Source organism: Arachis ipaensis, chromosome B6 (genome assembly GCF_059453495.1).
Source record: "Arachis ipaensis isolate K30076 ecotype BB chromosome B6, ASM5945349v1, whole genome shotgun sequence".
Classification (NCBI taxonomy): Eukaryota; Viridiplantae; Streptophyta; class Magnoliopsida; order Fabales; family Fabaceae; genus Arachis; species Arachis ipaensis.
The window spans coordinates 9,343,856-9,488,034 of record NC_142441.1 but is presented as its reverse complement, the minus strand read 5'-3'; the positions used below and the strand labels follow the sequence as shown (position 1 = coordinate 9,488,034).

The 144,179-nt window shown below is 34.7% G+C and overlaps 8 protein-coding genes and 1 non-coding gene across 9 annotated transcripts; 6 read left to right on the top strand and 3 right to left on the bottom strand.

Moving 5' to 3' along the window:
* Positions 1-25,297: 25,297 nt before the first annotated feature.
* LOC148554570 (endoglucanase 25-like) lies at positions 25,298-27,706 on the top strand. The gene is made up of 3 exons (XM_088491319.1): positions 25,298-25,774; positions 25,957-26,901; positions 26,991-27,706. Exons 1-3 carry the CDS (start codon positions 25,363-25,365, stop codon positions 27,440-27,442), a joined length of 1,809 nt encoding a protein of 602 aa, XP_088347445.1. The 5' UTR covers positions 25,298-25,362; the 3' UTR covers positions 27,443-27,706.
* A 1,039-nt stretch (positions 27,707-28,745) lies between these two features.
* On the top strand, positions 28,746-29,778 carry LOC107646368 (uncharacterized). Its single transcript, XR_015886136.1, has 3 exons — positions 28,746-29,055; positions 29,186-29,285; positions 29,387-29,778. It is a non-coding gene; the product is annotated as an uncharacterized LOC107646368 (transcript).
* Positions 29,779-30,320: 542 nt separating this feature from the next.
* Positions 30,321-31,415, top strand: LOC107645675 (uncharacterized). Its single transcript, XM_016349748.3, has 2 exons — positions 30,321-30,549; positions 30,626-31,415. Exons 1-2 carry the CDS (start codon positions 30,388-30,390, stop codon positions 31,172-31,174), a joined length of 711 nt encoding a protein of 236 aa, XP_016205234.3. The 5' UTR covers positions 30,321-30,387; the 3' UTR covers positions 31,175-31,415.
* A 12,022-nt stretch (positions 31,416-43,437) lies between these two features.
* On the bottom strand, positions 43,438-45,440 carry LOC148554569 (uncharacterized). Its single transcript, XM_088490375.1, has 4 exons — positions 45,043-45,440; positions 44,638-44,937; positions 44,166-44,556; positions 43,438-43,866 (listed from the first exon to the last, which is right to left on the bottom strand). Exons 1-4 carry the CDS (start codon positions 45,438-45,440, stop codon positions 43,438-43,440), a joined length of 1,518 nt encoding a protein of 505 aa, XP_088346501.1.
* A 3,697-nt stretch (positions 45,441-49,137) lies between these two features.
* On the top strand, positions 49,138-50,032 carry LOC107647963 (uncharacterized). Its single transcript, XM_016352002.3, has one exon. It carries the CDS (start codon positions 49,313-49,315, stop codon positions 49,769-49,771), a length of 459 nt encoding a protein of 152 aa, XP_016207488.3. The 5' UTR covers positions 49,138-49,312; the 3' UTR covers positions 49,772-50,032.
* Positions 50,033-74,850: 24,818 nt separating this feature from the next.
* On the top strand, positions 74,851-77,811 carry LOC107645674 (putative galacturonosyltransferase-like 7). The gene is made up of 2 exons (XM_016349747.3): positions 74,851-76,488; positions 77,315-77,811. Exon 1 carries the CDS (start codon positions 75,364-75,366, stop codon positions 76,441-76,443), a length of 1,080 nt encoding a protein of 359 aa, XP_016205233.1. The 5' UTR covers positions 74,851-75,363; the 3' UTR covers positions 76,444-76,488; positions 77,315-77,811.
* Positions 77,812-82,082: 4,271 nt separating this feature from the next.
* CSLD5 (cellulose synthase-like D5) lies at positions 82,083-86,538 on the bottom strand. Its single transcript, XM_016349746.3, has 3 exons — positions 85,302-86,538; positions 84,409-85,213; positions 82,083-84,143 (listed from the first exon to the last, which is right to left on the bottom strand). Exons 1-3 carry the CDS (start codon positions 86,270-86,272, stop codon positions 82,380-82,382), a joined length of 3,540 nt encoding a protein of 1,179 aa, XP_016205232.1. The 5' UTR covers positions 86,273-86,538; the 3' UTR covers positions 82,083-82,379.
* Positions 86,539-87,438: 900 nt separating this feature from the next.
* LOC107646365 (uncharacterized) lies at positions 87,439-88,754 on the top strand. Its single transcript, XM_016350554.1, has 3 exons — positions 87,439-87,490; positions 87,785-87,900; positions 87,951-88,754. Exons 1-3 carry the CDS (start codon positions 87,439-87,441, stop codon positions 88,752-88,754), a joined length of 972 nt encoding a protein of 323 aa, XP_016206040.1.
* Positions 88,755-124,374: 35,620 nt separating this feature from the next.
* On the bottom strand, positions 124,375-127,199 carry LOC107646364 (synaptotagmin-2-like). Its single transcript, XM_088491514.1, has 8 exons — positions 127,028-127,199; positions 126,804-126,902; positions 126,644-126,694; positions 126,222-126,345; positions 125,923-126,143; positions 125,744-125,818; positions 125,450-125,526; positions 124,375-125,362 (listed from the first exon to the last, which is right to left on the bottom strand). Exons 1-8 carry the CDS (start codon positions 127,136-127,138, stop codon positions 124,489-124,491), a joined length of 1,632 nt encoding a protein of 543 aa, XP_088347640.1. The 5' UTR covers positions 127,139-127,199; the 3' UTR covers positions 124,375-124,488.
* Between the last annotated feature and the right edge of the window lie 16,980 nt (positions 127,200-144,179).

The following is a 144,179-nucleotide window of genomic DNA, read 5'->3' as shown; positions in this document are numbered from 1 at the left end:
TGACCCAATCTATCATGCCAAGTTATGAATTCATTTGGGCTAGTAAACTTCTGGTTTACAATGGCATGTGATTCAATTGCACTAATCTTGGTATAATACAACCCAGATGAAAGTGAGGGTAACTTTTCTAATATAATCTTTTTATTTAAATCATAAGTTGTAATACATAAATACTCATGATTTCCCCCATTCATTGTTTCAATATGATATCCATTTCGGCGAATATTTTTGAAACTCAACAAGTTCCTTCGAGACTTGGTAGACAACAGTGCATTATTTATTATGAATTTTGTTCCTCCGGGAAACAAAATTATAGCTCTTCCGGAGCCTTCTATCACATTGCCTGAGCCAATAATAGTATTAATATAATCTTCTTTTGGCACAAGATGGGTAAAATATATAGTACTTTTAAGAATAGTGTGCGAACTTGCACTATTCGCAAGGCAAAATATCTTCAGAATATGTCTTTGCCATTTTTCTTTAAAAAACAAATGATAATAATAATAATAAAATGAGTAGAAGTACATGCACAGTAAAATTATTTACATGAATACTTAACAAACACATACATATATCAAATTATTCCATCATTGATCAAATAGTCAATATTTTCTTCAGAATCCTTAAAGAAATTAGATACATCATAATGAGTGGTGGAATTTTCATCATTTGAAACAAAATTTATTTCCTTTTCTTTGTCATCCCTTTTCAAGGATGCTTGATAAAGATCAACTAGGTGCTTCGGGGTACGACAGGTATGTGACCAATGGCCCTTTCCACCACAATAGAAGCATTTATCCTCAATTGATTTATTTTGCCCATTGTTTCTTTCTCTATCCCACTTCTGGTGAGATCCTTTCTTGTGAACATAATTTCTTTTCCTTCCATAATTTTTCTTGTTATCAAAATCTTGCCATTTACCTCTTCTAGGGTTATAATTTGTCGCATTTGCTTCAGGAAATGGGGCAGCGCCATCTGGGCGCGCTTCATGATTTCTTAAGAGCAACTCATTGTTGCGTTCACAACAAGAAAGCAAGAAATTAGCTCAAAAATTTTTTAAATCCTTTTCTCGATACTGCTGCTGCAGGAGCACATTCGAGGCATGGAAGGTCAAGAAAGTTTTCTCTAACATATCGGGCTTGAGGAAGTATCACCGTCTTTTGATGATTGTACCTTTCTTCAAGGTCTTTCCACAGATCCACAGGATCTTTTAATGTGGGATATTCATTTTTCAATCATACGTCAAGATGACGACGAAGAAAAATTATGGCTTTGGCTATATCCTTCTTGGATGTATTATTTTCAGCCTTAATGGTATCTCCAAGATCCATTGAATCAAGATGGATTTTAACATCTAGTATCCATGATAAATAATTATTTTCAGATATATCAAAAGCATTATATTCAAAATGAAAGAGATTCGACATAATAAAAATTTGTTACCTGAAGTCTTCCTAAAATTTCATTAGAGCATCGTGCTGATAACGTGTTGTAAAATAACTAAATAAATAAATAAAGAAGATGTAACAAATATAAAATTTAGAAATATAATTAGATAACTATAGTAATAATATTCACTAGAACTATTATATCAATATAATAGATATATAATTAATATATTTACTATATATGAAGAGAGAGAGAATTATATTAATAATATAAGAGAGAAGATTGTAGTTAGCCGTATAAGAGAGAGAGAGAATTTTATTGCTGTTTTGTATGTCTCATATCTCAAGCTATAAAGCCTTATTTATACTTGTACAAGGTTATATTTTTCAACCTTTATTAAAAGCTAGTCTTCATAGGAATCTTGAGTTTTTTGCCTTGAAAACTTCAGCCGCCCATATTAATGGTCATACCATATACTTATCTTAACAATTTTTAAATTATTTAAATTTATAAATATAAATTAGCTCAATTTTAATATTTGATTAATTTAAAGAGATACATTTTATCCAACATAAAAAAAAGAATATTTAGGTCCTTTTATAAAATTAAATAAAAAAATATTTTTTTTTGTATTTAATTAAAAAGGTATTATAGTAAAAATGATAATATAATATATATTTTAAACAAAAAAATTAAATGTTGATGTGGAAAATAAATTTTACATTTTTAGTTATTATTTGTCTATATTTTAAACGTATCGATATGTATAAATTTACCATCGTACTGAAGCAAACACTTTCTGACAATACGTAAAATACGTGTTGGACACATTTTTTACATATCCATAATATTATAATACACTTTAAATATCAATCTTAAATCAAAACACCATCTTTATCACCATATTAAAAATAATTTTTTAGCAAAGGCTAATAACTCGTTTTTAAAAATTCAGGGATGCTACACATCCATGTAACCATGTAACCAAGTTGACCCAAGCCAAATAAATTTACGCACCTCCAACGTCACTAAAATAAACGTGACTTCCACGCGCTTCATTATATAAAAACATTCCTTCTTCTTCAAAACGCACGAAACTGATCCTTCTCTTCGAATCTCTCTCAAAATCACTCAATTTTCAGTCACATTCTCTACGAAAACCATTACTGCAGAAGAATAGCGAGAAGATTTGGTAACGAATAACCACAAACGAACAAAAATAGTAAGAGAGACTACCAAAGGTATGAGAAAACTACTGTTCACTTGAAATCTTGCAATGTCGCGTTTCTCCTAGTTGCATTTTAGGTTTACTGGATTGATTTGCTTCGTTCAGAAGATCGAACTATTGTGAATGCATTTTTACAGTATAACTAGGGCTTGGAATGAAATTTGTACTTGTTATTTTCAATCAGTTCAGTGGATAGTGTAACTAGGGCTTTGTAATTGGTTGTTACTCTGTTCAGTACTTCTTTTGCATGGAGAAATACTATTCTTGTTGATTGAAAGTTTATCACCATTTATTCACCACATGTACATTGTTCGGTTCGGTGGCCTTTGTGATTTCGGTTCACCAAGTGATTGTTGTTTGGTTCAGTGGCCTTTTCTTACTATGATCAGTGTTTAAGATTATTTTGGTAGCATACAGCAATCATTTTCTAGCTCTTTCATTATTTATCATGTTTTTTCATTACAGCAAAACAGAAACAAAACAATGGTGACAAAGGCAATAGCAACAGTGTTCAAGAATATTAGTCAGGAAAAGAAAGATATAGTTGAAGAAATGAGATTCGGTGCCCTGGCACATGTTCTAGAAATGAACGTCTCTCACACCCTCTTAAGAGAATTGATTGATTGCTATGATGAGTATCATGGATGCATGAAAACTCTCCATGGAAAAATATACATAACACCTGCCAAGGTAGCAGCTGCGCTGGGCATAAACCATGGCAGTAATACATTTTCCACTTCTTGCTTATTTTCGGTTCATTGCTCCCTATAATTTTAGTTCATTGCTTCTTTAATTTCGGTTCATTGCTACCTTTAATTTCGGTTCATTGGTATATAAAAAATTAAACTGAACCTTTTTGGCTCTTTTATTGCTATTAAAATATTATAGGGAATCGTTTTCCTAAAAAGGTTGACTATCGCAAACTGAATCAAGAAGACAAGGCAATATTTGACAGCCTCATATGTGTTACATTGGCGACTTTGACAAAGTCTGTCCTAAATATGAGTGTTGAAGGGGAGGAGAACCTGCGAAAATTCCGCAAGACTTTTGTCGTCTTCGTATAGAAGTGCTTCTTGCTACGGACGACGGTAAGCATGGCCTCTGCGATCCATAAGCTGCCTATCTTTTCTGTGGACAACATCCAACAGTGGGATTGGGCAAATCATGTGCTCAGCTACTTGAGAAATGGAATCGAAAATAAGAGAAAGGGGGAAGAAACAGTTTGTTGAGGGCTGTGTTTTTGTTTTGATACTGATATACTTCCATGAAACCAAGTTCCCTCGCTTTGATGGACTTGATGCTCCCCCAGTACCGTGGGTGGCCCATTGGACAGAGAAGATGATGCTCGACCGGATTTCTGAGGAAGCAACAGACACAATAGTAATGTGTTGATTTGAATCACTGTGCATGCAGAAATATTTTTCTTGATAATTGAATGTTTATTACGTATTATTTATCACATGAATTGCATTCGGTTCAGTGTTTGGGGTCATTTTGATTCACCTAATTATTTTTGTCTTTCCTCATTTCATATGCTTCTAAAATACTCTGCTAACTAAATAAGTTTGTATTTCAGGGACTTCTGTATAGAAAGCAAATAAAGGACAAAAAAACAAAAAGAAAGAAGGTGCAAAACAAAACAACTTTTCTGAAGGGGAAAGAGAAAAGAAAAAGGGAGAAAGAAGAAAAGAAAGTTGTTGTTATGGATTCTTCTTCAGAAGAGGAATCTTTTTCGGAATCCAAATCAGAATCCGAATTCGACAATATAACGCTGGTAGAAAGAACAAGACAAAAGAGGCTCCAGAAAAAAGAAAAAATTGTTCCGACGGATTCAGAAACATCAAGTGAATCTCAAAACCAGTGCAGTTTGACTGGTTCTAATTAACAATATTTTGTTTAACTTGTTTAAAAAAGCAGACACTGCTTCTTTTGAATGTAATTATGTCAACATTAATGTAAATGTATATACTGATTCAAGATGGATTACTCCTTGTCTTATTATATACCTGTTGGAACTGCCTGGCTGCTGTTTTGTTGCATGTTCACAGTGAATGAAATGAGGGTGTTTTTTACCAAAAAATTATAAACCCCAAGAACACAATGAATCGAATTTAATACACCTGGTGAACTGAAAAAGTGCATATTTCAACATAACATAGAGCTAATTTTAAAAGAATGTTAACCAAGTTGCTTTGAGTGATATAACCAAGTTGGGCCAAGCCCAAATATAACCAAGTTGGTCCAAACCCAAATATATTCAAGCGCATTAAATGGAGAGTGAAAAACACGTGCTAGACACAAAAAAACCACTCCTTTTCCATTCGCGCTTCATTATGAAAGAATGTTACATTTTCAACACGAAACTAATACACCAAAACACTCATTCTCTTCGAATTTCTCTGAACATCACTCAAACTTCAATCATATTCTTTGAGGAAACCACTACTGCAAAAGAATCGGAAGAAGATTTCGCAAGCAACAATCAGAAACAAATGAAAACAGCAACAAAGAATACAAAAGGTATGAGAAAACTACTGTTCATTTAAAATCTTGCAATGTCGGGTTTCGCCTAGTTTCATTTTAGTTTTACTAGTTTGATTTGCTTCGTTTAGTAGATTGTACTATTATGAATGATTTTTATAGTATAGCTAGGGCTTTAAGATATACGTGCTTGTTCTTATTGGTGTGGATAGTAGATTGAACTATTGTGAATGATTTTAGATCTGTGCATGAAGGATTTTCGGTTCGGTGGGTTGTGGCATTTTAGTTAACTTTATTAATATATACATGCTTGTGGTTGTTGATTTATTGAATGAGTTTTGTTTAGGACAATTGACATTAGAGACAACTCTTTCACTTTGATAAGTCATACTACTGTAAAATTGTCTCATTATATTTGATTAAGATATATGTGGTTGTTCTTATTTGTGTGAATAGTTTAACTAGAGATTTGAAAATGATTATTACTATCTTCAGTACTTCTTTTGCATGGAGTAATAGTATTCTTGTTGATTGAAAGTTGATCATCATTTATTAACCACATGAACATTTTTCAGTTCGGTAGCCTTTGTAATTTTGGTTCTGTGAGTGAACGATTTTCGGTTCGGTAGGTTGTTGCATTTTAATTGACTTGATTAACATATACATGCTTGTTCTTGTTGATATATTGAATGAAATATTGACCAAAATTTTTCATTACAGCAAAACACAACAAGAAAATGGCAACAATGAAGGAGAAGGCACATTATAACGTAAGTAGATTAAATATATTTATGCGCTTTCATTCGAATAATATCTATTTTGTATTATAAATATATCCTCACATTCTGTTTCAAAACTTGCAGAAAACTCACTATTGCAGATGCCAAACAAAGGCAATGGCAACAGTGTACAAAGAAATGAGTCAAGAAAAGAAAGATATTGTGGAAGAAATGGGATTTGGTGCCCTGGCAAACGTCCCAGAAATGAACGTCTCTAATACACTGTTGAAAGAATTGCTTGATCAGTTTGATGATGAAAAAGGATGCCTAAAAACTCTCCAGGGGAGAATATACATAACTCCTCGAAAAGTAGCAGCTGCCTTCGGCATAACCAACGGAGGTAATACATTTTCCACTTACTACTTATTTTCAGTTCATTGGTGTCCGGAAAATTAAACTAACCATTTTTTTCTGATTTTTGCTATTAAAATATTGTAGGGAATCTTTTTCCTGAAAAGGTTGATTACAACAAACTGAGTCCAGCAGACAAGGAATGTGCTGGATATGAATGTAGAAGGGGAGGAGAAGCAGAAAAAATTCAAGAGGACTTTTGTTGTCTTCATACAAAAGTGCTTCTTGCTCCCCACAATGGTAAGTGTGGCCTCCCCAATACACAAGCCACCAATCTTTCATGTGGACAACATTCAGGAGTGGGATTGGACAAAGCATGTTCTCAACTTCTTAATGAAAGGAGTTGAAAACAAGAGAAACGGGAAGAAACAGTCTGTTGATGGCTGTGTTTTTGTATTAATGTTGATATACTTCCACGAAACAAAGTTCCCCTACCCGTTTGCACCTGATGCTCCCCCTGCACCATGGGTGGCCCATTGGACAAGGAAAATGATCATTGGTCGGATTTCATCTGAAGCAACACAACCATTGGTAAATACTCAACTAAAATTTTCCGAAAAATTTGCTTTAAAATGCTTTTAAAATACTCTACTAACTAAATAAACTTCTGTTTTAGGTTATAATTAATTTATTTTTCTTACTTGCAATTGTTAGTTTGTTGATTTGAAAGTTTTTGCATTAAGAAACATTTTTATTGATGATTAAATAGTTGTCATGTAATATTCATCATATAAACATATTTCGGTTCGATGGGATTGTTTCATTTGGTTCACCGGATTGTTAATGTGTTTTCTTGATGATTAATAATTGATACATTGTTTCTGTTTTAGGGAATTCTATACATAAGGGGAAAAAAGAAAGAAAAAACAAAAAAAATAAAAAAGAAAATTGTTGAGGCGGGTTCTTCTTTGGAAGAGGAAAGACTTTCCGAATCTGAATCCGAAAGCTAATAAGTTTAATTTTCATATTGATTTCATTTAACTTGTATTTGCTTAAATATGTTCTTATGCACTTGATCTTATGTATTGCAGAGAAGAAGAAATAAAAAAAAATTGGAACAAAAAAAAAAGAAAACAACCACCGAAGGTGGTTAAAAAACAAACCAAAAAAACAAAGCCTATGCCGATTGATTTAGAGAGCACAAGCGAATCTGAAAATGAGTAAGTATTGCATAATTTCTGTGAGACGTTTTGTTGATTGCATATATATCACATTTTGTTCAGCAAATTATTTATTTTCGGTTTGGTGGGATTCTAATTTTTGGTTCATCACTTTAATTTATTTTGGTTCAGTGGTGTCTCTGAGTTTGGTTGACTTCATTGTTAGTGTCTTGTCTCCGGTATAAATTCAATGTGTTTATCTGTTTTACAGAGAAAATAAAATAGAGAAAACACCGGTAATAAAAAGAAAACAACCGGAAAGGGTGGCAAAAACACCAGCCCAACCTCACAAGGAGTAAGTTTCTCGAATCATACTTTCTTTTATTGATACTTATGTTCTAGATTCTTTGATACTTATTTTGTGAACTTTCAGAACTGAACAAGAAAAAGACAATGCTGCGGAAAGAAGAAAGCGAGCATTGGAAATGATAAGAGAAAAAAGGTCAAAGAAAAGAAATGATGGAGCTCAGTCAGCAAACGTTGCTCCGGATCAGTTTGACTCTCCACAGGCACAAAATGAATTCTCTCAGACGTAAGATTCAGTTTATTATTCCCAAATTGTTTTTCTTACTTTGCTTACTTTTGCTACAACCTTTTCTAATTCCTCTAGATTCAATTACTAATATTTATTTATCTTGTGTAGAGTGCCGACTGTAAATATGGATAGTGAGCAAGTCTTACAGACTCAAGGAAGCTCTACTCCTTCTGTAAATGCTGCGAGCAATACAAGGTAAATTGGTTCACTGCATATTGTATTTTTGGTTCGGTGGTTGCCCAAAAACGAATTTAATATATTTCTAAACCTCTGCTTTTAATCTTGGTTTCTAATTTTAATTTTTTATCTTTTTTTAGGAAAAATACCCCAAAAAGCACGGTCAAATATTTTAGAAAAAAGAAAATCTTCCCAAGAAAGACTCTTAAAACTCCACAAGTGTAAGTTAAAAATATTTATGTTACTCTTTTAGATTTAGTTAATAATTTTTGTTTAATTAATCACAAAAAAATTGTGTTTAAATGTCACTAGAGCTACACCTGATGTTGACCAACAAATTGGTAAGTTTCAAGAACAAACTCGTTCTCAAGCTTTGGAAGTGTGAGCTTTTCAATGTGCAAATTCCTATTTTTCAAAATAAATTCTAATTATTCAACATTAACTTTATCCTTGTTTACATTCCTTAGAACTCCTCTTGCATTGTCTTTTCCAAGTTCAGTTCAGGAAGAGTTGATGAAGGATGACTTCATGTATGTCCCTCCACAAAAGGAAACACAATAAACTTCTAATAATGAGTAAGTTAATAAATATTTATTCACCACATGAATCTTGTTCAATGTTTACTGCTTATAGATGGTTTAATTATGGTTCAGTTGAAACCAGAAATGAATTCAATGTGTTCTTGTCTTTGGACTCTATTCTGTTTATTACAGCTGTCCTCAAGAAGCTGAAAAGCATGGTGTTACAGTATCTCTTACAAGTTGTGTAATGAAGACTTATTCAAAGATGACTATGTGTATGAAGTTTCTATTGAAGAGTAAGTTTCACATAAAAATTCTTTTTATTAATTTTAATGGTTGTTATTGAACTGTTTTCTATTTAATGCAACAGCCCTGCCAAAGAACAACAGCAACAAGCCCAAGAACCACCGGTGCAACAGCAATCAGAACAAGAAGCACCTGTTAATGTGTAAGCATAAAATTCTTTAATATCACTTTTGTTTAGTATAATTTCGGTTCACTGTAAGTTTGGGTTTAGGTTCACTATGGGTTTGGATTTCGGTTCACTATAATGATTAATGTCATTTCTGTTAAATGTCATTGTTAAATATGATAATAGTTTGCAATAATTATAGAAATGTTTACTGTTTAATGCAGCAAACCTCTGGAACAGCAACAACAGCGCTGCGTAGAACCAATAGTGCAACAATCCAAACAAGAAGCATTTGTTGATGTGTAAGTTTTACTGCTTATATAAATATCGATAATCTTTACTGCTTATACATGGTTTAATTATGGTTCCGTTGAAACCAGAAATGAATTCATTGTGTTGTTGTCTTTGTACTCTCTTCTGTTTCTTATAGCTGCCCTCTAGAAGCCAAAAAGTAGGGTGTTACAGGGTCTCTTACAAGCTCTGTTACGTTATTGAAGAGTTTTTCAAGGATGCCGATGTCTATCAAGTTTCTGATGAAGAACAATTCCAAGAACCTCCAGTGGCACGGCAATCAGAAAAAGAAACTCTAATCTTGTCATCATTTGACAAGTATGTTTCTTGCTTTTCTTTAATATCATTTTTGTTTAATATCATTTCGGTTCACTGTTAGTTTGGATTTGGGTTCACTATTTGTTTGGATTTCGGTTCATTATATTGATTAAATATCATTTTTGTTTAATATCATTGTTAAATATCTATCATCCTGCATTGCTGCTCAGCCTAGGGAAAGGGAAGATGAAAGGCCTTCCTTTAGCCTTGGGATAAGTCCACCAGCATCTCAACCAACTCAGCCCTCTCAAGAGAGTGATTCACAGCCTGAAATCCTGGCAGAGGCGGTGGTAGATGCTGGAGTGACAACAACATTAAAATTTGCTGAAGGAACATCTTCAAAACCAACCTTACCAGCGGCTCAAGTTTACAAAACCCCGCAGAAAAAGACAAAAATCACGAACGAGCTGATTGAAAAGTGTTATCATTGGATGACACATGTGAAATAGACAAAAGATGGTACCAATGAATATGAACTAATATTTATCTTGAAACATGAGGGACTCTACGAGGGATTAAGAGAATATTTCATGTCTCTAATGCCCGGAGAACAGGTGCATGCCGTGGTAAAATCCTTTGCCAGTTGCGTTAACATTAATGACTTTTTTAAACACTCTTATATAGTATGTCTCATAAATTTTCATCCTGTAGGTGGTTAGTATACATAGCTTGATTCTCAACGAAATAAAAACTAAGCAGTATAAAGAACAAATATACATTGTGCCGATGGATATTGTGGTAAGTAAATTTCTTATTCACTGCTAATTACTTTTCGGTTCAGTGAGAATGTTAATATTGGTTCACCTGATTCTTATGTCTTCTATTGAGTTCTTTTGCATTAAGAAAACTTTTCTCTTGATGATTGAATGTTTTTCACATTTTATTCAACATATGATTTGTGTTCGGTTCGGTGAAATGTGATTTAACTGATATTCATTTTACAGAATTTCATATTAGGAACATATGGCGTGAATTACATTGATAAGAGGACAAACAAAGCCCACAGGTTTGAAAATTTTTTTTGTGACTCCACAGGTTTGATATTCAGCAATATGCCCACCACTGCCAGTTTCTTGATAAAAGGAAAGTTGCATCACATCCATTTGTAAGTTATAATATATAAAAATTCTTTGATAATTCTCTTGTTTGCTATTGTTTCGACTGAAATATCCTATAATTTTCCGAAACTTTAGATATTTGTCCCAATTTGCAATGGAGGGCATTGGTGATTGTGGATTACTGATGTAAACAAAAAGAAATTCTATGTCCTTGACCTTATCAACAAGAAGCCAGAAGAAATACCTGATTCGAGAAAGAAACTGAACAAATTTGTTGTAAGTTATTTTCTTGTAAATTATTCAAATTATTCTGTACATGAGAGGAGTTTGGTTGACTGTTGTTGGTTTTGTTTATTTACTTTTTTTTGTCTATTTCGGGGTTTAATAATTTTCCAGATGAGGGTGTACGCTAGGGGGAACCTCTTAATGGAGGATACACTAGGAGAGGAGGAAGCAGAGTATATCCAATTAAATGGTTAACGTACAAAGTAAGAATCTTTCTTTTCTATAGTGCTATTTTTAATGTGTTTTATTTTATATACTATTGATCCTATTATACTCAATTCTTGCTTAGCTATGATTGTGGAATATTCGTGATGAAATGGCTCGAAATAATAGATCCGCAAAAAATAAAAAGTGGGAAGAGATATAAATATAAAGCTTGGACACAAGTAAGTACTTTCTAAATTAATAAACTTCTTTCTTTTCTTATTTCATTTAGTTAAGTTGATATTGTAACTAGAGCTTTGAAGTTGGTTGTTACTCTGTTCAATAGTTCTTTTCCATGGAGAAATACTATTATTGTTGATTGAAATTTGATCACCATTTATTCACCACATAAACAATTTTCGGTTTGATGGCTCTTATAATTTTGATTCACCAAGTGAATGTTTTTCGGTTTGGTGGCTTCCTTTTAATTTGTTCAGGGTTTAAGGTTACTGTGATTGCATTTTTACAGTATAACTAGGGCTTTGAATGAAATTTGTTGTTATTTAATGTGATTTTGATTTACTTGATATTTAATGTGTTCAGGGAGTAGGGTTATTGTGATTGCATTTTTTACAGTATGATTAGGGCTTTGAATGATATTGTTCTTATTTCATTTGGGTTCATTTCTTATATAACTAATTTATTTCAATTGAAATGCAGAAAGACATTGATGACTTCAGATACCAATATGGTCCATATTTTCTGTTGCATGAAATGAACAAAATCAGAGACCAAGTGATTTTAGAATCTGAAGCAATAAGACTCACCAAGCCATCTGCTTTCCTCTCCAGCCCTTATTGTAAATACACATCTGGGGATTTAGTTAGCAAATAGCATATACTAGTTGTAATTAGTAATATTTTGTTTAACTTGTTTAAAGAGCAAAAAATGCATACTTCAAATGTATATATGTCAATGTATGTATCAAACAATGCATATAGTAGTTGTATATATTTTGTTTAACTAGTTAAAATAGCAAACAATGCTTCTTTCAAATGTATATATGTCAACGTTAATGAATATATCTATTCTTAATATAAATGTATGTATCAAATGTTAATATTTATATATCTGTTAGAATTGTCTGGCTGCTGTTTTATTCCAGCTTCTCAATGATTGCAATCACTGTATTTACCAATACATTATGAACTCCAAAAGAACACAATGAACCGAAATTAATACATTGGGCGAACCGAAAGGTAGAAACACACTGAACCCCTAAACCCTGAACCCTAAACCATAAACCCTAAACACTAAAACCAGAGCCCTGAACACTGAACCTTGAACCCATAAATCCTAAATCCCTAAAACCCTAAAACCTAAACCCTAAACCTGAACCCTGAACTCTGAACATGAACCCTGAACACTGAACTTTGAAGCCTAAATGCTAAACCCTAAACCCTAAACCGTAAACCCTGAACCCTACAGTAAACCCTAAACCCTAGACGGCTAGACCCCTAAATCTTGAACCCTAAATCCTAAACCCTAAACCGTCAACCATGAACACGGTGAACCGAAATTAATACATGGGGTAAACCGAAAGTTTGAAACATACTAAACCCCTGAAAAATGAACCCTAAACCCATAAACCCTAAATTCCAAGTTGACCCAAGCCCAAATAAATTTACCCGCCTCCAACGTCACTAAAATAAATGTGACTTCCACGCGCTTCATTGTAAAAAAACATTCCTTCTTCTTCAAAACGCACAAAAATATATGTTTTTATTCTTCGAAAGAGGAATCTTTTTCGGAATCAAAATCAGAATCCGAATTTGACAATATAATGCTGGCAAAAAGAACAAGACAAAAGAGGCTCTTGAAAAAAGAAAAATTGTTCCGAAGGATTCAGAAACATCAAGTGAATCTCAAAACCAGTGCAGTTTGACTAGTTCTAATTAACAATATTTTGTTTAACTTGTTTAAAAAAGCAGACACTGCTTCTTTTGAATGTATATATGTCAACATTAATGTAAATGTTAATATTAATGTATAGATCTAATGTTAATGTATGTAATGATTCAAGATGGATTATTCCTTGTCTTGTTATATAACTATTGGAATTGCCTGCTGCTGTTTTGTTGCAGGTTCACAGTGAATGAAATCAAGGTGTTTACCAAAAAATTAAGAACCGCAAAAACACAATGAACCGAATTTAATACACCTGGTGAACCGAAAAAGTGCATATCTGAACATAACATAGATCTAATTTTAAAAGAATGTTACTATCAGAACCCTGAACCTTAAAACCAGAACCCTGAACACTGAACCCTGAACCCATAAACCATAAATTCCTAAAACCCTAAAACCTAAAGCCTAAACCTTATACCCTAAAACCTAAACCCTAAACCCTAAACCTTGAACCCGAACCCTGAACTCTGAACCCAAACCTTAAACACTGAACCCTAAATGCTAAACCCTGAACCCTACCGTAAATCCTAAACCCCTAAAACCCTGAACCCTGAACCCTAAAATCTAGACCCCTGCACCCTAAACCCTCAACCATGAACACGGTGAACCGAAATTAATACACGGGGAGAACCGAAAGTTTGAAACACACTGAACCCCTGTACACTGAACCCTGAACCCCTAAACCCTAAAACCCTAAACCCTAAACTCTCAACCATGAACCAAAAAACAAATTCTAATTATTCAACTTAGAAATTAATACACTAGACGAATCGAAAAACTGCATATATCAATATAGAATTTCACAAAAAAGTGACTATTCATTAAAGACTATCAACATTTAGAAATTAAACTTGCTATAATCATGGTGAACCGAAATTTTCTCATGGGTGAGCAAAAATTTACATTAGTAAAAACTAAAACTTGTACAATCCTCGCTTGGATAATTCATATCCGATGTATTGTAGAGTTATTTTGTGACAATGTGTTAGTAGTCTAATATTTTAAATTTTTGTTAAACAAGAATTCAGAATATTTAAATGTCTTGTGAGCAAGTTAGCAATGCATGCATATTTGGTTAGTAAGAAACAAACACTTAAGGTCTTTCATGTGATACTATTCATATGGGTGTGATATCATTTTATGATATATTGTTTCAGTGGAAGTGTGTATTTGGATGCTCATATGGTTTAGACAAATTTATGAATATAGATATTTCTACAGAAATAAAATATTTAGCTTTGTTTTCACTTTGACTCATCATGATCTTATAAAATTAAAAGTTTATTAAAGTTGGACCAGTTAAAAATAGGCATGCATAAGATCATTTTAACATGTAATTTCTAAATTTTCTCATCCAAATTTGATCTATATCGTTGAGTATATTAGTATAGTTATTACCGTAGTTTCGTCGCGACAGTAATGTGATAAAAGTTGCGGTAATTCCATAACTAATATATAAGACAGACTAGATTGTTAAAGTAATAAAGGAAATAAAATTCAAATGTGCGCATAAAATTTATAAAATATGATTATGTTAAGAAAATATATATGGATAGCACAACTGGAAAATTGTTAGAAAACTATTTAATTTTTTAATCTAATTATGGACAATATATATATCAATTATAATTACAAATTAAGTTATTTCACATTAAATGACTTATATTACGGTGATCTCGTTTATTGTCATAAATGCTAAATTGAATAAGTCATTATTACTTTTGATTTGGAATTAAATAAGAATAAAACCAAAGATACTATTTTATTTAGACTTTAAGTTTAATAGGTACCACACTCAAATATAAATAGATATTTAGGGTTTTGGTTTCTAATACATCAAAGCTGTCTCCTTAGCCTTTTTCCCATCATAAAAGTTGTGATTCACCTTTATTAGGAATACAGAAAGCTTGGTTGAAGAAGATCAAATAACTAAATTCCTTCAATCATACTTGTGAATTCATGTACGCTTTTATATTCAAGTATTTTTTAGCTTTTTTAATTATTTAACATGGATGATCTTTGGATTAAAGAATTCTAAGAAAATTCTAACATTTAGTTAAAAACTAATTAGTAAATTGATATATAAATAAGTAATAATGTCTTTAGTTTTCAGCTTTGTTTATTTTAAAGATTCCTATAATATGCAAATAGGTAATATATGGAATACATATAGTACTTTTACCATTAGCAATATTATAACTTAAGCATGATATTCTGATAGTAAAGATATTATATTATGGTATTAGAATAGTCCTTTTTATAGAATTTGAGGAGTAGACTGACTATGCTTTATTTCATACTCTGTATGCCTGACATGTATTAGGTCTTGTCAAAGAAGCAAGAAGTAGAGCTTTATGCACATAATTGTTTTATAATTAATGCTATTGACTTACCTTTATATAATTTGTGGTATTAAGTTTAACCAACTTAATTACCTATATGTGGATGCTAATAGATTGTTGAAAACAATTTAAAAATGTTAGGGAGCTAATGACGACAGATTGGGAATATTAGAAATAAAAAGAAGCTAGAATTAGAAAGCTATAATTGCGTGGAATGCTAAGTTACTATTATTAGAATTTATTTTTTCTTCGTTCTTTTTATTTAAATTTTTTATTTTCTTTCAGAAAGATACACTTTAATTTATTGTTTATTTGAATAATTATAATATATTACTAATAATTATGTGAATATAAACTTGTTAGTTTATAATTTTGCTTGATAATTGGGAACAGATCGAAATGAAAATTTTTGACGAATAATTTAAAATCAAAATAAAAATAAAATTTATTAATTTTTTTTTAAATTAAAAATGAGTCAGCGATATAAAGATTCAGTATTAAGTAGTTAATATTAAAAGATATCACGTAATATTATTTCTAGTAAAAATACCACGACTTAAACAAATTATTTTACTGAACAAAACCTTATATATAAAAAATAATCGATCTAAACTTATCCTATCTATTTATAGGGTCCATCTAGTGTACAGATTTACAGATTTTTGTTTTTATTTGGTTGTTTATTGATTTAAAAGCGTATCACTAAAAGTGTTGCTTAAAAAGAAAGTGTTACCCTTAATCGTTAACTTGGCTCTGATACCAATTTTACTCTTCATATTTTACTTCGAATAAGTTTATAATTTGTATAGATTTGAAATAATTTGCAAATTCATAAAAAATGTTGACCATTTCTACTATTACTGATTTCATTTTTATAGTTTTTTAATCTTGTTTTAGTTTATAATATTCTTTTTTGCATGGATTATTGTATATAAAATCTTTTATCTGTTTGTCTTTTTTTTTAATATAATTTCTCAAATCTTCAAAAACTTCTTTTATTTCTACACTTTCTGTTGTTTCTAAATATCTTTTTAATTTTTCAACCTCATTCTCCATTTTTTCTTTCAACAGCTTTAATTCTTTTAAGTCATAATATGGTTTTCCAGGCATTTATAAATTTTTTAAGTTTAACTCCAACTTGTTTATATTTATTCTTATTTCTATTCTTTTTATTATAAGGTCATTAATTTCGATCTGAAGATTATTTAATTCCCTTTTATACTCCTTTATTTTACTTTTTAATTTTTTCGCTCTTTTTCTTTTTATTTTATTTTCTGGTCTTTCAATCTTTGTATGCTTCATTATTTATTTTAGAATTTCTGCAAATTCTATCATCGCTTCATCACTATTTTCTAGAAATTCTATTAATTTTTCTAGCTCTTCAACTTCTCTTTTTAACTTGTCATAGATTATTTTTAGAGCTTCAAATGCTCTTTGATTTATTTCAGAAAACTGCAAATAATTTAAGCGATTTTCTCTTTCAAAGAGCTCTTGTTTCTTATCTTGATAAGTTACATATATTTCTTCTTTATTTATTGTCATAATTTAGTATTTAGGGTTTCATTTAATTTTTCGACCTTTTTTGTTAATTTTTTTATTTCAGAATTTTCTTCTTTAATCTTTAACTTAGATAAACTTAAAGGGCTATTAATTTTAGATTCTCTTATTTGAAAATTTGATGAAACCAATTTTCCTGATGGTTCTTTTAATAATAGAACTGAGTTTTCAATAGCTTTATATTTTGGTATTTCTGTTTTTACAATTTTCTGAAATAATTCATCGACATAAATTCTTTCTCTGTTTTTAAATATTATACTATGATGGCTATTTGTTAAAGCATAACTTATTGCATATGTAATTGAAAATGGTTCATCATCTTGTTCCATTAGATTCTTTCTATGAAATTTATAAGCCAAACTTATAGATCTTCCAAGGTTTTCAGTTGATAAAGGTATAGCATATCCAAGATGGGCATTAAATTTAACATTTACGTTTGCCAAATTTCCATGAACAATTCCAATTATTTGATCTATTGGATCATCAGTAATTCTTTTGTCACAGATTGCTAAACTTATTGGTGAATTAATTCTTTTCATATATGTAGATTTGATTAAGACTTGTATAGTACTAATATGAATCCATCCAATTTTAGATCTTTTTTGTTGATCCTTAATTTTCTCAATCTGTTTACTTAATTCTTCATTATTTATCAAAGCTATTTCAAGTTCTCCATTGGCAGATTTTATCTTTATAGGAGCTTCAAGTTGAATTTTTCCATAGTATATTATATTTTTTCTATTAAAAACTTCTTTTAAAAGATTTTGTTTATTAAAATTTTCATTTGATTTGAGATTTAATTCTGTTTTTAGAACAGCCTGCTTTTCATTATCTAATAAAGCAGTTAATCTATAATAATCAGATTCTTCTGTTAATTCTAAACTTTCTAAATAATTCATAATTGAAAGACTAGAATGAAGATGTACCTTTCTGGAGAATAACTTCCTTTATTTAGTATATTTTACATAAGGGGTTTTTATCTCCAGAGGGGAGATTGTAGATACTAACTCCAGAGGGGAGTTTAGAACTATTTTTCCTTAAGGGAATTCTTCCTCAGACTATAGAATCGCCTCGGCAGCTTCCTCCTTGCTCTCCTAGCATATGAGTACTCTTAGCCTCCTGCTTCCTATTGTCTGATGCCTTCTACAATTGCCTAAGCAACCTATTTGTAATAGTTGGGTTTGATGGACAATTCCCATCCTACCCTTCTTATGACATCATTGCTTACGTCATTGTTTGTTCTCTTGCACCAGCTACATTGTTGGTGCTCTATGACCTAAGTGCTTACGTCACTATGCAATAATGTTGAGAGATGCTTCAGATACACTGTCTTCCTCTTTTATCATGTGACCCTCAGATGCATTGTCTTCTTCCTTCATCATGTGAGTTGATTCCGTTTCATTATTGCTTTCTTCAGATATCTCTGAGGCACATAGCTGGTACTTGTGGTCTTCTCTGCCTTTTATTAAATAGCAGAGATTCCTCTTTATCCCTTCAGGGAGCTTTTCTAAAAGTCCAGATAAGTTGTAGAATGCTGATTCAAATTCCACCAAGAGTCTCATCTCTCTTTCTTCAATTTCATTTCTTTTACTGGACACAAGCAGAGTATTTCTACTTTTATAATTAATCCTTGTGTGAGATTCCTTCGTTATTTTTTGAGTTCTTTCAAAGACCCTTGCTAATGTGCTGGCTAGCCTTCCTTCATGACTGTAAATTGTTAAATCTTGAATCTGATCAATTGGTTGAAAATTTCCTGGGAAGACGGAAATGAATATTACTTGGTGTGCTGGAACCAAGCATTCTTCTTCTTCATTAAAAATAGGTTGACTGTTTGTAAATTTTAGGGATATATCCCTTGGATTTACATTGTCAATCATATTTTTAAATCTCTTCACTGCATCAACGAATCCTGCAGGAAACTCACTAATAATTTTTAGATCATTAAAAATTAAAATTGTATCAATTAATCCATACTGGAAAAACTGATAGGTGTCAGATGGGGAAGCATCTGGAAATATAACCAGCTTTATTAGCTGTTCCTTGGCAATAGGATAATATCCCAAAATTGCCCTTTTTTCTTCAGTCCAATTCAGGACTATGTTAAGGGTTTCTCTGAGATTTGATCTACAGACCCTTTTCTTTTCCTTGATTTCAGCCCTTGTAGGAATGTTTCTTATTATCCCTGTTCTCTGGGTTTGAATTAGAGCTTTATCCGCTCTTTTTAGAGTTTGCTCTGGATGAAGAACTTCATATTCCCTAAAGGATTCCTTTGCCTCTTCCAGTGTTAAAAACCCTCCTTTATGAATTATCCTTGATTGATGTGTGAATGGTGCTGCTTTTTCCCAGGCATCGTATACTCCTTTCATGGGGCCATTATAAATTACATAATATTTTTTATCTTGGGTGGATTTTTTAATAATTTCAGCAATTGTTTTATTTTCTGAAATTTTTTCTTCACCTGATTTGTCCACCATGCTTAGCTGGCTGAACTCTGATGGTTCTGCTCGTTGTGTTGATTTCATTGCTTCAATGGCCTTCTTGAGAGATTGGATCTGTGTCCTTATTTGCTGACAATGCTTGCATTTTTCGAGTTCTTGCTTATATTTTTGTCACCCTTAATATATTCAATTTTTATTGGATATTGTAACAAAAATAATTGCCATCTTACCAATCGTCCATGATTATAATCAACTTTTAAATTATATCGTATGAAACCTGTTAGGTAACTTGAATCTGTCCTTAATGTAAATTCTCTGGGTAGTAAATCAATTTTCCATTTCTTAAGAGATTTAATTGCTGCTAGAGTTTCCTTTTCATGAGTGGTATATCTCTGTTCTGTTGGAGTAAAAGTCCCTGAAATATACCTGCAAAGTAATTCCTTTGGGAAATATTTAGAATCTAGTGATTCTTTTTCTTGTTCCAAACTTTTTATAGCTTTCTTAGCTTTTAGACATCCTGACCAGGTTATGTCTGAAGCATCTGTTTCTACTATTAAGTAGTCGTTTTCTTCTAAAATATAAAGTTCTGGAAGTTTTTCACATAATTCTTTAACTCTTTGAATTTGCATACTATCTTTTTCATCCCATTTCCATTCTTTTTTAGTACTTATTTTTGGAAATAAGCTTTTAGTATATTCTGTAACATTCTTTAAAAATCCTTGATCAGAAATATAATTTATACACCCTAAAAATCTTTGTAATTGTTTTCTATCTTCTATTTTATTAGGAAATAAATTTACCTTTTCTAGAACATTAGGTTGAAGTTTTAGCTTTCCTTGAGTGGATAGAATTAATCCAAGAAACTCTATTTCTTGTTTTGCTATTCTTGCTTTCTTTTTGCTAAGAACTAATCCTTTTTCTTTACATCTTTCTAAAACTATTAATAATTTTTGAAGATGATCTTCTTTATCCTGTTTTGTAAAAATTAGTATATCATCAATGTACACTAAAACAAATTTATTTAACTCTTTTAGATTTTCTTCCATAAATCTTTGATAAATACCTGGGGCTTGTTTTAATCCGAATGGTAATACATTCCATTCATAGAGCAACACACTTGTTGATTCTTTTGTTGGGCAAGTAAAAGCAGTTAATTTCTTTATTTCTTCGTCTAAACGAAGTTGCCAATATCCTGATTTTGCATCAAGAGATGAAAACCAAGTTGCTCCTTTGATTTTTTCTAAAATAGAATCTTTTCTTGGAAGTTTATGAGCATCACCAATAGTTGCTTCATTCATCTTCTTATAGTTAATAACCATTCTTCGTTTTTCCCTTTTAATTTCATTATTGTTTTCGACATAAAAGGCTGGAGCCGCATGAGGACTTCTACTTAATCTTATAATTCCTTTTTCCAAAAGATCTCTACATTCTAATGAGAACTCTTCTCTATCTCTTGCGGAATAAGGAATTTTATTTGGAACATTTATCTCTTTTGTAGGATCTTTTAATTTAATGCTTACTAATTCATTATTTGTATTTTTAATATCTAAAGGATTTTCAGCACAAATTTCATCCAAAAGTTCTTCTATCTTTATTTCAAGATTATTTTTTGGAATATTTATCTGAAAGTATAAATTTAAATAACATGTTTCTAATATAGAAAATATTTTAAATTTTAAGATCTTATCTATAGTAGTAGTTGGTATTTTTATACGTCTTGATTTTTGATTTATTGAAGAATCGTGTGGAGCTTTTAAAACTATATATGTTAATTCTTGAATGAATGGATGATATAGCTTTAAAAAGTTATTTCCTATGATAAAATCCATTCCAGAATCTAACATATATATAGATGGAACAATGAACCTATAATTTTGAATAAAAATTTCAGCCATCTTTGTTTTTTGGTCAATTTTATGTATTGATTTGTCAGCTATTCTAACTCTTAAAGGTTTCTTTAATTTTTTCCAATCAAGTTTTATATTTGTACTAGCAAAGCATTGTGTTGCTCCAGTATCTATGAAAGCATTTATAAACTTTTCTGTTATTTTTATAGTAATAAATGTGGCATTATTACTCAGTCTCTGAGTCTGTTTCTGAGACATATTCAAAAATATAGTCTAAGTTATCATCAGATTCTTCTAATGGTTCCATGAAACAAGACTTAGCAATTTCTATTTGTTTAGTAAGATCCTTTTTATCCTTCTTTTTTGGACATTCATTTGCATAGTGTCCTTCTTCTTGGCAATACCAACACTTACAATTTTCTTTTTTATTTGGGCAATAGTCATTTTTTGTCTTTTGTTTTTATTGTTATTTCTCTTCCTAAAATACCTCTTTTTTCTCCAGTTTGGATAGTATTTTCTTTTTCTAAATTGACATTTTCTTTTTCTTTGAAAATTTTTATTAAGACCATATTTTTGAGGTATCTCTTCATTATCCTGACAGCAAATTCTAATTATATTTGCAAATCTTTTTTGAGTTGCTTCTTGCATACAACGTTCTTTTATTTCCACTCTTATTGCAGAGGTTGCTCCACCAAAATTATTTTCAATTGTCCCTCTATTTATTTCTCTTATAAATCTTCCCATTATAAATTCATTAGCAGGATATGGAAGTTTTGTTATATACATACTAAGATAATGATTTTTATCTTCTTCTTTTAATTTGTAATAATGTATTCTATATTCACATATATAAGACTCCACATTACATAAATCATATATCTGAATATTAGCTAAATGGTTTTTTGCTTCTTGATATTCTTTATTATAGACTTCTTGTCTATGATCTATAATATTTTTTCCAAAAAATTCTTTATATAGAATCATCATTATATATAATATCTTATCATAAGCTGTTGTTTTTGTTGCTAATTCTTCTATTATTTGGTTTTCTATTGATGTCATATAATCTCTTATAGTTCCTTTAGTATGAAACCCTATGTAATTCCAAATGTCTCTTCCAGACAATTCACTAAGTTTTGGATTAGTAAAGGCTTCTAATAAAAAGGAATTCAACCAGTTTTCGAAAATTTCTTTTTCATTCTTTTTACAGTCTAAATCGAGCATTCTTTCTCCTTCCATTTCCTGGATTTTAGGAACGTATTTTGATGGTATTTTTGTATATTTTGAATCTTTATTTATAAATCCTTTTTTAAAAAGCATAATTATCAAAACCTGTTTCCCATTTAAATTGAGATTGATTATCCTTAGATGTTCCAGCTTCATTTTTTACTTGTATTGGAATTGCTGGTTCTTCGTCACTTGAATAATCTAGGATGTGTTCTTCATTTTCTATATTTTCAGAATTTACTAATTCTTCTTCTATTTGAAAACCCTGTTCCATAATATTATTTTCTTGAGCCATTTTTAATTGTTTAAAAAGTATTGTAACTTCTTCTAATTTTTCTTCAATATTCATAATTTTAGTGGTGGTTTTACTTTTAAATCTGTTATGTTGATTATATTTTGAAATTTTTCTTCTTTGGGATTCTCTTTTTCCTTATTTCTTTGAAATTTTATGAATACTAATATTTCTTCAAGCATATCTACTATAGAATTTAATTGTGGGTTAAAAGTATGATAAAGATGTGGGGAATCATTTCCATGGTAACATTTTTTAGAAATTCCGTGTGAAAAATAAGTTTTTCAGGTTTTTGAAGTCCTTCAATAAAACTTATAGTAAAATAAAGATTTTGAGAAAAATCATTTTGTATTGATTTTAAGAATTCGGTGTCATTACAGTTAACATTAGTTAAAATCATTAATTTTTGATCTATTAATTTTGATAGCTTAATTATTTCTTCTCTTAAATCTTCTAATTTACTTTTTTCTATTAGGTGACGCTTTTCTTTGTGAAGAGCTACGATTTTAAGTAAAAAGTGTGGCTTTGAAAAGTGTAATTTAGTAAGCAAATCTTTAAATCTGTATGACTTTTGCTCTGTACCCTATAATTCACTCTATTTATAACATTGATTCTCATTAAAGCCAATGCTTTTCATTTCCACCCCTAATCACCAGCCACCATTCCACCCGTTTCACCTCACCATGGACAACTAAACTACCTTCCTTAGCCATTCACCCCTCACACACCGCTAACCTATAAACAACCCCTCCCTTCTTCATCTCTATAAACAAACACTGAAATCAATTTCTCTATTTCCATTTCCCAATTTCTCAATCCCTTTTTCTTTCTTGACACCCCACCATGCACCCCTTATTTTGGACAAAATAATTTCAAATGGAAAAGTCTAGGGACCAGCAACTTTTGTGTTTTTTGGCCAGCATTTAACTATCAAAATAAAAGTGAGTAATTTCTCACCATTAGATGTAATCTCACACCATTAAAAACACTATTAATGATTTACAAAACACCAAAATTGCTGTCCCCTAGCATTCCTCATTTCAAATATCATATACCACAAGCATGTTAACCAAACACACACAGAATGCTCCATAAAAAATAAACATTGTAGAGTGTCTAAGGCTCTATCTTCCAAATTTGATACAATTATATATGCTATCTACAAATTATATATATATATGAGTTTCCTTTTCTCTTTCCCCCTTGGTTCAAGATCACAGCACATGATAAATTGAATTCATTGCTATGCATGCAACCAGTTACATAGAGTAGTGAAATGCAAGGTTCGAATTAGGGCCGGGGCACTTGATTGTTATTGATTTAGAGATAACAAAAAATTGAATCAAATTAAACATTGAGTTTAGACATAATTTTAAAACATTTTAAAAATATTATAAGACTTATTGTCCTTTTTTTATATCTGTAAGTTTATTATGAAAACTTTTGGGTTTCTTTACCAGTACAAGTTTACAACTTGTCCTGCTACTCCTCATTCTCAAAGCAGTACTCAATAGTCAATACTACTGATTTAAAAGCGAGTTTATACGCTAGATAAAGAAAACAAAGAAAAAGGGGGCACGTTTTGTACTGTTTTAAACGATCAAGGTACATGTAGAAACAGCAACGAAAATTTGAGATGGTCATCAGCTATGTTAGGGTCACTGTGTGACATTATTAGGAGGAGAAGTAAGTAGTAACAGCACGGCATAAGCATGCATAGGTCGAAGAAGGAAGCAATATGTGGTTGGCACTTGGCAGTGTTATTGTTGAGCGCGTTACGTGCTAAATGTGAGATTTTTCAATTCCTCTTTGCACTCTTATCATCAGGGTATCAAATTCGCGCGGTTCAACTCAAGTATGAGATTATGATGTTTTTCATTTATACATAATCAGCATCCAAATATTCTTTTCCATTATATACGAAAATGAATCTTTTCAATTTTTTTAATTATTTAATAAAATATAATTTTTTATTTTATATTTTTTAAATAAAATAAAAAAACATATAAAAAATATTAAATAATAAAAAATTATATTTTATTAAATAATTAAAAAATTGAGAAAATACACTTTAATTGTGGACCTTTTGGTTCATCAATCATCACTATATATGTATTTTGTATAATTCAAAAATTCCAATATAATATTTTTTCGAAAATAATAATATCCAACACAAAATTTTTTAGAGATTTATTTAAGTATATACTTTATTTATTATATATTTATTTTAAAAATAATTAATATAAAATAAAATAACTTTAAACTGATTTTAACTAGTTTTTATTATTTTTCAAATATTTGTGGATCTTTGATCCCATAAAGGGAATTTAATCAAGGAGAAACGGTTGAGTGCATTCGAAATGAGGAAGAAACACCAAGTATGTACCAAAATTAAAAAAGAGAATCAGAAAAGATAAGAAGCAAAGTAGAATGAAATCTGCAGGGCTATATTTCCTTATTTAATTAGACAGAATAATGAAGATTGATGGTGAAAAGATAAGAATGATCCTGATATACGCTACTGTATACAAATGAAAGCGAAAGATTGTGGGGGCGTATGTTATGATCAGTGAATTTGGATTGAGAATGTCGGGAAAACACAACATATGGGGTGGTCCACTGGAAATAAACGTTGAGGAGCATGGTCTGTGGCATGAAGAAGAAGAAGAGGAGGAGGAGGAGGAAGAGTTCCGGCGGCGAAGGAGGGGGTTGGATAGGGCGCCGTATGAAGCACCATCTGATGAAGTGAAGCAAAGGTGGCTGCGGAGACCGGACATCCTTGAAAAGTCCAAGTCATCATCTTCCTATTGTAATAAGAGTTCCATTTCCACACTTGTTTGCCTTGTAACCATTTCCGCCATTATCGCCCTCATAATGAAGCTCAAGCCACATTATCATCCTCCATCTTCCCCCACTCTTGATAACTATACCCTTGCTCTCCCCAAGGCCCTCCTCTTCTTCAACGCCCAGCAATGTATCATTCTATATTCCTCTAACAAAAATATTACATGCATGACAAAAATCAGTCACTATCTATTCACCTAATTATATACGTGTTATTTTATTTATTTTTAATATGTATTTTATATTCATTATTTATTTGATACTAGTAGAGGGAATTTTTGTTTTGTTTTGTTATGATTTGATTTGATGCAGCTGGAAAACTGCCTCTGAACAACAATGTTTCATGGAGGGGTGACTCGTGTTTGAAAGACGAGCAGGTTGGTGGCTACTACGACGGCGGTGACTCCACCAAGTATAATTTCCCGGCGGCATTCGCCATGACGATGCTAAGTTGGAGCGTACTGGAATACAACCAGAAATACGAATCAGCTCTTGAGCTTCATCATGTCAAATACACCATAAAATGGGGAACCGATTACCTTCTCAAAACCTTCACCGCTTATGCAAACTCGACGACCACTGTTGCTTCCCAACTACCTTCACCGACGACCAAACACAACAACAAGTGTTGGATCCGCCCCGAGGAAATCCAATCCCCTCGCCCTGCATCGCATTGCACCACTTGCCCTGCTCTCGCTGCGGAAACCGCAGCCGCTCTAGCAGCTGCATCCATCGTCTTCCATGATAACGAGGCCTATTCCAAGAAACTGATCCATGGAGCAGACGTGATCTTCCGATTCGCCACGCAAGGATTAGGAGACAAGTACTCTGGCGGGGCCGATCCGCCTTCGCTTGTCTATAACTCGAGCGGCTTCTGGGATGAGTTCTTGTGGGGCGGAACATGGATGTACTTGGCTACCGGAAATTCTTCCTACCTCAATCTCATTACTAGTCCTGAATTGGATGAGAAAGTTGGTTCCATGCGGCAGAGTGTGCTTTCTTGGGACAACAAGCTTCCCGGTGCTGCGTTGCTTCTTGCTCGCTTGAGAATGTTCTTGGATTACGGCTATCCTTACGAACAAGTATTGAAAAATTATCAAAACAAAATCGATGACATAGTGTGCTCTTATCTCCCAAATTCCAGGAAATTTAACAGAACAAAAGGAGGGTTGATCATGTTAAACCATGGAAATCCACGCCCTCTTCAGTACGTTGTGAACGCAGCATTCTTGGCTAAGCTATATAGTGATTACATGGGTAAGTAGTGCTAACTATACTATACTATAGTTTGAACTTTTTAACTATGTGATAGTATCATAGTACTCACATTGTTGTGTGCAAGGTAGGTGCCTTATACGTACCTGGAATAATGTGCGGAGGTAAATTCTACCGTTCAGAAGCATTGGAGGATTTTGCTAGGACTCAGGTGGATTACATACTTGGGAAGAATCCAGAGAAGATGAGCTATGTGGTTGGGTTTGGAGAGAGATACCCTGAAGAAGTTCACCACATGGGTGCATCTATTATGAGTGAGAAGGGGAAGAAGTATGGTTGTGGTGGTGGATGGAAGTGGAGGGACAGAAGGAAACCGAATCCGAATGTGATTGTAGGAGCCATGGTTGGTGGTCCTGATAAGCTTGATGGTTTCAATGACTTGCGTTCCAACTATAACTACACTGAACCATCTCTTGCAGGGAATTCGGGTCTTGTTGCGGCGCTTGTGGCTTTGTCACAGAATGCCACTCCAAATAATGGGATAGACCACAACACCATATTCTATTCAGTTCGACTTCCCTAACATTGCTTAAGTTGCAAGAAACATTAGAATTTCATTATATGTTTGTTTCTACTTTACTATTTATTTATTTCATATAACCATTTTTCCACCCTTTAAGAAAGAAAACTTCTGAAATTCATAGCTAGAAGAACCAGGGGAATACAGAACTATGTTGGTAACTGTATTCTTCCTATTTGTTTCATGTGAAGGGTCAAAGTGTATGACAATATAATACAATGTATGTCTGGTATGAATTTGATGTATCTTATCAAATAACAATAAATATTAAATAATATCTGATCAACTCAAGACTCAAGTCGTTTCTGCCTGTTTTTAATCACAGGAGTAAAGCTTCCATGTTATAAATACAAGAGTACCGGCTCCATATTTTGTGTTTTCTTGATATATATTCTCGGTGCAAAACAACTAAATATAGCCACTATAGTGCAGACAACAATATGTTAAATTTGTTTGCTGCTGGTGTTTACAATATGAGCTCGCAATTTATGACCGACTGTTTTGTCATTTCCATTTGTGACGATTCTAATTATTGGGGTTGGCTCAGTGGGATTAAAAGGCAAAAAGTAAACATTATTGAAGAATGTTATAATATAAAAATCAATGCTTATAAGTTGTTGGTGACGTTTGGTACCAAATATATGGGTCGGACATTGTCTGTTATTGCATCTTTTATGCATAGCTGTCTCTTTTGGAGCCTTTCATTTGAAGCCAGACTAGCATCATCGTCGCCGTGTGGTATCTGACTGTAGATACTGTATTAAAACCGTATATTATCACACATTCTTTCTAGCTAACATCATAATATAAAATTAGCTTGTAAAAACTATTGGAGTCAATGCTTCAACACAAACACAAAAAGAATTGTCAAAGCTCAACCAATTAAGACAAACCAGTATGAACCATTAAGTTACTGATTCCAATTTTAGCAACTACCTTTTATTTCTTTATTCTCTTTCATTATTTTTCAAAAAAGTTTAGTGGCCAAAGGAATATAAATTTTAGGATTCTTTGTTCATTCAAAGACAAGGGTTTGTTGGAAATGCACAAATTATTAACAAATAATGATTGTCTACAATTGTTTATGTTTGTGTATATTTATGCTTGGTATATAGAGGAACTTTTTATTATTTTTATTATAATTGTTATTTAACTGTAGTTCTATTTTACATTAAAGAAAAAGAAAAGGTCCTGTTTCTTTTTGTCTTTTTACTGGAACATCCCTAAAATTTTGTACAGATCACCAAAATTTCCGCACACATGTACAGATGTACTTATATTTTAATTTAACTGTTTCAGAAATAACAGTTTAATTGTATATTAGGTCCTGTTTGCCGTCGATCTGGAAAGTATATATAACATATTACAAGAGGTCTTATCCTTATTGTTATAGTATTCTGGACCTTGCTCTAGTTTCTCCTTTTTTTTCCAAACTTTCACTCGGCTTAAACGTGCAAATTTTCTAAGTAGTAGCAACAGGAGAATCAGTGGTCAATAGCCAAAAGCCCTGAAGTATTAACATTCAATCAGAAAGAAGCTTTTGGTGGTGCTGATTGACTCTTATAAGGCTTCTTTGCCTCTTTCTGGATTCAACTTTATTGTTGAACCGCGATCAAGTGAGTAATCTGATGCTCTATCTTGTTTTGCTTCTCTTGGAACTCATTCATTTATTCCTCCTCCTTAGTTGTTAGTATCACATCAACAACAACAATAGCAAAGTAACTAATAATTAGCATCATGACACAGGATAATGGAAGTTCAAGTTGGAGCAGTATCAAACAGAAGCTGTAACGATTGCCACACAACCACCACACCTCTATGGAGGGCTGGTCCAGATGGCCCTAGGGTATGCAAACAAACCAAGATTTTTCAGTATTTCTGGACTATTGATATTTAATGATATCATTCTTGTGATATTGATTTTCATTGTTTTTACTTTTTATTCAGTCTCTTTGCAATGCATGTGGGCTAAGGTACAGGAAGAGGAGGAAAGCCCTGGATAAAGGGGGAGCAAAGAAAAGCAGGAAGAGGAATAATAGAGCAACAAGTGAGCATGATGATGAAGTGGATTTTGGTTGCAATATGGAGCCTTATACATTACATGGAAGAAGTCAATTCAAGTTAAAAGAAGAAGAAGAGGCTGCTATATTGTTGATGGCCCTTTCTTGTGCTTATTAGAACAACTTCACACAATTAATCATATCAATGGTTGTAAAGCACAAAATGCCAAATGTTTCTTCATTTGTGTTCATTTCTTTTGCATACACTGTTATCAATTTTCATTGCAGACAAAATAATATCAATCACTTTGTTCTCGGCACCGAGCTGCCAACGATCCCAAATTCATGTATCGTATGGACTAGATACTAGTAAATCTTGCCTCTGCCACAGGGTTTAATTGTAAAAAATTCTTTGCTTCAAAACTTATGCTTGTCAAATCAAACTGTATTAACGATTATTAATTATTAATCATCAGCACCGGATAGATTTTTGAAACAACATCCATTCAGTTTTGCAGACATATTAGTGGTTGTTTATCTTAAAGAGATAGAAAATTTGTGGAACAGGGAAGACTGGCTTAATTTATTGATTAGACGTTAAAAAAAATTCTAATAAGGTCTATAAGTTTCTATTATGCGTACCTGCCGCTAGATGACAATCAACATGATTTGAGTTTATCCACTAATCATGACGAAATTTAAATTATGTAAATTCCACATTCCAGAGGCAGAGAGTATTCTAGAAAAGACATCACTTAATTATAGTCTGCGTGGCATCATAGAAAGCATGCCACGTAAACAGCTTGGAACACGTGTCCTGGAGGAAATTCCAGAAAGTCCGAGGAGTGTTGTATTCATCCCCAATCATTCCTTAAAGTGATAGCACCCACAACCGAATACAGAAACATTGCACTGTCAGTTACCAAACCCAAGTGAGACAAGAAGAAGATGCAATCAAGGGTAGCATTAGGATACACAGCAGCAAGAAGATGGTGTTGGAAATCATCGCAACGAGGCTTATGCTCCGCCACACGTAGCAGAACAGCAGACCCTGAAGTTCATTCGGGAGAATTAGAAGCCGGACCTAAGGTTCACCAATCACCACCCAAAGTAAGCTATAATAACACCAAATTCAAATTACTTTATCAAAATTAAGTAGTTAACACTATTCATATGAATAATGCAGGGTACAGAGAGTGATAATACAAGCAGCACCAAGTTTGTGGAAACGGATCATGCATCGAGCAAAAAGGACGATCCTCTTGCGACTCCAAAATCTCCAACTGAACCATCTTCCAAACTGAAGAGCACTGGGGTGAACCAGCCATTGGAGCCTAGCCTTCAACAGAAGCGGCAGCAGAGTTCGAAAGCTCCCGTGTTGGAAGAAGCGAGTTGCACCGCTGGTATAGACGAAGCTCCGTTTCCGGAAGAGAAGAGCCGGAAGGAACAGGAAGAGGATGACAGAGGTTACTTCAAAGACCACAAGGCGTCGCCCTTGTCGGAGTTGGAGATCGCGGACACGAGGAACCCTTTGAGTCGTGCATCAGATAGGACGGCGGATTCAACAAGGGAAGTGGGGAGTGGCGGTGTAATAGTGTGGCTGCCGGAGCAGCTGGACACGGCGGAGGATTCTCTGAGGAGGGCCACTGAGATATGGCGGCAAAATGCTATGCGTGGTGACCCTGATGCCCCTCATTCCAGGATTCTTAGACAGCTTCGCGGCGAAGATTTTTAAATCTCTATGTAATGCCTAATCAATCAAAGTAATTTCTCTAATTCTAAAGAATCAAGATCAAGAAAGGTCTAATACACTAGAAAACGGTTAGTTCAACTGTTAAGAGTAAGTATTATCTTAGAGTATTAAGTTAGTTATAGAGAGTTGTTTAGAGACTTCCTATAAATAGCAGTTAGTTTGCATTGTAAAAATACACTTCAATCAATAATATGAAGGCATACTCTTCTCTTTTTTGTTTTCACCTTCTTTTCATTTCATTTTTTATTGATTATTGATTCAATTCAATTTCATTTACTACATCATATGTAAATTTTCACATGGTATTCAGAGCCAATTGTTAACAACAATGACAATGATCCTTGCAAACGCGTCTATTATTTTCAATCTATAATTTTTACTGTTTAAAATCAAAGTCTGAATAATCACTTTAAAAAAAAAAGCATGTGTGTTTAATAAATAAAAGAACAATCCACCAAAAAAGAACAATCAATTATGAGAACAATCCACTACAAAGAACAATCCACCAAAAAGAGGAAGAGGTGGCGGTTTATGAGAGATAATAGATTCAATAATACAAACAATCAATTATTCTATCAAATTCGCAATCAAACTGGTCATGCTGCCTGGAATTGTTATTATCGGTTTGATTAGAATTATGAATCACCAAATGCTTCATCGTCAGCTCAATCATATCAACCACCAGCTCCACCTTCATCCTTCCATCAACCAAGGGTATTCTTAACTGCACTTTCAACCTCTTCATCAATGCAAAACTCAGCTTGGTACCCTGACTCAGAAGCTAGCCACCATATTACAACTGAAGCAAGTAATCTTTTCAATCTGTAGAATTTCAAACAGGTTCAGACCAGTTATACATAGGTAATAATCCAGGTATTCACATTTCTAATTCAGGTTCATCTATTCTTTATGATTCTAAATCAGATCTTTCGTTCAAATTGAATTACCTGTTACTTGTGCTACAAATAACTCAATTTACTTAGTGTATCAAAGTTTGCTGCTGATAATGCTGTTTTTTAAAATTTTGGCCTCAACATTGTTTTGTTTGTGATCAGGCTACCAAGAATCACCTACTTCAAGGGATAGCTAAAGATGGTATTTATGTTTTTCCCAATTTAAATGTACCTACACAGATTACTCCTATCTCCAAGTGTGTAACAAATAAAACAGCATTGACTGCTACTACTAGTTCAAATAATTCTGTGGATATGTGGCATAAATGTTTAGGCGATCCCTCTATTAAAATTGTCTTGGAAGATCTTAACAAAAATTATATTACATATTCAATTTGTTCTAATCCTATTACAGTGTGTGAATTCTATTCTATGGCAAAACTACATCAATTTTCCTTTACTGATTCTACATTTATGTATGCTTATCCCTTAGAATTTGTCATGTAAATATATGGAGCCCAGCTCCTCAGAAATCTAGAAATGGATATAGATACTATATCAGTTTTGTTGATGCTCACACTAGGTATACATCTATTTCACTCTTAATAAATCTAAGGCACTGACAGCATTCAGGAATTATAAAACTCTCTTTGAAAAGCAAATAGGATATAAACTGAAAGCATTGCAAACAGATCATGGTTCAGAATTTCTATCTCATTCCTTCAACATTTTTTTTTAACAGAACAAGGTATTATTCATAGGTTAGCATCTCCCTATACACATCAACAACAAGGTATAGTGAAAAGAAAACATATACACATTACTGAAGTAGGTCTATTCTTACTTGCCACTGCTGCCTTACCTTTACAATTCTGGGATGATGCCTTCCAAACAGCTGTATGTGTATAAGATTAATAGACTCTCCACTGCTGTTTTAGATCATATTTAATTTTCATCATTTGAAAAACTTTTTCATCAAAAATCATATTATCAATTTTTTAAAGTGTTTGGTTGTATTTGTTATCCATTTTTAAGACCTTATAACAAGCACAAATTTGATTACAAGTCTGATATGTGCTTATTCTTGGGTTATGACTTAAATCACAAAGGTTACAAGTGCTTATTTCTAAATAAAAAATTGTATCTTTTAAGAAATATTGTCTTTGATGAATGTAAATTTTCTTATGCTTCTCATTTTGCTACTATTTTAGAGCCTCAAATTATTACAAAATCCTCTACCATCCACATGAACATACCATCTACATCTACCAATGATCAGCCAAGCACTCAATATATTCAAACACCTGACCTTCATTCTTCCAAACACAATACATTAGATACTGCTAATATTTCTATTACAGCTCCAACCTAACGTCATACTATTCCTACATCACAAATACCTATTTTTGGTATTGAAATAGTACTTCCGTTACAATCATCATTAACAATACCATCTCCACCTCTACCTCCTCCACCACCAGCTTTAAATTCACATCCAATGAGAACCAGATCTAAAACTGGTATCTCTAAGTCTAATGGCTAACAAAACCTCCCTTCCTCTTGATCCTACTTTCTTGACCCATGCACCAACAACTACTAATCAAGCTCTTAAATATCAACATTGGATTCAAGCTATGCAATCTGAATTTCAGGCTTTATCCAAATGTAATACACGGGAATTAACAGTGCCACCACCAAATGTTGTCATTATAGACAACAAATGGGTATTTGCTCTTAAGAAAAAACCTCAAGCCTAAGTCATTCTATATAAAGCTAGATTTGTGGTCAAGGAATATCACCAGAGAGAGGGAATGGATTTTGAACAAACTTTTAGTCCTGTTTTCAAACCTCAAACCATTCGAATTGTGATCTCAATTGCCTTGTCTAGAGGCTGGCAATTAAGACAATTTGACTTTGATAATGCATTTTTCAGTGGAAATTTGCATGAAACAGTTTATATGAAACAGCCTCAGGGATTTTGTGCTACTAATCCTATTTTATATGAAAGCTGTCTATGGCCTTAAACAGGCTCTTAGGGCCTGATTTTTAACTCTATCGTCTACTTTACAGAGATTTGGATTCAAAAGCACCAAATCAGATCCATAATTGTTTGTGAGAAATACTTCAAATTCTATGATACTTCTCTGGGCATATGTTGATGATATCTTATTGACTGGTAATAACTCTCATGAACTTCAATTACTTATCAACCAACTTCATTCAAATTTTTCTTTAAAAGATCTTGGAAAATTCAATTTCTTTCTTGGCTTAGAAGCCACTTATATCAACTCTAATCAAAGTTTATTACATCAAAAGAAATATGTTAGGTATTAGAAAGAACTAATATGACTATGTCTAACTCTACTACTACACCTATGGTTTCTTCCTTCAAATTAAGTGCTAATGATTCTCCACATTTTGAAGATCCCAAATTATTCAGATTAATTGCAGGTGCACTGCAATATCTCACATTCACAAGGCTAGATTTGACATTTGTTGTCAACAACATTTTTCAATATATGTGTGCACAGTCCTACAGTCCAACACTGGAGAGCTTTAAAACGAATTCTCATATACATTAAAGGGACTATGGATCGAGGAATCTTATTTTCTCCTTGTTCTGATTTGCGTTTAATTGCTTTCTCTGATGCAGATTGGGGTGCTGATGCTGATGATAGGAAATCAGTAACAGGCTATTGCATTTACCTTGGCACAAATTTAATTGCTTGGAAGAGCAACAAACAACATATAGTAAGTAGATCGAGTACAGAGGCAGAGTTTAGAGCACTAGCAGCAGCTCAATCTGAACTTATCTGGACACAGAATCTGTTTACAAAATTGTATGTCTCACTTATAGCTCCACTAACCTTGTATTGTGACAACCAAAATGCTTGTTTGCTTGCTGCTAATCCTATCTTGCACAACAAATCTAAACACTTTGAATTAGATCTCTACTCTGTTCATGATCAAGTCACTCAAAAAAAATTGTCACTAATATCCCTTTTCAAGACCAAGTAGCGGATATATTTATAAAGTCATTCTGTTACATTTTTTAATAATTTTATACTAAACTTTGAATGTGTTCATATTCCACTCTTAATTTGAGAGGGACTATAAAAAATCAAAATCAAAGAGGTGTAATACACTAGAAAATAGTTAGCTTAACTATTAGAAGAATAACTATTATTCTAGAGTATTAAATTAGTTAAAGAGTTGTTACAAGCCTTTCTATAAATAACAGCTAACTTACATTACAAGAATACACTTCAATCACTCTATAATATGATATATATTTAGATAACGTATACTCTCTCATCTTTCCTGATTTCACCTCCTTCTCATTTCATCCTTTATTGATTCAATTCAATTCCATTTACTGCATCAAATACAAATCTTCACACTAATGATAGAAAACAAAGACCAAAGAATATAAAAAGAAGAGAGGATACATCATAGATGTACTACTGTGACGTGGCATAATGCAAATGAATTAGCTTGGTACCAACGCGACTGAAATTTTCAGTAGTCGGTCAACGTGTGCTATATGCATACTCCTTACATAAGGACACCTCTCAAGTCTCAATCTATATAAATCGTTTAGTACGCTACATCATACAACCTCAAATAATTACAAAAGGAATAATATTCTTATATTCAAAATGTCAAACAGGTGTTAAATTCGAGCGCGTTCATAACTTAGATACGGAAATGTTTGGTAACCAAAGAAAATCAGCAAAAAACAACCATAACTTGCCTTATTTAACATTCATTAATTGTTGCGATAATTAATGAATGCTAGATAAGACAAATTCCGACTGTTTTTTTTGTCTCCCTAGCATTACCCTTTAGATATATATTGCCCCAGTCAAAATGGGTGAATCTGTTGCACTATTTCGTTTAACTATTTCATGTAGGCAGATTTTTCAATTTAAAATAGATCTATAAATATGAGACGTTTAATACATTGGTCTATTTAGTCCATTTAATTTTTTTTTTTAGAAGTCTTTAACAATTAACTTTGATAATTCAATCTCAAATTCTAACCGAAATATCACAAATTTCAACCAATAACTTGTTAAAAAGATAAAAGGATTTGGCTAGAACTTGATATTTTAGTAAGAAAAATAAATTTTTATTTGAAATTAAAAATTGCTTACTTTAAAAAAGTAAAAAATAACCAAACTAATTCCGTTTACTCCGCCAACTTTCTTTTAAATTGGTCGGACGACTTTCCTTTTGGAGGTTGTATATAATTGATGAGTGCTAGGACTAGCAAGTTTTGTGATTTGTAACCATCAATTAGTCATCATTGATGATTTTAATGGTATGAGATTTTATTCAAGAGTGTGAAATTACTCACTTTACTTTTGCTGATTAAGTACTGATCAAATTTCAATAAAACTGTTAGCTCCTAGACCTTTTCATAATTGATATATAATTTATCCTCCGTTTAATATCCATAATTGTTAATTAGCAGTGGTTCGCTATTTTATGATATATACTAAAATTTCTATGACTAAACATTTTAAATTTTGATCCGCATTATTCAAAAGAAAAAGAAACAGCATAAAGTAATAAATTAAAATAACGTTTTAAGAAAGAAAAAACCAAAAATAAAATAGAACTCTACTCGTATTATAGAGCCGTGTACTTGAGATATAAGGCTCGGAAAACATACACATACACCATTAATTAGTCCATTACCAAACATTTCCGACCAATAATATATTTGTGGAATTTGTAATTAAGAAGCATATATTTTTACCGAAATATTTGGTAAAAAAAAAAAACTAAAAAATATTATAATAATTAATAAATAATAAATAAAATAAGTTATAGTTTTTTTTCCTCTAACATTACCGGTTTTTTTTTTTAGGATCACACACCCCCTAAGTAATATATAGTTGTATTGAATGCAATGACATTTAAGAGCTGAGCACATGTATATGTATCCAAAATTGAAACGTTGCATATTGCTCTATGAATTGTTTAGTAGTAGTGATTCACGATCATGTGAGCAGGGGAAAGCGATGTGCATGGATCATGGATGGATGCACCCAGTATATATATATATATATCGGCATGTATCATACCAAGATAGAATCTGCCGCTTCACTTCCGGATCCAACTTTGCAAACCAACGTTATATTATAATTCATCTCAAAACCTCCCAAATTGAATTAAATTAATTAAACAACAATTATGTATATAGTTACTACTTTTAATGATTCATCATATGGCTGAGATTGCAAGATTTGATGATGAAACGATGGCGTAGAAGATAAAACACCGACAAAATGGTGCACTCACCAAAAATCGATCTATATATATATATCCCCTTATAAATTAAAAACCCTACATTACTACATATTTATATTCTTGTATGTATGTATATTATTTCGTCCAAACCTTAGCAATCAGGTTCAATTTTGCAACAATAATGGATCGGAAAGTGATGGCTAATAATAATTTGGTTGCTTTGGTTTCCTATGTGATAATTGTACTAGAATTATGCAGTTCAGCAACTTCAACAACGACGGTGGCAAAAAACCTTGTTCCATGCACAATGTGCGTTGAATGCGACAATCCCTGTCAACCCCTCTCACCTCCACCTCCCCCTGCAGTAGTAGAGTGTCCACCGCCACCTTCGTTGCCACCGCCACCACCACCGTCACTTCCTCCGCCAGCGGTTGTTGAATGCCCACCCCCACCGCCACCCCAACCAACATGTCCTGATAATTGTGGACAGACGCAAGGGCAGCCACATCCACCTCCGTATCCAGTGGGATCTTACTATTTTCCGGGAGGAACGCCATCCTCATCAGGCGGCTATGCACCTCCTAATTATTACAACAATGGAGAAAGAATTGTGCCATTTTCTGCCATGCTGTTTCCCAGTCACTTTCTCTGCTTAGTTTATGTGGCCTTTCTTTATTACTTGTTCACTTAACTCAGTTATTTAAGTTAATTCTTTCTTCTAGCTATTTCACCTTATTTGAATATTTGTACTGGACTCTCATGTTTAATTTCCGTAACCAAAATAGATGAGGAAATACATCCTAGTCCAATCCAAAAGCAGGTGTTTTATATATAAATATACATCTAATTTTACTACTTGTTCTTAAGTGTCTAACTAGATGTAGGTATATGTTAGTTGAATCAAATGAATTGAATGATGGCATGATGCTGTAACGAAAGTTTAAAGGGATCTCCGTTTGTTGAATCATGAAGGATGAGATAATTATGTAAGCCCTTTTACTTTCTTATATATCTTAGTCTGCAAGTGATTATGTTAGTGCTACGTAATTTCAAAATCAAACTACTTCTATTGTGATTTTATTATTATTGTTTTTTTTTTTTTACCGTATCTCTTAGCCCAACAAACCAAAAACTAATCCTCCACACAAATTTTTACTAACTCTAAAAATGAGTAATTTCATAACAAAAAATCTAAGTCTAACTCAATATTCTTTTTAGTTAGAATATAATTGGCACATCTATTATTTTTCTGTATAAAAAAATTCTCCAATTATATTTCTTCAGTTTATTTATCTTTCTAATAAGAGAATTTAGAATCCATAATCCATCTATGTCTAATACAAGACGGAATAAAGTTAGACAGCTCTATGTTAATAAAGATCCATGGGTTTAGAACTGTAAAGCATATCTCCAATTGGAGAGGGAATTGCTCACAATTTTTGTAGTTAATTTACCAGGTAATATTTCAAAGAATGAATTGTTTTATATGTTTAAGTGGACAGGAAGAATAAATGACATCTATTTGACACGTAAGGAGAAGTATGACCGGATTCATCTGTTTGCTTTCATCAGGTATACTACAAAAGGAGGGGCATTAAAGGCCATCAAAGAGATTAATGGAATGCGATTAACGAGTAAATAGATTTTTGTGGGTAAGGCTAAGTATAGGAGGAGGATTGATGTCCGGGAAAAAATCACTACGCGCGATGAAGATGCCAAGGAGTCTCCTGATGGAAAATAGAAAAAAATTAAAGAAAAAGATATTGAGGTGAATCAAAAAAGGAGAGTTGCATTGTCTTGGAACACCATGGAAGTAAAGAACTAGAAGCTCAGAGGAAACCGTTAGAGTTGGGATGGATGCGGTGGTAATGAAACCACAGGGGCTACGGAAAGTAGAGCATGACAAGGATAGAAAGGTAATTGCTATTGAGAATTTGGATGAGTGGCATGAGGATTTTTTAAAAACGTGAATGGACCTTTGGTGTATCCATCAGTTATGGTGAGTGCGAAATCTATGAGATCTCAAACAATCGGTAATGAAATAATCTCTGAAAGAACGGAGACTTGGGAATAGGGGGATAAACGAAAAAAAAAAAAGAGTTGATTTGGTTTTGAACAAAAGTTCAGTTGGGGCTAGGTTAAAGCATATAAGGCCAATATGTTAGTGGGGTGTGGCGAAGTGGCTGTGTGGTGCGACGGAAAGTACGTCATTGTGCGTTTTAAAAGGGCTTTCTTGCTGGCTGCTGCGGGTAGCGATGAAGAGAGGGGCGTGGCTGGTTATGGAGTTCGCGAAGGGGTTGATGCTGTGGTGAATAGCATTGACGAGGCAGATCTGGGAGCAGCACAGAAGTCAGCTGCTGATGGCGGAGGTGATAATGTCCGCGCTGAGCTTGATGGCATGGAGGGTAGGGAGGAGCGTGAAGCATCTGAAGCATCCGACGAGTAGAATCAAGCCGGAAAGGAGATTGGCAGAGGTGCAGAGAATTGTTCGAAACAACACAGCGGAGAGAAACATTCCACCAAGTGTAGTTAATGAGATTCACGCTAGTTTGGACAAGAGTGGTAAACAGCATGTTAGCATATGTCTGATGAGGGGTGATGCAGTGTAGGATTCAGATTTAGAGGATGAGAATACAATGGTGGAGGAAACTGGGTTGGAAGATCAAAGGGCTGTAAGGAATTTGGAAGATTAGGGGGACTTAGAGCAGGATGCAGATGGTGAGACTAATCAAGATGAGCACGAAAGAAGTTGGGATAAAGATATGACTGAAAACAGGACTTCTTGGGATCTGGCGATTGAATCAGGAGTTGTTTTATATGACGAGGACAAGGACATTATGGCTATTTTCCAAGTTCAAAATGAAGTATTGACATAAAAAAAAAGGCAAGCAAAAAAGAAAGAGAAAGCAAGAAGGAGCCACCCAAAAACCTGAATAAGGTGTGTAATAAAATTTTGAAATAATTTTAGTTCGTGGAATATGAGGGGTTTAGGGGGTATTGTAAAGTGGAAAATGGTAAAAAAATTTAAGCGTAAAAATAATGTGATTATGTTAGGATTGATAGAGATAAAGAAGGAAATAATTAATAAATTTGATGTAGTACAATTTTAGGGTAATGATGCGGCGCATTTGAAATTTGTGAGATCGGAATGTGTTTCTGGAGTTTATTAATAATGTGGGATGATATGATGTTTAGGTTGAATAATTATTACAAAGGAGAGAGATGGTTGTGTATAGAAGGGGAATTGATAAATAATAATTTTTATTTGTGCGGTTTGCTTGGTGTGTGGTGCGCATACAAGGAAAGAGAAGCTTGCTGTGTGAAAAGAGTTGAATTTTTTATCAGGAATATGTCAAGTTCCTCTTTGCTACATGGGTGTCTTCAATGAGGTTGTGCAGTTGGAAGAAAGGAAAGGCGCTAGTGTGTTAACAGCAATATGGAACTGGTGGCTATAGAGCTGAATGACCTTCAGTTTACGTGGTTCATGGGTCAATCGTGCAGTCGAATGGTTAGAATGTTGGTGAATTTGGTTTTATTGTTATCATTTGGAGCACTTGGTTGAAAAGGAATGATAGAATCTTCGAAAATCAAGAAATGGGTATTTCGGGAGTAGTCAACAGGTTGATTAGGAGTATCTTTTGGGTTGTTGATGGCTTTTGCCGAAAATAATTAGGAATTAGTTTATTTTATCTGTTTAGTACTTTTTCATTGATGCTCCACCTTATTGTGTTGAGTTTTTTTTTTTTAAAAAAAAGAGAATTTAGATGTTTATCTAATCTATTATTTCCATCTAATAGTTTCACCAAAAAGTTGGTTGATTTTTTTTTGGTAATTAGTTGGTTGATTTTATTATTAATTTTTTTTTGTTGCCCATGATATATTTTGACCCTACAAACCAAAAACTAATCTGTCGCGTATAGGAAATTTTATTATTACTTCTTTTTTTTTGGTAAACTAAAGGCCAAAGGCCCAAGTTATCTAATATTTTACTGTTCGGGGTAAGCATGCCCCACGACCATCTTCATCTAAAATAAGCTTAAGCCTACTTGGAGCCTGGTACAAAAACGTGAACCCTGCATTCCAATCTCTTCCTTCCTTAGCCAAAGAGTCTGCGGCACGATTTCCTTCTCTATAGGTGTAAGAAAATTTCAAGCTCCATTCTCTCTTTATAAGATTGTAAACGTGTCTAATTAGTGCCTCCAGGTGATTTTTTGCTTTTTCTGCATCTTGTATAATTTGTATTGCTGCCTGGAAATCTGATTCTATTATAACTCTTCTTAATCCCAACTCCCATGCCATCTGTAATCCATGAGTTATGCCCCCATAGAATGCTTGAAATGGATTACTGGCTCCAACGCTAGTTTTGAATCCTATCACCCATCTCCCAAGGTGGTCACGAATTAAGCCCCCGCACCCTGCTTTTTTTGATTCACGGTCTGCTGCTCCATCTGAATTAACTTTTGTCCAACCCTCAGGAGGGTGGATCCATGCGATCTGCTTCTCCATCCACCCCCTCTTTTCGTTCCTTACTTCTTTCATTCTTAAGGCTTCATTTATATTATGGATGTATTTTTGTATAAACTCCACTGGCTCTGTTGGTTTATGAAAATGTGCTGTAAAAAATTTTTTATTACGCCATCTCCATAACCACCAGCAGGTGACCATGAATTGGGTTCTCCACTTCCCATTTTTGTTAGTTCCAAGATCAGATGTAAGGTTCCATCTAATCCACAAATTAAAGGGAGCTCTGAAAAAAGGTTGAATGTGGCTATGATGAATTGTTTTGGACCAAACTTCTGATGCTCTGCTGCAGTCCCTCAAAACATGCTCTAATGTCTCCACTGCTCCTGGACAGGCATGGCATTCATCGCTTGTCCCAAAGATTTGCCTCCTCCTTTGTGCTGTCATGATCCTTCTATGCACCACCAGCCATATGAAACATTTTATCTTCTCTGGCCCTGGCCATTGCCAAATTAGCTTCCAGATATCGTCATTTCCATCCTCCCACCTTACAAGAGCTTTATAGGCACTTGCCACCGTAAAATTGCCATCATGAGTGACGTCTCATTTGAGTGAGTCCCTCCCTAATTCTAGAGCAGGGGGAAATAGTGCTCTGATTTCTTGCAGTCGATCCTCCTCAAGAAAATTTTGGAGCAGACTGTAATTCCAATTGCCTTATCTAACTGCTTCGCTCACATACATATTCACCCTCATATCTCTGGTTACTTGGCTAACATGGTTCAATAGAGGCATTTCATCTTTCAACCATCGGTCTTTCCAAAACAGGGTCGAAGATCTGTCTCCTATTGAAAAGCGGACATGCTTACGAACAAATTCTCCCATTTTTGTCAATTCTTTCCACAAAATCGAATCTGAGGAAACTGCTTGCATGTCATGAACTAAGTCTAGCTGCCTACCATATTTACTGATTAACACTCTCGCCCATAGAGCCTCTTTATCTGTTATGAGTCTCCACAGCACCTTTGATAAAAAGGCCTCATTCATTATCGTAAGATCCCTAAAGCCCAAACCTCCACTGTTCTTAGCCCTGCAAAGTTGCTTCCAGCTCACTGCATGCATCTTCCTTTGTCCTTCTTTCTCACCCCAAATAAAACTTCTTTGCATCTTTTCTATTTCCCAACAAACTCTTTTTGGTATAGAGGAATGCATCATATCAAAATTAACAGCAGGGCTTATCACCGCTTTGGCTAAAGTTACCCTCCCGGCAAATGAGAGGCATAAGGCTTTCCATCCCTGTAATTTACCCGCAACTCGCTCCAAGGTGGTCTTGAATCTGTCCCTCCCTTTTCGGCTATTTGTAATCAAAGCGCCAAGGTATCTGCCAAGAGAAGGTGTTTCCTCAATCCCTCCTTCTGCTGTGATGGCCTCCCTCTCCTGTCGATTTACACTCTTTGAAAAATAAATAGAAGATTTCGTCTCACTCACTCTCAAGCCTGCAGATCTCCTAAACAACTCAAGAACTTGTCTTACCATTCTAATCAGTTCAACAGAAGCTTCCACAAAGAGCAATAAATCATCTGCAAATAGTAAATGTGAAATTGAAGGTCCATTGCGCCCAGCCACCATGGGTTTCTAGACCCCCAATTGTACCCTCTCTTCTATCACTTGGGATAATTTATCCATTGCAATGACAAAAAAGTATGGCGATATTGGATTTCCTTGCCGTAAACCACGACAAGGCTCAAAGGATTCCGTCTTGCAGCCATTCCAAATAATTTTAAAAGAAACAGAGGTCACACTGCACATAATGATGTCTATAAGTTGATGAGGTATCCCAAATTCGTGGAGGCAATCTAAAATGAAGTCCCATCTCAGCCGATCGTATGCCTTTTCAAAGTCCACCTTTATCACCATAAACTTCTTTCCTCTCATCTTCTTCATATCATGAACCATTTCCTTAGCAATAATTATATTGTCCTGAATGAGTCTCCCTTGAATGAAACTGGACTGAAATGGTGCTATTCTATTGACCAGTGTTGGTTTTATTCGATTGACTACTATCTTTGATAAGCACTTATACACCACATTACATAGTGCTATAGGCCGAAATTGTTTCAAATATTTTGGTTGCTGAATCTTTGGGATGAGAACTATTAGTATTTGATTAACGAGTTTGATAGAGCTAGGATCCTGCCACAACTTTTGTATGAATTCTATAAAGGACTCTTTTATCGTTTTCCACTGTTCTTTGAAGAAGTATGCTGGATAACCGTCCTCTCCCGGGGCTTTCAAAGATCCAATGTTGAAAAGAGCTTCCTTTATTTCTTCATTTGAAAGGGGGTTGTACTCAACCCTCTTACATTATCCTCATGGATCGGAGGGTAAGTTTCATCTGTGATTTTAATCGGCTCCTCCATCCAATCTTTGTTGTAAATTATTTTGAAATACGAGATGGCCTTATGCTTCAGATCCTCCATATCTTCGCACCATCTTCCATCCTCTCCTTTCAATTTACATATCCTATTCTTCCTCCTTCTTTGAACCGTCTTCAAATGGTAAAACTGTGTGTTCCTATCCCCATCAGTTATCCACTTTTGTCTAGATCTTTGCTGCCACATCAATTCTTCTTGTTCAAGAATTAGTTCTAGCTCTTCCGTAAACTCTTTTTCCAATTTATCCAAATATGGAATACGTCCATACCCCCTAGCTTGTTGAATGCCTTCAAGTCTTCTCATTATCCTCCTTTTTCTCCTATTAACATCACTAAACACACTCTTATTCCACTCCTTTAAGAGGTGGGTGAGGGTACTAAGCACCTCAGGTAGTTGTTACTCTCTCGGCCAGGCTTCCTTCACATAATAGTTAAAATTTGGGTGGGTTTTCCACATAGTTTCATATCTAAAAGGTTTCTCACCAACATCTACTCTAGATGGTACAAATCTTGCTAACAAGGGGTGGTGATCAGACCTCACTCTCGGCAAAACTTCGATGCGGCCATCGAAAAAGGTTGTTCTCCATTCAATATTAGAAAGACCCCTATCCAATCTCTTGAACACCCTGTTCTGCCCCTCACGCTCCCCTTCTTTCTGGGTATATTTGGCTCCAATCCATCCCAGATCAATCAGTTTACACCTATTAATGTAAGATCAAAATCTTCTACAGGCACTTGGGTTATCTCTTCCTCCTCCCTTCTTTTCCTCAATATCAGCTATATCGTTAAAATCCCCTAATAGTAACCAAGGAATAGAAATTGGGTCAGCAATTACCCGAAGTTTCTTCCACAAAGTAGCTCTGTGCCTCTCTTGAGGACTTGCATATACAGCGGTTAATAGACAGCTCCCCCACTCTGCTTTATCAACACTCGGGTGGATATACTGTTGATGGAATTTTCTTAATCTTATATTCAGATTGGCATCTTCCAAAAGAACCCATATACCTCCGCTAAACCATGCCGCACCTTCTACCACAGCAAATTGAAACCCCAACTCTCGAATAACCTCCCTTTCCTTTTCTCCACTACATCGGGTTTCAAACAGGAAGAAGCAGTATGGTCTATACATTCTCCTATATTCCTTAAGAGCTCGAACAGTTGCTCTATTAGCAATTCCACGCACATTCCAAGCAAACACAATCATGGTTTCGACCACTAAAAAAAAGAATCAACTCAACAAGATTGGGCTTCGGTCCCAGTTACTACAGGCCATGAGGCCAATTATACAATCTGCATATCCTCCACCTGAGGTGGAGTGTCATTCTCTGCCTGTATTCCTTTCAGGTCCATGGCTTCCTCACATTGCAACACTGCCTCCACTAGCTGACTGGAGTAACCGGAACCAAAGTCCAACCTTCCAGGGTCAGGGGGTTTCTCTTCCTCCTTACCAGCCATGGTGGCTGGTATCATTTGCGAAACATTGTTTTGCGATGAGGGGCATACATTCACCCAGTTTTCTTGGTGATGGTCAACAGGTTGCCTGTTTGAGTTGAGTTCCATAGGGTTGTTAGGATTAGTTGGCTCTGGATTAGGCTCTAAAAGGGTCATGGATGAGGTGTGCTGGGTCGGAATAAGGTTCCCATTATAGTTTGAAGGGTAAGATCATGTTTGGTTCAAAGATTTTGACAACTCTTTTCCTGACAGGTTTTGGGCTTTAATCAAAGGCTGTAAAGAGATTGGTTCTTGTTGGGCTTTTTTTTTGTGGCTGGGTAAATGTCTTATGTGGGTCATTGTTGTTCTTGGAGCCTTGTAATCTATCCTTTCTCCTGTGAGTGACCTCCATTAAGCTTTTGTCTATTTCTGTGTGATTGTGTGGACCCTCCTGATTACCATCGTCCTTGGGATCTATTTCCTCATACTGCAACACTGCAAAGCGTGAAATGTTCCCTGCTCTTCCAGCACCCACTCCCTGTCCTGGCGCACCACTACCACTACTCCCATTCTCTCTAATTTTAACGGATTTTTGGCCACGTGTTTGTCTTTGCACAAGCATCCACGGACCATATTGTCCTTCTTCCTCCATAATGACTTTTTTACCCTTATTTTTTACTATATTCCCCAAAGTGCCCTCACCTTCTTCCTCAACACCTGCTGGTCCACCGCCATTCTCCGTCCCATCTTTTTTTATTTGTGATTTTGGGCAGACTCCCTTATCATGTCCTACTCTTCCGCAAGCAAAATACACTAAGTGCACTCCTTCATATCCCACAGCATGTTTCACTCCATTGATCATATAGTTGGTGGTCAGGGGCTTTTCTAGATCTACTTCCACACAAATTCTTGCAAACTTTTCCCTTGAGACCTCCGCAGTGTTTGAGTCTACTTTCAAAGTGCAACCAATGATGTTTCCTATCTTCTCCAAGATAGTGCGATTGTAATACTCAATGGGAAGTCCCGGGAGCTGTACCCAAGCAGCGATATTATCAATGGATGCCTTCATGGAATCAAACTCCGGCTTCCAAAGCCTTACCGTCAAGTAGTGATCGAAAATCTTCCACGGCCCCTCTATGTGAGTGTATAGTCCAGATCTTCTCTATTGAAGAATTTCACCAAAAAATATTCATTTCCCAAGTCAATGACTTCTAAGCTTCCTCTTTTAGCTCACATTGTTTCAAGTCTCCTTTCCATGACCGCCAAAGTGATCCTCCTTCCTAGGAGCTTCACTATGAGTGTCTCCCACCAATCGTTACAAAGCTCTCTTTTCACACGCTCTCCTATGACGAGATTGTAAAGTCCATCAGGCATCCTCTTTAGAATGATGTCGTCTACGTCTTCTTCATCACGGTCTTCTCTCTCAGTTTCTATATCCTCTCTTGTTTCCTTCTCTTGAGTGACTATGGTAGTCCTAGTCCCTGTTTTAACAGTTTCTGCAAAGGTCTTTTGATATGTAGATCCTCCAGAAATCTTGTCTTGATCTCTTTCCATGTATGTGTCTGGTTGATCTCCATCTAGCTGCCGTTCAGCCTCTGAGCCGTCCTCCATCCATTCTTCTACTCTTGGTACCAGCTTCCTTGTCCCTACAATGGCAACCTCTACTTCCGACCTCCTTCCTTTTTTGACTTCTCTGGGATTTAGGTCTCCCTGCTGCCTATTTTCCTCTCGTGGATTATGAGGACGTGCTGCAGCCCCCCTAACGAAGCCGCCTCGCATATGGCCGGCGTTTGCAGACAGACAAGAATTTCAGAAAAAAAAGAAAGCAACCTTGGTCGGATATAGAAAATGAGATTTAATTGTTGGCTTTTTATTATTACTTTATTTGGGACCAGAAACGTAAAGTAGAAAAAAGTGTTTTTTTTTTTTGGTAAAGTAACGGGGACGAAGGCCCAAGAAGAAAAATACTTGAGTAGTAGTAAGTGGTAAATGGGCCGATAGAATAAACATATAGGCAGCAACAACGACTTAAATTTGGGCCGGGCACACATCAACAGAACCCAAAGCACCACGTTACTAGTTTAATCATTCAGTCCAAAACAAAAATAAAAGCATGCTTCCGTTTAATACCAAAAAGGAAAATAATAATATAAAATAAAGGGAGGGGTGTCAATGTCTCTCAAAGTCTCATATATGTAGATGGAGTGTGGTTAATTATTACTTTGAAGGTTCTTAAAAAAAAGGGGTTTAGATATGGATTGGGACATATTAAAAAGTGTAAGGACAAGTTGACTTCAAGTAAGGGCAGAATCCCACCACCTCAACTTCCAACCGAAGGATCAATAATGGAGGATGCAACAAAGAGTCCATGCATTTCCTGCGGACTTCATTAATCCAATATTTATCTTTCCAAAAAGTCCATTTTCTTTAAGCTTAGCTACCCCACCTTGCTCTATGCTCTGCTGCTTCATTAATTTCTCCACCACTTCCAATTATATATTCTTGGCTTCTAAATTATAAATTCATCAACAGCACCGTCAAATTAACTTAATCGGACATAGACTTTACACATGAACAGAGATTAAACACATATAACGATACATACTCGTGTAATTTAATTTCACTTAATTATTAGAGAAGATGTGATGTCTTATTTTACTCCGTAATATTCCTGATTATGGACTTATAGTACTGGTTTTCACTTTAATATCTCTGGACCAGAGCATAAAAAAAAGGACCTGTTCATAAGTCAATATCATTTATGTAGATTACCAGTGCATACTATCATCTATGTACAATTGTACATTACTAATACATACGTACTAATAAAAAAGTTAAAAGGATGATTTTGTGTGTTTGTCAATTTTTTTCACCACTAAGTCGTTCACTTGTATAATGGAATAGCTTTCATTTCAATATTATGTAATCCTTCATTTAATTTATTGGAAAGATCAATCCATTAATTTCCCTCATTGTCAAATCAATCTCTCTTTCTTTCTCTGTTAACTAGTAATATTCTATTAGCATTTTCTTTAAAAAAAAAAAAGTATTAGATGACTATTATATTCTTCTTATTTTTATCTTCTATTTAAATTGATATTAACTAACCCTTTACTTTTCTCTATAAAAAATATTGGCTTGTATTTTTTTATGAAAGGTGTATAAGAAATTTAAAATTGTGAATAACATAAGTGAGAGTAAGAGAGTGAAATTTGGGTTGACATACATTTATTAAACCGAAAAAAGTTTAGGTTATGTATGGATGGATAGTTATAAAGAGGATGATGGAATTTATGATGCCATAAACCCATAAAAGAAAGCATTAGAGTCCAACGGGATACTGCTGCCCCAGCCTACTCGATCTCTTTCTTTCTTTCTGGAAAGTGACATGCATCAGATTATGACAAGAATATATGGCAATCACCAATTAAGTCATATACACACCGTCATTCATTTAATACACCTCCCACCTATAATCCAATACTATATATAACTTTTTTCATATAACTGGATTAAAATATTATTTAATAGTGTTCAAATGAATGAATACAACAAAAAATTTTAGGGAGCCTACCCCATTTACTTTCTCACCCACCCACGCCTACGCCATTTCTCCTCTCCTTCAATTTTGTAAGAAGAGAGGAAATGGAAAGCATGCGGAGGTACTGGAAGAGAAGAGGGGGATACCATAGACTAAATGGATCCAATTGGTGGCGGAGGAGGCACAAGAAGCAAGTGGAGCAGCTTGGAACCACCGACACCGGCGCCACCAACACAAGGCGTAGGACATGGAGGATCAAGGTGTCCCGTAAGATCAGGATATCCAGAATCCCTTCGCCCAAGAAATTCTTGCTGTGGCTCAGGGATTCTTACGTTAGAATGATGCTTGGGGTGGCCAACTCTAAGGTCATGAGCATGAGCGGTTCTGCCGTCGGATACGGCGGCAGAAGCGCAACCACGTCCATGGCCCTCGGAGTGGTGAATTCTAAGCCCATGAAGGAGTATGATGAGAAGATGATTGTTCATATCTACAAGTCCTTGGTCATGGCGCAGCAGCAGGGACATGAACCACACAAATTCCCATCTCAAATCACTTGTCCATAGTCATTTCCAGAACTATATATATATACGTCATCTCTAATCCAATAACGGCTTTAGAAAATGGATATCTAATGCCTGCTTTCAATACCATCTATCTCAAGCAATGTTCATAATTTCGAAGCTATTCTCTTCTCAACTCTTTGCCAATTTTTTTTTTTTCCTTCCATAATATTACTCTTATTATATCAATACTATATGTCGATATCTGTTACGTACGTTGTTCTCTGTTATATATTATTTTACTGCATCAGTTATATATGTTCTCATACATTATTCATCTGACCTACCCAAGAAATAGACCTAGTAAAAGATGTGTCAGTATATGTACTGTGTGTATATGTAGATTGTTAGGTTTGTTTAACTTTTACACTAAAAGTGAGAAATTTTCAAATGTACGTTGTACTGTTGTTTTAGTAATTTTTAACCGTTGATCTTAATTATAAAAAATATATATAATATATATAATTAATAACAACGACTAAAAATTACTGAAATATCGATATACCAGTATATTTAAAAATTTTCTCTAATAGAGTACTACATATATATCAATATTAACTATCGGATTAAAATTGAATTGTATCCTGTCTTAAAAATACTTTCTCTCTAAAATTATTTCTTTCAAAAACTTAAATTAATAAAAAAATATAACATAAATAGTTATATCACTGATACAATCAAATGTAATTTCATCAAATTTGGACAACGATGATAAATATTCTATGCAATACAAATAATAGCAAAACTCCATGTTTCGTCATTTAATTTTCCACATGCTATGTATATTGTTTAACCAACAAATTGTCACTTGTCATTCTTTATGTTAAATTTAACATCATAAGCTGTAAATTAATGAATATATAAAACCTAATAATGACTACATTCTTATTAAAAGATTTTCTAAATTATGAGCACATATATTATATTCAATTCATTTAAGAATAAACTTAACTATTGAGATATATAGTTATTAATTTATGTATAACACGCCTCATCTGGCTTTATACATTTGTCGCACTCGATACGGGTACTACAACTACAAGCTAAGGACGGAATCGTTACGAGCATTGTTTTATTAAAAAAAAAAATTATAAAGATATAATTAAAATATAAAATTTAAAATAGATAAAATTTTTAAAAAATAAATTAATATTGACGAAAAAAATTAGTTGCTTATCATTAATCTTCTAAAATTCATTCTCCACATCTAGTAGCTCGCCAAAACAACTTCGATCGGATCAATCAGTAGAATATAGGCTCTAATAAAAATGTTTTATAATAAAACCATGTTAATTTATGAGGTATTCTATAATTCTATTAATTATTAGCTAATATAATAGTTCCAGTGGTAGCGCGAAGCATTAGTTTGGTATCTTCTTTATGAACTGCAATGAATAGAAAAGCCTAATTGTTACCAAAATGAACCAATAAAAATTCATATCCACGAATCATGAGTTTAGGTAGTTCTAACTGTTGACCACTGAATCACATGCGAGCAGCAAGCGCCACATCATAAATTTGAGGCAAAGAAGCTGTTACATTTATTATGAATGCATTTAATGAAACTTGGCTGAGGATTAGGAAGTCTTCTATAGTTGATACACACTCAATTTGTTTCTGAAATTTTTTTTTTTTTTGGTGACAATTTGTTTCTAAATATTTACGAATTATATCTTGTTTTTCTTTTTAATTATAAACATTTTTCTCATTTTTTTTATTTTGTTTTAATTTTAACCGATTTTTCCTCCAAATCCATGTTGTGAGAGAAAGAGTTGTAGAAGTGCTTTTCTGAAAACCATTTCCAAAATGAATTCCTATTTACTCTTGTTTGTGAAACTTTTTGGAAAGTGATTTTTTTATTATATCTCTAATATTTTTTTTTAAGTAAAATTTTTTTTTGGTTTGTTTGATTTCTACATTATTTTTTTTTTAGGTTTATCAAAGATTTATAAAGCGACGATATTATTCTGAGGGTTATCTAAAACGTTAATTTGGGCTTGAGCGTGAGGTCCAGATCCCTTTGTATGGCAGCGTCCGACTTGTTGATGCCGAGGTGCCGCATGTCCGAGTTCCTCGCGAGGAGGTAGGGGTGATACCTGTAAGAGACTATGATACTTAAGTTAGCAAGGGTTTTAGACAGGTTTCTAGTAGATTAGAACGTGAATATACCTGAGGGGTGTCAGTGTATTTATAGTAGAGTAGATAACCACCTTTGTTGGAGTAGTTCCATTTTTATTGATGGATAATCGTTTCTTTTATCTTGTGAGTTTGTTAGAATCTATCTTTTAGGAAAGATAGAGATAGTTGGAGAGATTCGTGGAGGCAGTTACTTACTTAGATAAGTATAAGCTGTCCCTTTTCATCATGTCCAACCTCTTTAAAGAGGTCGAGTAAGCGGTAGAGGCCACCCTCTTAGGTGGGCCTTTCATCTTTATTGGGACTGACTTTTGTATTTTGGGCCAGGGTATGAACAGTGCTCCTGCTTGAGTCCTGATCTTTTCATAGGTCGGACTCGAGCATTTTGTGACTTCTGCTCGGACATAGTTTGCTTGACTTTGAGTCTTAGCAACTTTTGTTAGGTTACGAGTTCCCTTTCATAGTTCCAACTTCGAGTGGTCAGCCTTTATTAAGTTACTTTTACAGTTCGTTTTTTATCCGATCTCATTGAGGTCGCTTTATACGATGTGTTTATATAACTTCTTACATTAACTTGTACCTCGTCGCTTCATCTTGCCGACCATTTGAGGTTGGACAATGAGTTTCACGGTTTATCGAGTTTAAGTTAATGTGTTTTGGATAGGAAACTTTTGAAGAAAGAAATAGGAATAATAATAAAGAAATTCCTTTACAACTCTACGTACTAGAGGATTGGGCACCCCTAGTTATCGTGCTGGTACCTCGTTAAAAAATCCTTATAGTCAAGAAAAAAAGTATACCAATACACGAGGTTTGCTACTTAACTGTAGTACTTCTTTAGGTTACAAGCGTGCCAAGACCTCAGGAGCTTCTGCCCTTGGAGGTCAGACACTTTGTGGTAGCCTTTGCTTAGGACCTCAACTATTTTATAAGGTTCCTTCCCATTAGCAGCTAGCTTTCCTTCTCCTGATTTCTGTACTCCAATGTCATTTTTGATCAGGATGAGGTCGTTGGTGGAAAAGTTCCTCTTGATCACCTTTTGGTTTTATCTTAGAGCAATAATTTGTTTTAGGGCTTTCTCCTTAATCTGGGCTCTTTCTCGGGTTTCAAGGAGAAAATCGAGCTCTTATTTTTGTGCTTGGACGTTGACTCTTTCATTGTAGAATATGACCCTAGGTGATTTTTCAGCTACCTCTATGGGGATCATTCCTTCCATTCCGTAAGCAAGTCAGAAAGGTGACTCCCACATTGTAGAGTGTGGGGTCGTTTGATACGCCCACAAGACTTGAGGGAGCTCGTCAGCCCAAGCCCCTTTCGTGTCATGTAGTCAGCGTTTTAACCCGGCCAGTATGACTTTGTTGGCGGCTTCAGCCTGTCCATTGGCCTGGGATGTTCTACCGATGTGAACTGGTGTTTTATTTTTAGGTCGGCCACCAAATTTCTGAAGGTTGAGTCGGTAAATTGAGTCCCATTGTCCGTGGTGATGGAGTAAGAAACTCCAAACCTTGTGACAATATTTTTATATAGGAATTTTCAACTTCTTTGAGTAGTAATAGTTGCTAAAGGCTCCACCTCGATCCATTTAGTAAAGTAGTCAATCCCTACCATGAGACATTTGACTTGTCCTGGTGCTTGTGGAAATGGTCTGAGCAGGTCGAGGCCCCATTTTACAAATGGTCATAGTGATGTAACAATGATGAGCTCCTCAGGTGGCGCAATATGGAAGTTTGCATGCTTCTGACAGGGTGGACACTTCTTGACGAACTCGATCGCCTCCTTTTGCAAGATCGGCCAGAAGAAGCCAGTTCGGATCACCTTTTTTGCCAATGACTGAGCTCCCAAGTGATTTCCACATATGACACTATGTACATCCTCTAAATCTTCCTTTGTATTGGAGGTCGGGATGCATTTCAAGAGGAGTGTTGAGATACCTCTTTTGTATTAGATATTGTGGACCAATGTGTAATTTTGTACTTCTTTGATAAGACTTTTGGCTTCTCTTCCATCCGTGGGGAGGAGTAGGACATCGAATTTGAGGTAGTTGACTATAAGAGTCATCCACCCTAGACTTTTGTAACGACCTAACTTCTAGCATATCATGACCGATGCTAGCCACCAGGCGCTACTTCACGGATTTTCTTAGAGACTCTAGACCATATATTAAATATATACATATGAGCCTGTAGCGCTAGTCGAGATCGTGTGTAAATAGGTAATAGATAAATAGATAATATATACATAAAGCATATAAAATACAGAAAACATAATAATATTATACATATAAGCCCGAAGGCTCGTTTAGTACAATAATTCACATTAGGTTACGTTGTTGCTTATTCATGAAAATATTTACAGACTCCATATCTATACTAGCAGGCCTCGAATCACAAGAGTCACTCTATTCTGAGACCCGTTCTAACTTGTTTATATAGGTATTTACAAAAGCACCTAGCCTTCTAAAAGTCTATACAAAGCGAGGGTAAAGACTACTACTACTGCTATTATTATAACTACTGCTGGTCATCGATCCCTGGCAGTTGAAGAAACACGAAAGTGTGGTGTGGAAGTAAAAGAAGTCACTCTGACTCTCCGATAATGCTACTGCCGCTCACTAGTCTCAAGGATGGAAACTCAAAGAAGATCTCACTGGTTTGCATCTGTGGAATGGGGAAGTAAGGAGTGAGAACCTAAAGTTCCCAGCAAGGTACTACACAGGAAAAATTAAAGGGTTCCACAGCCTAAGTCTAAAAATTCACGCACTTAAGTCGGTAAGTCACACAAACAAGTACAAGCACAAGTATATAGCAGAATAGTAATCAAGTACGGAATACAAGAAGTAGAGACAAAATACAATCACAAGTACAAGTAAGCAATCACAACATAGAGAATGCAACAACCAAGTATGATGCATGCCTGGTCCTATGCAGGCCATGAACTCATGTGTCGGTTGACTATCCGCAACCCGGCGTTACCTAAAAACTAGTCCTAGATATGGTTTCCCAATTGCGTCCGTCCGTGCATACGTGTCGATGTGGTTAAGCATACAACTAGTCCATGACAGTAGGCAATCGTCGCAAAGCTTGACGCCATAATATACGCATAAGGAAAAACATAGTTTCAGCAGTCAGTGGGTAATACCCGCCTCCAAACAACCTCTAGCACCTTGGGGTTTATAGTTCTTTTTCCGCAGCACATCTCAATAAAATTTATCTCTGAGGAACTTCTATGCCCTTTTTTTTTGAAAATTTGTGTCCGGTCCTTTCTTAAAATATCTCATCCTTGTTACATATTTTACCATTTTGTCCTTGGTATTTTGTACATTTCCAATTTTACCTTTTTGTACAAAATTTCATTTTTTTTCCTAGTTTTCTTTAGGCTTTCAGTGACGCTTTCACCACTAGTATACTTCACCATTTTACTCTCATATTTTTTCTAAAAGGCCTTTTTATCCTTTATTAAGTTAATTAATGATTTTTAATTTTGATTTTATGCCTAAAATTACTAATATACCCCTAAGTACTCTAATTTTACCATTTAACCTAATTTACTGTCAAAATATTACTAGGTTAATCCTAATACTTTTCTATGACCAAATTATCCATAATACTTTTAATTAATACCAATTCTATCCTTGGGGACCTAAAAGATCATTTTACCCCTTATTAATTTACTTACTTATTCTAGTTATCGCTTTTTACCGTTTTACTTCTAATTTTTACTACACCTTTTATTTAGGCCCGAAATTTTATTGTAATTATAATCTCGACCCAAATAATTTACATAATTAATATTTTACCCCTAATGACACTAAATTCAGAATTTTACTTATTTTTCATTTAAATTACATTTTTAACTCTCTTTTTGTCCAAAAAAGACCATAACACCTTTTTTACTTTTACACCTTTGTTCCATAGGATTAAAAATATTTTTCTAACTACTTTTTAATTCATTTCCATCATAATTTTCGTGCTCTTAGTAACTGAAAATTTCAGAAGTACAACTTTTATATTTTTCTTCACTTTTTATGACGTTTAAAGCTCGAAACTTAAACCCCAAGTGCTTCCATATTTTCGGCTGCTTTCACACAAAATCCAGAGATAGTATAACAGTATATTACACATATTTAGCTAGCCAAAACATTAGTAACTCACAAAATTTTTAGAAATTCAAAACAAGTACAAATTCACTATAAAGTGACTCATATAAGCATCGAAAACAAGTACAACCATACTCTAACTAATCCTAACCCTTACCTCTTACGTAATTTAGTTATTAAACCTTTCACATACTAAAAAATATGCACATAAGGGCAGAAACACAGCTGGTGGTGGTGAGTTTCATTTTTGGCTTAAAGCGTCGCAAAACGTTGAAATTCAACCACTTTGAGCTTGAATCTCTCTAACTCCTTAGGCGTGCTCTATGGGTGATTCAAAAGGAGTTCTCTATACATGAAGGAGAGCAAGAATTCATCATGGTTACTTTTTTTAAAAAAGAAAAGAAAAGAAAAGGAGAAAGAACAAGAGTTTACCTAGCCGAAATTTCGATATAAATGCAAGAATTAGCGAAAACGGGCAAGAGTTTGTGCTTGTATGGTTTGAGTCCTTGAAGAACACACGAAGAATAATGGAAGAAGAGTTGAAATATGGGCTGAGGTGCAGAGAATAGGTGCAAGAATTTTCTCTCTTTCTCTCTCAAGAATTCGGTCAATAGAGTGTAAAAATATGTAAAGTATTTTGTGAATTTTGTGGCCAATGCTTCCGTAAATAAAAAATCAAAGTCTTACTGAATTTATGATGGTAAAAGTGGCTGAAGTTTTTGTGTTCAAGGGCTGGACTTCAATGAATAAGGGACGTGAAAACGAGGAAGCTTGGTCAGTGCTTGCTTGTCGTGCTTATCCACAGTTAACCATAGTTAATTACTCGAGGTTAAAAACACAACAGAGAGGGATGAAAGGCTAAGATAGTCTTGGCTCAGAGGCTGAGAAAGAGAGACAAGTTATTTGGGTGGCAAGTAAGAATATTTGTGGTCTTTACGAGTCGTTTGCAGAATACTAGTCAGAAATTCAGTTCGGAGTAAATTTTACCGTTATATAATAATTAATGGCTAAGATTTAAACTTAAAGAAATAAATCATGAATGGATGGATAATATTAATCTTGGGACACAATTACCAAGATGAAATTTTTTTTTTACCACTGGTTTCGAAGTTTTTGGTTACAATAGTTTTTCTTGGTGCACGCAAAACCGTCACTAAAAGTGAATTTTTGGCTCAAAAAGTTTCTAGTGAGAAAAATAAATCAATGGTAATCTAATATTTATTATTTACTAGTCAAACTTGACTTAGAAAGATTAATTACCCTCATAAAGTCAATTTTAACTTTATTAATGGCCTTTTCTATTTAATTTTTTTTCTTTTTTGTCTTTTAATTTTTGTTTTTTTACCATTGGACCAGCCTTATTATTTTTTATTGATCCATGGTTCGGGATTTGCGAAATAAATTTTAAAATAGCTAGAAATGTCTGTTTACCAAAAACCGAATTCTTACAATTTTGGTTGGATATTGTCATCGCTTCCAAATCGTCCTCCTTTTTTGATATGGACAGTGCTTGCAAAATCTCTTGAATAAGACTTCTGTTATTGTCCCCTGACTTGGTGCTGGCTAGCTTGGAGAGGGCATCAGCTCAGGCATTGGACTCCCGGGCAATATGTCAGACCTCTCCTTTGGGAAAGTGTGCCAGTTGTTCCCGGGCTTCATCCAAGTACTTCTTCATAGTGTGGTCTTTGGCTTGATAGGTGCCATTGATTTGTGAAGTTATTACTTGCGAATCACTGAGCACTACCAACTTTTCAGCCCCCATTTCTTTAGCCAGCTTCAAGCCAACGAGTAATGCCTCATATTTTGCTTGATTGTTGGAAGCAGAGAACTCGAACCTTAGGGAGAGTTCTATCCGAATTCCTTGGTCGCTTTCTAAAATGACGCCTGACCCATTCCCAACTGTGTATGACGACCCATCTACGTATAGGCTCCATGTAGCTAGATCTCCTGGGCTTTCGGTGTACTCGGCGACTAAATCAGCCAGGTATTGTGACTTAATTGCTGTCGAGCTTCGTACCTTAGATCAAATTCGGACAGCTCCATAGCCCATTGCAACATCCTTCCTGCCAAGTCCGTCTTTTGTAAAATGTGTTTCATTGACTGGTTAGTGCGTACTTTGATGGTATGAGCTTGGAAGTAAGGTCGGAGTCTCCGAGATGTGAGGATAAGGGCTTAAGCAAATATTTCTATCTTTTGATAATTCAACTCTGACCTTGTAGGGCTTTGTTGACGAAATAGATAAGTTGCTGTCCCTTTTTATCTTCTCGGATTAGGGCTAAAGCTATGGCTCGACTTTCTACTGCCAAGTATAGCATGAGCTCTTTCCCTTTGATAGGTTGGGTAAGTATGGGGGCTGTCCCAAAAATACTTTGAAGTCCTAAAAGACATGCTCACATTTTGGGGTCCACTCGAATTGCTTCCCTTTCTTTATGACTTAATATAAGGGAAGTGATTTCAGAGTGATCCAGCTAGGAATATGGATAAAGCTGCCAACCTACCATTTAATTGCTGAACCTCTTTAACACAAGTCGGACTTTTCATGTTCAGTATAGTCTGACACTTGTCTGGATTTGCTTCTATGCCTCTTTGGGTTAACATGAACCCAAAAACTTTCCAGCTTATACCGTGAAGGTGCATTTTGAGGGGTTTAGCCTCATTTCATGCTTCCTTATTATAGAGAACACCTAGGAGAGATCGGACAACAAGGTCGTGTTTTCTTTTATTTTGCGAGCATGTCATCTACATACACCTCCATGAGTTTTCCTAAGTGAAAAGAAAAAACTTTGTTCATTAGGCGTTGGTAAGTAGTCCCCGTGTTCTTTAACCCAAAGGACATTACTATGTAATAATAGTTTGCCTTGATAGTTATGAACGGCGTCTTTTCTTGATCTAGCTTTTACATCGAGAATCGGTTGTATCCCGAGTAGGCTTCCATGAAAGACAGATACTGGTAGCCTGAGGCTGAGTTGACCAGAGCATCAATGATGGAAAGAGGATAAGGATCCTTGGAGCAAGCTTTATTGAGGTCAGTGTAATCAACACACATTCTCCATTTTTCGTTTTGTTTTTTCATTAAAACGACGTTAGCTAGACACAATGGGTATTTGACCTCCTTTATGACCCCTGCTTCCAGCAAGGCTTGGACTTGCTCCTCCATGACCTATGCTCTTTCTGGTCCGAGTTTCCGACGGCTTTGCTGAATAGGTTGGGAGTCCAGATACATTACGAGTTTATGGGACATCAGGTCAGGAGCTATGCTAGGCATGTCGAAAGCTTTCCAAGCGAAAAGGTCGAAATTTTTCATGAGTAGATCAATGAGCTTCTCTTTTAGGTTTTCCTCCGAGTTAGCCCTTATACTTGTTGTCTTGTTAAGGTGGTATCTAATTTGTATTTTCTCTACCTTACCCCCAGGTTGGAGGCGTAGTTCTTCTCGAGTTCGGACTCCAGCCAGTTCAATCGTATTGACCTCTTTGCTCCCAAAACTACCTTTTTAAATTAAGGTTTTCATTGTAGCATTTTTGTGATAGCTTTTGATCTCCCTTAATAGTGGAAATCCCTTCCACTATAGAGAACTTCATACAGAGGTGAGGTGTTGAGACGACAGCTGCAAGTCGGTTCAAGATCATCCGTCCTGTTAAGGCATTGTACGCCGAATTTACATCAACCACTATGTAATCAATACTTAGCATCTTTAACCTTGCACCCTTTCCAAAAGTGGTGTATAAGAAGATGTACCCCAGCGATCAGATTGGTGCATCCCCTAGTCCGAATAGGTTGTCTGGGTAGGCCTTTAAACCTTTTTCTTCCAACCCGAACTTGTCGAAAGCGGGTTTGAATAGAATGTTTGCCGAGCTGTCCTGGTCTACCAAGGTTTTAGGGAGGTTAGCGTTCACGAGAATCATCGTTATCACTACGGGATCATCATGCCCAAGTATTATCCCTTCAACGTCTTCTTTAGTGAACGATATGGTAGGCAAGTTGGATAACCTGATCTTCTCTGTGACTTGGTATACCTCTTTGAGGTGCCTTTTTTGTGATGATTTTCGCATTGCTCCTCCAGTGAATCTCCCATTGATCATATGTCTGTGTCGCTTTAGGGTCTGAGGTGGACGTTCTGGACGTTCCTCCTCTTCCTCCCTCCTTCTCTTCCTCGGGTCCTCCGACTTGTTTGCCAAGTATCTGTCTAGCAGGTCTTCTCTGGCCAACTTTTTTATGACATTCTTCAAGTCATAGCATTCATTGGTGGAATGTCCATAGAGATTATGGTACTCACAGTATTCAGTCCGACTTCCTGCCGTCTTATGTTTAATTGGGCGAGAAGGTGTGAGCTTCTTCGTGTGACATATCTCCCTGTAAACATCCACTAGAAAAACTCTTAGAGGGGTGTAGTTGTGGCACTTTCGAGGCTTTTATGAGTTTTGGTCTTCCTTCTTTCTAGGTTCTTTTTCTTTTTTCCGAGATGGATATGACAGGCTGGGGAAAAGGTTTCTTTAGTCGGAAATTCTCTTCCATGTTAATATACTTCTCTGCCCTTTCTTGGACTTCATTCAAAGAAGATGGATGCCGCTTAGATATTGACTGGGAGAATGGTCCTTCTCTAAGGCCATGGACCAATCCCATGATCACGGCTTTAGTAGGGAGATTCTGAATCTCCAAGCATACCTTGTTGAACCTTTCCATTTAGTCTTGGAGGTTTTTCCCGACCACTTGCTTGATTCCCAGCAGGCTCGGGGCATGCTTTGTTTTATCCTTCTGGATGGAGAATCTGGTTAGAAACTTTCTTGCCAGGTCGTCAAAGCTAATTACCGACCTGGGGGAGGGGGCAAGTTGTCAAACCACTTCATTGCCGCTTTGGTCAGGGTTATTAGGAAGGCTTTGAATTGGGTAGCGTAAGAGGCGTCGGCTAGGTACATCCTGCTTTTGAAGTTGCTGAGATGGTGCCTTGAGTCGGTCGTCCCGTCATAGAGATTCACGTCAGATGTTTTGAGGTTTTTGAAAACTTTGGCTCGCATGATCTCTTCCATGAACGGGTTTTCTCCACTTAGGGGGTTGTCTTCCCGATCTACTCGGTTACTTTGATTGCAAAGGTCGGCTTCTAACTTTAGGAGCTTTTCTTCTAACTCCCTTCGTCATCTTACCTCTCTACACAGCTCTCGTTCCGCTTCATGTTATCGCTCGACCTCATACTCCAGCTATTCTAACCGTTCTCGCTGGCCGCAAAATAGGCCCAATATCTCGGCCGTTTGTGTGGAATTTACAACTTGGTGCGGAATTTACAACCACAAACTAACCGACAAGTACACCGGGTCGTACCAAGTAATACCTCAGGTGAGTGAGGATCGATCCCACGAGGATTGATCGATTCAGCAACAATGGTTAAGTGATTTACTTAGTTAGACAAATATAAAAGAGTGTTTGAAGATTCAAAAGAATTAACAGTAAATTCAGAATATCATAAAGCAAGCAGTAAATAAGTTGTAAATAATATATGGAGAAATAGCTAAGGCTTCAGAGTTATCTATTTTTTGGATTGACTTTTCTTACTAACTATTTTAATCATGCAAGATTTAATTCATGGCAAACTACATGTGACTAAACCCTAATTCCTTAGACCTTTTTAGTCTCCTCTAAAATTCATCAACTGCCAATTCCTTGGTCACTTAAGTTCAATTCTAGTTTACATGATACAGAAATCCTAATTATCCAAATGTAAGAGGATTATATATCACGTATCCCGTTAAGTCCAAATAATTAGAAATTTAGGAGAATATGTTTTCAAGCTGTTGTTCAAGTAAAGAGCTTTTCCAAGTTATACAAGAACTCAATTAGAACCAAGGTCATACTTCCGTTCCACCCAGATTCATAAAATAAAGAACGAAAATAATTCTTGAATTATAAATCAGTACATAAATTAAAATAGAAAAATAATAGTATCAATCCATACAATAGATAGAGCTCCTAACCTTAACAGTAGAGGTTTAGTTGCTCATGGTTCAGAGAGAAAACTAGGATCCTAAAAAACTGTAAATTGTGGAATGAAGTTCGAGAGAAGAGAAGATATGACCCCGAAGGGCTTATTCTTTTCCCTTTTATATCTAATCCTAATTAATGTAAAAAATATATTTCCTAAAATAAAATAATATATTTTCCTATTTTAAAATAAAATACAAATTCAATCAAAATTAATTTAGCTTCATGCGCAGCGTTCTGAGTGCTTGGGGACCACTTGGGGCATTCGGATCCACGCTGAACTTGGAAATTCCCAAGTTCAACATGGAGGAGGCAGCAGCATTTTGCTTGTTTCCCTTTAAGTCCACGCTGAACTTGGATTATCCCAAGTTCAGCGTGGAGTGATGTGTGATTCCTCCTTTGTGCTTTTGATCCCACGCTGAACTTGGAGTTCCTCAAGTTCAACGTGGGATTGTACATATGAAATGGAAAAGAAGGGTATACTATTATATATCGTTAGAAAGATCTAAAAGTTAGCTTTCTAATGCCACTAAAATCACGTCAATTGGACCTCTATAGCACAAGTTATTTCTATTTGAGTGCAAGGAGGTCGGGGTTGATAGCATCATTCGCTTTCTTCCTTTTCTGCTACAAAACTCCGTCAAATCTATTCAAATGCTACCTGAAATAAATAGAAATTGCAAACAACTCAAAGTAGCATTCATATTGGCTAAAGGTAATTAAATCTTGATTAAACTCAACAATTTGATTGCAAATTCACTAGAAAAAGATAGAGAAGATGCTTACGCATCAGTGACGGACATCCAAATGAATTTGCCTTGGTTGGGGGTTTGCTGATGGCCCTTTCCCATGAGGACCATGTGTCTGGTGTGGTGAGGGTAGTATTATAATAACGTTGCCCTCTGGTTGGGGCTCAGCTTCAGATTCAAACGCCATGTTGCTGTCTTCATACTGGTGGTCTGCCATGATCAAAAGGTGAATTCCAGGTCCCCGGCAACGGTGCCAATGTTCTGAGGATTACCTGAAACGTTGATTTGGGCCTGAACGTGAGGTCCAGATCCCTTTTTATGGTAGCGTCTGATTTGATGGTGCTGAGGTGCCGCATGTCCGAGTTCCTCGTATGACAATATAGAGATAGTTGGAGTAATTCAGAAAAGTAGTTACTTACTTAGATAAGTATAAGTTGTCCCTTTTCATCGTGTCCGACCTCTTTAAAGAGGTCAGGTATGCGGTAGAAGCCACTCTCTTAGATGGGTCTTTCATCCTTAATGAGCCTAACTTTTGTATTTTGAATCAAGGTATGAATAAATATTATGTCATAAAATTACTTCTCTAAAAATTTAAGTTGATAAAAAGAAAAAGTGATATGTTATATCTTTAACCGGTTATATATGATTTTTTTAATATCGTTTTTAAACAAAATATAATTTCGGAGCCTTGATTCGTGGTTTACACATGAAGAGTTTCTTGGTATGGTTAAGGAGGAGTGGAGAGGGTTGGGGGACTTACAGTTCACAGATAAACTGAAGGCGCTGACAATTCCATTAGGAAGATGGCGTAAGGCCAATTTTAGTGAGATGGATAACAGAATTACAAGATTGGAGGAAGAAATCAAGAAGATTGATGATCTGGTAAGCAATGGAGTATATGAGGAAATGATGGAGGCTAGAAGAAAGGCGTTGGTTACTTGTTGTAAGAGATGGTATGTGAGGAAGGAAGTACATTGGAAACAGATCTCTCGGTCACGACATGCGAAGGATATGGACAAAAATACAAGGTATTTTTACAACATAAGTTCAGCAAGAAGGCAGAATAATAGGATTGATGTCCTGGTAATAAACGGCAGACAGGTCAGGAATCAAGCAAGAACCAAGATAGCTATCAGAGACTTCTACAAGGATTTGTATCATCAAGAAGCTTCTCCTATGATAGGATTCAGAGATGGTTTGGTAGGCAAGATAGATGAGGAAGATGCTATGAATTTAGAAGAGATGTCGTCGGCAGACGAGATCAGAGAGGCGGTGTGGGACTGCGAGTCATCTAAAGCGCTGGGTTGTGATGGGTACAACATGAATTTCATTAAGCGGTACTGGGGTGAGATTGGGTCTGAATTCACGGCATCAGTGTTGGGTTTCTTTCAGACATGCAGATTACCAACAGATACCAACATCACTTGGGTGGCGCTAGCGCCCAAGTTCGTTTGTGCGAAGGAGATCAAAGATTTACGACCTATTAGTATGGTGGGGTGCGTCTACAAGGTTATCTCGAAGGTGCTAGTTAGGAGGATGAGGGCAGTGATGCCGGGGTTAGTAGGGGAGACCCAGAGTGCATTTGTCAAGGGAAGGAAAATACATGATGGGGCACTTATTGCGTATGAAACAGTAAACTAGCTTAAATTGAAGAAAAGGAGGCAGCAATAATAAAGTTAGATTTCCAGAAAGCATACGATAGAGTCAAATGGAGTTTTGTGGAAACTGTATTACAAAAGATGGATTTTGGGCATAGATGGAGAGCGTGGGTTATGGAGTGTGTGACAACTGCATCAATGTCGATTCTGATAAATTGCTCGTCATCTAAGCCATTCAAAATGGAAAGAGGTTTGAGACAAGGCGATCCACTTTTTCTCTTTTTATTTGTCCTGGTTGTCGATGTGCTACATCGAATGATTGGAGAGGCAATCAGGAACGGACGTATATCACCGTTGTTGGTTGGAAGAGATAGTATAGAATTGTCCCACCTGCAGTTTGCTGATGATACTATTCTATTATGCCCACCTGTAGAGGAGACTATTAAGAATTACAAGCGACTTCTGCGATGTTTTGAGCTGATGTCAGGACTCAGGATTAATTTTGACAAGTCCAGATTGATTCTAATTAATTGTGATGAGCAGTGGGTCCAGTGTATGTGCAACTTACTGGGTTGTAAGGGGGACACCCTTTCGGTCAAATACCTTGGAATCTCTCTAGGAGCAAATCCGAGGTTGGTGAAGACCTGGAAGCCTATCATAGACAAAGTGGAAGAGAAACTCAGTCTGTAGAAAGCTAAGGTGCTAACCAAAGCTGGGAAGTTGGTGCTCATTAAATCAGTCTTAAATAGTCTTCCAGTATATTATTTGAGCTTGTTCAAGATGCCGAAGGCTGTTGCTGAGAAACTGATATCCTTGCAAAGGAGATTTCTGTGGAGTAAAGAGGATGGTAGAAATGGTATAGCATTAGTAAAATGGGAAGTGGTGCAGGCTCCTAAGAAATTAGGCGGGTTGGGAGTTGGAGATGCTATGCTCTGTAACACAGCACTATTGTTTAAGTGGTGGTGGCGGTTTGCAAAGGAAGAGTGCCCTTTGTAGAAGAAGGTCGTATGCTCGTGTAATGGTTTGAACCCCAATGAGCTCCTGTCAACTCAAGTGCTACCTATTAGAGGTGGCCCATGGAAGGATATTTGTCAGCTACCAATCACGAATCAACGTATAAGGGATAAGATGGTTACAGGTTTATCTATGGAGATTGGTGATGGGCGACGGACACGGTTTTGGGAGGATGTATGGTTACTGTGTGGATCTCTGAAGGATCAGTTCCCGAGACTTTTCTCTGTTTCAAACCAATGTGGATCTGTTATTGGGGATTGCGGGTTTTGGGATGGGTTAGAGTGGATTTGGAACTTCCAATGGAGGCAAGAGCTTTTCCAATGGGAGTTGGAACTCCTGGGTCGATTACATGAGGCGTTGAGACCTGTGAAATTAGTACAAAACCGAGAAGATAGAGTGGTATGGAAATATGATAGGCAAGATATCTTTTCAACTAACTCATTTGTGCAGGTGTTACAGGAAGAAATGCTGCCAGAGGAGGTGACCAGTTATAGCTTCACGAAGACCATTTAGAAAGGTTTGGTTCCACAAAGAGTAGAGCTATTTGTTTGGTTTGTTGTGATCGGCAGGGTGAATACAAAGGAGAGGCTAAGCCGGTTTGGAATTATCCATCCAGAAGATAGTGTCTGTGTTTTCTGTAATAACGAGTTGGAATCTGTACATCACCTGTTTCTAGGCTGTGCTTTTGCTTGGCAGGTGTGGAGTGCTTGGATAGCAGGGTTTCGCCGTCAATGGTCTTATCCGGGGTCGATAAAAGAGCATTTTTTTAAGTTGGTCAGAGGAACCGAGAAGTCCAGAGGATCGAAAGAAGTGGCTAAGGTGCTTTTGTGCCATCATTTGGAACATTTGGTTGGAAAGGAACATAAGGATCTTCCAGAATAAAAGCAAAGGTGTTGATGAGGTCATCAGCATGACTGTGACTAGCGTTAACGAGTGGACATGTGTTGATCCCCCTTATTGTTGATGGCAATGCCGAAGATGACATGGGGACTTTTAATTGTCTGTTGTGTTTATTTTATTTATTTAAGTAGGATTATGGTGTTTATTTAGCTCTGTATGCTCCATTCTATTGTATTGAGCTTTTACTTTAAAAAAAAAATATAATTTCGGACTAATATATAAGATTGGGAATAAAATGTTATCAAATAAATTCGGATTTATCTTGTACTTGCCGATAAAAATATATTTCACGAACAACAACATTATTGTGAAAAAAGCATATCAACTCTTCTAATGCTAAAATAGTACTATTTAGCTTGTAAGGCTATTATAATTTTATAGATGAACAATTTCAAAAGGAAATTTGTGATTCCAGAAAGTTGCACGAACAAAAATAAAGGATTTTTTTTTTTTTTTTGAAGAAAGCCTTCGAAAAGAAAAATATATAAAATTCAGATATATTTTATAGAAAGTTATTGGTGACCCTCCTTAGAGGCACCAAATTTTTGGCCACGAAACTTATTAAATTATGGTTTTATATATATATATATATGGTAAAATATAAATTTTTGTCTCTGTTAAAATTTTAAAAATACTTATAAATTTTAATTTATTTTAATTTTATTCTTAATATTTTTATTTGCATTAATTTTTTTCTTATCTTCAAATTTTTTGCTCAAACTACAATCAACAATATTTTTTTCTAACTTCACTCTCTACAACCTATCACTAATTAGTATTTTGGAAGAGAAAGAAAAAATATTTTGGAGATAATGATAAATTCATAATAGCGATTAGTGAATAGGTTTTGGAAGACAAAGTTAGAAAAAAATATTGCTAACTATAGTTTGACCACAAAATTTAAAAGTAAAGATAAAATTAATGTAAATTAAAAATATTAAAAATAAAATTAAAATAAATTAAAATTTAAAAATATTTTTAAAAATTTTAGAGAAAAAAATACATATATATATATTAAAAAAATTTTAGAAACTAATATTTTCATTAAAATTTAATTCGTATTTAACCGTAAAAAAAGTATATAATTTTTTATTATTAGATATAATTTTACACTATTAAAAATATTAACAATAATTAATTAATAATTACAAATTACAAAATATATTAGCCCTAACGCTATTGTATATGTTATCCTACCCCGATATTAAGCACTTCTGCATGTAGCACGCCAACTTTCAATACTCACTATTCTAAGTAATTCCTTTCAAATTCGGATGTCATGTTGTTCATCTTTAATATAGTTTTTAGAACTGGATTGAACCGGAACATGTCTGTTCAACTTGATAAACCTCTCAGGGTTGGAACTTGAAATGCACCGTCAATTAGAGAGAAAGTGGTGCTAGTTTAGGTACTGTTTGTCTTTTGTTGGATTATTAGGTCCTTTCTTTGAATTTAAAATTAAAAAAGAAGTCTTGGTAGCCACATACACATTTTTTTTTAGGTCAAGACATACACATCATATTTTCATGTATACCATTCCATGTGATTGCATACATAAATATATATAAAAAAATGGATCACTTGCTACTTTTATTTTTATTTATTTATTATTTTAAATACCCAATTCTTATATTGGTGCACTATTTTAAAAATATAAACATAATATTATATTCATTTGAAAAGAATATATTATATATAAAAATATATTATTTTAGTATATTTAATTCAATTTCAATTAAATTTTGTTTAAATTCCTAAACTATTTTTTTGGATATATACTCTCACTCACAGACACTACACAATTCACACACACTATGCTAATTAGACTAAATCTAAAATCTTAGCTACAATTTTTAAATTTTTAATTCTCTAATTTTATTGGTTCGAAGAGCTATTTAAAACTGTCTTGTATTTTTTTTTTTTTTTTGGAACCATCATATGATTCTCAAAAAGAGCCACAGTTAGTTAGTTGAGCCGTTATCACGAAGCTATTTATCGTTGGGCAGTTATCTAATCAAATTATCAGGAATTGGAATATATGTGATTTTTAAGTTTTAACTCTGGTTTGTTGATTGTTAATAAAACTACATTCAATCATCATGTAAACATGTCTTATAATCTCTCTTGTTTCAGTACATATGGATTACAAAAAAAAATTAATATATCTAAGTGATCCATACATAAGAACTAGGACTAATATCCGAAGAATAAAATTGACAAACAATGGTTATTTTCTATTATTAAAATCTGTTACAAGATAAACAATAAATTGATTACATAAAGAAACAAAATGAATGAATTCATGACTAAGCAACAACTACAAGAGAACAGAAGAAAGAGAACTAGAGAAGACAGGTAAGTTTTTCAGTATAAAACAAATTTTGTTTTTTTGGGTATATTGTTAAGACAATTTAATTATATGTTTTTTATTAGAGAACTCTTAATTTTAGACATTACAAACTCACCCATATCATACTTATATACACAAATTTCGAAATCGGATGCACTTAATCATACCTTATATAATCCTCATAATAATTAACCAAACTTTTCTCATGATTTTCAATTTTCAGATTGAAACTTATTTTTGGCGGGTGGGGCCTGAAAACCAAATGGGCCTATTGGATATCACTTTGTGTACGTATCTCTCCAAACAGTCTTAACGGCGGGCCTTTTCTGTTGCATATTGTCGTTAAAAGTTTAAACTAAAATTTGATATGACGCCCACCGAAATAGAAAATTATAGGAACAACCCAAACACATTGATACTAACACAATTAGGTAATCACAAACCGCGAGCTTATAATGATCCACCAAACTGAACCATATCTAACACAGGCTGCACAAATTTGAACAGTGTGCGGTGTGCCTATTGAATATTGAAACCAAAAATTCAAGGGAACCCAATTGAATAATTCGAGCGAATCGTAAATACGGTAGAAGTTAGTATACTATTCAATGGTCCAATCTTACGGATTGGAGAAAAAGAAATTAACAAAAGTACAAAAAATACTTAACAATTAGTACTGTAGTAGTAGTAGTAGGCAAGGAATCAAATTTCTGGAAACTTTGGTGGAAGATTATGCATGTCTTTCATAAAGGACTAATTAACTATATATAGTATCTAAAAGAAACGACCATACAGGGGGAAATAAGAGGAAAGTTGCAGTAGAACCCTACCCTACCATGTTATTAATTAGCAGGGGCTGAGTACTCAGAATCAAATAATTTTAGGAGAGTGGGTAACAGGCTGGAGACCGCAGCACAGATAAATATTTACGGTCCAATTCTTCCTACTTTATTCATTCACACTCATTAGTTTTATGTAACCCTTTAATTTTAACGAAATTTCTTCTTCGATACTTTTTAAATTAAACTGATTAACTATTTAATATTCATTTTTAGATATATAAAAAAAAATGAGTGAATAACAGATATTTTACAGCAAGATCGCATAGATGATAGAACACAGTGACTGCTGTGAATACTGAATGGCTGCAGGAACACCGTACATATACAGTGCACCCTCACCTGCGGATTCAATGTAACAGAAACACCAACCAGGCAACCACGTCCTCTCCTCTGAGCCATTTCTCTGACTTCATCACTCCACCGTACGGAACTACTTAAAGTTGCTCTTTCTTTTCTTTCTCTCTTTTTTTTTTCCCTTCCTATCCCTGTTCCAGTGTTGTGTCTTTCACAGCATCGTCCTACGTATGTTGCGTTTTATGAGTGTTTCTAGCTAAACGACGCTAACTACAGCAGCTCTCCATAGATTTGCCGGGCCCTCTCTATAAATTCCACTTTTATAAAATCAATCTATTATTTATTTTAATTAGTATAATCTTCATATGTTTGTATTTATTCTATCCTTTTGCTCTTAAATTAAAAATAACAATCCATTTAATAATTAGACTAGTACCTCCGGAGTCTTATTAGACTTAGGTAAAGTATTGTTTTAATTTTTAATGATTATATTAAATTTTAATTTAATTTTTAATATTTTAAATGTTGTTTTTTTTTAATTTAAATAAATTTAATATTATTCTATTATTAAATTTGATTCGAATAATTAATAGAAAAAAATTTATATTGATAATCAAAATTGCGCTATTTGACTTTAAAATATATTAATTGTTTGTATTAAATTTAACTAAGGACAATATTAAATTTATCTAAAATTTTTTAGGACTAAAATAAAATGTTTAAAATGTTATGAAACAAAATTAGGATTTAACATAAAAATTAAAGACTAAAATATTATTTTATCCTAAAATATACTAATAAATTTTTTCTTTTTCACATACTCACACTCTCTTAATATATATATATAATTTATTCGCAATGGATTTTTAAAAAAAAAAAAAGTTCAACACGATAAAGTATAATAAAAAAAATAACATAACACAATAAACAGAGTAAAAATATAGAATATAACCTAAACAGAGTAAAAATATAGAATATAATTTATTGTCATTTTCGACATTGTTATTAAACAATTAAATGGATTAACATTATACCATTCTCTATAACTCAAAAACGACTTATTCTTGATTCCCTCAACCCCTATATCCATTCTAAAAAAGTTTACTATTATATTTCAACAAAATATTTTAAATAATCGCAAAAAATTTTATCAATCACTTCTTATTCTTTTTATAGTCAGAGTTTTTACTAAACACTCTAATACAACTGTTAAAAAATTCTTTGACAATTTTCGGATGAGTAGTGTTAGGGTTCACCAAAGTTCGAACTCTTGACCTTCCGGATCTAGAACTCTAATATCATGTCCTGAAACCACTCATCCCAAAAGCGTAACCTGACAGGATAATGTAACACTAATAATCATATCTCTAATACTTTCTAAACCTTCATTGTACACATTGTACGTTTAGGTCATTGGCTCCCTATACTTTCTCTTTTCAGATTAATCTTTAGTTTGTTTTAGATAAAAATTTTGAAATAAAAAAGTTAAAACAATAATTTCAGGTAATATAAAACATATTTATTCCTCGCATTTCAAATTGACTTTTTAGGGTTACACCCACTTGGATCTACACTCCAAAATTCAATAAAGAAATGAAACTGAATATATAAATCAACTAACTCTTTCATCAACTAACTCACTATATATAAGGAAGCAATTAGTTCTTAAGTATGATCAAATATTCCTATAGTTCGTAAATCTGTATTTCTATCTCATTGTAAAATTGTTTAAGGACAAATCACACTATTAAATCAGAATGGAGGAGAAATTATATGATTTAACTAAAACAAAAAATGTAACATAGATTAACCAGAAGCATATTTTTATGTAAGTCGAATTAAGCTAATTTGAACTAGGAAACCAAGAATAATTCGAATCATATCAATTCAAATTAATAGGGAAGTGTAATACGAATTTGATCCATTCGAATTATGCATGCATTAAGTCATAGGTAGTTCGAATAAGCCAGGTTCGAATTACGCATGCAGGTTGACTTAGGGTAATTCGAATTACACTGATTCGAATTATGAAAGAAGCAATTCAAAGTGTAGTTCGAATCTGACTCCTTCGAATTATATAATCCATGACATAAATCTAATTCATGCAATTATTTTAATACACAACAATTATATCTATATGGAACCAATGCTAAATCAAATTCAATTAGTTCGATAATTCGAGTCTATAAAAAAATTTCATTTTATAAAGTTTAAAATTTTTTATTACATGATAGGTTAGTAAAAGAGTACATTGCAAATTTTTATAGTACTCATCATAACAATGTTTATCTAAAAATTGTTATTAAAATTTTAATTGTATTTGTTACAAAATAAATAATTACAATAAAATTTTTTAATAGTACTCATAAAATCTTCTAAAAAATTTTCACATCTTATAAAATTATTTACAACAAGATAAAGATAATAATAATAATAATAATAATAATAATAATAATAATAATAATAATAATAATAATAATAATAATAAAAGTTTAAACATACTTTGTCATATTAGGTTAGATAAAAAATTAAAAATTAAACCATTTAAATAAATAATTCGGTGTTTAGAAGTCAAGTATTAGAATAGCTTTTTAAAAAGTATTTATCATATCATAAATTTATAATTATGTAAGTATGCAAAGAATTTGTTTTTTAAATTACGTTTTAAAATTAAATGGCTTTCAATATTATTAGATTGTCCTATTTTTAAATCGGTCAATTCATTTTATATTATTATAATTTTTAAAATTTTGTACTGTAATTATTCATTTTGTAACGAGTACAACTAAAATTTTAACAACAATTTTTAAATTAAACATTGTTATGATGAGTACTATAAAAATTTGCAATGTACTCTTTTATTAACCTAGCACATAATAAAAATTTTTAAACTTTATAAAATGTAATTTTTTTATAGACTCGTATTATCAAACTAATTGAATTCGATTTAGCATTGGCTTCATATAGATATAATTGTTGTGTATTAAAATAATTGTATGAATTAGATTTATGTCATGGACTATATAATTCGAAGGAGTCAAATTCGAACTACACTTTGAATTGCTTCCTTCATAATTCGAATTAGTGTAATTCGAACTGGTCTAAGTCAACTTGTATGCTTAATTCTGGCTTATTCGAACTACCTATGACTTAATGATTTAATGCATGCATAATTCGAATTGATCAAATTCGAATTACACTTCCCTATTAATTCAAATTGATGTGATTTGAATTACTCTTAGTTTCCTAGTTCGAATTAGCTTGATTCGAATTATATGAAAACATGTTTCTAGTTGATCCATGTTACGTTTTTTACTTTAGTTGAATCACGTATTTCTCTTCCACTCTGATTTAATAGTGTGATTTGCCCACTATTTAACTGAACATTAAAGTTTTTTTTATATATATACCTCTTCTGTAAGATAGGCAGTCATCTCACATTTTCAAATTTTTCAAATCCCATTCAAATTAACTCTTTATCATCCAGATACTTCCTAAACAATATTAAACGAAGTTATAAAAAAATTAAAATGTATAACTAATTTTATCAAGAGTTTTGTTTAAACATCGCTTTGAATAAACTCAAATTGAAAATGAACTTTATCAATTTAAAACTCAAAATTGGTAAAAAAAAAAAAACCTTAAACAAATAAAATTTAAAATAGTCAGATCATAAACACTCCTAATACGCACACCCGTTGATATTAAAATGAAAAGAAAAGAACACCGAATTGTTCCATTTCCGATTAAGTTATGATTGCGGTTCATCTTAGTTTTCAATACGCCTTTTTTTTCTACAGTTCAGACCGGAGAAAAAAAAGTAACAGATGGGAGGGCCTATCCTTTTCTTTTGTTAATTGAAAATGGCAAAGGCTGATAACCAACACAGGAGACAAGCCAAGAGACACAACCCCAACAAAAGCAAGTCACAGAACATAAACTCCAAGCAATTCTAGGTATTCACTAGTTATCAATCCCTATCATCAAAGCTCCGTAACACCCACACAAACACATATAATAATAATAATAATAATCTTAACACTAAGTCGAGGGACTATATAGATAATAAATTAAAATAACGTATATACCAACTAACTATAATATGACACTTATTCTTCTTAAGTGAAATCTCAAAATTGTTGGAAGTTTTTGTAAAAATGGAACCAAGAGAAGAGTAAATGTTATTGAGTTGCACTTTGAAATTTAGTGTGAATTGCAGACTTTAGGGTAGATGTCTAAGATAATAAACTAGAAAAAGGTTTGCAGAAGAGCAAGAGCAACACACCAAAATTAAATTTATTCTAAAGCTTTTGCTTTCAAGTTTCAAAGTATTTATGGCTCGCGTATAGAGGGACCTTTAGTTTGAACTCTATTGAGTTTACACTAATAAGAAAACAATTAATAATTGAATATGTATCACCTGCTTCTAATACGCATTAGTTGTATAATGTTTACTGCAGGATATACACATTGAATAATGAATTTTGCTTAGAATTATTCTGGTAGTAATTTTTAATATTTAAATCTAAAAATAGTTTTCATAATCTAATAAGATAAAAATGGTCATCTAATAACTCTCTTCTATTAAGTATTAACCATGAAGATAAACTGTATGTTAATTTTTATTGTTTACTAATTTTAATCAGAAAGCAAAAATGTTCCCAAAGTAAGTGTTAACTGTTAACAACCACGGACGGTGGAGTGTTCATTTTGGAGTATAGACTGTAGAGTGCATACTTGATACTTGAGAGCAGACATAGTTAACCACCAAGTACAAAAACGTACCGTAGAGTATAGGGCATTAGGGTATCTAGCGTAGTGTATTGTATAGTGTTAATAGGGTATAGAAAGAAAAGGAACTAGGAGGAAGGGCAGCGAAACAGAGTGTAGGGGCAAAAATGGAACAAAAGCGTGGGTCAGGGGACACTATTGTCATTTTGGGAAACAGACGACAACCACAGCTGTTATTTGTAGGTTGTTACCCTGCCACTCAATCGAAAAAAGGTAGTAAATAATATTTTTGCTTAGATTTGGCAAGCAATTAATTGGTAAATAAACAAATTAAGAATAAGAAGATTATCTGATAAATAAATTTCACCCTAGTAGGTCACCAAAAAAAAAAAAAAAAATTTCACCCTAGTAAATGCCAATAATTATGTTTTCGGGGAGCGTACAGTGCATAATTGAGTGGTGCAAAAGAAAATAAAAAAAGAAAAGCACGGTGTGTGCTTGCGCTTCAGTCTTTGCCACTGCAAAACCAACAACAAACATTGGAGGGAGAGAAGAAGAGAAGAGAAGAGAAGAGAAGAGAAGGGGAAGCAAAAACGAAGAAAAACCCTCGAAAGGTAAAAGATAAAAAAAGGGTTAGCAGAGGCAGATAGAGATAGAGAGAGGAAGAGAGGAAGAATACAGAAAGGCAGAAGGGTGCGCACTTTAGCACCACGCCTTTCCAATGGGATTCCTCTCCCTTGCTCTTGTTCTTCCTCCGCCTCTAATTCTGTTCTTCGTGCCCACGGCATCCTTGCTTTGATTCACACTCAATACTACGCACCACATTCTCTATCTCTCCAATAATATCCCATCCGCAATTGAATTCAAACACAGAACCCTAGAGTTTCGAAGAGGGGGAAGAGGAAGAGGAGCAACATGTCGTGGGCAATGAGATTCTCGGGGTTCTTCTCAGCCGCAATGCTGATGATAATCCTCTCCCCTTCCCTGCAATCTTTCCACCCAGCGGAGGCAATCCGATCTTCGCCGCATCTCGACGGTTACATCCGCCAGCCAGACCCACAGAACCGCTTCTCCTTCCGCAAGGCCTCTCCATTCCGCAATGCCGAGCAATGCCGTCCCAACAACCGCACCCTAACCACCGTCTGCGACCCTTCCCTTGTCCATGTTGCCTTAACCCTCGACCTCGAGTACCTCCGCGGCTCCATCGCCGCCGTCCACTCCATCCTCCAGCACTCTCTCTGCCCTGAGAACATCTTCTTCCATTTCCTTGTCTCCGACACCAATCTCGATTCCCTCGTTCAATCCACCTTCCCGCAGTTGAACTTCAAGGTATACTACTTCGATCCCAATATCGTTCGCAACCTGATCTCAACCTCCGTCAGGCAAGCCCTAGAGCAACCGCTAAATTACGCCAGAAATTACCTCGCTGACCTTCTCGAAACTTGCGTCAACAGAGTCATCTACCTCGATTCCGATCTGGTTGTCGTCGACGACATATCCAAGCTCTGGAGCACCAGCCTGGGCTCCAGGACCATCGGAGCACCCGAATACTGCCACGCCAACTTCAGCAAGTATTTCACGGCGGCGTTCTGGTCGGACCACCGCTTCGCCGGGACATTTGAGGGGCGTAGGCCCTGCTACTTCAACACGGGGGTGATGGTGATGGATCTGGTGAGGTGGAGGAGGGAAGGGTACACAAAGAGGATAGAGAGGTGGATGGAGGTTCAGAAGAGCGCACGGATCTACGAGCTCGGGTCTTTGCCGCCGTTCCTTCTGGTGTTCGCGGGACACGTGGCGCCCATCGAGCACCGGTGGAACCAGCATGGATTGGGAGGTGATAACGTTAAGGGAAGCTGCCGGGACCTCCACGCTGGCCCGGTGAGCCTCCTGCATTGGTCCGGCAGCGGGAAGCCGTGGGTCCGCCTCGATTCCAAGCGGCCTTGCCCCCTTGACGCTCTTTGGGCGCCGTTTGATTTGTACGGATACACTCACTGACGATGTTGTTGATTGTGAAAATGAAGATGAATCATTTCTGCGCCGGTAAACTCCACCACTGTTTTTTATTATTTGTCTCTTCCATCTGTTCATTTGTTTTTCAACTTTTTTTTTTGGTTATCATTCGTTTCATTTTTCTATTTTACTTACTGTGATCAGAATCAGATATATCAGTATTCAGTAATCAGATTCTTAGTAGATTTATTTTCCATATATTTTAGACGGCGATTTGTATGCCATTTGTACCTTATATTGATTGATATATGTTCCCATTCTATTGTGCCATTCCTGCTCTGCAAATAATAAAAAAGGTTGATAGAAAGAAAAAGTAGCATGATTTTTAAGAATTGTTGATTTTTTTTCCGTTTGTTTTCAATTCAATCCATCAACTCAGATGAGCTTATGCTAATGCTGTTAGTCTTCCAAAATAGTGTTTGAGATTAGAGGAAAATACGTGGTTTACTATATAATATTGATTGATGATTGTTATTCCTGTTGAATTAAATTATATTACTGCAACGGTCGGTCAATAACTAATTTTTAATGTGGTTTCATTAGTGACTGTGGCTGGTTTCTGTCTGGGTGGTTGTATGATTCTCCACAATTTTTTCCAACTCTGGAAGTGACTTTTATTGCAACCCTATATCTCAACCTAACTGTTGACTCATCTGCGAGCTTTTTTTTTAGTAGTAAAACACCAAACCTTAGTTGTTAGTAGTAATGGTTTTTAGAGTGCTGGTTACGGTTGTCCATGTGCAAAATTTGCATTTTGTCTCCTGTTCAAACTTTGTTTTGTGTGTGTGGGGAAAGAGGGGCTAGTTGTTATTTTTTTTATTTTTTTAATTCTTGATAGTTAATTATATATAAGCAGAGAAGGTGGAAGACACGTATGTTGCACAGCTTGAAAAGATTGCCTAGTTGTCCAAAGTGAACGCAGTGAAGGGCCAGGGAAGGGGGGCTACAATCAATCAACTCAAAAAAAGCAGTGTTTAAAATGGGGTCATTTCATCAAAGGGCATATGCATATCAAATCTTGCGAGCAATCTGTTTCTGTGGATTGAGGTGGCAGCTAAGCAAACTTGGCGGGGGTTCTCAAAGGGGAAACAATGTGTTTTTCGGTGGTGGCCGCGAGCGGCGGGGAATTTATGATATGGGATGAGAAATATAAATAGATTGATAGGTAGAGGATATATACTCTTATTATTTTTTTGTCCTTTGCACCCACCGCATGCATAGCTGGCATTGGCAATTGTTCTTGTGTTTCTGTTTTTACTCTTTCAGTTCCACCATTAGATTTTGGATTCACACTTCTTCATTTTCTCCCTTAATACAATAAATGAAACTCGTGTCCAATTCCACGATTCCTGAGATTGACACTGTTGGATTGTTTTTAATTTTAAAAGATTATGATTTGTGATGGCTGGTACTCGGTGTGCGGATGATATCAAATTCAATGGTTCTACTTCTGCTCTTACTATTTGAAGAGAGAGAGGAGGAGGGGTCCTCGTGTCGTTGTTGCTTTTAATTGTTTGCTTCGGGGACCAACTCTTCTTCCCCTTGGTGTCACACGTGGCCAGCTGCTTCGTCTCTTTCAATACAGTTCCAACACTACTTGTGCCCATTATTTTATATCCATCCTTTTCATTTGGCTACAACTCTTGTTTCTTCAAAAACCATGATCGATTGTTGACACCGCAAAGCACCACCCTTCACATGTTTTTTGGGCAAAGGGACCTTGTTATATATTTTGCAAAGTGGACTAACTAAAATTTGTTGAGATCAGATTTGGTGCAACCTTTTTGCTATTCGTATACTATATTTGATATATTAATTTTTCTCGATTTCTTTTTCAGGTCAGTGTATGCTTTTTAAATCGAATAAAGTCGAGCAGGGTCAATGTTATTTTATTATCAATAGTTAATTTTAAGGGTGAGATTTAAACTTGAAGAGGGTGTTTATTTCTTTTTTTTTTTTTTTTTGTGTCTGTGTGTCTTGGAGTTTATAATACTTTGTGAACAATGATATAAATTATGCTTATGTGAGAATCATCGCTAGCTTCTAACCTTGCTAAGGATTAGCTGTATAGTATTGCGGAAGTAGGTTATGGAGTAGGAAAACAAAAAAGTCTCTGGAGTGGATTAAGGATAATATACTAGTAATATAGGATTAGGACGTGGTAACGCATGCTTGTGCATACGCCACGACATATGGTTGAAAGATCAATTTATGACAAAGACATCTTAGTTGATGCAATTTTTATACAATCTAAAGTTAATATAATAATTTTATTTATATTCACACTTTTCTTTTTAAAACACATCTAGAATATGGAAATAGAGATGAGAGGTGGATAGATGATGCCAAACGATGTGCCGCTAGGTGTTTATTCCCTTGGATAGGATCTAGTAAATTTGTGTGACTAATTCACTCTATTCAATTTGAACATCTTTTATGGTGACCTCTAATAAAAGTTTGGACACTTTTAAAATGTTAAAAATTGGGCATTAATATTTTAGTTAAATCCAAACTACACATATTATTTATTGATAGATTTAAAACGTAGAATTTAATAGAGTATTTTAATATACTAATAAAAATTTGATCATTGCCATGGATTTTCAAGTTGCAGATGATTATATTTTTTTAAATATTACAGACATATAAAAGTATTAAAAGATTCTTATTCGAGTTGATGTGAGACACATTAAAAACTAATAGAATACACATTTTTTATTAAAAGATATTTGATGATAAATAATTTGAATTTAATGCAATGCAATAAAATGAAACATAATACATATATATTGAACTGTTATAAACAAGTATTTAATAAAAAGTAGTTAATTTTAACATAATTCACACATTATTGATTTCAATATAATAATTATATAGATTTAAAATAAATTGAAAAGTTTATATAAATTTAGTAAATTTCTCCTATTTCAATTTTAAAATAATGTCACTTGATATGTAAAATTGAGAAATCAAAAGTGTTCTTATCAATTGCCTTGTTGTATATTGGGCTTACTTAAGAAAGACCAAGTATTTTTAATTAGAAAGGAACACTTAAAAGTTCCAATGATCTTGTATTCTTAATTTTTACCTTGTAATTGTAGCTCTTAGAACTATGCAACGATTTCATTAGCATGAAACAAATAATACAATTCCTACTATGGAAAACAAAATGACGAATTTATATTAAGAAAAAATAAAACCGTTTACCACCCAATTTTCTGTGGGTAAAGGTAGTTCATTCATGTGGATGGAGCAGGAATCAAATTTTCTCTGTGTGTATAATTTTTTTTGTTATTAAATAAATTTAAATATGAAGATTTTTAAAATAAATAACCCACATGTTTATATTTTAATTTTAAAAATTAAAATGCTTTTAAAAATATTTACGAAAATATTTTTTAAAATTAATTTATATGTTTTAAAATGAAAAATTTTAATATAATATTATATATTTATATTTATTTTTACTCTTTATTTTATTAGAAATAACTTTATCATATATATTTTTTTAAATTTCCGACCCTATTCAAAGTTTTTTAGTTTATCTCAATATTTTTTATTTGTCCACAGTTGCTGAGGAGTTTTTAAATATCAAATGAGCCTCTTTTAAAAATTCGTTTTGTATTTGATAAATTAAAAAAAAATGACGTATTTGTACTAAACTTTTATAATTTAAGTTTTCAACGGCACCTGCTGCTCTTATTAGAAGTTAATTTTATTTCGATTTATCAAATATAACTTTTCAACTCAACTAAATATCCTTTAAAAATAGTATAATATTTAGTCTTTTATTATAATAATTAAAAAAATAAAATAAATACATTTAAAAATTATAAATAAATTTATTTAATATCTTTTTAAAATTAAATATACATTCAAAATACAAACTAAATAAAACTAAAATTTAAATTTTAAATTTTAAATTTCTATTTCAGATTTAATATATTTAATTATTAATATATTATAATTTAAATACATATAAAAAAATTAAATTAATTAAAATTCAAAATTTCAATTTTAAAATTTTAAATTAAACCTTAAACCATCTAATTATTAATTAATATCATACAAAATTCTAAAAGAAGCAGAGCAGTCACATTCACCGCACATTATTCACTGCATTTTATTGTACAAATAGTATTTTTTATCACTTTTATATTTTTCAAAACACAATTTTAATAAGGTAAAAATTCAGATACAGTCGACTTCACATAAAGTTGATAATAAGTCAAATTATCTAACAACTCTCAGTTATTAACTCCACTTAAAATCATTTGCACTTTGAATTTTGACCTTTTAATAAACTATTGAACTTTTATTTATAGTGCAAAACAAGTAAACAACACAATGTTTGGTCCATGGAGTGTGTGAGGGTTTTGCCTCATACAAGGACAAATACGTCTTTGTATTTGGTGTCAACACTGAACAGAACTACATCAATCATAATATAATAATAAGCATGAAATGAAAAATAATTTTAATGCTTTATTCGGTTATTCCTAGCACAATTTGGTAAGGTGTCGGTGGAATCTTGTTCCTACACGAGGCGCCTCCATTCCAAAATAAAATTCTACAATCATTAGTTCGTTGTATTAATAATTTTTCCTCTTTCAAATCAGCGTCATTTTTTTCCCGAGGTGCTATACCAATAACCAATTTCATGATAAAGATGTTTAACAAACCACCTACTAGTACGTGAAAAAATTCATATTAAGGAAGTTGGTGAAAACTTGGCCACCCTTTTTCTCTTGTAATTTACCATTTGTTATTATTATTACTATTATTAGCTTGTTCAACCAATTTTAATTAGTGACATAATCATTGAGCCTTTGGAGAAGACATCTCTTTTTTTTTAATTCATGCTTACTATAATCCAGATTGGTGATTGTAATATGAAGAATAATGAAGAAAAAGGGAGAAAAGAAACAAAGAATATAAGTATCACTTTGGAGGCTTTAGAGGTAGAAGCCAGTGAAAGAGATAAGAGGGGAGGGGGCATGGGACCATAAACAAACGCTCCTTGGTCCACAAAGTTGGCACCTCAGCATCTAAGGTTGTCCTACATTGCAAGCTGCTACAAAGTCCCTCTCCTTGGATGGAAGCTTAAGGGTAGCCTTCCAATTCACGTGTTACACACTTGTTTCAACTTTTCATAGGAATATGCTATGCCTTTTATGTGAACTGGAATAGATTTTGGGGCATCCCCCCAAGTGTTTGGAATGTTATGGACCTAAATGTTGATGGGTATTTATGATAGACATGGAAAATTTTCTCTGTGGTTGGTCACGCACACCAGAAGCAATTAATTAAGATCTTCTCTCTTTTTTTTTTCTGTTTTTTCATCAGTTAGATGAGAGGGACAAAATAATACATGAATGCCCTTTGTCAGTGACATGGTTTCTCTAATTCACGCGACCGTGACAGAAGGTGGGGGGACCATACATGGTGAAGAAAAATCTATCAAGTTTCTAAAATGGGCTCCATCACGTTCATCTTGTGTGACTCCTAATCAATATCTCATTGAACAATGTTGAATCATACATGGCATCAAGGTTTATACCATGTGAGAGTCTGCATCCAATATCAGAGACAAAGTTCATATTCGTGATCTACGCTAACAAATATAATACACATGATAATCAAATCAAATATCTAGGACAAGTTCTCGTACAACATAGTATACACAAAGCTGGCAAGGTGATATATTTTATCTCAATCATTTGAGATGTGTTAACTAAAACTGAATGAACGTTACTGCAATATATTTTTCTCACATGCATATTCAGAATAGCAAGAAAACTAAGATATACTTCTACTCACGTACAATTTAGTACAACAAATACACTAGGACATATATGATTGGCACAATGCAAAAAAAGATGGAGTAGAGGAAAACTTCATCTTTTTTCTTAGGAAGAAAACTAAGGGAACTGGAAATTCATGTAATTTTGTGCTGCTCCTGAAGGTGGGCTTATGTACACCCAAAGCAATGATATGATAATAGAGAGTAATCCAGACCAAACATAAACAATGGTTGGAACCTTCCCTCTTCTTCCCATGAGTCCCTTTGCAAAGGGGAAGAGATGGCAGAGAACCCAGAAACTGAAGAACACACCTCCAACCAGCTTGCTCCATTGTGGAAATGGACTGTAGATAGTTCTGGCTACTCCCACAGCAATAGCAATCATGTTCACCATCATGATTGTGATCGGAGGAACCATTAGGAAGCTCCATTTCACCACGTAAAGGTCTGCGAATTCGTCGTCTCCGTCTTCCGGGGTGGCTGATTTTGAAGTGAGGGTGAATGATATGTCCACTCCGGCTATGACTTTCAACAAGCCTTGGAGCACGGCGGCAGGGTGGGCGCTGGTTCCACCGATCAACCAGAACTGCTCATTTCGCCACCAGTCGTGAAGAGTGATCCCTGACCACTTGATCTCAAGGAGTGCAAGCAAGCAGAGTGTGATTGTGATGCCAAGCAAGAAGACTAAGAATGTTGCACTTAAGGATTGCACTATGAACTTTCCAGTGAAGAGAGAAATTGCAGGCAGGAAGCAATACACAATCAGAAACATTGAGGTGAAAGGGTACATTCCAACATTGAAGTATGCCACTCTTTGCAAGAACTTCATTCTAGGACTTGCCAGCATTGCATTGTTCTTTGAGAAGAAGATCTCCACCGATCCGGTCGCCCAGCGGAGAACTTGGTGGAGCCTATCTGTCAAGTTGATCGGAGCTGTTCCTCGAAAAGCATCCCTCTTGGTGACACAATACACTGATCTCCACCCTCTATTGTGCATTCTGTAACCAGTTACTACATCTTCTGTAACAGAACCATATATCCACCCAACTCGCTTCCCCCATTCAGTTTTGTCCTCATAGAAGCAAGATATGACACTAATTGCCTCTGCAACCGTAGCAGCATCCAAGGGCTCGCGAGGCACGGCGAGAGAGCCTGCTGGCCTTCCATGTGTTCCCTTTCCTTGCAAATCTTGAAGCAACCTTCCCTGATATTCTGCAACAGGGATGGATGCCGCCAGAGAAGTAGAGTTGCCAAATCTCTTTGGAAGAAGCAATGTCTCAATATCAGCGTCATCATCATTGATCGCCACAGCAACTTCATCCTCTTCCTTCTTGGACTTCTTTGGCTTTCTCAGAAACAGCTTAATTTTCCTCCTTCCAAACCATCCATGATGTTCTGTAGCTCTTGGAGGACTAAAACCATAAAGTGCTGTTCTTCTGAATATGCAGCCAGTTCCCACATACATTGGTCCTTGTAATCCATCAAGAGCTCTCATGCTCACATCAAAGAACACCGTGTTGTGGTTCGCATATCGGTCACTCGGATCAATGCCTTCAAATCTTTGAGGGAATTGAACATAGCATATCCTATCACCTCCTCTGTCGAGCATAAAACACATGCCTTCCCTGAGAGCCAGGGAGTTGTAGATGTAGTGATCACAGTCAAGATTCAGAATGAATGGTCCATTCGACATGATTGCGCTTGTTCGAACCAGTGCGTTCATCGCTCCCGCTTTCTTGTTGTGATCATATCCAGGCCTCTTCTCTCTTGACACATACACAAGCATTGGCAATCGAATGTCTACGCCTGTTGTGTCAATCAAATTCTCCGCATCTGCTTCTGATCCAAATTCTTCTTCTGCATTTGGAGGAGCTAACATTGCCTGCAGAATTCAATACCTCATAATTCAAACACTATCTAGCATAGCTAAACCCTTTGATTCAACTACAGAACACAACAATTACATAATTTAATGTCATATGACTTAAAAATTCTATAGCTAAATTATATAATCTATATGCATATTCAACTTCGCAACACAATACTTACGCAATTTAATTCCATATGATTCAAAACACTCTGTAACTATATCTGTTAACACTAATTCTTACAATATATTAGAGAGTAATTTGAGTGAAATAAGTTACCTGGATTATGCCTTCATGATCCCCTCTGGAGTGGTCTGGTTCTGCTGAAGCCCAAGTTCCAGGCCAATAAGCACCATCGGACATCCATGTTGCCTTAGGAACCTTGATAGGTTCGGAAGCAGTGATACCGGCTTCGGATTGTTTCTTCTTTGCTCTTAGCTCCTCATGAGCATTGTAAGCATCTGATCTCCTCCTTATTGACTCTGGCAAGGAGTTTATTCTCACTTTGAATTCATCATACTCTCTTTTCACTCTTCTCCTCTCCCTCACAAAGTCCAATCTAACTTTGTTCTTGAGAAAATCGCGCTTTTGCCCAAAATATGCTTCGGGATTTCTAGGCTCTATACTGTGTTTTCTGCAGAAAGGAACCCAAATTCTAGCAAAGCTAGCAGTCTCGGCGAGAGCTTCAAATGTCAACAGAGCTCCACCATCATCAGACAAGTAGCAAGCAATCTTTTCCACTGGATAATCAACGGCTAGGATGGAGAGAATGGTGTTTGCTGTGACAAGAGGAGGCTCCTTCTCAGGGTCTGCCGTGGAAACAAAAACGTCAATTCCAGGTAGATCAGACCTCCCCTTAGGATTGCGAAGGTTCGGTGACTCAAAGCGCTCTTTCAGGACAGAGAGATCAGTTACTCTGTTTACAGGACAGAGCTTAGGGAGCTGATCAAGAAGCCAAGAGAATGCAAACCATAGCTCACAAGTTATGGACATTCCCCATAGCCACATTGCTTCGCGGTTCGGGTGTCTAATCCTCCATGTTAGAAACAATCCAAGTGCAACAAGACGAAACAGAATAAGCAACCTGAAACAAACACAGTTGAATCTTGAATGAATTGTTTGAATTGAATTGAAATGAAATGAAATATTTCTATATTTGTATAAACTCCAACCTGTATGGACTGAGAATGGCAGCAGATACTCCAACCTTTCGTGTCAAGGGCCTTCTGGCTTTCTCTCCGAAATCCGGACGGATTTCCGAAGCTGAACCAGCTCCATGTCCATCTTTAGGCCACACAGCATTTCCATAGCCATAAGTTCCCTTCGTTTCGAATAGCCAGCGGTTGTGATCGAAATCCGGCGGATGATTCTGCGCCTTAAATGATTTCACAACAGAGAGCCTCTTGTCCAGCTTGAACTCAGCCATGGAAGGCAAAGGCAAAGCCTGATCTTCAGCCTCAGAAACACGCTCGTCATCGTCGTCGTCGTCGTAGTCTTTGCCATCGTCATCTTCATCATCACTCACATACTTGTAAGGCTCTTTGCAACCAGGGCACTTGCCTCCTCCATTTCCGACACATTCCAAGTAACACTCTCTGCATATCTTGAACCCGCACTCGCAAGGACCACCGCTGGACCTTCCTTGAATCGCTTTCTCGTCGCAGCCTTTCATTCCACACATGGATTTAGTTTTCTTTGTTGGCTCCTCTTGCTCCATGGAACACTCAATGACATGCCCTCGGGTCACGGAGTTGAACCCTCCAGTGAAGATTGTTCCTGAGATGTAGCTTGTCTCGGGTTTTCCGGTGTTATTGCCATATTCGGGAAGGCTTGTCTGTGAGGTTGTCAATGGCTGGCGTTCAGGAGTGGCAGGAATTTGAACAGTGTATGTGTAGTACTCTGAGTTGAATTCTTCTGTAGTATTTGAAATTGAGGAATAGTTGTTGGCTCCTCCGCCTGATAACCTCCTTACAACACTGCCGCCGCCGCCACCAGAAGCTCTCCTTAGGGGGGAATTAGGGTTATTGGAGATGGAAGCGCGCGGAACTGGACTGGTTAGTCCTATGCTTCTGCTTCCGCTTTCTTTTCCTCCGGAAGAGACCGTTATGGTCACAGGAGAGGGAGAGGAAGGGGATTTCACCATTTTACTGGATCAAAGACTGAACTAGAAATAGTAACTAGACGAAGAAGAAGAAGAAGGAAATTAAGGTGAAGAGAGAGATAATAAAGAAAAGAATCCTCAACGGTCCATAATTATGAAGTGAGTATGAAGAAGAAGAAAGGAAGGAGAAGTAGAAGGAGGAGAAAGTGGGAGCTTTGTAAGAAGGGCAACAGAAGTAGAAGAAGGAGGAGAAAGTGTAGCTTTGTAAGAAGGGCAGTAGCTTTGAAAGAAGGGCAACGGTCGAATTTGAATTTTGAAGGGCAAAGGTTGGCTTTGGGATTTAAATGCAACGGTCGGCAAATCTGAGCTGTTCATTTACTTGCACTGCACACGATTATTTTCTATTTTATAGTTTATCTTTTAATTGAAGGTGTTGATTAAGAACTTTTTGTTTTTGATATTGGAGTTACAATGCTGTTTTGTTGAAGTGTGGACTGTTGATGTTATTCTCAAATATAAAACTGTTTAATTAAAAAAATAAAAATTGGATCATTCGATTTGTTAGAAGTATAAAAATTAGATCATTTGATTTATATTAAAAAAATAAAAATATTTGAGATATAAAAATTAAGCCTTTTAATTTGTATATTTTTTACAATTTTAAAAAATATCAAAAATTTATGATGTGAGAATATATTACTATTTTTATTTTTATTAAAAAAAAAAAAGCGCCGTTGACTAAAAGAAATCTGGAGTAGTAATCTATGTTAGCAATACAGTCAATGTCTAATTATTGTTCTACCATGTGTAGTAACATTTTTTAGGGACACTACACTGTTAGCGAATAATATTCACATTGACTCTACTATCCACTATAAATATGAATTAACAATTGAGTTTAACTAACCTTCGTAGGAGATTTTAAATTTTTTATATTTTTAATAAAATATTTTTAATTTATAATTTTAACATGAACTTTTAAAGTACAAAATAAATAAATCTTTATCAATTATATATAAATTTTATTTTATAATTTAAGCTACAAAAACTAGTTAATATTTATTATTCTACCAAAAAGAATGAAGTACATCCATAAATCAATAACCTTCTCATAATATAATAGTACTACATATAATAGTACAACCTTCTCGTAAATATAATTTTTTATTAAGCTATATAAATCGCGAGAGGGGTCTCATGAATTTCAAATGAACACAAACCGCAACACCCCTTCAGCGGTTTATGTTGATATGCAGAAAGGCTAGAAACCGTGGCAGGAATTTAGCGGTTTCTGTGTATTTGGTCAAATATGTATAAAGCATAATAGGGGTCTAGGGGTTATGCTTGCACCAAAAACGTCTATATATACTAACCAGGAGGGAGTGATGTGATGGTAAAGGGTCATTTTCACACCTTCCCAAATAGATAGTGAGGAGAATTTTTTTGTTCTAGTCCATTGCTCTGAAAAAATAAAAAACAGCAAAAGGCACGGTGTTAAGTTCACTGATACAAAATCGGTGAGTGTTTTTATCTGGTCAACAAATACTTTGTCAGAGCTAAAGACAAGTATATTGCAAAAGGCAGGGTTGTGTGGGACCAAGTGGGTGAAGAAGGTGTTCTACAAGATTCCGATTGCGGTTGTGTCAACTGGTGTGCAGTGTGAAACATTTGTGATAAGGTCGGACTAAGACATACAGGTTTTGTTTCATTGTTGGCGCAGTTTTCCGGAAGTGAAAATACACGAGCTGTATGTCAAGTTGGAAGATGGTGTCGACAGTTTTGGGGCATCAGCGCCGAATCCTCAGTCGACGACGGTAGGGGTGCTTCTACCTCAATGCCTGTCATTGCACCTGGTTGTCTGTTGACTGAACCTCCATCTGTTCCAGTTGAGTTAGCTATGTCACCTGATTTGATTCCCGGTCTTTTAGGTGACGGTAAACTGGATCGGGTTGAAAATGCGATGCGAGAGAATGATTCGGACGATGAGCCAGATCACATAATAGGGGACAGTAACGAGGTCGAGGATACTCCTAGGAACCCACCAACATGCCAGGGGCCATCTAGTTCTGGGTTCCACCAACACCCGCCACATTTCTCGACGTTGAACTTGGAAGCCGTCGGACAGCAACTGGACTTAGATCCTACATTCGGAGGTCAAGGATTACACAAGGAAAATATTTATGGAAAATTTCAGATTGGCCAATCTTTCCAGACTAAGGAGGAAGTTGTGTTGAGTGTTAAGGATTATAACATCCGTCATGGAGCTGAGTATCGAGTGATGGAGTCAAATCATCTGAAGTATCATAGGAGATGTAAGGAGTTCGAGAACGGTTGTACATGGATGATTCGCATCACACTTCGACAACGTAAGGGTAATTGGGAGGTTAGAAGGTACAACGGACCTCACACTTGCTTGGCCACTTCGATTTCAAGCGACTACCGACAACTCGATCACCACGTCATTTGTGCGAGGATCTTTCCGTTGATTAGGGCGGATGCAGCGGTTACGATAAAGGTGTTGTAAGAAGCTATTAAGGCAACCTATGGATTCAAGCCTAGTTATAGAAAGGTGTGGATGGCAAAACAGAAGGCAGTTGTACAGATCTATGGAGATTGGGAAGAATTCTATGCCGAGTTGCCCTGTTAGATCCTTGGTGTGCAAGCAACGATAGAAGGAACTGTGGCATTGTTGAATAATAAAACTTAAATATAAGACTCAAATCTTTAATTTCAAATAATCAAATACTAAACTTGTAATTTCAAAATTTAAATCTTAAATTTAAATAACTAAACTACAAAACTTATAATTTTAAAATTTAAGAATGTAAAATACAACCATTAGGTTTTATTTACAAAATTTAATCTTTAAATTTTAAACCCTAAATTTTACCAAAATTATAATATTAGAATTTAAACTTACATATTTAAAGGCTAAAATTTTAAATCTTAGTTTTCAAATACGATACTTAAACAACAACCCTACAAGCCTTGCAATTTGAACCCTATATCTCAAATACAAGAGGATCATCATTCTACTTAAACATTTAATCCTACCTTTAAATTTTATGTCTTAATTTTGAAATTCTAAACTGGCCAATCCTAAATTATGTGTTCTAACTACTGCACCCAAATACTACATTTTATTTTATATGAAATTCAATAACTAAAAGAAAACAAACTTACCTCTTCGTTGATGCTGCCGGCAATGTGCGCAACGCCGTTGAGCCGGTAAAGACTGCGTTCGTCCGCAATGGTCCCGACTCTAGCAAAATCAAAATGGCCAAATCCTCTAAACGTGAAAAACTTTGTCTTCCTCACCACACTTTCCTCTCTCCCTCTCTCTAAAACATCGCTTTCTCTCTCTAAAAAGATGAAAATGGCTCAAATTGAATAATGTAAGAACCGCGATTAATTAACCATTTAATTAAATAATTAAATTACTCAAAATAGGATCCAAAAGTTTATAATGTGAATTAGAAATTTTAAATAGGATATTTGGACTCAGTAGATTTTTCTGAGTTGGAAAATATAATTTTCTACAAAAAATCGCATAAAAACGTGAACCGGTAAATTAACCACCAGCAGTACCGGCTTAAGTCTGTCCGGTACTGTGCGAGAATAATTAAAAATAGTAGAAAACCTTAGGAAAACATTTAGAATTAAAAATTGGGCACTAATTTTAAAGGTTTAGCCCGAAATTGGGATAATCGGGCCAAACACGCTAACGGGTTAGATCGGGCCCAAGTTAGGTCGAAGCCCAACATATATAAGTTCATTAAATGAACTCATTCAGCCTCATTCTTCACTGAAACACAACACACACCAGCTGAAGTGAGAAGAGAGTGAGGGTTTCCATTGTCACTATTCACATCCAACTTCCCAAGCTCATAACTTGAGCTACGGAGCTCTGATCGTCGCACTGTTTGCGGCCACGCGATCACCACAAAGAGCTCTACAAAACTCACCCAAGAAACTGGTAAGAAAATCTCGATTTCCCTCTCAGCCTTTCCTTCCATAAATTTGAAAATTTAGCGCTTGAGGTTTTGAGATTTTGATGTTTTAATGTGTTTAGGATCAATCTAACTTGAGGAAAGTATTTGGTTATGATCCTATGACCTTTGGAGAAGGTGAGAATCCTAAACTTCTTATAAATTTTTGAGATTTTGAGTTTAGGGATTAATTGTAGTGATATATGTGGTTTAGATTAAATATTGTTGGTGAAAAACCAAATTGGAGGTTGAACTTGTGGAATTGGAGCTTTGGGAGCTAACTCTTGTAAGTGGAGGCTTGGTTTGGATACAAATTTTGGTGTTGGTACATATTGAGAATCGGCTAAGGTATGGTTTCGATTTTCTCTATGTAAAATGTAATATTTCTAGACACTTAGGCTAGTGGACTATAAGATAGGTTTGAATGGTTGATAGTTGATTATGATTATTGATGCTTGTGATGATTATGATGAATTATGATGATAATTGTTGATGTTGGAATGAATGATGATAATTATATGAAATATGATGAGATATGATGAATTATGTTGGTGAAGAGTTAAATTGTGTTAGATTGGGGAGGTTGAAATCTTGATTTATAACTTATAGAGCTTGTTGAATTATGTTGGAAAAATTGATTGAAATAGGGTTGAATTGATGGAGGAGGTCAACTGGTAAGTGGAGAGACATATGATTGTGATTATGGACATGAATGGTAAGGATTGATGTGCAATAGAATGTTTGTAAAATGGTTTTGATTTGGTTTTGGTTGTGAATTTTGGAAAGTTGAGAACCTTGTTGTTTTTGGTAAAAACTAGTTTTTGGTGAACTTTGATGGAGCATAACTTGATCCTCAAAGCATGAAATTGAATGAACTTTGTTTTAAATTAAAGGTTGCTTTGAGAGCCTTAAATTGATATAAAGTTTGAAGAAAATCGAATTGGGTAAAGTACTAAATTGGTCCCTTATGTTTGGGCGTAATTATATTTTGATTCTTAAGGTTTAAAGTGTCCTATTTGAATACAAAAATGTTTCATTTAGCATCAATTTAGTCCCACAGTGAGGTCAAAGTTAATTAATTAACGAAATGTCCTACATAACAATAGTACAAGAACAAAATCGATAATCTGGAGAACATGTACAAGCTCTAGAGGCACAAAATCAACCGTTGATGTATCAATATATTTATTTATTATTTTTCCTACAATATAAATAAAATATTTTCCATAGAACTAAAGAGAATGATAAATAAATATATTGATGCATCAACGGTTGATTTTGTGCCTCTGGAGCTTGTACTTGTTCTCCAGATTATCGATTTTGTTCTTGTACTGTTGTTATGTAGGACATTCCGTTAGTTATTTAAGTTTGACCTCACTGTGGGACTAAATTGATGCTAAATGAAACTTTTTTGGATTCAAATAGGACACTTTAAACCTTAAGAACTAAAATAGAATTACGCCCAAACATAGGGGACCAATTTAGTACTTTACCCAAATGGAATTTTATAGAGGAAGTTATGACTGTTTAAAGTTTAGTGCCAAGAACTGAACTCTGCAACATTTGAAAATTTTCTAAGTCTGGTGTGGGCTGCGTACGCGACACAGTGCACGCGATGCGACCAAACTATTCGGGTTAGACATCTCGCGTACGCGAGGCACTGCATGCGTACGCGAGCTATCAAAAATGCAACCTTTGCGTACGCAAATTTTAACATGTGACGCGAGCTATAAAAAATGCAACCTTTGCGTATGTGAATTTTAACACGCGTCGCGAGCAACCTATTCGGGTTAGGACACTCGCGTACACGAGCAGAGGGTTGTGTACGCGACCACCCCTTTTTCAACAGCATGCGTACGCGAGACCCCTATTTTTCTGAAAAACTGTTTTTTCTTGTTTTCAAAGGTTCTCTAGTTTCCCAAACATTCTTTAAAGGCTGTTTAAGAATACTATCTAGTGCTTAGGTCCTAATACTACTAAGGATGAGTTAAAAACTTAAATAGATGAATTTCTGTATGAATTTTAGAAGACAGAGACTTAGGTTTCTGGTATACTGAAGATGGATTAGTTGAGACAGATGACGGAGTGCTGTAATAATGATTGACATAATGAGTTGTGAAAATTATGAATTGATGGTGGTTGAGACGAGTCTGAAACTCGTAGTGGAATGATGGATTACTGATGTACTGAAAAGCGATTTCTGAAACCACTGATATATTAATTTTTAATGAGATTATTGAGACGCTATGCGCCTGGCAAGGACGGTAGGTTTATCCCGCTTACGTTGAGATGTGAGGTCCGTGGCAAGAGTATCTCACTCGTATCCCTTCGGAATCACTAGAGTGTGTAAGCATTGTATCCTGGACCGTGTTCTGGCCACGATATCTCGAGGGTTCCCATTCTGAGACCGAAGGGCGACGTCTCCATGGAGATGTGTCGGGTTGGCAGTTGAATCGACAATGTGATATCACAGCCAAATAAGACAGGCATTAATCATGTGCATCTTCTATCTGTTTGTTTGCTTTTCCGACTTGAAATTGCTTGCCTAATTGAATAACATGATTAATTACTTCTTGACTTTCTTGATATACATGCTATACTTGTGCTTTACTTACATTGCTATTACTTGTGTTTTCTGTTGTGATTGAGGAGGTTCGGAAGGCAGTGGCGATGGGATCGTATGGAGGTTAGCTGGCGAAGGCTGTGGGACAGCGGTGTAAATGTTAGAATAGAACATCCCTAAGTTAGATCCTCTTATTTTTCTTTATGGTTTTAAGTAATGGTTTTAAATGTACTTATGTTTTAAGCTTGAATCTTATGATGGATATGAAACTCTAGGATTGCCTCTGGCGTCCAGGAGTCTTATATCTTACATTACTGGGCACTGTTACCATACTGAGAATCTCCGGTTCTCATTCCATACTTTGCTGTTATTTTTCAGATGCAGGTCGCAACCCACCTCGGTGAGTTACTCAATGGTGACAGAGCAGAAAACCTTATTCCATTTTGTTGTCACTTTGGTTATTTTGATTAGTTCTCTCACTTTTATATTTATATTTGCCTTAGAGGCTTACTATGAGAGAGATATTGTATAAGCTATTTTACTTTAAAAAATCTGTATGTCTGTATACACTAGTCGGCTTAAATTCCGCGGGCTGCGGCTAGTTCTTTATGACTATTATACTATAATATCTATATATGCTTCGTTCTCTTTTATCTTTACCTTGTATCTTATGCTTTTTAGCCTTGTGTGAATGTTTTGCGCTTTTGAAACTCTTTTTTGAGCTTAATTCTTCATTGGGCTTCTAGAACTATTATTCCTTTCTATATATATTTATGTATAAGGCTTAGAATTATCGTAACCTTTGATTAACCTTTGCTTTACGGCTAGAGGTAAGGTTTAGGATAATTAGGGTATTACAAATAATCTGCGACTCCCCTCTCGCGTATTTATACTAAAGCATAAACCGTTGGACCCTGTCGCGGTTTATGCACATTTCCCATATACATAGAAACCGCGAGACTCCTGCCGCGGTTTCTAGCCATTTTGCACATCAACATAAACCGCTGGAGGGGTGTAGCGGTTTATGTTCATTTGGAATCCGTGGGACCTCTCTCGCGGTTTATATAGTTTAGTAAAAAATTGCATATGCAATATGCAAAAGTTGTATTTCGGTAAATTTGAGGCCCAAATGATTTATTTTAGTCATTTATCCATATTTATATATATATATAAGAATTTTAATTAGGTTTAATTACTCTGTTCGTCTCTTAGTTTTTTAATTAGGTCCCTATAAGAATTTTTAATTAGGTCCCTATAGTTAAGCATATTATAAAAGAAAGGTTTAATTATTTTGTTCGTCTCTATAGTTTCGCAAAATTTTTAATTAGGTCCCTATACTTTTTTTTCTTTTAATTGAGTCCTTGCACCAATTTTTTTTTAATTGGGTCCCTATATTTTTTTTTCTTTTATTTGTGTCTCTATACCAATTTTTTTTATTTTACTTGAGTCCCTATACAATTAAACCAATTACTGTCAATAGGGACCTAATTGAAAAAAAAAATTTCGTACAGGGATCAAATTAAAAGGAAAAAAAGTATAGGAAGCTAATTGAAAATTTTGTGAAACTATAAGAACCAACAGAGTAATTAAACTTAAAAAAATTATTTTAATATTATTTATTGTTTCTATGTATTGAAAACGTAAAAAAAAATATATTTTTATAATAAATAATATTAAAATATTTTTTTATGGCATGCTTAATTTATGCTTTTAGGACATACGATAGCAAAATTTTATATATAGAAGTGTTATCTAGTGAAAAAAATATTTTTATATGAAAAATAAAAGAGTTTAATTATAACTATTAGACCTAAATAAATGACTAAAATTAGACTATATATAATTTAAAAAGAGAATGTGTATAATTAATTGTGTAATTTTTGTACGTATTAATTTTATATTTATATTAAAACATGATAATTTACTATATTACATTATTTTACTATTAACGTATCTAGTATTACATTATAAAATATAAAAATTAAAGTAATTATTGTATAGTTTAGATGGATTGGACTAAATATAAAAATATAAAATAGAATTATATTATTGAATTTTAGTAATTTTAAGTAGTTAATAATATAAAATAAGATAGAAGTGACTATTCATAATTGAATAGTTTTGGTGGATTAGATTTAAAAAAAAAATCGAAAAATACTCTAAATAAAAAGTCAAAGCAACTTTAATATTAAATACATTAATACGATTTTAGTTTTATATAATAGTTAGATAATAGATTAGTAAAAGCAAATTGGAGGATGATTTTAATTAGTATTCGATCGATAAAATATTCATTTAGAATTAAAAAAGAAGTACAAATATGATATTATTAAAAATAATAAATTTTTATGTTTAAACAATTACATTTAAATAAAATATTTGTTAATATACAATTTAGAGTAACATAGCTTCATGAACATTAATCGTTAATCAATTATGAACTAACATAAAATTATAATATACTTTATTTACAAAAAATAATCAACAATTAATATTAATAAATAAAAACAATCATCCAAACACTTTGATTAAAAGTATGAGTGGTTATTATTCATTATTAATAATATTTTGATCATAACCAAAAGTAAAAATATAATTATCCATATTTAGATTGTTAAAAGAATTAACGTTATAAGTAATAAATTATATATTTTATTATGCATATTATAAATTAATGAATTAAACTAATTGATATAAATTATAATAAATTGTGTGATATTTAAAAAATATATATATAAGAAGAAAATAAAAGAAATAGAAGAGATACACTACACTAAAATAAATTAAGTGTGAGAGTTTTTTTTTTTGTAAATTTTATATCACATTCGTTTCAATAATAATAAATAAAAATATGTCTACTTGATATCCAAGAAAAAAAATAATGAAATCAAGTCATAATACATGTAAAATCCATAAAATTAGTAGATAATTAGCTAATAAATTAATTATTAATAAAAATTAGAAAAATTGAATTTTATAGTTTAATGAGATAGAACTAATTAAAATAAAAATTTTGACACTAATTTTAAAGAATTTGACTCAAAATTAAACCAATCAAACTAAACCAAACGAATTGGGCCCATAATGGGCCCAAGGCCCAACTCAAACCTCATATTAATGAAGAGCTTAGCTCTTCATTCCTCAAACCTTGAGGGAAACACGCGGGAAATTTCAGAAAGGGGGGAGGAACAAAGAAAATCACAAAACCTTTGGCTAAATTTCAATCTCATATAACTTTTGATCCGGAGCTCCGATTGACGAGCCGTTAGTGGCCGTCACGGAATTCTCTTCAAAACCCACCCAATAATTTGATAAGAAAATCTTGGTTTCTCTCTCATCCATTCTCTCCCTAATTTCGAAATTCAATGAACAAGTATGTTGAATTTTGTGTAATTTCGGTGTTTAGGTTCGAATTAACTTGCGGGTATTGCCGGGTTTAGCTTGTTTGAGTTGTGGGTCACGTAAGCACCCTCAAAACTCTTGTGTACTATTGAAATAGTGAACTATATGTTGATTATAGTGACAATTATAATGTTAAATTGAAATTGGTTGTTGAATGGAGTCAATTTGAGAAATTGGAAGTTAGAAGGTTAACTTTGGAGGTTGGGTTCGTTGGTGAGAGGCTGGAGTGGTGAAGCTTGTGGTGCGTGAACACTTGACGTGTTCCAGGTTTAACGAAGAATCGGCCAAGGTATGGTTTTGGTTTCTCGTATATAATATGTAAAGTATCATGAAAACTTAGACTAAATGACCATAGAATAAGTTTGGATTGAATGTTTGGTTGTTGAGGTGATTAGGGAACTAATATGTGTGTGTGTGTGTGTAATGAATTTGAGAATTGATATATGTCTGTAAATATAGAAGAGTTATGAAAGATGACTGATGAGTGAATTAAAATGTATTATGTGATTTTGAATTGTTGGGATTGAGAATGTGAATATTGAGGATTAATTATAAGATTGATTATGAAATATGTTGTGTTGGCTAATGATATGAGTGCGGCGGAAGGTTGATGAGATGATGTATTAAATGAATAATAATGCTATTTTAATGTTTAAGTACGGAATTATGTTTGATTATGAGTTCTTAGGGTTGAAGTTGATGAGTAAGTATATTGGTGGGTTGTGAAATGTATGAGAAGGGTTAAGATTGATTTTATCTTGTTTTGGGTTGATTAAAAACTTGGAATGTTGGTTTTGAGTTGGAAAACTTGGTAAAAATAGAGGTTGATGTTTTTGATAAAAAACTAAATTTTGACCCAACTTCGATAAGGCATAACTCGGCTTCCAGACTCCCAATATTTTCCAAACTTATTTCATATGAAAACTGGGTCCATGAAATTTATGTCGTTCGAAGAACGGGCTAAAACCGATTTTTAACAAAAAAGTTAGACCCGTCGGAAGTTTGGTGTGTAAAGTGGATTCTGTAGCACTCAATAAATTTTTACCTAACCTGCAGAACCTCGCGTATGCCGGCACATGCACGCAACGCGAGCAATCAATTCAAGCCAAGGGGACTCACGTACGTGAGGAGTCGCGTACGCGAGTGAGAAAATTTACACTCCCGAGTACGCACACCATGGCATGCTTACGCGGGACCCTGTTTTCAGCAACAGTGAGTTTTTATGATTTAAACGTAATTTTAAGATTTTAAGCCTTTATTTTTACTTTCTAAGATCCTAAAACTTAGTTTTAATTACAGTGAGAGAGTTGAACCTTGAGAGGATAATAACTTGTAAGTGAAGAAAGATTGTGAAGGGGTGATGTAAGTTAAGAAGTGCGGAAAATGTTGAGTCTTGTGATAAATTGTTGGGAATAATGAATATGACCTGAATGAGAATGACGAAATATTGATGAGTTATAATTGATAATATGAATTGAGATTGAATGAATATATGTTTGTGATACCTGGGCAGTAGTAAGGATTGTAGTTCGTCTCGCTTGTTCTGGGTCAATGTTTGAGATGTGATAACGATGATAATTGATTAAGAATGAATGGATGTATGTTGGTGATACCTGGGCAGTAGCAAGGATTGTGGTTCGTCCCGCTTGCTCCAGGTCAGTGATTGTGACGCCTGGGTAGTAGCAGCAATAGTAGATTATTCCACTTGCTCCAGGTTGAGCTTTTAAACATCCGCCTGGGTAGTAGCGGTAATAGTGGTTCTTCCACTTGCTCTGGGTTAAGCGGGTAGTAACAAGGGGGTTGTAGCTCAAACCCACTTACTCGGCGATGGGTGTTTTTATCCATGGTTAGCTACTAGGACGTGTCGGGTTGGCTATATAACCGATAGATGATATCATCAGTCATAGGGCAGGCATACATCATATGCATATGCGTATTTTGTTTGATTGTGTATTTAATTGGGATTGCCTATGTGATTATCATGCTTACCTGTTATGTTCACTACCTGCTGTAACTGTATCCTATTTGTGTTTGTCATTGTCTGCTTTATTTGTTTGTGTGGTTCTACCGGTGTTTTGGAGGATGGTGGAGGAAGGTGAATAGTTGTGGGTTCAACTTAGAGTTTAGTTAAGATTAAGAACATTAAAGAGCTACCCCACTTATGGCTACTGTTTTAAATCTTTAAGTTTTAAAAACTGAGTGTCGGAGTTTTAGGATTGCCTCTGATTTTTTCGGGACCTTATATATTATGTATGTGGGTACCACTACCATGCTGAGAACCTCCGGTTCTCATTCCATATGTGTTGTAGCTTTTCAGATGCTGGTTGAGAAGCACCACACTGTGTATTTTGGAGAGACTCTGAGGAAGCGAAGAACTCTTGGGATTTATGGTTGTATTTTGTTTATATTTATATATGTGTATAGATTCTCCACCTTATATTTTATGTTTGTCCCTCTTAGAGGTTGTCTCAGAGAAACAGGTTGTCGATTTTCTGTTTTGGGTTACTTTGGGGTGTATATATATGTATATGTATATTCTGGTTGATTTTTACTTCGCAGGCCGAGCTTAGAACTTGTTAATTGCATACTTGGAACTATGATCTTGTATATTCTATCCAATCGTGAGTGTTGCGTTGTTCTGCTTGTATTTTGTTCAATAACTTTTCTTCAAGGCTCCTAGATAACCTCATTTTCAACTATATTTTTATATAATTTTACTTTTAGAGGTTGTAATACCTCACCACCTCAATTTTATGATTTAAGCATAAGATTAAATGTGGTAGGGTGTTACAATACAGCTCTAAACAAGGGCGGAGATAGATTAATTTTTAGGAAGGGGCCAAAAAAAACTTTATAATTAATAAAGAATAAAATAAAAATTTTAAGGGGGACTAAACTAAAATTTATGTATAACTTGTAAAGAAAACTTGATAGTTGGGGGAGGCCATTGTCCCCCTTGACTTGTACGTGGCTCCGCCTCTGACTCTAAAGTAAAAATTTAAATTAGACCATAATATCATTGCAAAACGCAAATTGAAAGTAAGTCCACACTACAATACACTACACAAATAAATAAATAACTTAAGTAAATTCAAACACAGAACTTTTTTTATTTATGCATACATGATAATACCATAGTCCATGAATGCTTTATAGCTAACATATCATATATAGTTTCAAATGATAAACACTCATTAATGAGAGTTGGAGGGTGAGGTGCCTTGTGTTCACAATAGTTGCTTTCTTGAGACGACATCTCATAAAAAGAAAATAATTGCTGTAAAAATTACTCAATGAAAGAGTAATTGGTAAAAAAAAAATATTTTCTTCTAGTATATATGAACTTTATAGTGATAAAATAAAAATTAAAAAATAAAATTTTGTATTTTTATATGAGGAATTGAATTTGACATTTATCCTAATAAAATTAAATAATTAATTAGTTGTAATTTATGTATTTAAATAAATAAAATAAATTAAATAAATATTTTTAAGAATTAATTAGTTGATACAAATAATTAGTATAATTGATTTGATTTGATTTATTGAATTCAAACAAAATAAATTAAGAAATAGTTGATTGAATTAATTACTTGATATAATTAATTTATTATAATTAATTGAATTTAATGAATTAAAAAATAAAAAGAGAAGCATAAGAGACAATAAATTTCTTAACTAAATTAATTTGTATTTATTATATTCAATTAGAATAAGTAATAAAATTTTATTTTTTGATACTTTCACTTTTTTTTAGTAGTTTGATAGAAAGTCCATTAAACTTAAGTTGATCTAGGCTATAAAAAAATTTACGTAAGGATAACTCCCTTCTTTAAAACTCTTTGGTAGTATTTTTTCATTGTAATAAAAATAAAAAAATCAGAGAACAAAAAATCATTTTCTTATTCTTTCTCTAAAAAAAAAAATTAGTAGACTAACGGATCAAAATTCTCCTGTTAAGTAATCGTGCATTATGATAGAAGTGTCCAATTTTCTAAAATTCTAGCAACTAGAGCTCTTTTTATCATTTTTTTTGCATGTACCTACAGTAGCATTCAAGTAATCCCCTTTGATTTCACCGATTTTGGCCTGTGATTTATAATTAATTGAATTTAATAAATTAAAAAAATAAAAAAGCCTAGTAACAATGAATTTCTTAACCAAATTAATCTGTATTTATTATATTCAATTAGAATAAATAATAAATTATCTATGTTATCATGTATCTTATAAATTAATAATTAAAATATTTGATATAATAAATTATAATTAATTAATTGACATAAATTATAATAAATTGTGTGATATTTTAATATTTAATCAAATTAATTAGTTGATATAATTAATTTATTGTAATAAATTATATTTAATGAGTTAAAAGAAATAAATCGAAAAATACTCTAAAAAGTATGTCATGTTAGTTCCATGATCCATCATTAAGTGTATAAATTTTATTTTTATATAATAGAATAGATAGAAACACTAAATCAACCACTGCTAAACCTATTTTTGATCAAGATGGCAATGTATTGGAGGTATGTTCTAAAAAAAAAAAAATGAGAACAAATTAATTTCAATTGCATGAGCTCAATTATTTAAGTATATGCATATGGCTAGAAGATCTAAAGAGAAATTGCTCCTGGTTATAAATGAAGCTTCTTCTATTGAGATGCAATTGGCCGAGGAGAAAAATGAAGTCATATCGACTAAGAAAAGTGAACTAGAGTTTTTTTATTGGCTCTAATATTTTTCAAGAAGTTGAAATTCTTCTGCTCGATTCTTCAAACACCAAAGAAAGTGAAAAACAACTTAAAAGTAGAAAAAAGAAGGCAATTGAACAACACCAAAAAAATAAGACTTTGCAAGACCTGCAAATAATATGCAAACCATGATAGCTGCAATTGCTCCACAAAGACTTCTTTTTAAATTTTGATAATCAATTATGTCATTTAGTTTTAATTTAATATAATTTCTTCTGGTATTTCACTTTCTAATTTTATTATTATTATTATTATTATTATTTTTTCTGTTTTGTAGCAATCAAAGATATGAAGTTTTGTTACTATAATTATGTGTTTGGAGATAATTGTTAATTTGGTAGATTATAAATGAGTTGTTACTTTAGTTTGTGTGTTAGCATTTTTTATGCTTTAAGTGTTGTAGTTATGAGATGTCTTTTGTATGACTTGTTACAAATTTATAATTTGTGATCATTCTTAATGACAATTTCGAAGGAAATATATCACGAATCATTAAATTAGTATTTATGTCATTTATGAACTTGTAATTTATGTTATTTTATATGATTCTCATTATTAATTAATGTTTATCATAAATTTTTATGAAGTTAAAAATTAATTTAAACTTATAACTTCTCATTATATTATTACTCTTAATTTTATCATGCCATAAAATTTAATCATGCAGTAAAATTGTATTTATTTATAATATTTACTTATATATTATTTATTTATAGACTAATGTATTTTATTTCATAACTCATATATTAAATTATACATTAAAAATAAATTAAATAATATATATTATATATAAATATATAATGACTATTTTTAATATATAAATTATTTTTATATAAAATTAATACTTAATAATTATTAAATAATTTAATATATTAAAAAAAATCAACTATAAACATAATTACATGCAATTTTCCATTACATATTTTCATGTGAATAACTATAATATTAAATTTTGTACACATAGTATTTGTAAACAACAGATTATTGTAAATACATTGTGAAAACGACCATCAATGAATAAATATAGATATATCCTCACAAATTAGCATTGTCACCTCTATACAATATGTACCGTGCGATAGAATTATAGATAGATCTACTTCATAGTTGGTGTTCATACCCTGACCCAATAAACAAAAGTCAGGCCCAATAAAACAAAAAGATCCACCAAAAAGGTGGCCCTCACAATATGTCGTCGGACACGGATTTAAGGAGACAAAATTTTACCATCTCTATCTTTTTTAAAAAATAGATCCCAACAAACTCCCAAGATAAAGGGAACAGTTATCCATCCGAAAAGATGGAACTACTCCAATAAATTTGGTTATCTACTCTACTATAAATATACTAAATATACTAACACCTCTCATGTATAAGACACATTCTACTCTACTAAAAAACCTACTCAAAGCTCCTGTTAACTTAAGCATCAGAATCTTTTGCAGGTACCACCCTCACCTTCTCACGAGAAACTCGGACAGGCAGCACCTCGACACCAAAGAAGTCGGACGCTGCCATACCAAAGGATCTAGACCTCAATTCAAGCTCAAATCACTGTTTCAAGTAACCCTTAAATTAGTGGGATGTAATTTTAGGACCTATTCTTTTAATAAAATTATTTAAAAAAATTTATATTTGTCAATTTAAAAAAAATGGATATAATTTTATAACTAAAGTAATTCTTCATTCTTAGTTAAAGAATAATAAAATAAATTACCTATTACAATATTTATTTCATAACTAAAGTAACTCTTTATATATTGAATTATGTTTTAAATAATATAATTAAAAATATATAAATTATAAATATATTTTAAAATTAATTTTTCTCTCTAATTTTAAGAATACTAATAATCTCTTTTCTCTAATTTTAAACACATTAATTATACACATTCTTTCTCTAAATTTTATAGTCTAATTCTAACCATTTATTTAAATTTAATAATTATAATTAAACGCTCTCATTTCTCATATAAAACACCTTTTTCACTAAATATATATATATATATATATATATATATATATATATATACTTACACTTGCCACTTAGTTTAATTACTTTAGTACTAATGAGTTTAATATACTGTAGTTACTGAATTCTTCCGTGCTGTGACTTGAAATTACTTACCCTAGATCTTTCATTTCAATAGGTTTAGATATTTCATAAAATAAATGTGAATGTTAAAATTTAAAAGAAATAAACTATATTTCAACGGTCCGATAAACTATCTTGCTTTCCACTTTTTTGGAAACCTAAATAATGGATAAAGAAAGCAAATTGTGTAACTTTGTTCTATTGACGCCTAGCGTGTGGGCTTCAATTTGAATCAAACAATGACTTCATAAAATCAGTTGCTTTCATATTTTAAAATTCCCTATTGACAGGAACTCGTACCGTTGAGCTGCCTTAATTGTTTGTCCTATTTATTTCAGACTCAAAATAAATACCAAATATGTTATCTTAAGTAATCAATCAATTCAAAATTTAAACATGTACAATATCTGATTGTGGTAACACCTAAATAATGTTTGCTTTTATTCAGTGTTCTTGTGTGGTCTGGATATACTGTGTGTGAAACTAAAAAAATATCTCTAAAAAAATATCAAATATTAAATTCACAACTCTGGTATATTATTTTATTTATGATTAGGATTTAGAATTTAAATTTTAAAAATCTATATTTTGTTCTTTTTTTTTGTCAGGATATTTAGTTCTTCTTTTATCAAATAGCTTTATGAATAATTTATGAGTTTGCCGACAAAACTTTTCTTTTTGGTCTGGGATTTTGGTATTGGGCTGAACTCTGGACTCAAGTGATAAATATTATAGAAATTACACATCAATTTGGGTTGGGCTTGATCTGTAAATTTAGGTTTATAATGATCAAAAGATTCTGTATTATGGGAACTGGGCCTATTTGAATGGACCATATAAAACATTGGAAATTACTTAGAGTGTGTTTGTTTCTGAGAACAGGATAAGATAAGATATTGAGATAAAGGATAGAAACACAAAATTTTGTATTCTTGTATTCTATTTAGTGATAAATTAGAACAAATTATAAAAATCTAATTTATTCTCATTTTTTTTCAAAAAATTTGAGACAAAAAATATAATAATAAAAAATAGAATTATCCTTTCTATCTCACAAAATTTACCACCAACTTCAACTAACTCTCTCAACACCCATTCGATCGTCACACGGTCCAAAGATGGAACCTCAAAACCAAAACAATGTCACTCTATCACTCTTGATCTCACTCAAAAACTTTCAAGAAATGTGAAACAAACCCTCACTTGTCCTCATTAGGCCTCTGCCATGCAGGAAGAACATGAGACCCTCATGCGCAACAACACACGGACTCTTGTCACAACACCTTCCCAAACACCTATTATTGGGTGTAAATGGGTGTTTGCTATTAAGCGAGCACCCGACAACTCAATTATCAAATATAAAGCTAAATTGGTGGCTAAGGGATTTCACCAAAAAGAGGGTATTGATTATGATCAAATTTTTACTCTAGTTATTAAGCCCTCAACTATTGAATGGTTATCACAACAGCTCTTTCAAAAAAGTGGCCTCTTAGGCAATTTGATTTTAACAATACTTTTTTAAATGGTGAACTAAATGAACAAGTTTTATGCTTCAACCTCTAAGATTTTATGATTCTAACTCCTCTTTTGTTTGCAGATTAAATAAGGTAATCTATGGCCTACAATAAGCGCCAAGATCTTGGTTTTACACTCTTAGTTCCATTTTTTTCGGTTTGGTTTTTCGAGTACCAAATCGGACACTTCCTTATTTATTAAATTCACATCTACATATTGCATTTATATTCTAGTTTATGTGGACGACATTGTTATCACCGACTTAGATCATAATGCTATTAATGACATTGTTTTTTAAATGAAATCTGTTTTTTCACTTAAAGATCTAGGTTCACAACATTATTTCTTAGGATTAGAAATTACATATCCCACAAAAAGATATTTTACATATCTCTCAATCAAAATATATTAATTAATGATTTGTTACAAAGGGTGGACATGGATAAGTCTAAGGTTGTTTCTATGCCAGTGCTCACCACTGAAAAATTATCTATCCTATCTAACAAAAGAAAAAATCAAATATTGGTGTTAAAAGAGAGAAATTACCTCCGGAAGTCAAGGACTGACCTCTCCACACTTAAGGCCTGCCACGGTCCTCCGTGCCATCAGTAAGAAGCAAGGTAGGGCTGGAAGCATCGCCTCCACTGTCTGGCTCATCATGGCTCCCGGTGCTACTAGGTGAAGGGGAGTCCGGGGTGTCCTTCTGTTCTGGAGGTCGGTGAGTACTAACAATGAGCTCCTTCAGATAGTTGTATCGGCGCTTTGCGGCGCTCCATTCGCTCCATCCGCCGGTCTTGCCGGTCGAACCTCTGAAGGATCTGAAGGAACATCTGATGGGAGAATGGTGCTTGTGGTGTGGATGATGGTGGAGTAGAAGAAGGAAGAGTGTCCAAAGATGGGTCTGGAGGCCGGCTCACAGAGGGAACTGGGGGTCTGATGTACTTTCCATTCGGGACATACTAATCGGCCCTAGGGATCATGACCTTCGTGTCCCCAGCCCAATAGGAAACACCCACTACAGAGACTAAATCTAAAACCAATGCAGGGAAAGACAGGTTAGCCGCAATCTGCACGTGCTCCATTGCCTGCCAGATGAGTCAGGGCAGGTTGAGAGGTTGCTCTGTCAGGATGCACCAGATGAGAACAGCCATGTCCGTTGTGAAGATGGACTCGTGAGTGCTCAGAAAAATATAGTGGGACATAATATGTGCCCACACGCGAGCCTCCAAGGCAAGTGATTGGGCTGAGATGCTCTTGGGTTTTGACCGGTGTTGCCGATAGATCCGGGTGCTGCCAGGTTGGGCTATAACTCCAAGGACGCTATTCCAGTCAAACTGATAGATCTGGTACTTAAGTTGGGCCTCTTGATATGCATCCAATCTCCCTGGACTAGGTGGAATATCCAGTGCTCTCTGTATGGCACCCTCGGAGACAGGGACTTGCTGCTGACGAACATAGACAGTCTGCAAGGTAGGCGAGTAGAAGTTGGAGTAGAATTCAACTATCCATGATAGGTTGGCCTCCCGCGACTGCCTCCTTAAAAATTCCCACTGTCTCCTCTCAATACGGGGCTCCACAAAATCAACAAAATGGGTTGGGACAATGACAAAATGCTCATTATTGTAGTTCCTCTCGGCTAGGATGGGGAACATCTGCTCGCAATAACGGTTAGTGAACCGTGTGGGTCCGTGGGGGAAAGGCTTTCTCTGCTTCATCAACTTTGATGATCCTCTTTACTCACTTTGTTGGCGGCTTGATGCTTGTAGAAGGTGGTGCCTTAGCCGGTGCTCTCTTGGTTCCTCTCCTTGCCGGTGGCTTTTCAGAAGCCTTTTTCTTTCCTCTTTTAGTGGCCATCCTAAAGAAGGAAGAAAGAGAATTAATTTCAAGTATAGATAACTAACAATTGGAAGGAAGGAGGTCCAAGTAAGAATGAATGCCAAAGGAAAAGGGATGTCCTATACATGGTAGCTACAACATGCATGGAAGACATTATGTAAAATCATGAAGGCAATTCAAAACAATTAGATGCAAAAGGGTTAAAAACATGCAAGTAATAGGCATGAGAAGCATAACTCAAGTATTAATTATTAAATGTACTAAATTAAAGAGTACTTGTATGATGACAATTGTGAATGATAATCTCAATACATGTGGATTGCAAGTGTTGTGAAAAAGAGAGGCATTAAACTGTGAGAGTAAAATAAAATAGAATTCAAAATGCCATAAGAGCTTTTCCACAAACACTTGGTGTGCAAGTGAAATTAGGAATTAGAATAATTAATCCAAGTGTATATGAGATCCATAATAAAATGTCAATTGTCAAATCACTCCTCATAATATCCACAAGCTCAATTATAATAAAATAATACCCAAATAAAGCTCCAACACCAACATAAAAATGCATGATAAAAGAATGAAGAAGAAACCATAAATAAATAAGCTAATATAAAATTGAGAAAAAAGAAAAATAATTAAATGCAATAAAAGAAAGAAGAATGAAAGAGTAGAGGAGAGGAAGAAAAGAAACCTGAGGGAGAAGATGAAAAAAAAAGGGAAGAAGGAAGAAGTAGGAAGTAAAAAGTAAGAAGAGGGAAAGAAGGAAGAATTAGGATTGAAAGAGAATTAGGATTTGGGAGGGGGAAAACTGAAATATGGGCGGCGTACTGGTTTAAGTGAGGCAGCGCAGGCGACGCGCACGCGTACGCGTACGCGTGGGTGGCGCAAATGTGAAGGCGACGCGTAAGCGTCTGGCATGTGTACGCGTGCCGTTGGGTGTACCATTCGCGCGAAACCAGCCGCGTGCACACACAACTCTCTGTTCGCATAGCATAGAACCCAAAATTTGCATATGACGCGTGCGCGTCAGGCACGCGCACGCGTGGATGGCTAAAAAGTGAAGATGACGCGCACGCGTCAGGGATGCGTACACATGAGTGTTTTTGTGCCTCTAGCACAGTGCCAGTGCGAAACCATCACAACTCTCTGTTCGAACATGGATTGACGCCGATTTCCTGATCCACGCTTGAGCGTCCTAGACGCGTACGCGTGGGTTGCCAAAACTGCAAGTGACGCGTACGCGTGGGCTTGCTTGCGCGCAAAGCACGCTTCCTTCGCAACTCCGGCACAACTCTCTGTTCAAACCCAATAGTTGTCGCATTCACGCATGACGCGTACGCGTCATAGACGCTTGCGCGTCGAATGCCTCTTTTTTTTTTATGCAGAATGCAGGTGATTATGCAGAATTTATGAATTAACACTGATAAAAATAAAATAAAATAAAACTAAGAATAAAAAGAAAAGAGCGATCATACCATGGTGGGTTGCCTCCCACCTAGCACTTTTCTTTTACGTCCTTAAGTTGGACGGTCCACAAGCTCAATCTTCTTCTGTTGGTGGATCCTCCAAGAGGAAGATCTTCAGCTCCTTGTTGTTCTTCATCTTCTCACTATGATACAGCTTCAAGCGGTGGCCATTAACTTTGATGAATTTGGGACTTGAAGAATGACTCAGGTGAAAAACGCTATATGGCTCAGCCTTTTCCACCTGGTAGGGGCCTTCCCATCTTGATCTTAGCTTGCCTGGCATGAGCCTCAACCTGGAGTTGTAAAAAAGAACCAACTTTTCAGGTCTGAACTCTCTCCTCTTGATGTTGTTGTCGTGCACAGCCTTCACCCTCTCTTTGTATAGGCTGGAGTTCTCATATGCTTCGAGTCGAAGGTTCTCTAGTTCTACTAGTTGTAGCTTCCTTTCAGCACTGGCCTTCTCAAATCCCATGTTGCATTCCATTACCGCCCAGAAAGCTTTGTGCTCCACCTCCACTCGGAGGTGGCAAGCCTTGCCAAAGACTAGGCGGAATGGACTCATTACGATGGGTGTCTTGTATGCTGTCCGATAAGCCCAAAGCGTATCTACAAGCCTGGTACTCCAGTCTCGTCTGTGAGGCTTGACAATCTTCTCCAATATGCGCTTTATCTCCCTGTTAGACACCTCGACTTGCCCATTGGTCTGGGGATGGTAAGCCATGACTACCTTGTGAACAATGCCATGTTTCTTCAGTAGACCTGTCAATCTCCTGTTGCAAAAATGAGTGCCTTGATCACTCACGATTGCTCGTGGTGATCCAAAGCGACAGATAATATTATTTCGAACAAAAGAGACAACAACATTAGCATCATTAGTACGGGCAGGAATTGCTTCCACCCATTTAGAAACATAATCAATAGCTAACAATATGTATAAGAAAACACTAGAGCTTGAAAATTATAGCAGAGGATTGAAATTTCATAAACTGAATTCAATAATACTGAAATGTAAAAGTGTAGAAGAATTAAAGTGTATCAAGAGAGCTTTCTATTCTATCCTACTCCTACTCCTAATGTTGCCTACTACTATTGCAGCCTAACAGATCTCCCTAATGAAATGAAGTTGATGCCTTTATATATGTTTTACAAAATGAAAATGAAATTGAAATTGAAACAGATTATAATTCAAATGAAATTCCTATTCTAATTGTTTCTTGTGCCTTTGAGTCATGTCCAATGGGCTTTTGTTGGTTTGGCCTTGAATTAGAGTGGGACAGGGGTGTTTAGTGCAGCTCCCAGTGGGGCGCTCAGTTCACAATTTGAGCGCTGCGCTTACTAGCCTAGGCGTGCAAATTTGCTTCTCTAGCGTTCCCTTAGTGAACGCTAGTTTACTCTTTGAGCGCTGGCTCTTGGGTGCTTTGGTGCGCAATCCCCTTCCTTGGCGCTCCTTTATTGAATGCTACGTTAAGAATTTGAGAGCTACCCTTGGTATGGATGGCACAAGCCTTGCCTCCCATCTCAAAACCCACGAAAAATTTAAAAAAATGAGCGTGGCGCTCACTTTCTAGCCTTGTTTGGCTATTGAGCATGGTTTTTGGGTCTTAAAGATGCCTATCACTTGTGCTTCAATTTTATGCCAAATATAGATTTTTATATATCGTTGGAAAGCTCTGAATGTCTGCTTTCCAACACAACTGAAAGTGCATCAATTGGACATTTGTAGCTCAAGTTATGCTCCTTTGAAGAAGGCATGGTCATGCTGTTTTGGAGGCCGAAAACGCTCAATTAGTGAGCGTGGCGCTCACTTGGCAAATGAGCGCTGATTGGAGGCCAAAGTTAGCGCCAGCTTCTGAGGCCCAAAATTAATGTTCACCCCATACTATTATATATCATTGGAAAGCTCTGGATGTCTACTTTCCAATGCATTTGAGAGCGCATCATTCAAAGCTCTACAGCTCAAGTTATTCTTCTTGGAAGATAGAGAGGTCAGCTAGCCTTACTGCAGGTTGATACTATGTTCATCTTTGCACTTTCGAGGTAAGTTTTCTCCCTCAGATTTAGTGTCCACCATACAGTGCCATATATTCTTGGAAAGCTCTAGATTCCTACTTTCCAATGCCACTTGAATCACCTCAATTGGAGTTTTGTAGCTCGAGTTATTCTTGTTGGAGCGTAAAGAGGTCAGGGTTGCAAATCCTCTTTGCTCCTCCTTGAGTCTATTTCCAACTCTTTTGCCACCTTAGGAGTATGATTCTTCTTTTAGTACTTTTTATTGCTTCTTCTTCTATTATTTCCTATAAAGTTTATAAAATCAAAAGATCAAAGAAATATACCATTTAAGCACAAAAGCATTCAATTTTTAAGCACTAATCATCAATTTCTTATATGAAAAAGCATAGAAAAACATGACATGATGACATGTCATCAATACATCCAACTAAATCAATACCAAACTTTCATTTACAGCTTAATCTACCTTCTTGGGTCACAATTCACCATTCATTTTAATTTTTCCATCACACTTCATCATTCTCAACCTCAATTATCACATATACAATATATCAAACAATTTCCCACCAACACATTCACCAATCCTCATTTCATCAGCATCAATCTTTATGATCAACTCATTCATGCTCCATATTAATGATAAAAAATGCACATTCATACAAGTTCATCATACATCACATTCCAACATCATTATTTAACAACATTCACAACATCAACAACCATATCAATTCAACCCTATCGTATAGGTCACTAGTCTAAGTGTCCATGAATATTATATGCTACATAGAGGAAACCAAAACCATACCTTGGCCGATTCCCAATATGCCCTTAACCCAAACTGAGCACAAGCTAGGCTTCCAACCACAAGCAAGCCTCCAATACCACTCCAACAAGCACCAACAAGATCCAATAGCTTTCAAACTCATAATAATCAAGCTATATACACACAAATCATCACTAATCAACCTAGGCTCATCATAAATAAAATTTCACAAAAGTTCAATGCCTCTAAACTTGTTCAACAGTTTTGGTAGCCAAAATCCAAGGCTAAGCAAGAGTTAGAGTGAACCTAAACACCCAAAAATCACAAAATCTCACTTAATCAAAAGCCCTAAACTCGAAATTTTGAAGGGAAGAACTGAGAATATTTCGTGGTTACCTCACTAATTTCTTGGATGGATTTTGTAGAGCTCTTCACAAGGAACGCGTAGCTGCAAATGGTGCGGCGATCGGAATTCTATAACTCAAGATATGAGCTTGTGAAGACGGTGATGAATAGTAACCATGGGGTTTTTCTTCTTCCCTCTTTTCAGCATGCAAGTGTTGTGTTTGAGTAAGTGTTGTGCTGAAAATGGGTTCACTTAAGTGCTTATATATGTTGGGCTTGGGCCCAATTTGGGCCCGGTCCAATCCGTTAGCGTTTTTAGCCCATTTGGCCTAACTTCGGGCCAAACCTTTAAAATTAACACCCAGTTTTTGACTTCTAATATTTTTCTAAGGTTTTTGACTGTTTTCACTTTTTCTCGCACAGTACTGGGAAGACTTGAACCGGTTCGACCGGTTCAACTGCCGGTTCATAGTTTTTCGTGGTTTTTCGTAGAAAACACATTTTCTGACTTAGAAAAACCTACTGAGTCCAAAAATCATATTTAAATCTTCAAATTCTCACTCTAATTTTTTGGGACTTAACTTGGATAATATTAATTACTTAATTAAATAATTAATTAAGCTCGGTTCTTACAAGCTATGCCACCGTCAACTTCCACCGAACAAATGTGACACCAACACGTAGAGGAGGAAGATACGAACACTTTCATTAGATTATATTTTTTATTAGAGTTGCGGATTTCAAGAAATCGAACGCCAAAAGTCGGAAGTTCCATGGTTTCTCATTCTCTCTCTCACATGGCCATTCTTTCATTTCTTTCTCAATGAAGCATGCACAGCTGATTTGAAAATGAGAATGATGATTATTAATGGTAATAATAATGTTTTAGTTAGTTTAGTTACACACTAGGAGGGGGGTGGGGGTCATGCATGAGCCACATGTCAAGTTATAAAGCTGTTGAGTTAGTGGTTCAAGTTATAAATATCTTAAACGGATAACTATAAAAACTGGATATATTAAAACACAAGTAATAATATATAGGAGTTACTAATATAAATAACATTAGTAACATGATATAAGATATACGGTGAAGCATTAGTAAAGCAAAGCTCACCGAAGAATACCGATATTTACTCGTATCGGCGGATTCGAAACTTGATAATAATAATATTAACTAAACTCTATTTTTAAATTAAAAATATCAATTACTTAAATTAAAATATACATATAATTTTTATTACTTATAAATTACTCGAATTATAGTTTTAATTATGTAAAATATTTCATCATAATATATATATATATATATATATATATATATATATATATATATATATATATATATATATATATATATAATTTGATAAAATTCAAATAGTTATAAAATTAATTTAAGTATTTATAATATAGTAATTTCTAAAAATAAGAACCTCCAATTTATAAAATAAATGATAACTTATTTATATTTATATTTTTAAAAATGTGAATCGTTACAACCTACCCACCTTACAAAAATTTTCGCCCTCGAAAATTGATATAAGATGAAAAAGATTCATTCTAACCTCCCTTTTCAAACATGTCAAAGAAAGATAGAAATATTTGACCGGTTTAATTTTCAAACAAGAGGAAAATCAAAGTCATACTGACACCAAACTATGATAAAGATGGATGTTTCAAAAGGTTCAAGTAGCCAATTAGAAACATGGTCAAGCAAAGATATAGGCGAATGATAGAATATGATCAGAAGGGAATCAAAGCATGGTTTAGGAAAGGTATCTGAAACAAAGAACTCCAATAAAGAGGAAAAATAGGAAATGCTTTGCCAACTCTTGTGTCAAGAATTGTAAGTCGAAACTGAACGGACCATTGAGAAATAACTCCTAACGTTCCCAAACTCCGTGATTCGCATAACCTATTATTTCTATTTCGTCTATGATAATCCACTAGTGTTCCCGTATACACAAATCATCAGTATTAAGTTGGCCAGACCTAATACCATGAGAAATGTAATGGTCGACTAATAGCATTAATCAATAGACAGTCATGCATATAAAACTCAAACTCTTGTCATTAAGACAAGTCGTACTACATGACAGACACTCAAAGTATGCAGTAAAGCATAGTCAGTCCATTTCCAAGGCTCTAACAGGAACGAACTGCTCTGATATCATAATGTAACACCCTAACTTTTAGCACCTCATGATCGTACTAAAAGCTCAGGTGTTACTTACCTCTAAACCTTTATATTCTATGCTATTTTTATTTAATATTGTGCCTTTGCAAATACGAACCGAAACTTTCACCAAGAAAATGAAGAGTCGGTACTTTAAATCATTTAATCACAAAGTTTTTTATATCCACGTAGCATTATATACATAGACTTACTTAAAGATCCTCAAATACAATTCCTACCCTTCTAAAAACTAAAATAATAAATGACGAGGGAAAAATAAAATCTAAGAACTCAACTCGTAAATATAATCTTCTATGCTCCTGTAGCTCCGCACTAAACTTTCGCACCTGTAGCTGAAAGGGGTGAAAATAAGGGGTAAGAACTGGGGAGTTCTTAGTAGGGTCGGGGTGTAGAGTTATATTCATTTTATATATATTTGGTCCGCAATAACAGTCAACAAAGTACAATCCAATTCAACAATTATAGAACATAGAATCCAATCACAAGCACACACAATCATAGAAAACACAATCATAAACAAGTATGCACAAACAAGTATGATGCATGTCTAGTCCTATACAGGCTATGAGCTCATGGGTCGGTTTGTTGGCCGATTCCCGACACTGGTTCTGAGATAAGCGTCTCGTACCGCCATCACTATCTCAGCCAACGTCCCCTCCATGAGCGTTACGTATCACCGTCCTCATGGGAGAACCTTCCTTTTGGTCTCCAGTAAGTGTTACGCATCGCCGTCCTCACTGAGCCGTCCTTATAGTATCAAGTGAGCGTTACGTATCGCCATCCTCACTAGAAACTTGGCACTTAGGCCTAACATCAATCAATTTCTTTTCAATCTTCTCTCTACTTTACTGTGGTAGAGATCCCTTTAATTAATACCTTCTTTTCTATCTGCTCTACTGTGGCAGAGATCCTTTCACTTAATACATTGATGAGTGGATAATTTATACGCTTTTTGGCATTGTTTTTAGGTAGTTTTTAGTATGTTTTAGTTACTTTTTATTATATTTTTATTAGTTTTTATGCAAAAATCATATTTCTAGACTTTACTATAAGTTTGTGTATTTTTCTGTAATTTCAGGTATTTTTTGGCTGAAATTGAGGGACCTGAGCAAAAATATAATTCAGAGGTTGAGAAAGGACTGCAGATGCTGTTGGATTCTGACCTCCCTGCACTCAAACGCATTTTTCTGGAGCTACAGAAGTCCAATTGGCGCATTCTCAATTGGGCGAGAAAGCTAACATCTTGGGCTTTCCAGAAATGTATAATAGTCCATACTTTGCTCGAGATTTGATGGCCCAAACTGGCGTTCAATGCCAGCCAGAGACCCTTTTCTGGCGTAAAACGCCGGAACTGGCACCAAAACTGGAGTTGAACGCCCAAACTAGCACCCAAGCTGGCGTTTAACTCCAAGAATGGCCTATGCATGTAAAAGCTTCAAAGCTCAGCCCAAACACTCACCAAGTGGGCCCCAGAAGTGGATTTCTGCACTATTTATACTTAGTTACTCATTTTCTGTAAACTTAAGTTACTAGTTTAGTATAAAAACTACTTTTAGAGATTCATTTTGGGGGGGGGGGGATGACATTTTACATCTCATATTGTATCTTCTACGGCATGAGTCTCTAAACCCCATAGGTAGGGGTGAGGAGCTCTGCTGTGTCTCAATGGATTAATGCAATTACTATTGTTTTCTATTCGATCACGCTTGATTCTGTTCTAAGATACTCACTCGTACTTCAATATAAAGAATATGATGATCTGTGACACTCATCATCATTCTCAAATTTATGAACGCGTGCTTGACAACCACTCCCGTTCTATCTGAGCTCAACGTAGTCATTGGGCGACAGCTTGAGTGCGTATCTCGTGGGTTTCTAATCCACGAGTTTGACTTGCATCTCCTGACAACAGAGCATTCAAACCCATGAGATCATAACCTTCGTGGTAGATGCTAGAACCAATTGGCAGCATTCCTGAGATCCAAAAAGTCTAAACCTTGTCTGTGGTATTCCGAGTAGGATCTGGGATGGGATGACTGTGACAAGCTTCAAACTCATGAATGTTGGGCACAGTGACAGTGTGCAAAATGATAGAGAGATCCTATTCTGACACAAGTGAGAACCGACAGATGATTAGCCATGCGGTAGCTGTGCCTGATATTTTTCATCCTAGACGAAAGATCCGACAGTTGATTAGCCGTACAAAAACCGTACCTGGACCATTTTCACTGAGAGGACGGATGGTAGCCATTCACAACGGTGATCCACCAACATACAGCTTGCCATGGAAGGAAGCCATGCGTGTTTGGAGAAGAAGACAGTAGGAAAGCAGAGATTCAGACGACAGAGCATCTCCGGAACCTCAACCTGTTCCTCATTACTGAATCACAAGTATCATTCATTATTTCATGTTATTTGCTTTTCATAAACAAAATCATTCATATCATTTTAATCTCCTGACTAAGATTTACAGGATAACCATAGCTTGCTTCAAGCCGGCAATCTCCGTGGGATCGACCCTTACTCACGTAAGGTATTACTTGGACGACCCAGTGCACTTGCTAGTTAGTTGTACCGGAGTTGTGAAAAGTGTGATCACAATTTCGTTCACCAAGTTTTTGGCACCGTTGCCGGGGATTGTTCGAGTTTGGACAACTGACGGTTCATCTTGTTGCTTAGATTAGGAAAAATTTATCTTTTTTGGTTTAGAGTCACTAAATTTGAGTCCTTAATTTTCTTTTCAAAAAAAAAAAAAGTTTTCAAAAATCTTTCAAAAATTTTATTTTTCTTTATTAATCTTTAATCTTTCTTTGAGTTGTTTAATTGAGTCTTCTGTTTGAGTTCAGTTTCATGTTTTATGTTTGGTGTCAATTACATGTTTTTTTGTTTTTTTTTTCCGAATTGTATGCTCTTTTTATTCTTCATATTTTCGATTTTTATGTTCCGTGGGATCGACCCTTACTCACGTAAGGTATTACTTGGACGACCCAGTGCACTTGCTGGTTAGTTGTACCGGAGTTGTGAAAAGTGTGATCACAATTCCTTGCACCATACATCCTTCTCTTTTTATTCTTTTTCTTTTAAAACCAAAATCAGCTATTTGTGACATTCTCCAAAACCTTTTAAAACAATTTTCCTTAAACTAATTCTTCTTTCAAAAGACAAAGCAAAACTATTTATTAGTTAAACCCGTTAGCAAGGCCTCTAGACTTTAGGGGAGTGACAACCAAACTCATTTTCTTGATATCATTATAAATCCTTAACAAATCATTGTTTTCTTAAACTGAATTTAATCAAATAAAGTTTCTAAATCAAATCAAAATCAAATCATACAAATTAGAAGTTCCGAAGCAATTTCAAAACCAAAACCAATCCCAATTTCATCCTTGAAACTAATTCTTTAACTTTTTCCAAGACGTCGTAAAACGAAATCATTGTATCAAAATTCAATTATTTTTAAAGTTCACTAAAACTCCTCCGAATGAAATTCTTAAGTCAAATTCAAAACATAAACTCTTTTCATATTTAAATCAACCTTAAACATAATACTTTTTTTTAAAAATAATTTTAAGTCGTAAAATAATTCTTTTCAAAATAAATCGAACTCAAAACATATAATTTTTCTTAAATGAATTAAACTCGAAACATAACTATTTTCTTAATAAATCAAACAATATAGCTTCTCAAATACAATCTTTTTCTAAATAATATTTCAAACAAAGTGTTAAACTTTATAACAAAATTTCGGTAGCATCTCCCCTAAAACATGGACTTTGTCACCCTTCTCGAGTCCCATCCTAACTATTTCTCAAACTTTTTCAAATCATTTCCAATAAATCATCAAAACCATTTCTAATATCAAAACATTTATAAAATCAAACCAATTAAGAATCAAACTGCCTGTAAAATCAAACCATTTTCATATCTTAAATCATGTTATCAATTCATCAATTTATTTCTTATTAAATCTCAATGCCATCATCAAATTTCACCAATTCTACTTGATCACCAACAACATTCCAGCCCCAAATTCATCAAAATAGTTTGGTTCTTGGTTACATTTAAACCGACCAAATCTTAAACTAATCACAAATATCAATATATCACAAAAATTCAACACAAATTCAGTCAAATTCAATCAACAATAAATTGCAACATCAATTCACTAATCCTATACCAATTTAACCGATGAAAAATTACAAAAATCCTACCTCCGTATGAAATCAAAATCAATAAAAACTCTGGAAAAGCTTTTTGATGGTGCTGCTGAAGAAGAAAATACCAGAAATCGTCTGTGCCCCCTAGAACTCCAATTGGCAACTCAAAGGGAAGGGGAGCTATGCCACTGTCAACTTCCACCAAAAAAGTGACACCAACACGTAGAGGAGGAAGATACAAACATTTTCATCAGATTAGATTTTTTATTGGAGTTATGAATTTCAAGAAATCGAACGCTAAAAGTCGGAAGTTCCATGGTTTCTCATACTCTCTCTCACACGGCCATTCTTTCATTTCTTTCTCAATGATGATTATTAATGGTAAAAATAATGATTTAGTTAGTTTGGTTACACACGGGGGGCTGGGTGTCATGCATGAGCCATGAGTCAAGTTATAAAGTTGTTGAGTCAGCGGTTCAAGTTATAAATATCTTAAACGGATAACTATGAAAACTGGATATATTAAAACACAAGTAATAATATATATATGAGTTACTAATATAAATGACATTAGTAACATAACGATAAAAGATATACGGTAAAGCATTAGTACAACTAAGCTCACCGAAGAATACTGATATTCACTCATATCGGCGGATTCGGAACTTGATGATAATAATATTAACTAAACTCTATTTTTAAATTAAAAATATCAATTACTTAAATTAAAATATACATATAATTTTTATTACTTATAAATTACTAGAATTATAGTTTTAATTATGTAAAATATTTCATCATAATATATATATATATATATATAAAAGAATATGAATTTGATTAAATTCAAATAGTTATAAAATTAATTTAATTATTTAAAATAAAGTAATTTCTAAAAATAAGGAACTCCAATTTATAAAATTATAACTTATTTATCTTTATATTTTTAAAAATGTGAGTCGTTACACCTATCATGCCACTTTTTGGCCCTTTCCTTTTAGAGCTTAATATTCTCAAATGCAGAGTGCCTAAACTCATTAATGAATCCATATTTGACGATAAATTTTGACTTCAATTAGACGGATTTTAACACATAAACTCACACTAAACTACCAAAATAGCATACTTTTGTGATTTCTCCCTAATTTGGACCTAAATGTTAAAACATGCATTTTTATGCTTAAATTGAGCAATTTAATTCTACTTTTATACCATTTGATGCCATGACATGTTTTGTTAAGTGATTTCAGCTCAATTAAGCAAGAATGGTTTGATAGAAGTGCAAGGAAGCATGCAAAAAGGGAGAACACATGAAGAAAATAAAGGAGAAGCATACACTGAAGTGTGCATACGCCTCTGTGCATACGCACAACTGGCAAAATCAGCAATTGTGCGTACGCACACATCTGTGTATACGCATAAGTCCCTGCGCGTACGCATAAGTCCCTACGTGTGACTTCATTAATGAAGTACGTGGCTCGAGATTTTGGGTCTCTTTGGCCCAATTTTGGAAGTGCTGAAGCCATCTTTGAGTGCTATATGAAGGGGACTTCATTCCATATCAAAGCATTAGCTTAGGGAACTCACTTAGACATTAGAAAATGCATTAGGAGTAGGAGTAGTGTAGATTAGAAAATTCTCTCTTAGGGTTTTTATTAGGGTTTCATTGTAGAATTTTATAGTTTTACTTTTGATCTTGGATTTTGCTCATCTCATTGTAAGTACTCTTTAATTCCCTCCTTAATTACACTACTTTTGTTACATTTTGCTCATAGTTCAAGTTATTTTGTTAATATATGCAATTTTCGTTTCTTGAAGTTTTGGTTGATGAATCTTGTCTTTTATGATTTCTATTTGCTTTGTTTATTGTTGATTTTGTGAATAGTTTGGTTATACTTTTCATTTTCCTTTGTAATTTCCTATGTTTTGGTTTTATGCGCACTAAGTGTTTGTGAAAATACCACTTCATAATTTTGAGTATATTTTCACACCTTGGCTTGGAAAATGAGTTCCTAGGATACTAGAGTCATAATGTCCTTAGTTGGTTCTTTTTTTCATTGACGCTAGCTTTTTGCCAAGTTAATTGGTAAGTTAGATAGGACTTATGGATTAAGGTCAATTATGCTTGCTTGACTTACACCTCGATGTTAGGGGTCGACGAAGCGAGATTGACTCGTCATAGTTGCTATAGTTGTGGTTATGACGATGATAGGATTCCTTAATTTGCATTTCCAAGTCAAGGCTCTTTTATGCATTTATAACATTTTCGCTAAGTTTTGATCTTGTTCTGTTTTAATTTGCTTTACTTTCCTTTTTGACTATTTGTTAGTTCTTTTAATCTTTCCGTTTTATGCTTACAAAACCCCCCTTTTTGTCACAACCAAAGGTGTGCACCTTAATTGCATTGTCCAAGGGAGACGACCCGAGGTTTAATTACTCTCGGTTAATTTTATTTGAATTAAACTTTGATGGTGGGAGTTGGTTACTGATGAATAGATTTTTGATGGTATAGAATATCACAAATGAATTCTCATTGCAAGTATAGTTTCTAAACCAACAATAATCCTTTCATACAAAAATTTGGTTGTCACAAGTAACAAACCCCTATAAAAATAACCAAAGTATTCAAACATCGGGTCGTTCTCCCTAGGAATTGCAATAAAGTGTTCTTGTTATTGGTTATGAAGTATGTTTGGGGGGTTTTTAAGGTAATAGACAAGAAATATAAATGGAAAAGGAAATAAACTAACAACTAACAAAGCTCTTGGCAAGGTATGAGAACTAGAAGTCTTCTCCTCATTATCCTCCTCAATTGTGACAACAATTGTCCATTGCTCCCACATAGTTAACCTCTAACTATGAAGGAAAGTCAAGTGGATGAATTAACTTGATTCCACAAGTCCTAGCCTAATCATGGTGAAAGACTAGCGTTAGTGGCATTCAAGTTAATTAGGAACTTCTAATTATCAATCAACAAAGGAGTTTGATAACTCAAGAGTCACCAATTACTCTACCTAGGCCAAGAGGCGATGTAGAAGAACAAGAATTACAAAAGGAAAAGTGAATCAAAGCTTGAAATTAACCTAGATCTAAAAAATCCTAATCTACCTCTAACCTAATTCTAGAGAGAAGAGAGAGATTCTCTCTCTAGAAACTAACTCTCACTAAAACTAGAAACTAAACTAACTAAGACTAATTGGTAACTAGATGATTGATCCCCCTTTAATCCTTGGGTTAAATAGCATCAGAGGTGAGTTGGATTTGGGCCTGGGAAGCCTAGAAATCGCCCCCAGCGGATTGCCTGTAAGTGAGTTATGTGCGAGCACCGACGCATACGCGTGGATCACGCATACGCGTCGCTTGACAAATTGCCATCCATGCGTACGCGTCCTATACGCGTACGCGTCGCCATGCGACCTCACAATCCACGCGTACGCATATGCTACGCGTGCGCGTCGATTTCAGCATCCCAAATCCTTGTTTCTTCATGAGTTCTCTACTTGCATGCTTTTCCTCTCCATCCCTTTGATCCATTCCTAGCCTTTCCAATATGAATTCACTAACAAACATATCAAGGCATCTAGTGGAATCAAAGATGAATCAAAATTAGCAATTAAGGGCCTAAAAACCCCGTTTTCACACTTAAGCACAAATTAAGAGACAATCATGAAACTATGCTATTTCATTGAATAAATGTGGGTAAAAGGTCATAAAATCCCCTAAATTAAGCACAAGATAGACCCTAAAAATGGGGTTTATCAGTTGCAGGTATGGTCTATACATGCAATGAAAATTATTTTTAAGTGGAAAAACCCGAACCGGTACAATCCCCACTCATCAAGATTTAGGCACCATTACCGGGGAACAATGCAATCGGTGTCATATTTTTTGTTGTTGTAAATATATCAATAGTGTAAATAGCCTACTTTTTCGTTATTTGATTGTTTTTGTTAATACTTAGGTGTTTGTTTTTCTTGTTTATTGATGTCTTTTGCTTTTGTTTTCTACTTTTTCTATGAGTTATCACCCTCGTTGCTTGGAGTTTGGTTGTGATCATATTGTAGGGTGTGATGGATTCAAATTGGGATTGCATCATGGAGTGGGAGAATCAATTGAGGGAGGAACCAATTGCGTATGAGCAACACTCATGACAACTACCTTCCCTATGCTACAATGAACCAAACCCTCTCCAATATGCATACCAAATCCAAAGATATGAACGATACCCTATACACAACCCCCAATCACCAAACCTTCAAGCACCACACACTCCACCTCCATGGAATTCGAATGTTTATACACTTTGCTACCAACCATATGAACCATCACTTCCTTATACACCACCTCATTACCCTCACCCACATGACATACCTTCCAACTATACAACCTTTCTCCCAAACAATATACCTCCTTTCTCACAGTAATGTGAAATTTTCCAACCCTTGGCCCAAGAACAGCAAGACCTTCAAGCTTTTCTCCAAGAGCAAGAAAAATTTCGATGGAAGCAAGGGGAGTTCATGGCTACCATAGCCAAAGCGGTGAACCGCTTGGCCTTACTATGCTCAAGCAATCAAGACATTCCCCTTGAGGAGCGTAGAAGATCAACTAAGGAGTGTAGTGGGGAGGAGAACATGGAGGCTAAAAGAGAAGAAGTGGAGTTGAGGCTAGAGTCGCAAAAGGAGGAAGGTAAAACAATTGAATCAGAAGAGGTGAATGGAGAATTAAGGGAATTTGATCAAGAAGTGGATTCCATCATCCATGATATTTTGTTCACCTTGGTCAATCCCCTCAATGATCTTGAGGAACCCTTCTCCTTTGAGTTTGAGAGAGATATGGAAGTAGACCTCACACAACCTCCTAAGTATGGATTGAATGAAAGTGAGGAACATTTAGAGGAGGTTGGTAAGGGAGAGCTAGAGAAGAATGATGAGGAAGAGATAGACAATCAAGAAGTGAGAAGTTTCATGCAAGAGTTCACAAGAGCGACTCCATTCCAAAAGCATCTTGAGTGGGTAATGATGAGCGGATATTTTATACGCTTTTTGCCATCATTTTCATATAGTTTTTAGTATATTTTGTGTAACAGCCCAGACCATCCGCTAGCACGATATTATCCGCTTTGGCACACAAGGCCTTACGGTTTCGCCTTTGACGATAGGGATGATAGCCGAAGCCCCCCCCCCCACACTCACTTGTCAAAACGCGTCATTCTAGGGAGAGGTATCCACACCCTTATAAGGCATACTTCGTTCCCCTCCCCAACCGATGTGGGACCTTACAATCCACCCCTCTAAGGGAGCCCAGCGTCCTCGTTTGCACATCGATCTGGGCTCCAGCTCTGATACCATCTGTAACAGCCCAGACCACCTGCTAGCATGATATTGTCCGCTTTGGCACACAAGGCCTCACGGTTTTGCCTTTGACGATAGGGATGATAGCCGAAACCCCTTACACTCACTCGTCAAAACGCGTCATGCTAGAGAGAGGTATCCACACCCTTATAAGGCATGCTTCGTTCCCCTCCCCAACTGATGTGGGACCTTACAAAAATTACTCCGGGGACACCAAACTTAAAATCCGAAATTAAAGAAAAATAAATAAAACAAAAATCAAAAGTTAAAGGAAAAATAAAATAAATAAAACTAAGAAAAATACCCAATCTAAGCAACCAGACAACTAGTAGTTGTCAATCACAAACAATCCCCGACAACGGCGCCAAAAACTTGGTGCCCAAATTAGGATTTCGCACAGCTTAACCGGCAAGTGCACCGGGTCATCTAAGTAATACCTCAGGTAAGTGAGGGTCGATCCCATGAGGACTGTCGGACTGAGCAACAATGGTTGTCCAACTAACTTAGTTAGGCAAATAGAAAGGGATTTGGTGAGTCTATCCGCATAAAACAGTAAATAAGTAAGTAAATAAAGCAAATAAGGGTTTGGTGTAAGAACAGTATGAGAAAGCAGTTAAAACTTCAGAGATGTTAATCTTTCCGGATTAAAAGTTCTTACCAACTATTTTAACAATGCATGATTCATTCCATGGCAAACTGTAAATGTCTAAACCATAATCTCTTAGTGATTTAGCCTCCTCTAACCTTCATTAACCGCTAGTCTCGTGGTTATTTAATTCCGATTAGATGGTTAAGTTCAAAAACTAGTTTATGACCACAAAAATCCTAATTAACCAAAGCTAACAGGATTATATAAGATTATCTAACATTAAATATGTATTTCCCACAAAACACATTAGAGATTGAAGTTTGATACAATTTTTTGCACGCATGATTAAAAAAAATAAGATATTATTATCCTTAAAATTTGGTAATTTTTTGTTAAGTATATTTTTTTTTTGTAATTTTTTTGTTAACAACTAATAATACATTTAAAAAATCACAAAAAAATTATATACTTAGAAAAAAATCACTAAATTTTAAGAATAATATCTCATTTTTTAAATTATACTTACAAAAATTCACATCAAAATTCAATTTCTAAAGTATTTTTTGAAAATATACATTTATTGTTGGATATTTTTATCGTGTTTTTAAATTATTTAACGGTATTTTTTTTTATAATAAAATTTAGGTACATTTTTATCAGTATTTGAATAATTCGGAGACTTTTTTGGTGATTAACCCTTTTTTTAAAAAAGATATTTAACTATTTATAAAATTAGATCTTTATAGTTTTATTATTTTTTTTCTATTCATCGTAGCATGTACCTAATTATAAAAGTAATGTTACTTTGAGATGGTTTGATAATGTTAGAAAAACAATAATTTAAAATTAACTTATTTAATTTATTATTTTTAATTTTATTTATAAAATATTTATAATTATGTATTTATTATATTTAATATTATCTAATTATTTCAACCATAGTTTTGGAATATATTTTTTTTTTTGGTTCTTAAACATATTTAAAGATTTTTATATTGAATTATGAAAGTTACTCATGAATAGTGGATTTATCTATGAAAGTATGAAGAAATAAATTCAGCTAGATGCCAAAAATGGTTGATTAAATGGGTCTACATTATATCCAGAAGACTTGATTGGTTTGAAAATTTTGTTAAAATTCAAAAGAGGTAGGAATAGCAATGAAAATGATATGCACCTAAATAAACTTTGTTAAAAGGTATATAAGGAAGTGGTGGTGGTGATCAAGTGGCGGGTTGAGAAGGTCTCCACATGAGCTCAATCTGAAGGCGACCATTCTTGGAATCTATGAGATGATATCTCTCATTGATTCTCTTGTTAGTAACAACATCAGCAAGAGAGATGTCAGCGTAACCGAGAGACTCCTTCTGACGAAGCAAATTACGGGAAGAAGTGCTAACAACCTCCACATGTAATTTGTCGTTAGTGGGAGGCTCCTCCACCACAAACTGGAACTCCTCTTCCCACCGCGGGTCTCTGTTCTTCTTCACGTGTTTGGTTTTCCTCTCCTCTCCCCTGAAAATGAGGCGTACTTGTGGATTCGTGTGGTACTTTCCTTCCACGTCTTGTGCCTCATGGACTACAACTACAAGCAATCCTCCACCTGGAGGAGTCCCTTCTGGAGCTTTATCCATCATCATCATCTCTGTCTCTTCAAACCCTTTCCCCATCTCTTCCTCCTTGAAAGCCTTATATGTTAATTCCATAACTATCTGACCTCGGGACTTGTCATTTGCCCCATCATTCGGATCCATGTTCTTAAGCAGATCCAGTGTTATCACCTTTGTTTCTTCCTCTTTCAACTCTTTCAGAGCCACCACATTCATACCCATAAAATCATGCCTCCCGACCTGCTCCCAGTCATACACTTCAAACTCTAGTGTCTGTGTTTCTGGATCCTTCACTAGCAAATTAAATTCTTCATTCCATTCTGGGTTCAAGTTCTTGTGCTTCACCGTTGTCTTTTTCGCTGGCATATTGTCCCCAGAAAGCTTTATCTTCACATAAGGGTCAGATGCACCAAGAAGATCTTTCTTCTTTAGCTTCATTGCTCTCACTACTTTTACAACTAAAATTCCAATAGCCCTTCTCATAGCTCTAACATTTCAGATTAAAAATACATAAGTGATTTTTCTTTTTCTTTTTAGAATACATAAAATAAAAATGCAAAAGTAATGTATGTACTTTGCCGGATCCATGATTTGAACGTCGAGGGTTTTGGGCCATAAATACATATTCGCAACCTGATCTTTGATAAGCTCCTGGAAATAATAATATAAAAGCCATACATATTTTAAACAAACTGTACTAGTAGTAATATCAAAACAGTTCAATTCATAAATTGAATTAGGAAGAGCGACATTCGCTCTACCATAAATAGATTCCCTGATTACCACTCCAAGTCGATGACGAATGCATCTCAACTTTTAAGAATTAAAAAAATAAAAACAAAAATAAAAATGTGGTCAGACATATTACCTGAACAAACCTGTAGAGACCAGGAATAGACATAAGATCAATCCCTAGAAGCTTTAGTCCGAAGTCAACATGTGGCTGCAACATAAAGGATGCCAAAGTAGTAGAGAGTTTATCATGAAACAATTGAAAAGCGATATAGTAAGCTATGCCCCCAAAGGTTTACAAACACCACTACAAACCTTTTCCATAAGAGACACAAAGATGTTGGCAAAACAAGGAAAGCTTGGAACCAAAGGTTTCAAAGTGACACGAGGTGCAAGAAAAACTTGCAAATCCACCACTTGAATGGTTGGTTTCAAGCCAAATGCCTTAACTGCGACGGTGACATTAGGATTTCCAGCCCATTTGATACTTGGTTCCATAATTAACTCCTTCTCATCAGTTATATAAACTTTCATCCCTGAGGAGATCAACGAATTAATTAATATGTACCACTTAGTTAGATTGGTACCTTGTTATTTGTACAAGCTAAGAAAACCTTGAAAAGTAGGGGGCAGGCTGCCAAGAGTGAGCACTTCAAACTCTACAGAATCAATTTTATAGTTGGGAATCTGCTCTGCAATCATGGGTTTCACAATGCCCTCTGCGGTCTTGCATATTGCCTAATTAAACAACAGTTAGTTGATTACATGCATGCAGTAAGTAAAGTACACCAATTAATAATGGAAACTATAGGTAAATAACTCCTCACCAACCAACTTTAAACAACTATAATTAATAATTATTAATTTTATATTTTAAAAATAAAATTTAAATAATTACTAATTAATAATTTTAAAAATCAAAATTACTAATTAATAACAAATTGATTAAAAGTTAACTGGTTGGATATTAGTTACCCAGTAGAGTACATTAATAATTTATCAATTAATTAAGGAATAGACTATATCTATACCTTACCTTGTTAAGATAGGGCCACATGTATTCGATAAGCCTGTTAAGCCAGTCAACCTTAAGGGACAAAGATTGAAACAAATAATATAATAAACAGTGTTGCGTTTAATTTGTCCAAACAATATATATATATATAGCAGATAATAATGCATAATACATTACGTACCCGATCGAAGTCTGGATTTTTAATCCAAAGTGGAATCTCAGGAATTATTCGTTGGAGAGTTTCAGAGTCTTGATTCGCTAGTGGTTGGATCTCAGGATCCTGTGTTATTTCAAATAGTGTCAGTATAACTACTCATACACCTATGGCTGCGTATTTGTATGTGTATGTAATGAAAGAACTTGATGATAAAGAAGGTCAAAGGCGAAAGGAATATACATACATACCTTAACATCGACGGATTCAGAGTAAATGAAGAGAAAATAGCCAGCGACAAGGCCAAATGAAATTCCAATTCCGAACCCGAAAAACCCAAAAATGGTACTGAAAAAACTCATCTTCTCTAAAGCTTCAACTCTGGAAAAAAAGAAAAAATTTCAAAATCATATCTATCTTCATCGAAAGAACCATCTCAAAAATGCATCACTTCTAATGTCTCCGAGCTCTCCTCGGATCACCATCCTTCCGCTAAAACGTGTAATGCTTAGCAAATTTTGGAAAACAACAAGGATAAAAGAAAGAGTAATATTTACATAATTATTTTTTATTTACTTATTTGTCTTCTTAGCCAAAAAGAATTAATACATCATAAATATTTGAAAGATAATAAAAAAATAATTTAAAGTTATTTTATTTTATATTAAATTTGTTTATTTTATAATTTTTATTATTATTAAATAATTAAATAATTCTAAATATAATAGATATACAATTATAAATATTATAAACATAAAATTATGAATTTAAATAAAATAAAATAATGTTAAATTACTGTCTATCTATCGTTACGAGATTAATAATCCTACTCCTTATACTAATAAAAATGTAACTATTATATCGTATATAAAAATGTTTGGAAATTATAGTTTAAGAACTATAGGTGACTATAATTTATTTATTTATTTGGCTTTCGTTTACCCTATATCCTGTTTAAAAGTCAACATCGTACTACTAAATGAAATATAAATTCCAATCCTCTCAAATTTTAATACTTATCAACAAAAAATATGTAGGATTGTAAAAGGGGTATTTTTTTTTTTTTTTGAAAATATCATTTTATCTATGAATTATTATAGATCCAATAAAATATAGAATAATACTTTACATTTAAGTAATTTTCTTATTCAACCATGTTATTTTCTTTCATGTATTATGCTACCTTTTCTTTCATACTTTTATAACAGACTTTTAACATAAAACTTCTTCTTCAATGTAAAGTTTCATTCTTCGTTCTTCTTCAACATAAAATTTTTTTATTTTTCTCTAATTTTTCTTATTTCTCTTTAGATTTTCGTTTTCTTCTTCGTTTTCGTTGTGTTTCTTCTCTAATTTCTTTAATTTTTGTTTTCTCTACTTTCTCTTCAGATTTTGATATGCATTTGAATAGCGTATTATTCTTCTGTATCAAAACAATGAATGATTCAAGTTCAAATCAGTTGAATGAGAGCAATTTAAATTATTCTTCTGAATCGAATCAAGTAGACGATACTACAACAACGTATATTATTTTTAAGGATTATATGTGTCAAAAAAGAATTAAAATCTGTCAACAAATCAATTTTTGACACTATTTTAACTATGGAAATATGTTAATAAAAATTTTGTCAAAAATAGTATTTTTAACATATAAGGAATTGTGAAAAAAGCTTAATCTTATTTTGATAAATATTGGCCATCAAAAATAATTTGTTAGAAAAATTTGAGAATATATTTTTTATGATACTTATTAACCGTCAAAAATACTATTTATTTTAACACTTAATGACCATAAAAAATTCTCAACAAAATTTTTTTACAATTATTAACCGTGAAATATATTATATCATAGAATTTTTTGGCAATTTTTTACCATAAAAAAATTCAATCATATTTTTTTTGACATTCATTATTATAAAAGTTAAGATTTCACCTATTATTGATTTTCAAATGAAAATGACTCTAATAATAGACAAAACAAAAATTCTACCACTATAACATGAATATACTTTCACTTGATCATATATAATCATCGTATAAAATCAAACAAGATCTTTGCAATTTTGATAATTGATCATGATTCAAAACTAGTACAAATAGCATCCTTATGTAGCATTTAACAAGTATATCAACAACAATTAACACCAAGTTTTAAAACCAATACTCAATATCATAATATCATATTAATGTTCTTTTTTGTATAATGCTATATGAATCACACTCTTAAACTCATCAAAGTCTTGAGCCATTAATCAAATGGACGGAGTAGGATTGTTGTCACTTTGAACTATAGGCAACCTTCCACCTAATAGTTGCTCAAGTATTCCTGCCATATGATCTACCTTTCTTCAAATCATCCACCTCTAGAGTCTTAATATTTTTTTTTCCTCACATTGAAACTTTGTTTGGAGATCAGAAAATATGAATGAGTCACGCCAGCCCCATAACCACGAACTCGTCTATGTCATTCAGGTCCAAATATTTCCACCATGACCTCATGTTCCTTCATCTCTAATGTTTCTTCATTTACTTAAGATGATAATTCCTTAAGTAAATCCTAAAAGGGATTAAATCAACCTAATAAAATCGATAAGAATATATGTGAAGATGAATATAAAATGCTTGCTGTAACACCTTACCACACAGAGTCTTCCGCTTAAGTCGTAAAATAGAGGTGGTGAGGTATTTGATGAGCGGATATTTTATACGCTTTTCGACATCATTTTCATATAGTTTTTAGTATGTTTTGTTTAGTTTTTATTAAGTTTTTATAGGTTTTAGTGTTAAATTCACATTTTTGGATTCTACTATGAGTTTTTGTATTTTTGTATAACTTCAGGTATTTTCTGGCTGAAATTGAGGAGCTGGAGCAAAAGTCTGATTCAGAGACAGAGAAAGCACTGCAGATGCTATCCGGATCTGACCTCCTTGCATTCGGAAGAGCTTTTTTGGAGCTACAGAAGACCAAATGGAGCGTTCCCAATGGCTATTGAAAGCCGACTTCCAGAGATTTTCAGCAATATATAATAGTCCATATTTTGCTTCGAATTAGAAGGTCCAAAACTGGCGTCCAACGCCAGCTACTTGCCCCCTTCCAGGCGTCCGGCGCCCACAGAGCAGAGTCTAGCACCCAAACGCCCAGAGAGGACCCCCTAGCCAGTGTTCAACGCCCTAGAAGCCTCATAGCACGTGGATCTCATCAAAGCTTAGCCCAAACACTCACCAAGTAGGCCCCAGAAGTGAACTTTAGTACTAGATAGACTGTTTTGCCCTCACTAGTCATCTGTTTAGTATTTAAGACTTATTTTACATCTCTCTAAGGGGAAGACACCTATCATTTACCATTATTTTCGAGTTTTACCTTGTATTTATTTTCAGTATGAGTTTCTAAACCTCCTAGGTTGAGGGGAGGAGCCCTGCTGAGTCCTATGAATTAATAAAAGTATTACTGTTTCTTCTCCGATCCGTGTTTGATTTATCTCTAAGATGTATATTCGTTCTTCAACATAGTGAATAGGATGATCTGTGACAATCAGCTCTGTTCATCATATTAAGACAAACGTGCTTGACAAACACCCGCATCTACTTGGGTTCGTGTGAATACGTAACCGAAAAGCACGAACCAACAGCTATGTTTATACATCTCTCAGATAACTAATCCACGACTTCGTTGGGGACTTCTCGAGACACCAGTTCAACCGATTTCCAGGGAGATTAGGGACTCCGTGGTATAGGCTAGAATTCAAAGAAGCAGCATTCTCTGATCCAGAAGATTCGACCTTGTCTGTGGCGTTTTGAGTAGGATCGCCAAGAGAATGAACTGCTAGAGCTTCACCCTTCGTCAGATTGGATGACCACGGGCAATGGCATTTGATCTGGAGCAGAGGAGATCAATGACCACGGGCATTGGCTTTGATCACATACAGCCTCCCATAGAAGAGATCATTCATAAGCAGAGAAGATAGTGATACCAGAGTTAATTTAGAAAGACAAAGCAACTTCAATCTTCAACTATATTCCTATTACTGATTCCAATAATCCTAATACAACTCCGTAATCCTACAACCTTCTGATTTCGCCTGAGTAAGACCTGCAAGATAACCATAGCTTGCTTCAAACTAACAATCCTCATGGGATCGACCCTGACTCGCTCAGGTATTACTTGGACGATCCAGTTCACTTGCTGATACAGCTGTACGAAAGTGTAGGGATCCGTGCACCAGGTTTTTGGCACCGTTGCCGGGGATTATTCGAGTTTGGACAAGTTGACAGATTGTCTTGCTCCCTAGATCAGGTAATTTTATTTTGTTGAGTCTTTTATTTTTATTGTCTTCTTTTTTCAATTTTCGAAAAATTTAAAAACTTTTTCAAAAAAAATATTTTTCTTTTCTTTGTTTAATCTGTGTTCTTAGTTTGAGTCTTTCATATTTTCTGTCCTTCAATTACAAAAATTTTAAAACTTCTTCAAAAATCTTTTTCATACAGTTTATTTTTAAGCATCCTTAGCTTTCTGTTTGAGTCTTTTATTTTATTCTTGGTTAAAAATTTTTGTCCCCTATAAGTCTTTCTTTCAAAAAAATTTTAAAAATAGTTTCTTTGTTTAATTCTTGTTTCAATTTTTAAGTTTGGTGTTTGAGTCTTTATTTTTGTTCTTATTGCAATTTTCGATTTTTTGGTATCTTCCTTTCAAAAATAGTTTTTCTTTGGTTAAATCTTGTGTCAAGTTTCTAAGTTTGGTGTTTTCTTGTTACTTTTTTTTTAATTTTCGAAAATTGTGATTTGGTTTTCTAAAAGTTTTAAGTTCGGTGTCCTTTTTATGTTCTTGTGTTCTTTGAGTCTTTGAGTTTTGTTCTTTGTGTTCTTGTTAACCTTCAAGGTGTTCTTGTGTTTTCTTTTTGTTTTGATCTTAAAATCTTTAAGTTTGGTGTTCCTTTGTGTTTTTCTCCAAAATTTTCGAAAATAAGGTGCACTAGATTAAAAAATTTTAAAGTCTTGTGTCTTTTACTTGTTTTTCTCTTTCATCATTAAATTCAAAAATAAAAAAATGTCTTTTCTATTTTTAATTTCTTAAATTTTCGAAAACTTTACCATAAAAATTCAGATTTCAACTTCAAATTTTTTTTATCTTATCTTAGTTTTCAAATTTTCAAACATCAAATCTTTTCAAAATTAAAAATCTTATCTTTTTCAAATTTCAAAATTTTAAAAATCAAATCTTTTTTCAAAATTAAATTTCAAAATCTTATCTTTTTAAAATCATTTTCAAATCTTTCTAATTTCTTATCTTATCTTTTTTCTAATTTCAAATTTCAATTTCAAATCTTCTCTTATCTTATCTCTTATCTTATTTTATTTTAAAATCTTTTCTTAATTAATATCTTATCTTCTCTCTCATCTTTTTCAAAACTTCCTAACTAACTCTTCTCTCTCTCAATTTTTGAAAACTTCTCCTCCTTCTCTCTCTTCTATTTTCGAAAATTTACTAACCAATTTTCAATCCATTTTAAATTATTAACTTAATTTTCGAAAATAATAAATAAATAAAATAAAAATAAAAATATTTTAATTCTTATTTATCTTTTCTATTCATACTTGTTCTTCTATTCACTTCTATTATTCGAACTCTACTCTCTCATCCTCCATCTTCACTTTTCTATCTTCTTATTCTTTCTTCACATCTAACTGAAAGCTCTTTGTTCCAAGTAGCACAAAAAACTTTCTTCTTTTCTTTCTTTCTTCTTTTCTTGTTTATGACCAGGAACAGGAATAAAGAACCTCTTCTTAATTCCAATCCTGAACCTGAGAAAACTCTAAGGAGGCGTTTACAACAAGCTAAAGCACAACACTCCGGAAGAAACCTCTCAGAAAACTTTGAACAAGAAAGGGAAGACATGGCCGAACCTCAAGAGGAGCTAAGAAAGGTTCTTGGTGACTTCACCATGCCTACCTCTGACTTTTATGGCAGAAGTATCTCTGTACCTGCCATTGGAGCTAACAATTTTTAGTTTAAGCCTTAGTTAGTCTCTCTTCTACAGCAGAATTGCAAATTTCATGAACTTCCAATGGAAGATCCACGGCAATTTTTAGTTGAGTTTTTACAGATCTGTGATATTGTAAAGACTAATGGAATTAATCCTGAAGTCTACAAGCTTATGTTCTTTCCCTTTGCTGTAAGAGACAGAGCTAAGCTATGGTTGAATGCCCAACCAAAAGTGAGTTTAGACTCTTGGGAAAAGCTGGTTAATGCTTTTCTGGCTAAGTTCTTTCCCCCTTAAAGGATGAGCAAGATTAGAGTGGAAGTTCAGACCTTCAGACAAAGCGAAGGTGAATCCCTCTATGAAGCTTGGGAAAGATACAAACAATTGATCAGGAGATGTCCTCCTGACATGCTCTCAAAATGGTCTATCATAGGTAGGTTCTATGATGGTCTATCATAGGCGTGTTCTATGATGGTCTATCTGAGATGTCCAAAATTTCATTGGACAGCTCTGTAGGTGGATCACTCCACTTGAAGAAAACACCTGCAGAAGCAAGAGAACTCATTGAGATAGCCGCAAACAACTAATTCATGTACACTTCTTAAAGAAATCCTGTAAACCATGGGATATCTCCGAAGAAAGGAGTCCATGAAGTTAATACTCTGAATGCCATATTGGCTTAGAATAGGATCTTGACCCAACAGATCAACATGATCTCCCAGCATCTGACTGGAATGCAAACTGCAGCTGGCAATACTCAGGAAACTTCTTCTGAAATAGAAGCTTATGATCCTGATCAACCTACCATGGAGGAGGTGAATTACATGGGAGAACCCTATGAAAACACCTACAACCCTTCATGGAGGAACCATCTTAATCTTTCATGGAAATATCAACAGAAACCTCAGCAAGGTTTCAACAATAATCAAGGTGGTAGGAACCAGAATAGGTTCAATAACGGATCACCATTCCCATCTTCTCAAGGGAATATGGAAACCTCTAAGCAGAGCCTTTCTGACTTAGTCACTCTGGTTTCCAGCCTCTCTAAGACTACTCATAGTTTCATAAATGAAACAAGGTCCTCCATTAGAAATTTGGAGGTGCAAGTTGGTCAAATTAGCAAGAGGATCCCTGAGATTCCTCCTAAAACTCTTCCTAGTAACACAGAGGTGAATCCTAGAGAAGAGTGCAAGGCCATAACCATGGAGGTAGAGGCCGAATCCGAGAAGATTGGGGAGGCTTTGAATGCCAGTGAAGAAGGCTTCACTGGGCATTCAACGCCCTTAATAGCAGCAAGCTTGGCGCTGAATGCCAGTGAGGAACCCCTCACTGGACGTTCAACACCCATCCTGGCAGTAGAGCTGGCGTTGAATGCCAACCAGGGATCACTGGCTGGGCATTCAACGCCCAAACACACAGCCTTTCTGGCGCTAAACGCTAGTGAGGAACTCCTCACTGGGCGTTCAACGCCCAACCAGGCAGGCTTTCTGGCGTTGAATGCCAGTGAGGAACCCCTCACTGGGCGTTCAACACCCAACCATGCAACCATTCTGGCGCTGAACGCCAGTGAGGGGGCGTTCAATGCCCAAACACCCAAGGAAGCTGGCGTTGAATGCCAGCAAGGGTATCACTGCTGGGCGTTCAATGCCCAAAACACTAGAGGGACTGGCGTTTAACGCCAGTAAGGGTAGACAGCAAAGGCATTCAACGCCCAAAGAGCTAGCAGAGCTGGCGTTGAACGTCAGTAAAAGCACACCCTTTAAGTACTTAAGTCCCACTCAAGAACCCTCTATCCCAGAACTAAAGGAAACCATAAAAACCATAGAGGTTCCTTTGAATGCACTTCTGAAGTGTATAAGTTCTGATGACTACTCTTCCTCAGATGAGGAAGAAGACACTAGGGAAGAGAAGGTTGCTCGGTACCTAGGAGCTCTTATGAAGCCTCTAGAGGAAGAACCTCCACTGCTTACCAAAGAACTCTATGCTTTGGTTCAGCAGAGGCTACCTCAGAAGCTTCCAAATCCTGGACGCTTTCTGATCCCTTGCACCATAGGCACCATGACCTTTGACAAGGCTCTGTGTGACCTAAGGTCAAGCATAAACCTCATTCCACTTTCTGTAATGGAGAAGTTGGGAATCCTTGAGGTACAAGCTGCAAACATCTCATTAGATATGGCAGACAAGACAATGAAGAAGCCATATGGCTTAGTAGAGGATGTCTTGGTGAAAGTTGAAAACCACTACATCCCTGCAAACTTCATAGTCTTCGACATAGGAGAGGATGAGGATGACTCTGTCATCCTTGGAAGACCTTTCCTAGCCACCGCCAATGCTATCATTGATGTGGCTAAGGGAGAACTGACCCTACAATTAGGGGAGGATCACATCTTATTCAAGAGGCCTAATCCCAATTCTCCCTTTAAAAGAGAAATAACTGTAAAACACCTAGTGTTCTAACCCTCTCTTTCTATGCAGAGCTCTACAGAGCCCCCAAACATCAATTCTAAGTTTGGTGTTGGGCAGCCATTAACAAGCTCTAAGCACAAAGGTACTAAGAAGAACAAGAAAGTTCCAACAGAAGGCCTCTCACCTGGCATGTGAGTTGTCTTCACCAAGAATCCATTCTTACCACATATAGTGAGTCGTGTCCTGTCTCTAGAGCATGCAGAGCTCATTCATGAGAAGACAGGAAGAAAATTCACTGTAAGGGACGAAAATCTAATCCCATACTCATCTCCGTAAGGAGCTAACCGTCAAGCTAGTGACGTTAAAGAAGTGCTTGTCGGGAGGCAACCCAACCTTAATTAATTATTATTTCCTTTTATTTTGTTTTTCTTGCTTTTTAGAGTCATAATCATATACAGCAGTCAGAACAGAGACAGACTTCCACATCAGTAAAAACAGAACACTTTGGATGGAGTGTTAAAGTTGAACGCCAGCCAGGGTATCCCTGCTGGGCATTCAACGTCCCTCATGGGTAGCATTGTTGGCGTTGAACGCCAGCCAGGGAGTAGCCCCGGGGAGTTTGGTGCGGTATTTATAACCCACAAACTAACCGGCAAGTGCACCGGGTCGTACCAAGTAATACCTTACGTGAGAAAGGGTCGATCCCACGAGGATTGATGGATTAAGCAATAATAGTGTTTGATAGGATTAGTTAGACAAACAGAAAAGAGTATTTGAATATTCAAAGAGCATTAAACAGAAGACAGGGAAATGATTAATTTGGGAATAAAATATGAAAAAAATAGTTAAGGTTTCAGAGTTATCTATTTTTCTGGATTAACTTTTCTTACTAACTAATTTAATTATGCAGGATTTAATTTATGGCAAACTGTATATGACTAGACCCTAATTCCTTAGACCTTCCTAGTCTCCTCTAAAATTCATTAACTGCCAATTCCTTGGTCAATTAATTCCAATTAGAGGGTGATAATCAATTTCTAGTTTATATGCCACAAAAACTCTAATTATCCAAGAAGTAAAAGAATTATATGTCACGTATCCTATTAAATTCAGATAATTAAAATTTAGGAGAAATTGTTTTCAAGCTGTTGTTCAAGTAAAGAGCTTTTCCAAGTTTTACAAGAACTTAAATAGAAAGAGGGTCATACTTCCGTTCCACCCAAATTCATAAGATGAAGAGCGAAAATAATTCTTAAATTATAAATCCATACATAAATTAAAATAGAAAAAGCAATAAAATTAATCCATAGAAATAGACAGAGCTCCTAACCTTAACAATGGAGGTTTAGTTGCTCATGGTAAAAAGAAAATAAGGATTCAGGTAAAATGTACAGAGTTCCAATCTGATGAATCTGAATCCCCTCCGGGGCCCTCCTTCAAAAGAGAGGTTTCTTCTTCCTTTTATAACTAATCCTAATAAATTTAAAATCTAATTTTTAAAATTAAAAATAATATCTTTTCCTATAATTCAAATTTGAATTTAAATTCGAATTAATTTAAATAATCAAGTCTTCAATGGATGGATGGGGACCACTTGATTTGTCCATTCTGCAGTTTCTAATCTGTGTTTTCTGGGCTGGAAACTGGGTCAAAACAGCCAGAAATTGCCCCCAACCTCTTTCTGCGTTTTCTGCACGTTGCGCATATCACGCGTACGCGTCAGTCACGCGTACGCGTCGATGGTCTTTTCTGTGAGTCACGCGGACGCGTCGGTCACGCGCACGCGTCGCCAAGGAAAGCTCTAAATCACGTGTACGCGTCAGTCACGCGTATGCGTCGCTCCTTGCTGCCATCTCCTTTGATTCTTGTGCTACAGAAACTCCATCAAATTCCGCCAAATGCTACCTAAAATAAACAGTATTGCACAAAAATCAAAATAGCATCCATAGTGGCTAAAATATAATTAATTCTTAATTAAACTCGACAAATTACATGCAAATTCACTAGGAAAAATAGGAAAGACGCTCACGCATCACAACACCAAATTTAAACTGTTGCTTGGCCTCAAGCAACCAAAACTAATATAAGCTTAGGATGTGAATTTGCATGAGAATGAGAGTTCAATTAAGCCCATGTCTTCTTCTTATAATGGGGTTTACAACTGCAATCCTGAACAGTTTTGCCATCTCACTTTATCCTTTGAAGTTAAGAATGATTGGCATCCATAGGAACTCAGAATTCAGATAGTGTTATTGATTCTCCTAGTTCAGTATGTTAATTCTTGAACACAGCTACTTTATGAGTCTTGGCCGTGACCCTAAGCATTTTGTTTTCCAGTATTACCACCGGATACATAAATGCCACAGATACATAACTGGGTGAACCTTTTCAAATTGTGACTCAGCTTTGCTAGAGTCCCCAGTTAAAGGTGCCCAGAGTTCTTAAGCACACTCTTTTTGCTTTGGATCACGACTTTAACCACTCAGTCTCAAACTTTTCACTTGACACCTTCACGCCACAAGCACATGGTTAGGGACAGCTTGATTTAGCCGCTTAGGCCAGGATTTTATTCCTTTGGGCCCTCCTATCCATTAATGCTCAAAGCCTTGGATCCTTTTTTTTTTTACCCTTGCCTTTTAGTTTAAAGGGTTATTGGCTTTTTCTGCTTGCTTCTTTTTTTTTCTTTGTATTTTTTTCGCCATTTTTTTTGCAAGCTTTGTGTTTTTTTTTCACTGCTTTTTCTTGCTTCAAGAATCAATTTTATGATTTTTCAAATTATCAATAACATTTCTCGTTTTCATCATTCTTTCAAGAGCCAACAATTTTAACATTCATAAACTTCACTATAAAAAATATGCACTGTTCAAGCATTCATTCAGAATTACAGAAATTACCACCACATCTAAGTAAATGAGACTACTCTAAAAATTAAACTCAAATTCTCATGCACTATATTTGTTCTTCTTTCTTTTTGATTTCAAGCTCAGTGAGTAATACATGAGACATCTTTCAGAATTAAAGCACAAATACTAGAACCTATGAATTTACTAAATAAGGATCATGCAACAAACAAAGTAAAAATAGCAGAAAACTGGAACATAACATAGAAAAAGAGGGAAGGAATGAAAAATGAAAGGAACTCAACCACCTTAGTTATCCTAGCGGTCGCTTTATTCTTCAGGTTGTGTTCCTCAGTGAAGATGATCCGCCTCCCTTTTGTGTAGAAAATCCATAAGCGCAGCGTCAACACCAAACTTAAATGTTTGCTTGTCCTCAAGCAAAGAAGATCTGAAAATAAAAACAAATACTGAGAGGAAAGAAAAATATAAAGATAAAAGAACAAGAGAGAGTTAGGAGTGGGGGAGAGAGAGAGAAAAGTGAAAACTGTGCAGCGAACAAGTGTAGTTGTGCGGCGAAGGTGACGCGTACGCGTGCAACATGCGTACGCGTGGGTTGCGAATTTTCTAAATGACGCGTTGGCGTCGGGAACGCATCCGCGTGCCATGGGTTTTGTGCGATTTGCGTGAAGCCAGCCGCGCGCCCGCGCGACTTTCTGTTCTCATGGCTGGGGAACCAAATTTTCATACGACGCGTTCGCGTCATGCACTCGCTTGCGTGGATGGCCGTATGTGCAACTGACGCGAACGCGTCAGTCACGCATCTGCGTGACCAAATTTGTGCTTTTAGCACACTTCTTGCCCCAAGCCGGCACAACTCTCTGCCCAAACGCTCTTTTACATCGAATTTGCAGGTCACGCATTCGCGTGGGATCGTTTGTGCGAAAGGCATGAGTCCAGCACCACTCCCGCATAACTCTCTGTCAATTTTCATTTTTCACGCACACATGATTGACGCGTTCGCGTCAATGACGCTTGCGCGTCGTGTGCCCCCCCTTTTTTTTTTAGCCTGAAGTGTTCGGTTCCTGTGATAAAATAGCTGCATGATCAGAAAATTAGTAAGAACTTAATAAAAATCAAATAAGTAAGAAAACTACTACTATGAAAAATAACTAAGAATGAAAGGGAACGATCATACCACGGTGGGTTGTCTCCTACCAAGTACTTTTAGTTAAAGTCCTTAAGTTGGACATGTTGTGAGCTTCTTGTCATGGTGGCTTGTGCTTGTACTGATCCAGGAATCTCCACCAATGTTTGTAATTCCAATGGCTACCGGGATCCCAAACTAGGCGCATAACGCCTTTGAGCAAGTTGAAGCAAGTGACAAAGCCCCAAGAGTGTTGATTGTGGGAATGAATTCCAGGGTCCCAAACCTTGCTTTTACACCCGTCTTCTTGTGTATCACCATTGTTCCCACCGGGTGGCAAGCAATCTGAATTCTCACAGAGACATCCAAACAACCTTCTAGACCCATTCAAATTAGCTCTACACCAATTCTTGCACTTCAATTCGGAGCATGCAACCATGTTGAACCTTGCTTGACAACTCTTACCACTAACCATCTTCCTCTTACTCTTAATGCCACAAAGAGCTCTAAGTTGACCATCCGTCTCCAGTAGCCCATATTCAAGTGGGAACGTAAATGTTAAGGATAGGAATTTTACCCACTTGAATGTTGTATTGGATGGTGATGGCTTTGGGAGAGGTCTTACAAGCTCCACTCCTTTGTGTTCTTCTTTGAATTCTATCACCTCTTTGCAAGCTTCCTCAATTTCAACCTCTTCTTCTTGGTAACTTTCTTCTAATTCAATATCTTCTTTATTGCTTACCAAGGGCATGGGAGGTTGTGCATCTTCCTCTTCTTTCATGTGTGAGGATGGAAAGTTCTCTAATTCACTGGAGTATGAACTCCTTTGATTGATTTCCTCACTTTCTTCTATAGGATCTTGCATTATATCTCTTGGGAAGAAATTTGCTTGCTCCTCTTCCTGTGACTTGATAATCAACTGCACATGCTTCTCTATATTTTTGACACTCGTCTTTATATCATGCAAGAATTCTTTCATGAGGAGCTCAATATCTGATGGTATTTGAAATGAATAAGGAGATGGTGGCTCTTGATATGAATAAGAAGGAGGTGATGGTTCTTGGTATGGATAGAGAGGTGGTGGTTCTTGGTATGGATATGAAGATGGTGGTTCTTGATATGAATATGGAGATGGTGGTTCTTGATAGTTGGAACATGGAGCATTGAAGTTTCTTTGGTTTTGACCTTGCCAACCAAAATTCGAGTAGTTCCCCCATTTATAATGATATGAATCACTACTCGGGTGTGAGTAGTAACCCATATGATCTCTCTCCATTATTTTTTCTTAGCACAAAATACCAAAAAGAATTAAACGCATCATGTAGTAAACAGGAAAGCAAAGAAGAAAGAACAGAATTCTAAAAATTAAAATAAGAAAAATTAAAATAAAACTAACTAGAAAACACCAAACTTAATTTTAGAAATTAAAGAAAAATATTAGTGCTACTTTTTATTTATTTAAATAAAATTTTTTTTTTGAAAATTAAAGATAGAGATAAAATAAAACTAATAAAATATATAAAAAAATATAATGAAAAGAAACAGAATGAAGATAAAAGAAAATAAAAATAAAAAAATAAAAATAAAAATAAAAAAAACTTACGAAGGTTTTGAAAAGAAAAATCAAAAGTTAATTGAAGTAAAAAAAATATAAAACAGGGCAGGGGATGGGAACGAAAAAAAGAAAAATTAAAATATTTTTTTTTTGAAAAAATAATAAAATAATATTTAAATAAAATTAAAATTAAAACGCCTAATCTAAACAATCAAACAACTAATAGTTGTTAATCACAGTCAATCCCTGGCAACGGCGCCAAAAACTTGGTGCGGTATTTATAACCCACAAACTAACCGGCAAGTGCACCGGGTCGTACCAAGTAATACCTTACGTGAGTAAGGGTCGATCCCACGAGGATTGATGGATTAAGCAACAATAGTGTTTGATAGGATTAGTTAGACAAACAGAAAAGAGTACTTGAATATTCAAAGAGCATTAAACAGAAGACAGGGAAATAATTAATTTGGGAATAAAATATGGAGAAAATAGTTAAGGTTTCAGAGTTATCTATTTTTTCGGATTAACTTTTCTTACTAACTAATTTAATTATGCAGGATTTAATTTATGGCAAATTGTATATGACTAGACCCTAATTCCTTAGACCTTCCTAGTCTCCTCTAAAATTCATTAACTGCCAATTCCTTGGTCAATTAATTCCAATTAGAGGGTAATAATCAATTTCTAGTTTATATGCCACAAAAACTCTAATTATCCAAGAAGTAAAAGGATTATATGTCACGTATCCTGTTAAATTCAGATAATTAAAATTTAGGAGAAATTATTTTCAAGTTGTTGTTCAAGTAAAGAGCTTTTCCAAGTTTTACAATAACTCAAATAGAAAGAGGGTGATACTTCCGTTTCACCCAAATTCATAAGATGAAGAGTGAAAACAATTCTTAAATTATAAATCCATACATAAATTAAAATAGAAAAAGCAATAAAATTAATCCATAGAAATAGACAGAGCTCCTAACCTTAACAATGGAGGTTTAGTTGCTCATGGTAAAAAGAAAATAAGGATTCAGGTAAAATGTACAGAGTTCCAATCTGATGAATCTGAGTCCCCTCCGAGGCCCTCCTTCAAAAGAGAGGTTTCTTCTCCCTTTTATAACTAATCCTAATAAATTTAAAATCTAATTTTTAAAATTAAAAATAATATCTTTTCCTATAATTCAAATTTGAATTTAAATTCAAATTAATTTAAATAATCAAGTCTTCAATGGATGGATGGAGACCACTTGATTTGTCCATTCTGCAGCTTCTAATCTGTGTTTTCTGGGCTGGAAACTGGGTCAAAACAGCCCAGAAATCACCCCCAACGTCTTTCTGCGTTTTCTGCACGTTGCGCATGTCACGCGTACGCGTCAGTCACGCGTATGCGTCGATGGTCTTTTCTGTGAGTCACGCGGACGCGTCGGTCACGCGGACGCGTCGGTCACGCGCACGCGTCGATGTGCAAATCTTCAAATCACGCATTCGCGTCAGTCACGCGCACGCGTCGCCATGGAAAGCTCTAAATCACGTGTACGCGTCAGTCACGCGTACGCGTCGCTCCTCGAGAGAGGAGAGAACCTCTCTCTCTAGAAAACTACATCTAAGACCTAACTAATTGTGAATGAATGAATGTGTGAATGATTGATTTTTCCTTCCAGATCCACTCTGCAGCCTCTAATCTTCACTTTCAGGCTTGAAACTGGGCCAAAAGCAGCCCAGAAATCGCCTTCAGTGTCTTCTGTTTAATGCAGCACGTGATGCTCTGTGCGTCGGCCACGCGTACGCATCTCTTGAACAAATTCCTGGTCACGTGTACGCGTCATCCACGCGTACGGGTCCCTTGCTTGCTGCACTGGTTACGCGTACGCATCACCCATGCGTGTGCGTCGCTACCAGATTCTGAAAAACTTGATTTCTTGTGTTCCTTCCACTTTTGCATGCTTCTTTTCCATCCTCTGAGCCATTCCTGCCCTCGAAAACCTGAAATCACTTAACACACATATCACGGCATCGAATGGTAATAAGAGAGGATTAAAATTTAGTAATTTAAGGCCAAAGAAGCATGTTTTCAATCATAGCACAAAATTAGGAAGGAAAATGTAAAACATGCAAATTCTATGAATAGGTGTGAGAATAATGGATAAAATCCAGTCAATTCAGCATAAAATGTACCACAAAATAGTAGTGCATCAAATCTCTCCACACTTAAACATTAGCATGTCCTCATGCTAAGCTCAAGAGAAGTTATAAAGGAGTGAATAGGAATGGTAGAATTTGTGAAATACAACCTATCTATATGAATGCAACTAAATGCAAAATGCTTTTACCTACTTGGTTAAAAGTAAATCAAATTCTCCAAGAACAAATATGAACTAGATTCCACTAATTTGAATTCCAAAATAAAGTACAAATAGACTTGCAAGAAGAAAGCTTGTGAAAGCCGGGAACAAAGAATTGAGCATCGAACTCTCACCGGAAGTGTATACACTCTAATCACTCAAGTGTTTAAGGTTCGATTCCCTCAATTCTCTATTAACCCTGCTTTCTAAGGCTTGCTCTTCTTCTACCAATCAACAAAAATTTAATGCATAAATACACGTATCAAGAGGTCTTTTAAGGGTTGTAATGGGGTTAAGGTCAAGGTAGGATGTATTTGGTCAAGTGGACTAAAATCTGAATCCTTGATCAACCTAAACTTCTCACCTAACTTAAGACAATCCATGTAATCAACATACAAAATCTAACTACCCATTAACTATGTTTTGTCACATATTCATGCATCCGAACTTGAGTACAACTCATATGCATTGCTATCACCATTTACTTTGGGGCATTTTGTCCCCTTTTTATTTATTTGCTCTTTTTCTTTTCTTTTTCTCTTTTTTTTCTTTTTATTTTTCTTTTCTTTTCTTTTTCTCAATGCATATGATTAAGGTATTGAATGCAAGAATATATGCTCAACTATTTTTTTCACATTTTCACTAGAATATACAACACGCAATTCCCAAACCAAATATTTCCATACCCAATTTCTCCACACTTAAATCATGAGCACTATCACTAATCTAAGCTAACCAAGGATTCAAATGAAGGACATTATTGTTTTCCGCTTAGAGTTAATGATGTGCTAAAGTAAAGAACAAATGGGGTTAAAAGGCTCAACATTGGTTTGCAAAGGATAATAAAAATGATAAGGTCATATGGGTATGTAAGCTATAGTGAAACAAAGGCCCCAATCACATAAGTGCATGCATACATCAAACAATGAAAATATAGAATCAAGCAAGACAAAGATCAAAATTTTGAGAAAATAACACACACCAAAACAAAGTATTGGTTGATAAGATGCAACCAATCAAATAAATTCAAAATCTCACTGGGTTTTGTGTGTTCGAGCTCTAAAACCATGTTCCAAAATAAAATTTCTTCAAACAAGTTCAACAAAAATTTTAATTCAGATTAGTGAAATGCTATGAAATAGTT

Excerpts from the sequence above, each read along its gene's own strand:
- LOC148554570 (XM_088491319.1), top strand. The coding sequence starts at position 25,363 with ATGATCAGTGAATTTGGATTGAGAATGTCGGGAAAACACAACATATGG. Across the intron at positions 25,775-25,956 it reads CTTCTTCAACGCCCAGCAAT|CTGGAAAACTGCCTCTGAAC; the intron begins GTATCATTCTAT and ends GATTTGATGCAG. Across the intron at positions 26,902-26,990 it reads GCTATATAGTGATTACATGG|GTGCCTTATACGTACCTGGA; the intron begins GTAAGTAGTGCT and ends TGTGCAAGGTAG.
- LOC107645675 (XM_016349748.3), top strand. The coding sequence starts at position 30,388 with ATGCAATCAAGGGTAGCATTAGGATACACAGCAGCAAGAAGATGGTGT. Across the intron at positions 30,550-30,625 it reads TTCACCAATCACCACCCAAA|GGTACAGAGAGTGATAATAC; the intron begins GTAAGCTATAAT and ends TGAATAATGCAG.
- LOC148554569 (XM_088490375.1), bottom strand. The coding sequence starts at position 45,440 with ATGATTGTGTTTGCTTGGAATGTGCGTGGAATTGCTAATAGAGCAACT. Across the intron at positions 44,938-45,042 it reads GACCCAATTTCTATTCCTTG|GTGTAAACTGATTGATCTGG; the intron begins GTTACTATTAGG and ends TTACATTAATAG. Across the intron at positions 44,557-44,637 it reads AAGGAAGCCTGGCCGAGAGA|GAGAAAAAGGAGGATAATGA; the intron begins GTAACAACTACC and ends TGATGTTAATAG.
- LOC107647963 (XM_016352002.3), top strand. The coding sequence starts at position 49,313 with ATGGAAAGCATGCGGAGGTACTGGAAGAGAAGAGGGGGATACCATAGA.
- LOC107645674 (XM_016349747.3), top strand. The coding sequence starts at position 75,364 with ATGTCGTGGGCAATGAGATTCTCGGGGTTCTTCTCAGCCGCAATGCTG.
- CSLD5 (XM_016349746.3), bottom strand. The coding sequence starts at position 86,272 with ATGGTGAAATCCCCTTCCTCTCCCTCTCCTGTGACCATAACGGTCTCT. Across the intron at positions 85,214-85,301 it reads GCCATTCTCAGTCCATACAG|GTTGCTTATTCTGTTTCGTC; the intron begins GTTGGAGTTTAT and ends TGTTTGTTTCAG. Across the intron at positions 84,144-84,408 it reads ATCATGAAGGCATAATCCAG|GCAATGTTAGCTCCTCCAAA; the intron begins GTAACTTATTTC and ends TGAATTCTGCAG.
- LOC107646365 (XM_016350554.1), top strand. The coding sequence starts at position 87,439 with ATGAACACAAACCGCAACACCCCTTCAGCGGTTTATGTTGATATGCAG. Across the intron at positions 87,491-87,784 it reads TTATGTTGATATGCAGAAAG|AGCTAAAGACAAGTATATTG; the intron begins GCTAGAAACCGT and ends ATACTTTGTCAG. Across the intron at positions 87,901-87,950 it reads GTGTGCAGTGTGAAACATTT|TTTTCCGGAAGTGAAAATAC; the intron begins GTGATAAGGTCG and ends TTGTTGGCGCAG.
- LOC107646364 (XM_088491514.1), bottom strand. The coding sequence starts at position 127,138 with ATGAGTTTTTTCAGTACCATTTTTGGGTTTTTCGGGTTCGGAATTGGA. Across the intron at positions 126,346-126,643 it reads TGTGGCCCTATCTTAACAAG|GCAATATGCAAGACCGCAGA; the intron begins GTAAGGTATAGA and ends TTGTTTAATTAG. Across the intron at positions 125,363-125,449 it reads CAAATCATGGATCCGGCAAA|AGCTATGAGAAGGGCTATTG; the intron begins GTACATACATTA and ends CTGAAATGTTAG.